This window comes from Leptodactylus fuscus, chromosome 6 (assembly GCF_031893055.1).
Source record: "Leptodactylus fuscus isolate aLepFus1 chromosome 6, aLepFus1.hap2, whole genome shotgun sequence".
Taxonomy (NCBI): Eukaryota; Metazoa; Chordata; class Amphibia; order Anura; family Leptodactylidae; genus Leptodactylus; species Leptodactylus fuscus.
The window spans coordinates 11,543,693-11,687,871 of record NC_134270.1 but is presented as its reverse complement, the minus strand read 5'-3'; the positions used below and the strand labels follow the sequence as shown (position 1 = coordinate 11,687,871).

Genomic DNA, 144,179 nt, shown 5'->3' with positions numbered 1-144,179 from the left:
ATAAAAATAAAAAATAAAGGAATGAATGAAAAAATAAAAAATAAAAAGATAATAAAAATAAAAAATATAAAATAAAAAATAATGAATACAAAATAAAAATTAGTAAAAAGGATATATTTTTTCATGCGGGCCCAGGCGGTAGTCGGGGGGCAATCTTAACGAGCCTGTGAAGAAAGAAGAAGAATGAATTATCAAGATAATGGGAACATCATGCAAATAAAGAGATTTTCAATAAAATGTGTTACGAGAACAAGTAGGAACACCTTAAATGAATGCCTGTACTTCGTATTCTCGATTAAGACCCCTAGGCTCCATAGTCTGGAGCCTATAAATCCAGTACGCCTCTTTTTTCTTTAACATCAATATTCTATTGCCACCCCTTCGAGGGATGCTCACTTGCTCGAGTACCTGGAATCTTAACTGCGAGATGTTATGCCCCATTCTATCAAAGTGTGCTGGTAAGGGCAGCAGTAGGTTGCGGCAACGAATGTTAGACTTGTGCTGCTTAATGCGGTCTCGCACACGTTGGGTTGTCTCCCCAACGTATGCGAGACCGCACGGACATTTTATCAGGTACACGACAAAACTTGAATTGCATGTAAAGTAGTCCCTGGATAATATTGTTTCCCCTGTTTGTGGGTGATAAATCTTTTCCCCTTTTAACACATTAGAGCATTGATGACAGGATAAACACGGAAAAGTACCTTTCCGTGGTGTGCTAAGAAATGATTGACGTGACATCTTAATCTCAGAGCCTAGATCGGCTCGAACCAATCTATCTCTGAGGTTCTGTGGGCGTCTGTAACAGGGGCGAAAGTTTTTATGGAATGATGGTATCTCGGGGTGAGCTTTGGCTAAAAGTGGCCAGTGTTTTCTAATGATGCCATGAATTTTGTAGATAAAGGGATGGTAAGTGTGTACTAGTGTGATTCTACTGTCATCCTTGTCACGATTAGAGATTTGTTCTTGTGGGCGATCCTGCCTAGTTTGTTGCAGTGAATCCGAAAGCAATTTATGAGGATAACCCCTGGCTCTGAATTTGTTTTCCATCTCTTTGAATCTTTTTTCCCTGATCTCGGGATCCTGAACTATCCGTTTCACTCTACAAAACTGTGATTTAGGAAGGGATTTTTTTGTTGATGTCGGGTGGCAGCTCTCGTAATGCAAAAGACTGTTTCTATCTGTCTTTTTTGTGAAAAGGTCTGGACAAAGTGTGCCGTCCTGTTTTTTAGAGATCATGGTGTCCAGGAAACTAATCTTTTCTGTGCTGAAATGGAGCGTAAATTTGAGTTCAGGCCAAACGTTATTGATGTATTGGGTAAAATCATTGAGACTTGAGGCTGATCCCTTCCAGATACAGAAGATGTCATCAATGTATCTCTTCCAGGTCACTGCGTGATCCTGGAAGAGACAGTTGGTATAGATGTAGCTCTCCTCAAAGAATGCCATGTAGGCATTCGCATATGGAGGCGCGACGTTGGACCCCATCGCGGTTCCACGTTTCTGCAGGAAAAAATCATCCTGGAACAAGAAATAATTTTCTTCCAAAATTATTTGGAGGAGATCCAATGCTAAACTGATAACTGATTGGTTTACCCCATTGTGCTCCAGTAAAGTCTTTGTGGCCAGCAGCCCCTTAGAGTGCTCGATACAGGTATATAAGCTTACCACGTCTAGAGTTACGAGGAGAGTATCTGGGGGTAGTCTCGTGGTCTCATGTATTAGTTTAAGGAAGGCTGAAGTATCCAAAAGAAAGGATTGTGTGTTTTTGATATGAGGAGTCAAGAGTTTTTCTACAAAAATGGATAATGGTGACAAAATAGAATCACAGGAAGCCACTATGGGACGACCAGGTGGATCTATTAGATTTTTATGGATCTTGGGTAACACGTAAATTACGGGCGTAATGGGGTCCTGTTTAGTTAAAAAATTCACTGTGTAAGTGTCAATGGTTTTGGATTCTAGGTGTTTACGGAGAACCGTTTGGATCCTGTCTGTGATTCTATAGACAGGATTCCTGGGAAGTAAAGTGTATACTTCAGGGTCTGCAAGTTGCCTTTTAATTTCTTTGGTGTACTTAGACTTGTCCATGACAACTATGGCCCCACCCTTGTCAGCTGGTTTAATAACCAGAGTGCTATCTTTGACAAGTTGTTCCAGGGCCATTCTATCGCTAGTAGAGAGGTTGGATCTGCATGTAAAAGAATCTTTTTCCACCGTCTTTCTGAAGTCATTGACTTCATTCTGTATGAGTGAAATAACTGTTTCAATACCTGGTGAATTCTTGGGCGCACAAAAAGTGCTTTTAATTTTAAGACCTAGGTCTTTACATGATACCAGACTTGGTCTGTCAATGACCTCAGTAGGTGGAAATGTCTTAGAGAAATGAGCTTTGAGTCTAAGCAACCGATAGAATCGTTGCATGTCTAGGTCAAGTTGAAATAAATTATAACCATATGTAGGGCAGAAGGATAGGCCTCGCTGTAGGAGCTCGATTTGGGCAGGGCTTAATATTTTGGAGGAGATATTTACAACAAGGGATTCGTTCCCTACCTGCGATCTAGTTGATACAGATGATGTTGGAACCGGGTTTTGTCTCCCGCGTCTCCTGTTGGTTCCTCTCTGAAATTGAAAAGAGGTTGGGGCCCTAAAGGATCTGTCGCTGGCAGCGCTTGAATCAGATGATTCTGGTGATGTTTGTCGTAGACGAAAGGTAGGTCTATTACTCGGGTACCCATCCTTCCATCTATATACCCTATCATTTTTGTAATCTTCCTGATCGCGCAGGAACTTTTTCCTCTTTTGGGCCTGTAAGTCTTTCTTGAATTGTGCCAAGTTAGTATCCATTTTCCCTTTAAGGGTAGAAAACTCATCGCTAGAGCATGAGTTACGGAGTTGTTGTTCCGCCGCTTCTACCTGTTTCCGTAAAGACACTATGTTTTTCTGTAAAAAAGTAACGGTAAGAGTCATTAAATCAAATGAACATTTGTTCAGAATAAACTCAAATTGTTGACAATATTCCTTATTATCTTTAAATAAGGTTGGTACAACCCCCATCCTGAGACCCCTTGGGATTCTCAGATTTTTTATATATTCGGCAAGGGTAACACAATGTAATTCCATACTGATAAGTTTTCTCCAATCACGTTCCAAGTCCCGTGTTTTAATTTCAACTGGAGCAGATTCCAGGAACTCACTGCTGAAGGTAACCCCAGCTAATATGTCTGCTGTCTCGACCTGATTATAGGAAAAGACAAGTTGATCCATGGCTGTAGGGATTTCCACTGTAAAGGGTTCTTCTAGTTTGAAACAGGGATACAGTTGCTGTCCCGTTGGTGGAGATAGGGTCCCACCCCGTCAAAACTGGTAAGTAATAGAGCTCCACACGAAAACTGTGTTCAAGATAATTTATTGTAGCGAATGAGTGAGTACTTTCGGTCTATTTTTCGACCTTCCTCAGACTCTACATAGAACATAAAGAGACATTCCGTCATAACAATGCAACATGTTGTAACAGCACATGCTGTAAAATGAAACAAAGGAACAAAATATAGACATTTATAACATAAACAAATCACGAACATAAAGCCATGTGTCAGCCAGAAGTGAGTATACATCAGCAGTAGAGTTAGGGCCTGGGTAGTAGTAGTATATAGTGGTCAAGGAAAATTGTCAAGTCAGAACAAAAGCCAAAACAGAAGTTAAAAATCTAACATTCCAGCAGAATGATCCATAGATAGAGGAAATGTTGAAGTATATTATATTAGAATGAAGCTGCATGTGTTATCCCATAAACAAGAACATATAGACATAGCAGCAACGAGCATTGCTATCACATGTATACTTCCTTCTTATGGGGGGCAACTGTACTTATGTTATGCATTTTTTAATTTAAATAGGCAGAACTAAGTTAATTCCCTATGTATACTGGACTACTGAAACAACAGGTGACTACCTCTGTTCTGCTATGTCTATATGTTCTTGTTTATGGGATAACACATGCAGCTTCATTCTAATATAATATACTTCAACATTTCCTCTATCTATGGATCATTCTGCTGGAATGTTAGATTTTTAACTTCTGTTTTGGCTTTTGTTCTGACTTGACAATTTTCCTTGACCACTATATACTACTACTACCCAGGCCCTAACTCTACTGCTGATGTATACTCACTTCTGGCTGACACATGGCTTTATGTTCGTGATTTGTTTATGTTATAAATGTCTATATTTTGTTCCTTTGTTTCATTTTACAGCATGTGCTGTTACAACATGTTGCATTGTTATGACGGAATGTCTCTTTATGTTCTATGTAGAGTCTGAGGAAGGTCGAAAAATAGACCGAAAGTACTCACTCATTCGCTACAATAAATTATCTTGAACACAGTTTTCGTGTGGAGCTCTATTACTTACCAGTTTTGACGGGGTGGGACCCTATCTCCACCAACGGGACAGCAACTGTATCCCTGTTTCAAACTAGAAGAACCCTTTACAGTGGAAATCCCTACAGCCATGGATCAACTTGTCTTTTCCTATAATCAGGTCGAGACAGCAGACATATTAGCTGGGGTTACCTTCAGCAGTGAGTTCCTGGAATCTGCTCCAGTTGAAATTAAAACACGGGACTTGGAACGTGATTGGAGAAAACTTATCAGTATGGAATTACATTGTGTTACCCTTGCCGAATATATAAAAAATCTGAGAATCCCAAGGGGTCTCAGGATGGGGGTTGTACCAACCTTATTTAAAGATAATAAGGAATATTGTCAACAATTTGAGTTTATTCTGAACAAATGTTCATTTGATTTAATGACTCTTACCGTTACTTTTTTACAGAAAAACATAGTGTCTTTACGGAAACAGGTAGAAGCGGCGGAACAACAACTCCGTAACTCATGCTCTAGCGATGAGTTTTCTACCCTTAAAGGGAAAATGGATACTAACTTGGCACAATTCAAGAAAGACTTACAGGCCCAAAAGAGGAAAAAGTTCCTGCGCGATCAGGAAGATTACAAAAATGATAGGGTATATAGATGGAAGGATGGGTACCCGAGTAATAGACCTACCTTTCGTCTACGACAAACATCACCAGAATCATCTGATTCAAGCGCTGCCAGCGACAGATCCTTTAGGGCCCCAACCTCTTTTCAATTTCAGAGAGGAACCAACAGGAGACGCGGGAGACAAAACCCGGTTCCAACATCATCTGTATCAACTAGATCGCAGGTAGGGAACGAATCCCTTGTTGTAAATATCTCCTCCAAAATATTAAGCCCTGCCCAAATCGAGCTCCTACAGCGAGGCCTATCCTTCTGCCCTACATATGGTTATAATTTATTTCAACTTGACCTAGACATGCAACGATTCTATCGGTTGCTTAGACTCAAAGCTCATTTCTCTAAGACATTTCCACCTACTGAGGTCATTGACAGACCAAGTCTGGTATCATGTAAAGACCTAGGTCTTAAAATTAAAAGCACTTTTTGTGCGCCCAAGAATTCACCAGGTATTGAAACAGTTATTTCACTCATACAGAATGAAGTCAATGACTTCAGAAAGACGGTGGAAAAAGATTCTTTTACATGCAGATCCAACCTCTCTACTAGCGATAGAATGGCCCTGGAACAACTTGTCAAAGATAGCACTCTGGTTATTAAACCAGCTGACAAGGGTGGGGCCATAGTTGTCATGGACAAGTCTAAGTACACCAAAGAAATTAAAAGGCAACTTGCAGACCCTGAAGTATACACTTTACTTCCCAGGAATCCTGTCTATAGAATCACAGACAGGATCCAAACGGTTCTCCGTAAACACCTAGAATCCAAAACCATTGACACTTACACAGTGAATTTTTTAACTAAACAGGACCCCATTACGCCCGTAATTTACGTGTTACCCAAGATCCATAAAAATCTAATAGATCCACCTGGTCGTCCCATAGTGGCTTCCTGTGATTCTATTTTGTCACCATTATCCATTTTTGTAGAAAAACTCTTGACTCCTCATATCAAAAACACACAATCCTTTCTTTTGGATACTTCAGCCTTCCTTAAACTAATACATGAGACCACGAGACTACCCCCAGATACTCTCCTCGTAACTCTAGACGTGGTAAGCTTATATACCTGTATCGAGCACTCTAAGGGGCTGCTGGCCACAAAGACTTTACTGGAGCACAATGGGGTAAACCAATCAGTTATCAGTTTAGCATTGGATCTCCTCCAAATAATTTTGGAAGAAAATTATTTCTTGTTCCAGGATGATTTTTTCCTGCAGAAACGTGGAACCGCGATGGGGTCCAACGTCGCGCCTCCATATGCGAATGCCTACATGGCATTCTTTGAGGAGAGCTACATCTATACCAACTGTCTCTTCCAGGATCACGCAGTGACCTGGAAGAGATACATTGATGACATCTTCTGTATCTGGAAGGGATCAGCCTCAAGTCTCAATGATTTTACCCAATACATCAATAACGTTTGGCCTGAACTCAAATTTACGCTCCATTTCAGCACAGAAAAGATTAGTTTCCTGGACACCATGATCTCTAAAAAACAGGACGGCACACTTTGTCCAGACCTTTTCACAAAAAAGACAGATAGAAACAGTCTTTTGCATTACGAGAGCTGCCACCCGACATCAACAAAAAAATCCCTTCCTAAATCACAGTTTTGTAGAGTGAAACGGATAGTTCAGGATCCCGAGATCAGGGAAAAAAGATTCAAAGAGATGGAAAACAAATTCAGAGCCAGGGGTTATCCTCATAAATTGCTTTCGGATTCACTGCAACAAACTAGGCAGGATCGCCCACAAGAACAAATCTCTAATCGTGACAAGGATGACAGTAGAATCACACTAGTACACACTTACCATCCCTTTATCTACAAAATTCATGGCATCATTAGAAAACACTGGCCACTTTTAGCCAAAGCTCACCCCGAGATACCATCATTCCATAAAAACTTTCGCCCCTGTTACAGACGCCCACAGAACCTCAGAGATAGATTGGTTCGAGCCGATCTAGGCTCTGAGATTAAGATGTCACGTCAATCATTTCTTAGCACACCACGGAAAGGTACTTTTCCGTGTTTATCCTGTCATCAATGCTCTAATGTGTTAAAAGGGGAAAAGATTTATCACCCACAAACAGGGGAAACAATATTATCCAGGGACTACTTTACATGCAATTCAAGTTTTGTCGTGTACCTGATAAAATGTCCGTGCGGTCTCGCATACGTTGGGGAGACAACCCAACGTGTGCGAGACCGCATTAAGCAGCACAAGTCTAACATTCGTTGCCGCAACCTACTGCTGCCCTTACCAGCACACTTTGATAGAATGGGGCATAACATCTCGCAGTTAAGATTCCAGGTACTCGAGCAAGTGAGCATCCCTCGAAGGGGTGGCAATAGAATATTGATGTTAAAGAAAAAAGAGGCGTACTGGATTTATAGGCTCCAGACTATGGAGCCTAGGGGTCTTAATCGAGAATACGAAGTACAGGCATTCATTTAAGGTGTTCCTACTTGTTCTCGTAACACATTTTATTGAAAATCTCTTTATTTGCATGATGTTCCCATTATCTTGATAATTCATTCTTCTTCTTTCTTCACAGGCTCGTTAAGATTGCCCCCCGACTACCGCCTGGGCCCGCATGAAAAAATATATCCTTTTTACTAATTTTTATTTTGTATTCATTATTTTTTATTTTATATTTTTTATTTTTATTATCTTTTTATTTTTTATTTTTTCATTCATTCCTTTATTTTTTATTTTTATTTTTTCAATCTTTATTTTTCATTTTTTATTGCTTAAATCTCTTTAGTTTTTTACTACTTTTCTATTTATTTTGGGCCTTTTTTACTTCTTATTCATCCTCATTATTGCTTTTCATTGTATTCACTTGGTCCCTTCTAATTACACGGTGTTTTTTTTTTTCTTTTGTCTCTTATTTTCCAATACTTGATAATATTCCTTCCTTCAGCCATTTCCCATCCCTGTCCTATAATCCTTCATGACAGCCCTGCTCTTTTCTCCTCATTTCTCTACGCACATTGTTGCGATCTTCTATTATATCGCACTTCCCCAGTGCGCATGCGCTTCTGGGCAGATACTTTCTGCCGCGGCCGGCAGTCTCTTTGCCTGTCGGGCACGCGCGCATGCGCAGTTACTATCAGGCCTGAACGTCCATAGACATGCGCGCGTCGGCCCAATAGGAAGAGGCCGGAACTTCCCTTTTAAAGGCGGGCGGGGACGCTGATATGGCGCGCATTTTCATTTCGCCAGAGGCACTTCCCTGCTGCGCATCTCTGCAGAATTTTGGCATTTTCATTAACCCTGTGCGGGCCCGGACGGGCGGGAGGTAAGAACCCCTGGCAACGAGCATTGCTATCACATGTATACTTCCTTCTTATGGGGGGCAACTGTACTTATGTTATGCATTTTTTAATTTAAATAGGCAGAACTAAGTTAATTCCCTATGTATACTGGACTACTGAAACAACAGGTGACTACCTCTGTTCTGCTATGTCTATATGTTCTTGTTTATGGGATAACACATGCAGCTTCATTCTAATATAATATACTTCAACATTTCCTCTATCTATGGATCATTCTGCTGGAATGTTAGATTTTTAACTTCTGTTTTGGCTTTTGTTCTGACTTGACAATTTTCCTTGACCACTATATACTACTACTACCCAGGCCCTAACTCTACTGCTGATGTATACTCACTTCTGGCTGACACATGGCTTTATGTTCGTGATTTGTTTATGTTATAAATGTCTATATTTTGTTCCTTTGTTTCATTTTACAGCATGTGCTGTTACAACATGTTGCATTGTTATGACGGAATGTCTCTTTATGTTCTATGTAGAGTCTGAGGAAGGTCGAAAAATAGACCGAAAGTACTCACTCATTCGCTACAATAAATTATCTTGAACACAGTTTTCGTGTGGAGCTCTATTACTTACCAGTTTTGACGGGGTGGGACCCTATCTCCACCAACGGGACAGCAACTGTATCCCTGTTTCAAACTGTATCAGAGCAGGTACATAGCGCACATACAGCTGTGATCTGTTACAACTTATCACTGCAGGTAGGTAATGTACACACAGCTGTAGTCTGTTGCAGTGTATCGGTGCAAGTATATGATGCACACACAGCTGTAATCTGGAACAATGTATCAGTGCAGGTACATGGTGCACATACAGCTATAGTCTGTTCCAATGTATCAGTGCAGGTACGTGGTGCACACACAGCTGTAGTTTGGTACAATGTATCAGTGCAGGTACATGGTGCACACAGAGCTGTAGTTTGGTACAATGTATCAGTGCAGGTACATGGTGCACACACAGCTGTAGTTTGGTACAATGTATCAGTGCAGGAAGATGGTGCACACAGAGCTGTAGTTTGGTACAATGTATCAGTGCAGGAAGATGGTGCACACAGAGCTGTAGTTTGGTACAATGTATCAGTGCAGGTACATGATGCACACACAGCTGTAGTCTGGTACACTGTATCAGTGCAGGTGCATGGTGCACACACAGCTGTAGTCTGGTACACTGTATCAGTGCAGGTGCATGGTGCACACACAGCTGTAGTCTGTGACAATGTATCAGTGCAGGTGCACACAGAGCTGTAGTGCGGTACAATGTATCAGTGCAGGTACATGGTGCACACAGAGCTGTAGTCCGGTACAATGTATCAGTGCAGATACATGGTGCACACACAGCTGTAGTCTGGTACAATGTATCAGTACACGTAGATGGTGCACACAGAGCTGTAGTCTGGTACAATGTATCAGTGCAGGTGCATGGTGCACACACAGCTGTAGTCCGGTACAATGTATCAGTGCAGGTAGATGATGCACACACAGCTGTAGTGCGGTACAATGTATCAGTGCAGGTCAGTCATGGGGTCACGTGCCATGGCTTGGTATAACACTCATTAAGTGAAGACCTAATGCTTGCCGCAGGGGACTGATCAGTCTCAGATTTGTATCGCCTGCTGGGGCTTATAGTGACAGCACAGCTGACCCGGCTCACACAATCCCGGGTGACTGAGCGCACACCCGGGGCTGCAGCCCCTCCCCCTAATAACAGCCTATGCACACTCTACCGATCAGCTCTACGTCCATCTTCCGGTTTATATCCGCTACTTCCGGCCTCTTACCACTACTGTTGTTGTTTTGTTTCTCCGGTTCCCAGCTGGCAGGCCCGGAGCGGAAATGACGTCACGACACGCGCGCCCCCCTAACGGAAGTGCCAGGAGGTCTGGTGCGCGGCCCCGAGGTGAGGAGGCGTGACGTCAGTCGATATGCGCGCCTGCGCAGTAGGCTACAGCGAGTGGGACCGTCATTCTAGGGCTGGTGCAGCCTATGTCTATGTAATACCTGCCGCAATGTAAAGGGGGGCGCTGTAGAGACTGCCCCTCCTATAGTCACAGCACCTTAGCTAGAAAGGAGGCTGTGTGGCCCCTCGGGATTGTCAGGGCCCCATTATTGACACACAATGGAAGCAGATGTTGGCTATGAAGGGGCACAAGTGGCATTTAAAGGGGTTGACTACAATTTTTTAAAAAATTTAATAAAGGCAGGAAACTATGAAATAAAGAAAAAAAAAATCCTTTGAATGTCCTTCTGTCCCAGCGCCGCCATTTCCATTGACGGCCCATTCCGAAATCAGTGAGGGCCCGTTCATCCGCCAATCGGTGGTTTCAGGCCATTCATTCGCACGTGCTTGGCGGATGTCACCACATCACAGTGATACGTATGTGTACTACATCTCACGAAGTAGCGCCCGTCTTCTTTTTGGGGTCATCGTAATACTGAGGCACAGCACCTTATAGCGCCCACATATTCCGCAGCGCTTTACGTATGTTGTCATCGCTCAGAATCCAGTATGCCTTTGGCACGATAGAAGAACATACAAGCTTGTTGCAGATGTTGTCCTTGGTTGGATTCGAACCCAGGTCCCCAGTTGCTGTAAGGGAACACTATTCACCACCATAATGCTTTTTAGCATAGGGCTACGTGGAAATTTTGGCCGGGACTCTCATCACGTGACCTAGTGTTATTGAGCGGAGTGGCCTTGCAACCCTGAGGGTATTACAACTGAATCTTCAAGTTTGCTTGATTATTTTGTGACTAGAAGTTGAGGTCATGATGTGACTGCAGTAACGTATAGGGTGACCTTTGGTTATGGGGTGGGAGTCACGGTCAAAATCACTGTAGCTCTAGACTAACAGCAAACTGTCGGAGCTGATACTTGGATAGGGACCAGGACCTATACACAGGATAGGTCATAAGTAGGTGGTTTGTGCCAGACCCCACACAGATCAGCTGTGGCAGCAGCCTCTATGTGCCATGCCTAAGCATGTAATGGGAGCGCTCCCCCCGCAGCAGTGGATGGGGCTGCAATAGGCGCAGTGATGCAAGTGCTCCTCGTCCACTAGTGTCTTTCAGCATCTTGAGACTGCTACAACAGCTGATCCGTGCAGGGTCCGGGTTTCAGACCCCACCAGATCACAGACTGATGATCTATCTTGTGGAAAGGTCATCAGTATAAACAGTAGATTTGGGTCCAGAAAACCCCATTATTAGGATTTCATATGATGACGTTAAGGGGTTGTTCAGGATATACAATTTTTCGCAAGGTGGCCGTGGAAGGTGAAACAATATATATATATATATATATATATATATATATATATATACAGTACATGTCGCCGGTGCTCCGATGTCTCCCATGGTGGCACTGCTGCTCCCAAGGTCTTAGCCGGTGGAAGTCCTCGCCGCAAGTGACCATTGAGGTTAATCAGCAGCCTAAGGAGAGGACACGGGACGTCACAGGTGATGTGCAGCCTTGGTGGTCCCATGAGGAAAGCATCGAACAGAATGGGGAACACCACACAGGCGAGTTGGGTCTTCTTTTTTTTGTTATACCTTTCCCGGCCTCCCCCAGGTCACAATGTGACTCCGCTCACTTGCATTCAGGGCTGTGGAGTCGGTACGCTAAACTTCTCTATATTTCTACAGCCTGACTCGAACTCTGACTCCTTTACAAATGACTGACAACCAAAACTGGCCCAACGACATAACCGCAACTCCATAGCCCTGCGTACCTTGATGACAATCTTTGATCACACAACTAGAGTCGAGCCCAAAGTCGCCATGTAGCCCTAGCCTTACTCCTCCATTGCCCCAACATTTTTTCTTGTCATGGAACTGGAACCTGAGAACCCCAGAAATAAGGAGACAGTAAATTACGGTAAGGGGTTATTTACATGGCGGAATTGTTGTAGACCTTTCTGCGACTATCCCATTGGTCTTGCAGAAATTCATGTACTTATCGTGGAAGTGAGAGTATTCAGATAAATGATAAGACTCATAGGTAGCCATTTGTGCAATGAATCTGCTGCTTGTGAACATAACCTAAGTGTTCAAGTCGCCCATCTGATATCTGAAGATGCCGGGAGATTCGAGAGAGGCCCCGACTATTCTGTGATACGAAGCAATCTGAATGAAACAAAGTGCCGTGTACTCCTTAGTGTATGGACCTTCAAACAAGACGGAATGGTATCAGGTCGGAGTGATGAGGTAGGTGTCGAACAGCCATAGCGCCTCCCTCCCCTCCTGATAGTACTCGTCTATGTATGAGTATTGGGGGGGGGCGTTCCTCCCCGTTCTCACATTACTGCTGTGAAGAAGGACGTTCCTGACAGACTGTCAGGAACGCCCTTCTGACTGTGAAGAGTTACGGTACCGGCACCAATAGCTCTTTACCTGGGGCACAGATCGTGAAAACCGACAGTGCGCTGAATTCAGGCTTTTTGGCGGTATATAAAACCGCATGTACCCCAACTCATGAAAGCTCCTCTTTAAAGAGTGTTAGGCCTGGTTCACATCTGCGTTTGGTAATCCGTTCGGGGACCCTCCGAACGGACTACCGAATGCATTGACAAGCAGTGTCCAGTGAAAGCACACGGACCCCATAGACTATAATGGGGTCTGTGTGCTTTCCGCACGGAACATGCAGACGGAAATGTAGTTCACAATCTACTTTCCTGTCCACATGATTCGTGAGATTGGTTGACTGAGGAAGAACATTCCAGACGACGGGTGCAGCACGGGGAGGCATGAGTGGAAGATCGCGATATGGGAAGATAATAGTTATAGTGTTCTAGTAGTGGCCATCGGCGTGATAGTACACAGAGATGGAGATGTAACATTGTAGATATACAACAATACAGAACCTCCTTATATACCTATCTTATAAGTTGTATTATCTTTAGGTGTGTCAAGTAGTGACATGGCATCTGTGACACGTCACCATTACAGACCACAGTTTATATATCCATGTTCCCCGGTTCCCGTCTATGTTCTGCTTCAGTAGTGCTATAGATAATCCTTCCTTATCTCGATGTGGATGAGCTTGTCAGACCTGTTCAGTCAGGATCCTGCTCCCTTCCCGGTGGTAAGCTATTTCCAGGCAGGTATTGCTCCATGTCTGAGTCAGTGTGTATTTCAGACCCAGTTCCTGACCTTGTCTTTGACCCTTCTTCAGTTTGTTCCCTGGCTCTGGTCAGACTCCTCTAGCCATTGACCTTGACTTTGTACCGAACTCTGACCTCGACCTCTCTCTCTCTCTGCATCTAGTGTTATCTACCTGACTAACCATAAGTTTATTCTAGCGTTCGGGTTTCTGTTCTTCGAGTCTGCTTACCCTATCTGTTTAAAAAGTAGTTACCCCCGGAACCCCATAGACTATAATGGGGTCCTACTTGCAGTCTATGATTGACAACTCTTGGCTAGTCCTTGTCCACACCTTGCATTATGTTGCGCTACCACCACCAGTTCAGGAATAGTTTGGGGATCGTGTCATTGAGAATCCCTGCAGGGTGTATTAACCCTTTAACCTTTGTACAGGGATCTGGGCTTCACTGCAGGGTAACAAAATTCTCAATTTTTGGTGCATGGTTAGTTTTGATGCTTTGCATCCCACACACTTTTCGGTTAAAAGAGTGCAATCTCCTGAGCCAGAAAATTTGTCAAAATTTACACCACAAAATGGCCTACATTGTGGCCCAAATCAATGCCGGCGCCTTCTGGTGCACGTAAGGAAGTAGATGTGTCTTATTTATTAAAGGGGACATGTAGGGAACGATAAGGGTACGTTTACACGTGGTGTTTTGGACCGGAACCTGAGGCGGCCTCTGTCTCAGGTTCCGGTCCAAAATATGGGTAGCTACGACTGGATGCCAGTGCAGTGCACCGGCATCTAGTCGCGCACTCCGCTCCGGATTAGGCCCAAATGAATGGGCCTGGTCAGGAGGAAGGTGTCTTCAGGTGGATGTGGTGAGGCGAATCCGCCTGAAAGAATGAGCATGTCCGTTCTTTTTTCCGGGAGCCGGAATAAACGGCTCCCGGAAGAAAGAACTGACCGGCTCCCATTGATTTCAATGGGAGCCGTCTTTTTTGGTCAGGATTTTGAGGCAGATACAGACTCCCCGTGTGAACCCAGCCTTAAAGGGGACATGTAGGGAACTATAAAGGTTACCAGTGTATTCCCTGCCCTGCCCTAAGCTTTATTACAAACATACTGTATATACCCCAATGATTACTGCCGCTCCAGCTCTATGTGATGTCACTGACTCAGCTCTACTCCTGCTGCAGGTTCCTAGAGTAGAGCAGAGTCAGTCAGGTGACCAGACGGGATCAATTTGGGACAGAATAATCCCTTTAAGATGCATGCCCCCTGATAAATTAGTCATCTCTCCACCCAGAGGACACACAGGGGATAAAGACTAGCGTTCCACCCATAACCTATGCAGATTTCAGTAACATTACTGAATATTATATATATTCTCACTCTGTTGTGAATTCAGCAGGGTGCACACATAGGCAGATTTATTAAAATAAAAAGGATATACTTGTACCAAACAGATGTTTTTTTTTTCAGGTTTTTGGGTCATTACTTGTAAATTCTGATTATAAAATAACATGTTAGAACTATGCACTTTACAAAATAAGCACAAAGACATAAACTACTACAGTGGCGAGATACGACCCTTGCCCGCCATTTGACGAATAAAGCTGGCCATGCACATTTGGGGGGTTTGGCGGCCATCGTGCGTTCACACGAACGATCCCATTATCAAATTTTTCAATTAAACTGGCCAATCGGAGGACAAAATACAAGAATGGGGGATCGGAATCAGAGATGTGGCGTCGGAGTCAGAAAAACGTTTCCGAACTTTGATCATAGGTGTCAGCCATTTATGAAAGAGTCAGAGAGGGGCTGTGGAACAACAGAAAAGTTGGGGTTGGAGTTGGTGATTTGGCCTACCAAGCGCAAATTGGTTGATATTAGATGTTTTTGTATGATCATGCCAAACAATGATATTTGTGAATTGTGAATATCCAACACTGTCAATCTTCTTTTGGCAGATGTGATGTTGTTCACAGTTCACTGGCCACACACATCAGATTTTGTCATACAATCCCATCACCATTCGCAACGTTCGGTGAATCTGTGCAAGTTGTCTGATGATCGGTCCATTGATCATTTCAGCCATCAGCCTAAAAAAATCTGGCAGTCTTTTCGCGTCATCTAGATGTCTGGACGTCGGCCAGAATGGCCAAAATCACCCATTTCTGGTGTGGTGGATCAGCTGTATTTTCATGACCGATCATAGGATGCCGAAAGTCTGATGTGTTGGCCACATTGGTGAATGTTACCAGTTTGGACCCCAGCAGGGTCTAGATGGACCTATAAGTAGTGCGTTTCCACCCAACTTTTCAGGAGAGTGAACCACCCAGCCTATCCACAAGACACATGTTAAATTTATAATACGGGAGGAGGGATCTAAAGCCCCATTCTGGAGGAATCTAAATAGAGCACAAGAGTCTATGGGATTGACGGAAGTAGCCCAAAGATAATCCCTTTAAGAAATTACATTCTTTCCACCTGCAGCCTATCTTAAGGGGATCTCCGTATATACCCATACATACTAGTCCTGAGTTTGAGGAGCTTATGGTGGCCGCTGAAGACATAAACATTTTATCGGTGAACTATGGCCTTGCGATGTCTTACAGCAAATCTGAAGATGTTTTATAAAATTATTACAGAATTCTAAATCTATTTCTATCAAAATTAAATTATATGTACAGTTTAGCCATTTGCCGCCAGCCTAGATCATAAAATTAACCCCTTCAGCACCCTAGAGCACCAGGAATATTAGGCGTTAACCTATAACCATCCTAAGCAACACCAATATTACATTAAAGGGGTTATCGGGACTAAAAATATCAATAACGTATTCTAAGGAACGTTCAGATTGGCGATGATCCAACATCCGGTGCCAGCCATTCTTACCTGCTGATATATAGTGACTGTAACAGGAAGCAGATAGCTCCGTTCTCAGTTTAGTGGCTGATCGGAGTCACTGCAGTTTAGTTCTCATTCAAGTGAATGGGAGCTGATCTGCAGTACCTAATCTGGCCACTACACAGAGAACGGAGCTGTCCGCTTCCTTCTCCTTTCTCTGTATATCAGCTATAAAAACAGCTGATCGGTGGGGGTCACAGGTGTTGGACCTCCATGTATCAGAACTATCCGTAGGATATTTTTAACCCAGAAAATCCCTTTAACCCTGGTATTACCTTAGACCAGATATTAAAGTGTATCTGTCCTTTTGTAAAACTTTAGACATGTTATAAATTGTGATGAGTGGGAGTCTGGGGTGCTAAAACTAAGGGGCAGAAGAGTTCAGCAAAGCGCTGTGCCCCTCGGAGACCCAATACAGATGCATATGAGCCTTTACACCGCTTGGTCTTCTCTCAGTAAATTCAGGTACATCAGAAATGGAGGGGCTCTGTATTTAGCTGAGCGCTTCTGCCCCTTCTTACCGATTAGTGAGGGTCTTAGCACCTGAATGACATCTCAAAAGTTTTAGAAAATGACAGGTAAGTAGAGATGAGCGAACACTGTTCGGATCAGACGATCCGAACAGCACGCTCCCATAGAAATGAATGGAAGCACCTGTGACGCCGGCCGGCCACCGGCAAAGGTTCACAGGTTCTTCCATTCATTTCTATGGGAGCGTGCTTTTCGGATCGGCTGATCCGAACAGTGTTCGCTCATCTCTACAGGTAAGTATTAACCTCTTAACAGTAGGTTGGCTATAGTTCCCTTCATGTCTATGGCCAGCGTACATTTCCAGATACTCTATACAATGCTGAAGCTGCTCTTTTAATAGGACATCACAGACTATTTAAACACATGGCTATATATATATCTATATCTATAGATATATATATAAGTATACATAGTATGTACATTCCAAGACACTTTCGAACACAAACATACACAGCCCTGTACACAAGGAAGAGTAATGTCATCTGTCCTGTTTTCTAGCACCTCCAAGATCAGCCTCTTCTGTACCAGTAAAAAGTCCACAGATGGTCACCCGGAATCCAAACAGGCTTCCCATTTGGCGATAAAGATCAGTGTTGCCCCGTCACCATCTTGTCCAGTATTTGAGTGACCGTAGCCGGACATGAAACTCCTCAGGCATGAGATAGATTGAGAAGGTGAGAGCTCAGGAAGAAAAATCTCTGCAGTCTGCATTCTCTCACCTCAAAGGATCAGCAAAGATTAAAATTGGCCACCCTGCCGGGGCCAGCGTACAGGTCAAAGGTTGGTCAGTCGCCATCCTTGGTCGAGAAAAGCTGCACCAGCTCCTCGCAGTCAGAGTCTATCAGTTCGCATGGCTTCTCTCCCTCGCTGTTCACGACATCTTTTTCCGCTCCGAGAGAAAGTAGGTACCTGGGTGGAGACAGAAAGAAAACGTTAGATAATATCCGACGGTTCCATGGGCGCTCCAGTGACAATGATTCTTGGGACTCACCCACCAACAACCTATAGGAAATAAAAAGAAGTACCCTTCAAATTTGGAAGTCTTTTGCTAGACCAGGGGTCAGCAACCTTTGGCTCTCCAGCTGCTGTGAAACTACAACTCCCAGCATGCTCCATTCACTTCCATGGGTGTTCCAATAACAGCAGAGCAAGTATGCATGCTGGGAGTTGTAGTTTTACAACAGCTGCAGTGCCAAAGGTTGCCTACCCCTGTGCCAGACAATAATTGTGTTAGATGAGTGATGTGTATACAGCTATGGGAGCCGCCATGATGTGGCTCCCCTTCCAGTCCGCATGTTATGTGATTTTCTAGCAGCCATAACATAAAAATAAAAGCCTATACCATGCCCACATCCCAGGTTCTAGCCCGCTCCTGGTGACACAACCATATTGGTTAAAAAAAAATAAAAAAATTCACCTCGCCGATTCCCCACCACTGCTATTTTGATGTTTTTTGGGGGCACCCGCTGCTCTTTTGGTCCCACTTGAACATACTGGACGTGATGGCTCTGACAATCACTGGTCATCATGGAGAGCCACCTCCATCAGTGATTGGGAAGAACCAGCAAGTACGGCAGTAGTCGGGGAACCGGTAAGCAATGCTTATTTTATTATATGAACCCACTCTCCCCCATTTCTAATATTATCCCCCCCTGAATAACCTGTTCATTTTTTTTTAAGAGGTTCTTCACCTGCTCCCAGCAACAATAATCCAAATCTTACTTGGACCTAAAATAGAGTGCCCTAATACTGCAGTCGGAGTGAAATGACTTGGCATGGCTGCTGCCAAGTTGCTTTTCCTCTTCTCTGCTGCCAATCCAACTGAGCTGATCAGCTGGCTCATTCCCAGTCTTTAGGGACATGCTTTACAACCATAGTCTGTTAATGGGGCGTTCAGGCACATCCTTAGCGTCTCAAATTACTCGGCTCAAGGCAGATTTGCCACTTAACCCGAGGGCAGATCAAGGGCAACATGGCTTGGCAGGACTTAAACCATGAATTTCTCTGGCTATCACTCCCACATTAACCATAATTTTGTGTAACTATATTTAGGCGGAGAACTTTAAATGGATCATCACAATCCCTTCTTAAAATGATGCCATGATACCGGGTTAGTGCATACATTTATGAAAACGAACATGGCTGTTTGTTTAAAAATATGTTCAAGTAAGATAAGTCACTAATACATTCTCTGAAGATACTTCCATACGTCCATGGTCATTCTCTTGCTTCTGTCTTTCTTCTGTGACATCCTGTACCTGTACATGTGGCCATCTTCCCTCTCCCTGATGCACCTGACACATGTACATCACATGCCTCTTATCGCCACTGCTCCCTGGCCCTATGTCTTTCTTCTTTGGTGGGATTGTGTTTCACAAGCTGGGCATCCATAATGCCTCCTACATCAAGCCCTAGCTAATTCAAAACTCATGTGTTTCTCTTCCCTCTCCCTGAGGTACCTGACACATATATACAGTATCACATGTCTCTTATCTCCATTGCTCTCTAGCTTTCCCACTCCTTCTCTGTCTCTGGAAAGATTGTGTTTCCCAAGCTGGGTAGCAGATAACTAAGAGTCAGTGAACAACAGAATAACAGAGACAAAAGGTAGTAATTGCAATACTACCTTATAAAGAGTAATAAAGCAGCGTGATGCAGCTGTAAATAGAGCCATTGTTTGTAAGGGAAGAAGAATTATGGGAATTGTATTCCTAAACACCTGTAAAAACTCCTACAGCAATTCCTGGCTGCATCAGAACTCTTAACAGGTGGTTAGCTTCCCTTTCAATGATGTACCGGAAAAATGTATATCAAATGGCTCTTATCTTCAATGCCCTCTAATTCTCCCACTTCCTTTTCTGTCTCTAGAAAGATTGTGTTTCCCAAGCTGGACTATTATAGAGTTGCATGCAAATGTTTGTGAGAGGAGTAATAGAAACTGTAGTCTTTTCCATAATGCTTCCAAGAGCAAATGCTGGCAAATGCCTGTATTGAACTACAAGAGCAAGAGCGACCTCCCATAAATGGCCGCCAGCCAGCATGCGCAGTCGGCTCTACTAGTGTCTCACTGGCAGAGCCAACTGCGCAGGCGTCGGAGGTGACGCAGAAGGAAGACGACGAAAGAAGGGGAGGATCCAGCCGAAGATAGAGGCGTCGCTGGAGTGTGTTCTCGAGCAGCAGTGGGGACGCCCCCATCACATTTTTAGCGCTGGGTCCCGCCCCCATCACTGCAAGAGAAATTATTTGCATACTGGTAAAAACCGGTATTTCTAAGAAACGGCGCAGCGGAGATCACATCTAAAGGTAAGAGACAAATAGACTTTCTAAAGGCTATTCTGACGTGTGATCGCCAAAAAAAATAATTTCATAGGTAGAATCCCTTTAAGCTATACTTTTAACATGTGTTTTCCCTAATGCACATCGAACATGCCTCTTTATCTCTGCTGCACCTTGGAACTTCCTCTTCCTTCTCTGGCAGGATTGTGTTTCACATGCTGGGCTAATGAAAATGCAGAGTAAGCAACAGAACAGCCAAGCAGAAACAGAGTAATTACAGCACAACCCTACCTGTACAAGGACGGCATGTAGAGAGCTATGATTAGAGGCCATCCTTATAAACTGTAAAAGGGAAGCATGCTGGCAGGTGTGAATAGAGGAACTTCCTGTGAGAGGGGAGAGGTATTATGGGAATAGTAATCCTTAACCTTAATAATACCTCCCACAACAAGCCTTGGCAGCATCAAAACAACAGTGCTGCACAGAGATGTACAAAATAATAAAATCCAAAATAATCTGTCCCTAATAGATCTGTCCCTGATATATCCATTGCAGTCTCAGGCCTTACTATAACTCCTAGGCAGTATGCCCGCTGCCTCGGGGTCATGTTTGACGCAGACCTTTCCTTCACCCCTCATATTGAATCACTCGCACGTTCATGTCACCTCCACCTCAAAAACATCTCCAGAATACGCCCTTTCCTTACCAGAGATACACTAAAGACACTTATTGTCTCTCTGATTCATTCTCTCCTTGACTACTGTAACTCCTTACTAATCGGTCTTCCCCTCACTAAACTCTCCCCTCTACAATCTATTCTGAATGCAGCGGCCAGGCTCATCTATCAGGCGAGACGCTACAGCGACGCCTCTGGTCTGTGCCAGTCACTACACTGGCTGCCTATTCATTATAGAATAAAATATAAAGTTATCACCCTTCTCCACAAGGCTCTCCATAATGCCGCCCCTCCATACATTTCCTCCCTCATCTCTATCTACCGCCCAAACCGTGCTCTCAGTTCACTCAATGACCTAACACTTACATCCTCTATTATCAGAACCTCCCCCGCTCGTATACAAGACTTCTCCCGAGCTGCACCACTTCTCTGGAATGCTCTACCCCGGACAATCAGATTAACTCCCAATTTCTACAGTTTCAAACGCAAACTAAAGACGCATCTTATCAGAGAGGCCGATCACAATTCCTAATGTAAACCCTTCCATACTATAATTAGAATCCCCAAAATTTAACCCTCCTCTGTCCCCGCTCCCACACTACCCCACATGATATGTCTTTTCAGGCTAACTTTATCTGTCCAAGCTCCATCCACAAGTTACAGGACACCACTAGTGATGGCTCATAAAGTTTTGTTTGTGTAATGACAGTCACCTCTATTACAAAATTGTCTGACTACTGTATAAGCAATGCCGCGCCTGCTACCTCTTGTGTCACCCCCTCTACCTCATAGATTGTAAGCTCTTGTGAGCAGGGCCCTCAGTCCCATTGTGTGAAATGACTTTCTTTGTAATGTATCTTTCTGTCTGTATCTGAACCCTACAAATTGTACAGCGTTGCGGAATATGTTGGCGCTATATAAACAAAATTTATTATTATTATATTATTGGTTATAAACTACGCTGCCATCATCTGATGAGCATTCACACATACATATACCGTAGGTATTTTTGTATATTTTCTATAATCTTGTATGTTCTGGATGGTAAAGCGCTGCCAGCTCTGGCAAAAAAGAAACCCCCAAAAGATTGGGCATAGCGAAATCGAGCAGCCCGCTTCTTCTTTACCTGACATTAGTCATTGGATGAGATAGATAGTTAGATAGTCCTGCCAATATATATCTTATACTGTATATACTTTAAATATATCTTAGGGTTTGACAAGTGAAAACGTATACGGCGTTCACTAGAGGGCACTGTCTAACCGGAGCTATGTCTACTCTGTATTAACATGTGATTGACTTGGAGAAGGAATAGGAGAAGGGGGAAGGAATCGCACCCGGCATTTTAAGAAGCAGAAAGGTATGCACAGCCTATTCTTGAAACTACGACTGGTCTTAAGCAGAAGACTATCATGTGATGCAGCAGAAGGAGCCTAACATATGATCTCACCTCCCGCAGCCTATGAAGGTGTCACCCACATTACACGGGTTGTAATGAATCCCTCCGTATACACTTGTCGCATTAGATTATAATTGATACCATTGCTATATTTGATAACTCTACGTGCAAAGTCTCCGAATTACAATGTAAAATGTCACATCCGTAGATCTAGTCAAATCCTATAGTTAGGAATTGACGTGTATGACACACTTGGCGACAATTTGGTTTTTAATCAATTTATTTTATTTTTAAAGAAAAATCTTATTAATACAGCAAGAGATTTATCAAACTGAAAGAGAAACTGCTTTTGCAATCACAGTGCAGCTTTCAATTCATAAGCTACTCTTGAAAAATGAAAGCCGTGCTGTGATTGGCTGCTAGGGGCAAATATTGCTTTGTACAGTATTACATCTACCTCACTGTATCTTGACTGTTACCAAGTTACGTTCTCATTTGCTCTCAACATAGTGTGAATTGAGCTCAATTCTGAAGAGTTAGGTCAAGTCTGACAAACTTATTGCTAGGGTCATACTAACAACACACCATTGTTAAGCAATGAGTCCCTAGTAATCAGCTTGTCCATACTTGACAACTTTCTTGGAAGTTCCTGAAATGAGGTTTGACCTCCCAGAATATCCCGGGCCACACCTCTCACTGCGCCCCCTTTCAGGTTGTTGAGGCAATGTTAAAAAAAAAAATTGTGCAAATTTTTGGTGCCTTCAAAATTCTTCTTCTTACGTGTCTCATTTCCCATTGTTATGACTAGGGTGCAAACCCAGGTACCAACAGAAAATAGGTTCCAGGGGCAACACGGTGGCTCAATGATTAGCACTGATTCCAGCCTTGCACCGCCGGAGTCCTGGGTTTGAATCCCGCCAGGAACAATATCTGCAAGGAGTTAGTTTGTTCTCCCCGTGTTTGTGTGGATTTTCCTCCCATTCTACAAAGACGTACTGATAGGAAAAAAAATGTACATTAAAGAATAGAAAACAGGTTCTGCACTATTATAGGCCCAGATATTGCAAAGGGTTTAGAGCAGTGGTTCTTAACCGGGGTTCGATCGAACTCTAGGTCATATGCACGGTTCAATTTGTGTACCAGTAAAAAAAAACATATACCTATGTCTTGAATTTGGAAAAAAATCATATCACTAAAGAAGAGTTCGGTGAATATTCATATGAAACTGGTGGGTTCGGTACCTCAAACAAGGTTAAGAACCACTGGTTTAGAGTCACCTGCGTCTGGATCCTTACTCTGCTCAGAAAACAGGGATTGGGTGTCAGATCCCCATTGACATTATATTAATGACTTGTCTTAAGAGTAAAAAATTTACTTGGACAACCCCCCCATCGCCTCACAGTCAAGTGAAACTGAATCTAATAAAATCATGGATACCAAGGTCTTACACGACCGTATTGGTTTTACGTTCCGCAAGTTGCTGATCAGCAACACTACTATTTTACTGCAAATAGACATTCCGCAGATGTCCGTGCACTGCCGCACGCACCCATAGAGTTCTACGGGCGAGTCCGTGCAGTGCTGTGAATTCACGGCCTTTGCGGACCTCGGTCACGGCCCGGCACACCACGGATAAAATATCCGGTAGTGTAAGAGGCCGCACTGAATGTAATGTGACCATTTGCGGGCTTAAATTACGGTCGTATGAGACCAGCCTTACTGTATATGTCCCCTTCTGACTCTATTAGGGGTGCGTCTGTCAAAAATATTCATACATAGCACTATGTTACAATATAGACTATAACTCAGAACCCGTCTAAGATACGTAATAAAATGTATCGCAGATTTTCTCCGTTTTTTCTGTAGCTATAACCATATATAAGTTGCACAAACAAACTTCACGTAGTTGTTTAGCAGATGTAGTCGTAGTCATGATGTTACTTTACCTGGCAATGTGCGGATGTGCATCACTACATGCCATATGCAGGGGAGTCCAGCCATTTTCATCCCTCTGTTCTATGTCTGCTCCGTATTTCACAAGCAGCTTCACACATTCTAGATTCCCAGAGAGGACAGCTTCGTGCAGAGCACCCATACCTGAGGATTGGAAACTAGCGTCAGCCGCAAACATTCAACCCCTTCTTTTCATATATTACATAGAATTTTCTCATATTCAACACCAAAATGTAATATGTAACACTTAAAGGGATTTTCCAGTACTAAAATATTCATAACCCATCCTCAATATGTCCTCAGATTGTTGGGGTCCGACAATTAGGCATATGAAGAAACTGCAGCTCTTAGATAAGTCACTCTGCCTCCTCTTCCTCACCCACTTTTACAGGTAGTTACTTGCACCATAGAGGCTGGCAGACTATGGTAAAGTGAAAATCGTGCTTCATCCAAACATGTGGTCCTGAGTCGGAACCCCTAAGCTTGCTGCCTAAAACCCCTGTAGTAAGTAACTATTCAAAAGCTCCCTGAACAATCCCTTTAAATAAGACTTTGCTCCAAAGAGGTAAAGTCACCAATAAAAAAATATAACATGACCTCTGTAGAACCCCGATTCTGCTTCGGTCAGCTGATCTGTGGGGTCCTTGGTGTCATACCCCCATATGCTAAATATTGGAGACCTATTTTAAAGATAGAATAGGGGAAAATTCCTTTTAAAGGGGTTGTGTGACATGTATTTTTATTGTTTAACAGTGCTGCTAAGGGGGCCATGAACCTATAAAAAAAACGTTACTCACCTCTCCCCGATTCTCCAACAGCAACAGGTCCAATCTTCGGTTTACAGGTTTCCCCGACGACGTTAGCAGTGACATCCTATTTGTACCTGCGGTGGCCAATCACGGGCCTCAGAGGTGACCTCTTCACAAACGGCAAGTGAAGAGGTCACCGCTTTGGCCTATGGCTGACTGTAAACCAAACACCAGACCTCCCACCAAGAGAAACGTAGGATCGAGGAGAGGTGAGTAATGATTTTTTTGTTTTATGTTTATAGCTCCTTCAGCAACCTTATTAAACATTAAAAAAAGTATGTTGGACAATCCCTTTAAGCAACCCTTCAGTTCGCAGAGTGTCTCAGACTTCCAAAGCTTATCGTAGTCTGAAACACTCCGGCCTATTTATGGATGGAGTAGTTTAGAGAAGTTGGTGGCCAATATACAGGAATAGAAATGGGACTGAGAATAGGAGGAATATGCCAAAAAGAATAATAAAGGAGTGCACTGGGTATTTTATACATCAATTATCCATGTATTGTGAAGGAGAGGGCTGTATTGAAGAGTCTTTTTGAATATTTTTACATCCGACAGGGGCAGCTATACCATGTGCAGCCATGTGCCCCCAAACATGGTGTCATCACAAGGCATAGAGTCTATATCCTACGTGTAAACGCTCCTTACACCACCATCCTATAGTCCAGGGGTAGGGAACGTACGGCTCTCCAGCTGTTGCAAAACTACAACTCCCAGCATGCATATTTGCTCTGCTTGTCTTGAAACTCTATGGAAGTGTATGGAGCATGTTGGCAGTTGTAGTTTCACAGCTGAAGGTTCTCTATCCCTGCTATAGTCTAATGCATTGGACATTGCAGTAAAAACCTATGCACATGGCCACAAGAGAACTCAACACATTCAGACTGTAGCTCCATGCATAGTGAATGATTTCCCCCAAAATAGAACATTTACCCCTCAGATTCCATATTCTTGTTAAACCTAAAATGGATTGCCAGTATCCAATAGGTTTAATTTGGTTGCAGGCGATGGGGATAAATATCTGCAGAGTGAGATCCATCTTCCTGCTGCGATTGTGGGGGCTCTGGGGGATTGTATAAAAGGGTCATCGCTGAGCCCCAACGATCACTAGAATAAAATTTGAGAGCCCCCAATTGCTCTTCACCACAAAGGAGCAAGTCAAATGGAGGGATGCCAAAATAGCATATTATATACCGTAATTCTATGGAGGGGGGTTTGCAAACTGCAAGGTATACTGATGAGCACAAAAATTCTGGAGCTACCGGATCAGTAGTAAACACTATATCCAAAAGTGGTGCAAACTCTTAAAATGCACTATATAACCATACCGTACTCAAATTTTCGGAATTGGGCTTGGTGAATTATAAAAAATTGTGAGGTGTTTTTTTTGTAGCAACGCAACCCGACAACAGCAAATAAACAACTGTCCCTCTTGTCATTGGTGGAGAGGTCCTGGCAAATATGCCCAAGACTGGACAAGTCCCAGGAGACGGGGAGCCATGGCGCATAACATCTCCGGCTATTTTTACTTATGGGTACATCCTTTCCTTACTTGCTCAAAAACTGAGATTTGACTGGAAATGAGCTGGCCTTCTTTATACGCGACAAGACGCAACCCCCTCACCTGTTAAGTAGATCGAATCCAACGTCACCTTTCGAGCTCGTATAAACCTCCCAACTTGCTCCAGGTCGCCCTGTCGTATATGATCCAGAAAAAGCACATCGTTTGGAAACCGCACAGTCCGCGCCGACCTCAGGCTACGTGAAGTCCTGTGGGAAGGGTAGTACCTCATCTTTTTGAGGATGCCGTGATCGGGGGTCGCGGTGGGTGAACTTAGCGCCAGCGCTGTCAATTAAGTTATTTCCACTTGAGCAGAATCAGGTTTGATCTCCTTTCCCACAATTTGGGGTGAATTCCCGAGCCACTGTTAGGGGTCGTAACTCCTGTAACACAGATCCGAATACTGATGACCAATTCCACACATAGAGCGGCGGCGGCGGCGGCACACAAAACCCCCCTTTTTATAGCTCTGCCTTTCCATCTATTTAAGGGACTCTCATCTCATCGCACTGTAAGGCAAACGACCAGTGCAGACGCCCACTGCAGTTCAAGAGAGGCTCATCTTACCAGGTCAACTGATCGTGAGAGCAGCTGCTGCTCCGAGCTTCGCAGGGTCACAAGCAAGATACAAAAAATTGGCTGCAAGTTTAGGGTGGGGAGAGTCCGAGCACAGTACGGTGGTAGACGTGATCAGACAAGATATCTGTCCACCCACCAAGTAGGAAGTTAGAAGGTGTCTCTCTAAATAGGGGTCAATAAACCTAGGGCAGTCCGTCTAGCCAGCTCTGAAATCATACGCATCGCAACGAAGTGCAATGCAAAAGGCAAAAAAAAAAAAATGGCTCCCCTAGTGCCAAGAAAGAAATCTCCCTGCTGACAAATGGTACGTGGTTTAGATTGCAAGACAGATTAGGAAAAGAATTAGAAGACTTTAATGCGGATGACATAAAATAAAAGGACTGCGTTACAAAACTAGTCACATGCAACGTCCAGAGCTGTTGGCGGTAACTGGAACTCCACAACAGAAGTTAAATGGCCGACGACTAGCGGAGAAACTTACAATTATTTTTTGTGAGAATCTGACGGCCATAAGGCTAAATCCTGAAACTTTCAGAAGTGACTAGGCTCTATCTCCGATGGAGAGATGATGGTTGCAAAGAACGTAATGTCTTGTGTTTACTTTGCAACCCCTCTTATGGTTATGGATACGTTCACACAGAGGAATTCGAAGATGATTTTGAGGCGGATTCTGACTCAAATTCAGCTCCGCACTCCTAGCGGAGACAGATGTTGAGTTGTCACGCTGAGAACTCCCAATGTAATGACTGGGAGATGGAAAAATACCAACTGGCCGGTGTGGAATTTAACAGAGAATTTGCACATTCTAAGGGTAAGTTCACGCGTGAGTTTTTTGGACCGGAATTTGACGCAGAGGCCGCCTCAGATTCCGGTACAAAAACGGCTAGCCGCGACTGAATGCCGATTCCGCTCTGGGTTAGGCCCAAATGAATGGGCCTAGTCGGGAGGGAGGTGTTACAAGGCGGATGTCCGTGGCTAAATCAGCCGCGGAATCTGCCTGATGAAAGGGCAGAGCAGGAAAAGACCGGCGCCCATTGATTTTAATGGGAGGCGGTTTTTTTGAGCCGGATTCTGACGCGGATTCCGCTTCAAAATCCGTCCCAAAAAACCTCATCTGAACCCAGTCTAAGGCCCCACATTGCGGAAATGCAGCTTTTTTTTTGTTGCAGATTTTGTTGTGGTTTTTTGAGCCAAAACCAGGAGTGGATTGATCAGTAGGGAGAAGTATAAGAACTTCCTATATATTTCTCATTCCTTTTGCAGCCATTCTTGGTTTTGGCTCAAAAAACCGCAACAAAAAAAAGCTGTGTTTCCAAAACACGGGGCCTTAGCCTAAGATCCCACTTTACGGAAACACAGCTTTTTTTTTTTTTTTTGCAGATTTTATTGCGGTTTTTAGAGTCAAAGTCAAGAATGGATTGAGCAGAAGGTAGAAGTATAAGGGCTAGTTCACATGGGGGCAATGAGGCAGATTTTGACAGCAGATTTCGCCTCAAAATCTTCCACCATACAATGGTGGTCTATGGAGACTGCTAGCTTTTTTTTTTTTCTGCTAGCAGAAAAAAGAAGCGAAATGACCTTTCTTCAGGCGGATTCAGCCTGAGGAAATCAATAGAAGTGAATGGGAGGCAAAAAACGCCTAGCTTTTTTTTGGCAAAAAAAAGCGACTGAAATCGCCTAGCGTTTTTTTTTTTTTTTTTTTTTATACAGTCCATTCACTTTAGGGGAGGGGAAAACCGCCTGGCGTTTTCTGAAGCAGTTTTTAACTAAATCTGCTCCAGAAAAACGCCTCAAGGTCAAAAACCGTCTCCTAATTAGGAAGCTTTTTTTTTCAGGACGAAAATAAGCCAGGAGGTTTTTACGTGTGAACTAGCCCTAAGTACTTCCTATATATTTCCCATTCCTTTTGTGGTCACTCCTAGGTTTGGCTCAAAAAAAAACAACAAACAGCAAAATCTGCAACAAAAGAAGCTGCGTTTCTGCAACATGGGGCCTTAGCCTAAAATGGATTCAATTAAGGAGGACCTTTCACCGATTTGGGCACATGCAGTGTTATATACTGCTGGAAAGCTGACAGTGCACTGAATTCAGCGCACTGTCGGCTTTCCCGATCTGTGCCCCGGGTGAAAAGCTATCGGTCCCGGTACCGTAGCTCTTTACAGTCAGAAGGGCGTTCCTGACACACTGTCAGGTACATCCTTCTTCAAAGCAGCGCCTATCGCACTGTACAGTGTGAGCGGGGAGGAACGCCCCCTCCCCCTGCTCACAGTGCACATCCATAGACGAGTATTATCAGGAGGGGAGGGGGAATTCCTCCCCGCTCACACTGTACAGCGTGATAGGCGCTGCTGTGGAGAAGGACGTACTTGACAGAGTGTCAGGAACGCCCTTCTGACTGTGGAGGGCTACAGTACCAGGACCGATAGCTCTTCACCCGGGGCACAGATCGGGAAAGCCGACAGTGCGCTGAATTCAGCGCACTGTCAGTTTCCAGCAGTATATAACACTGCATGTGCCCAAATCGGTGAAAGGTCCTCTTTAAGCTGAAAAATCCAGTTTCTGAATTTCTAAAGAATTTTTCATTTTCAATCTACAAATTCCTGTATGAACACACCCTTAGACTGAAAGTCAGGTCACCATACATGTTTGATGAATGCCAGTCCAACCTGTCTCCTACTACCTGTACGATGGTATGCTGACTCGGAAGAGAAGGCTCAGGCATGTTGGATTTCAACATGCCTGAGAACCTTTTGTTCTCATGGTAGATAAGCAACCCCCACTGTTGTCTGACTTGGCTAAGTATGCATGTATATGGGGGTGGGTAAATTATAGCTGTTGGTAAACATGTCAGGGCTGGGGAATCTGAGTCAGGGACAGTTTTGAGTGGTCAGAAAACCATTACAAACTGGCCGTAATATTATAATGATATAGTCAGCCAGCTTCCATGATACAGGTAACCCGCCGTGAGTAGGGAGGAGGTGAAAAATGCTGCAAAATAAGAATATTTTTAAAAAGGGTTAATAGTTTAACCCTTAAGTGAAATGTAAATCCCATCAATATTTAGTGTGACGTTTGCCCTTTGCCTTCCACCACTTCTTCTCTGTGCTTGCAGTTTTTGGCAGGGAGGTTGTTCCCGCCGCCATCTTGGAGAACTAAGCAAAGATCTTCTGTGGATGTTTCTTGCTCCAATCCGTTTGTCTCTTCATATCATCCCAGACAGACTAAATGGTGATGAGATCAGGGCTGTATCTGTGGGGGCTGTATCATCACCTCCAGGATTCCTTCTCCAAAGGGCAAAGTTCACATCAAATATGTTTTATAAACTCGTGTCAGTGCTTCAGAACAGAATTCCATTGACTTCAATGGGTTCCGTTTGACGAGCGTAACACATTGAAATCAATGTGTTAAAAAGCCTCCCATCGATTTCAATGTGTAAGACGGAACACATTGAAGTCTATGGGATTCTGTTTTGAAGTGCTGACTCTGACACGTGTTTATGTGTCAGAATGAGCGCTGCATTAAATCGTGTGCACAGGCCCTAAGACTAAGGTGAAAACTGGTTGGGCTCTGACATGTGAATCCTACTAGTGTAAAACAGCAAAGGTGGACTAAACATAATGAGCACACTGACTACAGGTCATCTCGTCCATGCCTGTTCACACATAGGTTCTGTAGGCTTCACATGCAACATGTTTAGTCTTCACTCTGAGACATGTGACCCCAGCCTCCAGGTCATTCTGAATTTGGCAAGGTCACTCACCTCCTTCCACAGCAAATGGCTGCACATGGACAAAGTATGTCTACGATTGTTTATTAGTGTGTGTATATACACGGTGCTGAGTGCGGCTATAGACGTGTCTGCGGGGTTTTTTGCACAGCAAAAAAAAAAAAAAAAAAACTATATAAAGATGTATGTAGATGCAATCACATGACCTGCCTTTCGAAAAACACATTAAATATAAAAATATAGTACGTCACGTGTAGCTAGTATGGCGGACTTCAGGTCTTTAGATATGGTGGTCACTTTGAGATAGAATGGCCACCGGGTCTCTACTGTATAACATTACTCTAATCACACGCATTATTTTAACAGTCCCCGCCATCTCCATACCCTACTACCTTGCCAATAGGTGTCTGAATTTTTATATATTTTTTTCCAACAAATTTCAACTATATAAATTTGATATTTGCCAACAGGACTACAGGAGACCTGTCCTTTTTGCTGCCCACTGAAAAAACCAAGCCCATAAGAGAGACACAGCTTTCCAGTATGTTGTTAAATGTGCCATTACAAATTACATTTTATCCTACAAAATTAAGTTCTCATATGGCTCTGAATGTGAAAACAAAAAAAAAACAAAAAAAAAACCTGCCTAGCCACAATGTGGGGCCTTAGCCTTACAGCTAGATTATTAGATAAGCTCTCAACACAGTCATGACAGCGCAGCCTCTTTGGCGGTATATCTATGGTCTTAGTTTTTTTTTTAATATAAAGCAAAGGATAATCACTGTCCCCATCAGCAGGTAAAGATGGTACTGTCTATAGCGGACAATGTTGGGCAGGTGCTGATGTGGGGAGACCGTACTGTATGTGCAGCTTACATTATGTTGCCCCATTTACTCTCTTAAGATGGAATGGGAGGGACAAGGACAGCCCTTAGGTTCAGGTCACCAGCCAATACATAAATATAGAAAGCAACAAGTACCAAACTTACAGAGAATGCGACTGAAAGTGAAATATATTATATATTTGTATATCTGCATCACAGTGAGAAATAACACTGACCATAAAACAAGGCCAGATCTTTACACACACACCCCCCTCAGAAAAAGGCCCTAATGTACAAATCTGGACGACAAGTGTCACTGTTTTTTCTTCAGAGTTCTAACAAGGATGTAAGCTTTTCTAGAAGTTCTCCCTCTTAAAACTTGGACAGCCAGAAGATGAGCATCTTTGTGGACCTCAAAAGATGCTCAATTGTTTCATCTGGATCGTCAAGGTCCTGCAAACTGAACAAGAGGAATTGGGTAATGACACCACACAGAATATTTGTTGAACACTCAAGAATGTCCAGGCACCCTCACCTCACGGGCAGTTTAGTCCTGGCCACCACTTGTCAAGAAGTTTGAGAGTCTTTCTAACGTTCTCTCCCCGTTGTAGTTGATGATCTAGTAGAGCATGTATTATTAATACCATATAGACTAGCGTACGTGCCCAGAAAACTACATTAATACCTACGGTTAGTCACCTACCTTCCTCTCTGTTCCAGCTGGGAAATATTTCAGAGTGGGGAAGGTTATGATCTTAAAAGCTTCAAGTTCATTGGCCGTGGCATCGATTTTTGCAAGTATAATGTCTAGATGGTCCTTGAACTTCTCGCCCAGTTGGTCCCAGATTGGTGAGAGCAATTTGCAGTGACCACTAAAGGGAGCATCTGAACAGAACATCAGTGTCATTTTAGGCACTCAAATCAGAATCTTGCAGGATTGGACTAGTCGTCTATACTCACAGAAGTTAACAAATACATTCTTCTTCTCATCAAAGGCCACTTCCTCAAAGTTCTTCCCGACCAACACCTTCACTGGGTTTTTATCCCAATCCTCTGGTACATTCTCACTCATAAGATGGGGCTATGTAGAGGGGAGGGGTGCAGTTTTAAACTAGCACATAGTCTAAAGGAAACTCAGACCAGAAGCGGCCCATGTAGACTTCGCCATTCTTACTCAACACAAAAGATTTTACCTTAACTTTGCCAGCCAAGAAACGGTCGCAAAAATCCTTGATGGAGTCAGCGGAGAAGTTGTCAGTTTCTGGTTTGTATTTGGAGATCTCCATATCCAAAACGATCAGTCTAACAGCTGGGCAATCCTCCTTTTTCAATACAAAGAACTCCAGGATATTTTGGTTATCAGGGAGATCGCTATCAATTAAGACAAAGAGGATCTAGGAGAGAAAAGGCAACCATTAAACCCGGTTGGTCAGAATAAGATGAGGTTCTGTGCACAATGTGTTCTATTCTCAAGTCAGAATGATCTGTTTATACCTGACATACCCCTATACAGCAGCACATGTCTGCCAAGGACTACACCAGTGCTTACTTTTCCTTTGAAGCTTGTGGCTGCTTTCTTAAAATTGTCCAGTTTGTCTTGGTAGTCAGATGCACTCTTTGGCAGAAGAAACAGAATTTGTGTCTTAATCTGTCCATCAAAAATCTTTGGTGCAGTCTAGAAGAGATATAAATGGCCATTAAGTCTGATAACTCTGAAAGTCTTGTAGCCAACTTATGAGCGACAGACATAAGTAGTATGAAGTAATCAGGTTTAACACTATAGTGGCTGGACATTGCAGCTACAGATCCAAACAATGTTTAGGAGACAATTCTCTTACCTGATCAGTAAACTCAATGAACACAGGTACCCGGTTGGATTTTATGAAGTTCACGACTTGCTCCTTTGTTGCTTCCCCATCATAGTTGTTCCTGCCTTCATCAAACTGTGAGTGACAGCAGTTACATAATGGACGTGTTAATGAATTTCTAACCAAATGTGAAGACAGACAAGCAAATCCTTACAGTACAACTTAAGACACACACATTGCCAATAGGATTAGTGCTAATCTATACAGATATGCTCTCAAGATAATGTATTCCACTATAGGGAATGTCAATGGGCCAGTTTTGACTGCCATTTGCATAAACAACCCAGGTCGCCAAGTTATAAAGTGACAGCTCGATCAGAAGCCAAACAATACAAGTAAATTGCCCAACTTCCTTTTAGAATAAACTGATACTTCCTACACGTCTCATTTTCCTGATAATGCTTCAGACGTCTGGCTTTTAGGAAATTAAGACAGAGCCATGCTGGAGACAATTTCACGCAGTCACTACATGTACCAAGTCTCAGCTGTTGAAAGATCACATGGTCCTACAACCCCAATGAAGTTGGGACTAGAGATGAGAGAGTAGTATTCGATATAATGCTACGGTATTTGAAATACTCATACTACTCCTATTCGCAGTAAAAATTTGATTCAGAACCAGCATTGATTGTCCGAATGCTACAGTCTACAGCATTCGGCCAATCAACACTGGTTCTGCCAGAGGCTCGTCTGTGAGGAGGCGGAGTCTAAGATCAGACCACAGCAATCTTCACTGTGGTCAGATCTTAGACTCCGCCTCCTCACAGAGGAGCCTCCAGCAGAACCAGCGTTGATTGGCCAAATGCTGTACACTGTATAGCATTTGGCCAATCAATGCTGGTTCTGCAGGACGAGCAAGTTCACATTAGCGTTTGCCTCTTGTCCGGAAGGAGTCCGCAGGAGGACCCCGTCCCCCCGAACAGAATATCAGCGCAACTGCAAGCGCTGTGCAGTTAAAGCGCACAGACCCTATATTCAGCCAAATGGGGAAGGGGAAGAAAAAAAAAAAAAAAATTCGCTCATTTTGATGCCTGGAACACATTCCAAAAAAGCTGGGAAAATTGAGGAATGCTAAAAAAAAAACAAAAAAAAAACACCTATTTGTAGCTTCTACAGGTGAACAGGTTAATTGGAAACAGGTTAGGTATTAAACTGAATGTAGGTTGAAAAGTATTTGCAAATCATCACTCTGTTTTTATTTGTTTTACACAACATCCCAACTTCCTTGGAATTGGTTTGTGGTGCAGTTTCCAATAGATACTGACACCCCAAGTACACAGATTATGAAAGTCCTTTGATATTGGTAGTCTCATAGCCAAATAAAATCCTCACCTTCTTGAAAAGTACAATACTGTCCTTCGCAACTCCATACCTGGAGAAAGCAGCATCGCTAGAAGTGATGCCAAATGGAAGATCTTGCATGGTCTTTGCGGTCTGCAGGAAAGCCTGGGCGAGGTCAGACTCTGGGTCCTGTGGGGGGAGAGAAAACTTAAAGTAAATCACACTTTCCATATCATATGAATGAACAAGGACAGTTCCCATCTATCAAATCGAAAGGTTGCCCTCCATGATGTCCATATGCCCTATAAAAATAGTGCTGAACAGTAGTGGGTTCACACTTACAATGTGGAAACCAAAATGGGGCGAGAGTGTAAGAGAAATCCAATACTTTTATGTCCTCACAAGGTTCAGGGGCATCCACCAGCAATTCAGACTGTCATATACATGTCCGCTGCAATGAACTCTATGGGACTACTGAAGAGAGTATAGCACTTGGTCATATCTGTCAATCTTAAAAACTTTCAATAAAGCAGAAGTCATGTATCTGTGCCACTTCTTTCAACACTTGGTCATGGCACCTCCTCTATCCACAAGATAGAGGGGCTGGTTGACTATAGTAAAGCCAGCCCCCCAAAACACAGGCACCTGTGAGATCAGAGAAGGGAGGCTATGGGGCGTAGCAACCTGTGGGTCAGAATACTGGTTCTGATCACACCCTGGTTCATCATCAAGGGTTAACCGGATCAGACAAGTTAGATTAACTCCCCAGACATTCCCTTTTAAAGAGGACCTTTCACCATTTTTCACACAGGCAGTTCTATATACTGCCGGAAAGCTGACAGTGCGCTGAGTTCAGCACACTGTCGGCTTTCCCGATCTGTGCCCGGTGTGAAGAGCTTACGGCCCGGTACCGTAGCTCTTCTATGGTCAGAAGGGTGTTTCTGACAGTTAGCCAGAGACGTCCTTCTGCCTCGTGGCGCCTATCGCGCTGTAGAGTGTGAGCGGGGAGGAGTTCCTCCCCGCTCCACAGTACAGCGCGATTGGCGCCGTGAGGCAGAAGGACGTCTCTGGCTAACTGTCAGAAACGCCCTTCTGACCATAGAAGAGCTACGGTACCAGGCCTAAGCTCTTCACACCGGGCACAGATCGGGAAAGCCGACAGTGTACTGAACTCAGCGCACTCTCAGCTTTCCGGCAGTATATAGAACTGCCTGTGTGAAAAATTGTGAAAGGTCCTCTTTAAAGGGGATTGTCCAGGATTAGAAAACATGGCTGCTAAATTAAAAAAAAAATAATAATTTTTATGATAATCTTACCTTAAAGAAACCAATAACCACAATTACATTGTCTTCCACCAAAGCACCAACAGCCACCTCATCAGCCAGAGTGGTAGCAAAGGGACCGGTCCGTTCCATCAGCCAATTGACAATATCTGCTGCCTCGCTGCCAGCTGTTATGAGGACACGTATTAGACACTAAGAAGCCCTTGTACATTACCATAACTTTAGTCCATGTACTACAGATCCATGATAAGACATAGCATACGGGCTCATTCACTTCTATGGCTCCATGCACACAGCCATAAACTCATTTTATTTTATTTTTTTGCACCAGATGATTAGTGTGGGAGGACCGAAGCAATAAATATGATGCAAGTCCTATTCCAACTTTTGTCTAGTCAATAGGCAAGTTCTGTTGAGGACAGACTGTGCACAGATACTAACCATGTGCCATCTGTTCCATTTACCACTGCCTGGTAGGCACACACTGTAGAGATGTTTATATTATGGCCCTGAATACTTACACCCCTTATCACAACACGTTTTAGACTTTACCTGAATATTCTTCACGTGAAGGATTGTCCACATTTTTGAAAAATATGATCGTTGGATACTTTTGGACGCCAAACCGTTGTGCCAACTCTGGCTCTTCGGTAGCATCGACCTTAGCCAATCGGATCTTTGAACCTTCCTCTTTTAGTAGATTGGCAGCTGTCTCATATTCGGGGGCGAGGGCCTTGCATTGTTCACATAAGGGAGAACCTGTAGAAAGATGAACATGATCAATAACCTAGACAATATACAGCAGTCACCACCAGCCTCTACTAGCATCAGGGTCACAGACTGCAGAGTCATCTACACGCTGAAGATCATCTATGAATGGTTTGGTTAAAGCTACTATGGCAGAGAACCAGTGCCCGGGCAGACGTGTCCACATTAAACACTCATTAAGAGCATTACACAGAGCGGACATCGCTGGCTTTAGTTTAATGCCTGCTCCTAAAAAAAGGCAGGACAGCAGTTTGTGTATTCCTTAGGGAAGAGACATACCGTAGATCACTACACCACAAATAGCGCCTTTGCAGCATGGACTTAACTAAAGCATTAGCATCAAGTGTCCGGGGCCCACAGAGATTCCTAGTGGCCATACATCTGGGTAAGAGACAGGATTCCAGAAACAGTCCTCTTTACTGCACTTACTACATATGTGCTAGAAGTGTTCACATGGTGTTCTCTGGGACTTGCATATTGAGGACCTATCATAAATCAGTATGTGATTGGCGAGACCCCAACAGCAGGACCCCACAGATCAGATGTTATAAGAGGTAGCAGTGCTGACAATTGCGTCGGCCTCTGTCCTGATGTCAAGCTCATAGTCACAAGAAGAAAAGCTGCAATAACATTCAAGCAATTTGTGTCTGCCCAAAAAAAAAATATATGATTTGATTTCAGGCCCCATGTGATACACCACAAAAAAAAAAAAAAAAAAAAAAAAAAAAAAAAAAAAAAAAAAGCACTGCAGGAAAAACAACAAGGGCAGCAACGCATCCTGGTTCTATTATACCTATATGGAAACCGCTGACATTTCTCTAGGTATAATTGACACGCTGCGATTTCCAAAACCAAAACTGTTTTGGAAGTCGCAGTGTGTCTGCTACGCGTATTTTAGCACAAAATGGGGATGGGATTCTCTAGAGCCTACCGAAATTGCCAGATAAAAATACTACAATCCAACAACATCTTAAGCTAGACATCTGTCGGACCCCATTACAGTCAGCAGTAATTAAAAAAAAATAACCAAAAGTGAACATCAACCTGTGTCATTTTAGTCACATTGGTTATTTTGGTTCGGTTATTACAATACTTGTGAGGTTTGCATGGCGATTTTGTTTGAGACTGAACACGTCCAAACCAAAACGGAGATTATACTCTGAGGTCTCTAATAATAGTTAGAGAATAGTTCTAATAGTTCACATGGGGTTTTTTGGTCCGGCAGCCAGTTGCGCACTCCGCTCTGGATTAGGCCCAAATGAATGGGACTAGTTGGGAGGGAGTGTCTTCAGGCAGATGTCGCAAGGTGAATCCACCTGAAGAATGAGCATCTCACTTATATTTTCAGCAGCCGGAACAAACGGCTCCTGGAAAAAAAGAACTGCCCGGCTCCCATTGATTTCAACGGGAAACGTCTTTTTGGTCAAGATTTTGAGGCAGATAAAAACAGATCATCTGTTTAGGGCTAGTTCACATGGGGTTCCACATGTGCACATTCCATCATGGCTTAACTCCAGATTAGGCCCAAGTGAATGGGCCTAGTCAGGAGGGTGGTGTCACAAGGCGGACGTCTGCAGCTGAAGAATCTGCCCGAAGAAAGAGCAGCTCGCTTCTTTTTGTTCCTGCTCACGGAAAAAGGAAATGACTGGATCCCATTGATTTGAATGGGAGGCTTTTTTAGCAGGATTTTGACGCAGTTTCCGAATCAAAATCCTGACCATTTTGCCCCATGTGAACTAGCCCTTACACAGACATCAATGTTAAAATCCGTTGCAGTCCATTTTTTAAGGACGGACACAAAAGTGTGGTATACTACGTTTTTGGCCCTTCAAAAAAGGATGGACAACAATAGATCTGTTTTTTTTTGTTTTTAACATTGGTGTCTATCTATGGCCATCTGTTTGCATCCGATAAATGAATGTAAAAACCATGATCTGAACAGAGCCTTACTCAACTCTCTCCTGGGCTCCGGCCAGACTCCCTTTTCTCTTCTGTGTGCGACATGGCATTGTAACGCTTGCAACTACGCATCCTAACCCTATATGACCACTGAGGCCCAATCTTAGGCCTCTGAGGTCCTGACATCAGAACCCAGAGTTTAATAGTTTCAGTTTGAATGTATTTGGTCCAAACAAAACTTGCAAGGTTCATGCAGCACATCCTTTAAAATGGAGGTGGGGGGGGGGGGGGGACCAAAATATTTGCCATTAATGGAAGGAAAATGCTCAATCAACATTTTGACTTAGGTCAAAATCAGCCAGCTTTAGTCCCAGGGTCTCTCGGGATTCGTTGCCATTTTTCCGTTCTTTTATTCCTGCAACGGACCAAAGGGTTAATAAAATAAGTAAATACATCTACCTAGTAGCAGAGCTCCACTTTAATAGGGCAGAGCTGCATTACACTGCCCTGGCATCATATCCTGGCCATTATAGGGGATGTCCAAAGTAAACTGTTTTTGACAAGGAGTCTAGGGAAGGTTTTTATAACTACTTCTGCAAGGACGTACAGGCATGTTCAATCAGATTTCAACAGCTGCGCGAAATTATAACGAGGAGTCAGCTGTAACCTCAGCGAGAGCTCCCAGAAAGAGGGAAGGGAAATTACATTCTGTGCCTTCCCAATCGCTCAAAGGACTGCTGTATACATAGCTATTGGCGCCACCATGATGCAGCTGACCTCTGTCCTGGCGTTCACATGGTCCACCAAGTTCAGAGTCTGAAAGAGCTGACCCAGATCAGTTCTATAGAACGGTCAGGAGGCTGTATTCCTCCTGTAACTGGGGTTAAGTGTACCAGCCCCAGTAAATCATGCACAATCAGTTTTAGGTTTACTATCACAGGCGATATCCTGCTGAAGCATGGGAATGTCCTGTCTCTATTCCTCAATGACAGATGGCATTTGTAAGTGGGTTAAAGTACCCGATCTCCAATTGGGGATACTGGCAGTTAATGGGTTAAATAAATGGGGAGAGAAAAAAAAAAAAAAAAAAAAAAATTAGTTGACCACCACAAGTGATCAAAACATTACGGCAAAAACAAATTTCTCCGGCACCTCTCCGATGATAAAATATAACTTTTAATCAGAAAACGTCATAAAATGATAATTTGATGTCGATCACAAAATAAAAAAAAATTATATAATTTTATTATATATATTAATTATATAATTATATAATTTTTTTTCTTTATTTTGTGATCGACATCAAATTTTGTGTCATTTTATGATGTTTTCTGATTAAAAAAGTTATATTTTATCATCGGAGAGTTGCCGGAGAAATTTGTTTTTGCTGTGGCGATATTACACTCAAGGAATAGAGTGTTGCCGTGCACCCCGAAGAATTTAACCATTGAAAAGCCGATGTCTGAAATCAACCTGTGGGTGAGCTGAACCTTTTTGTACCTTTTGATCAAAACATTAGGCTGAGTTCAGATGGTTTTTTTTTTTTTAGTCAGGATTTTGACACAGAATCCACGTCAAAATCCTGACCAAAAAAAAAAACAAAACACACACCTCCCATTGAAATCAATGGGTACCGGTCATTTCCACATGCCCTTACTTCAGGCGGATTCCACAGCCACGGACGTCCGCCTCGCGACACTCCCCGCCAGGCCCATTCATTCGGGCCTAATCCAGAGCAGCGTGCACCTTAATCCAGTCATGGCTAGATGGTTTTTGGACTGAAATCTGAGGTGACCTCCACCTCAAAACCCAGTCCAAAAAAAACCCTTTCAGTCCTCAAAGTCACACATACAAAGAGCCTGACTAGGTGTCTGGTCCTGGACAAGAAGTTGGCCCAGTACTGAAGTGGTTAAGATGGCATCAAGTAAGTCTAAACTTGAAGGGAACGTGACAGGAGCCCAGGGGGTCGCTTACACCCCCAGTACCTCAGCAGATTTGACTCCCCCCCCCTCACAGGCCACACCCCAGTCCCGGCTCACTTACAGAACGCCACCATCAAGTGTTCACTGCAGCAAAGCACCCGGTCAAAATTATTCTTGTTCAGCACCAACACATCGTTTTCTTCAGGGATCAAACCCCCCATAATAAGGGAGTCCCCTACAGCCACCGCGTAAGACACCATGATAGATGTGAGGTACGGATAGAAGCACTGTGAGAGCCGCTCTCTGCGCATGCGCTTTATATCACCGGCTCGGCTGCTCGCGGTCCGTAGACTTAGCAGCTGGACAGGACGTCGTAGGCGGGAAGTGTTCTGATTGGCTGAGCGCGGTGTGTCAGTCAGCGCGGGAACGTAGGACGAGCTTGTGAGGTAACTTAGTACGGGAACTGGTCAGTGTCTGTATCACATGTGCCTGGGTGAGGAGAATTTAGGTGGAGACACCCCCTTAATGTTCTTCTTTGGAACCTTACATGTTATGTTAAAGAGGGTGGCCCGGATAAAGGCTTATGAAAAGAAAAAAATAAGATGTTGTGGCCTGTTTCTTGATTGCCTGGTGTTAGGAAACGGCAGGGGCGCAACTTCAAGAGGACCTTTTAGGGTAAGTTCATATGGAGATTTTTGGACCAGAACCTGAGGCACTCTGGTCCAAAAGCCGGGTAGCCGCGACTGAAAGCCAGTGCACTGCATCGGCATCCAGCGGCGGATTAGGCCCAATGAATGGTCCTAGTCCGGAGGAGGGAGCGTCTTCAGGCCGAATCGCGCGGCCACTCGGTCTAAAGAATGAGCGGATCCCTTTGATTTCAATGGGAGCCGTGTTTTTGGTCAGGATTTTGAGGCGGATACGGCCTCAAAATCCTGACCAAAAAACTATGTGTGAACTTGCCCTTGGTCACCTGCTGTTTTATATACCACTAGAAAGCTGACAGTACCCTGAATTTAGCTTTCCCGTTATGTGCCCCCCGGTGAAGAGCTATCGGTGCCGTTACCGTAGCGCTTCAGGGTGTTTCTGACAGATAGTCAGCGCTATGGACTCTACTGGCAGGAGCGGCGTTTCTCATACTGTCAGAAATGCCCTTCTGACGCTGAAGGGCAACGGCACCGAAAGCTCTCATCGGGGGCACAGAACCGTAAAGCCGATGAATTCAGCGCAGTCGGCTTTCTTGCAGTGCATAATACTGCATGTTCCCAAGGACATGAAAGGTCCTCTTTAACCCCTTAAAAACCCAGCCATTTTTCGGTTTCACGTTTTCATTTTTCCCTCACATTTCAAGAGCCATAACTTTTCAGTTCACAGTCACATGCGGGACAAATTGTACTTTGTAATTGCACCATTCAATGTACTGGGAAGCTGGAAAAACATTCAGAATGAGGAGAAAAAATGGAGAAAATTGGAGAAAAAATGCATTTGTGCCAAATTCATATGGGTTCAATTTTTACAGCGTTCACTGTTTGGTAAAAATGACGTTACCTGTATTCTGCGAGTCGGTACTAGAGATGAGCGAGATAGCATGCTCCTATAGGAATGAATGGACACAGCCAGGGCCGGCGTCCTGCTGCTTAACCCCCTGCACGCTGGCTTCTCCCATTCATTCCTATGGGAGCGTGCTATTCGAAACTACCTTTTCGAATAGTACTCGCTCATCTCTAGTCAGTACAAACATGGCGATACCAAATTTCTATAGTATTTGTAACGTCTTGATACTTTTTAACCACTGCCGGACCACCCATAGACTATAAACGTTCGGGAAGTGGTTGCCTAGTTCTGACAGGACGTACTGGTACGTCCAATCAAAACACAGCAGCTGCACAGAGATCGTGCAGCTGCCGATACTGGGAGCCGGCTGTAACTTCAGCCGGAGCTCCCAGAGAGATGGCAGGGAGGGTTTATTCCCTTCCCTGCCTTCTTGAACACTCTGTATACAGCGTCATGATGCGGCTGCCCTCTGACCCGGTCACGTGATCTGCCCGGCTCAGTGTCTTAGAAGAGCTGCTGGGTCCTAAAGGACCCAGATCAGCTCTGTAAGTGTAAAAAACAGAGTGCAGGAGGCTGGATTCCTCCTGCAACTGAGGCTAAATGTAGCAGCCTCAGTTATAAGGGAAATCAGCCTTCCTAACAAAAAAAAAAGTGATCAGATGTCCTCAAAGGTCTCTTATGGCTTGGGGACACAAAATAATTAAAAAAAATATATATAATATGCTAATAAAATGCCGTTATTGAAGGGATTCTACCACTAAAACACATTTTTTTCTAGTTAACACGTCGGAATAGCCTTTAAAAAGGCTATTCGTCTCCTACCTGTGGAAGTGCTCTCCGCCACGCCGTTCGTTCAAAATACCGGTTTATACCGGTATGCTAATTAGTTCTCTGGCAGCGATGGAGGCGTCCCCATTGCACCTCGAAAACCGACCGCAGCGCCGCCTCTCTGGTCTTCGGTGTCCTCCCCTTGCTTCTTCAGCGTCTGTCGGACGCCTGCGCAAGTACGCTCTGTTCGGCGAAGATTGCTGGTACAAACCGGTATTTTGAACGAACCGCGCGGCGGAGAGCACTTCCACAGGTAGGAGACGAATAGCCTTTCTAAAGGCTATTCCGACGTGTTAACTAGAAAAAAAAATGTGTTTTAGTGGTAGAATCCCTTTAAAGGTTATAGCCCCACCCCAGACAACACCATACAAAATAAAAATTACCGTAACGGAGGGGAAAAACTATTTTATAAAGTTTTTCATTGGCACTTTGTGTTATTAAATAAAAAAAATAATAAAGTGAAAACCAGACACAATTTCCCTCCTATTATGTTTATATTTTCCTGGATATAAAAAAAATTAACACATTTGAAAATAAAAACAAAAATAAAGCCCTATGTGTCCCCGAAAAAAGGCGCAGAAATTAGTTGAATGAGACATACGAGAAAAATGTTACAGCCCTCAAAACCGCACATACAAAAAAAAAAAACTGAAAATGTGTCTGGTCCTGGACCACAAATTGGCCTGGTACTGAAGTGGTTAAAAAAAAAATTAAAAACTTTGCAAAAGAGAAAAAAAAAAAAGTTTGTGTCGCCATGTTGTGACACTTGTAACTTTCTTATTTAGATGTATGAAGCTGGGTGAGGTGTCTTTTTATGCGGGACAATATGATGTTTTTATTGATACCATTTGGGGAAAGATCTGATTGTTTGATCACTCTTACATTTTTTTTATAGGAAGTAAAGGGTTGTAAAAAAAAAAAAAATGCTATTTGGATTTTTTTTTTTTTTTTTGCCGCTACACCATTCACCGTATGGGGTAAATGCTTTAATAGTTTGTGCATTTTGGAGCATGGTGATACCTAATGTGTTTACTTTTATATCTGATCTAGGGAAATGGGGGTGATGTGAACTTTTGTATTTTTTTTTTCTTATACTTTTACATTTATGATCAGACCCCCTAGGTACCTTGAAACCTAAGGGGTCTGATCGCTCATACTAGTCACTGCAATACTGTAGTATTGCAATGAATAGAAAATGCCATCACTTCTATTAGACGCTGGAAGCCTTCAATAGGCTTCCGTCTGTCATAGCATCCGATCGCCACCATCCGGTGCCGCTTCTGCAATTTAGACGCTGTGGTCCCATTTGTCCAGAGAAAGCAGAGAGCTGTCCCACGACTTTAGGCTCTGGTGTTGTAAGGTACGAGAATGAAACGGATTACAGGCAACAGCTAGAACGCAATCCATCATGAGCTGCAGAATTGACACTGCTTCTCTTCCTGAGCAATAGGTTTTCTGTAAAGCTAGAATTTTTATTTTCCCCCTGATTAGGTCTTTCTACTCTAGCAAAAGGAAGGTCATCTAAAAGTCTGATTTGAGGGCTAATCCTATGAATTTTTATCAGACTGGACCCTAATGGCAGACTTTGTACAGGAAGGCTACCAGGTAAGTCGCGAGCTCCTACTGCCTTACCAGACAACACCTTCATTGGTGAAGGAACTCTGCACCTAGCCTAACAGGAAAAAATAGTCTGCTTTTAATGTTACTATCAGGGTCAATCTCTCTGGTGTTGGCGCTGTGATGGTGGCAAGGTTATAAGAGAAAAGTTGTACCATAGTCTAAGCAAGGGTTTTACAGTTGAGCAGAGACTATTAAACTTACTGTCATAGGATGTGGTGATAAAACTCATACAAGATCAAGAGGGAACTGGATGGCTTCCTTGGAACTGAAGTATCAAGATTGGGGGAACTAGAAAACTTTTTTTTTGTGATAACGTTGTTACTAGGACTTAGTCCAATTGCCATATTTGGAGTTGAGAAGACACTCCCCCCTCCCGATGCTGGGTTCACACCAGCGTTCGGTCAGGTTATTGTCTTCTGCATGCAGAAGATGGAAACCTGTCATGCAGAGACTGGCCGTGAGCACCTTGGAGAGTTTTATGCGCTCTGTGGCAAACTTTAAAAAAAAAAAAAACACTTCATGTCCGTGTCCGGTTTAAGGAAAAAAAAAAAAAACCCGTTAAATCGCGCCCCAGCACACACAGCTGGAGACTTTAAGCCCATTGATTTGAATGGGCTTGAAACATTCCAGCAGGTTTCAGTCTCCTGCCCCTGTTTTGTGCAGGAAACTGAAACCTGCAGAACGGAGTACAGGTGCAGATGTGAACAAGCCTTCTGGGGCAAGTTTGTATCACCTTTATGATTTTAACTGCCTCATGACAAACTTTGTAGCTTGGACTTGTGTGCCTTTTCCAAAGGCTCTATTCAGATCACTTTACAGCCATTTAACTGATCCAAAATTTTTTTAAAAAAAAAAAAAAAAATATTCAACCACATGTGAATAGTTCCCCCCCCCCCCCATTTTTTTTTTTTTTTGTCTATGTAAATCTGTTTGCATGCTGTTTTTGTGTCTACTAAGTGGATGTGCTAGATGTAAAAACCATGATCCTTACCAAGTTCTGTTACCAAACTAGAAATGGCCAGGAAATCTGCCTGATGTATGAACTGAATTTTCTGACCGTTTTCCCTTGATGGTGCGCCATGCATTTTTCTTCCCCTTTGCATGCTGTGTCTTTTTTTTTCAGAAAAAGCAAATTACATACCACCAGTGGGTAGAGAGAACACTAGCTTTCTGTTGAGGGACAGAGCAGAAGATGGACCCAAGCAGTTTTATTAAAATTTATTTTTATTTGGCCAACACGCCCCAACTTAAATATGATGGAATGCTCTCAGAATCAGACGTTTCAAACCTCTAGTGACAAAACAAAGGAATAAAATAAAACGTGTCATATGTTGCAATCTCAGAGGCTGGGGTCCCGTAAGACAGGACAAACACAAATGGCATTAAATGTATTAAAGTACCGGTGGAAGGGCCACAACACTGGGAGCCTTTTACCAGGGAGGACTTCACACTGCATCAAATACTGAAAGCTGCCACAGACACCCACACACCATTGAAGGGCAGCATGAAAAGGTGCTGGAAGTGGGGATACAGTACTGCATGTACAGCTTGTATTATGGAACCCCACTTATTCTAACCTAAGAGTGGCTGAGAAGGGGGAAGGGCAGCCCTTTGTTCAGGTCACCAGCCATGCAGCTTTGCATTCATTCCATTTACAGAATGACATTCACAATGAAAGACAAAAAAAATTATAAGACAGGACAACAGTACAGAAAGCAACAAGTGCCAAACTTACATCAGGGCAAATTACTGAAAGTGTTAATTATGCACAGTGAAAAATAAACTCGACCATAAAACACAAGGCCAAAGCTCCCTTTACCACCAAAAATAAAGACCCTAACGTACAGATCTGGATGAAGTTTCCCTGGAGTTTTTTTTTTTTTTAGAGCTCCGACGGCATAAAAACATTCCTAAAAGTTGTTAATCCCCCCTCCACTCTTAGTGTCTTCTGGCTGTTGAAGTTTTAACTCTGTGGTCCTTATAATTCATCTTTCTTGTGTTGGTCATCTTCATCCTCCTCCAAATCTGGCTCCTCAGTCTCAAGATCCTCGAGGTCCTGCAAGTTGCAGAACAGAAGTTAGGTAATGGCTGCGGGACAACATGCACACTTATTTGATAACTTTGTCAAGAATGTCCAGGCAATCTCACCTCATCTGCAGCTCCATCCTGGCCACCACTTAACAAGAAGGTTGAAAATCCCTCTAATGTTCTCTCGCCATTGTAGTCGATAATCTGGCAGAACAAGTTTTATTAGTCAAACCATAAAAGATCAGTATTTGTGCCTTCAAGATAGCCTTTATTCTTGAAAAGGGAGTGTATAAGGTTAGTGACCTACCTTCCTCTCTGTTCCAGCTGGGAAGTATTTCAGGGTAGGGAAGCTGTGGATTTTAACTGCTTCAATTTCATTGGCTGTAGAATCCATTTTTGCAATGATAATGTCTGGATTGTCCTTAAACTTCTCTCCGAGTTGGTCCCAGATTGGAGTCAGCTGCTTGCAGTGACCACACCAGGGAGCATCTGAACAGAAAGTCAGTGTCATTTTAGGCATTCAAACCAGAATCTTGCAGGATTGGACTAGTCATTATACTCACAGAACTCAATGAATACATTCTTCTCCTCATCAAAGGCCACTTCCTCGAAGTTCTTTCCGACTAACACCTTCACTGGGTTTTTGTCCCAGTCCTCAGGTATGTCCTGGCTCATAAGATGGGGCTATGTAAAGAAAATAAGTGGTCTTAAATTGACATACTATAGAGAATTTAGAGAAGTTGCCCACTTGCAGGTCATCACTAACAGCAATAGCCCCTACCTTAACTTTGCCATCCAAGAAACGTTCACAGAAATCTTTGATTGTGTCAGCGGAGAGGTCATCGGTCTCTGGCTTAAATTTGGTCATCTCCTCTTCCAAGGTGATCAGTCTTACAGCTGGGCATTCCTCCTTTTTCAATCCAAAGAACTCCAGGATACGTTGGTTGTCGGTGTGATCGCTATCGATGAAGATGAAAAGGATCTGGGAAAGTAACAGCAACCATGTAAACAGTCAGAACAAAGCAAGACTCTGCATTCTATTGTCCAGTTGGAGATGCACAATAGACAGATGTGTATACCTTCAACAGAAGGCCCCAACATACACCTATACAGCAGCACATATCTGCCAAGGACTACCCCAGTGCTTACTTTTCCTTTGAAGCTTGTAGCTGCTTTCTTAAAGTTGTCTAGCTTGTCTTGGTAGTCAGATGCACTCTTTGGTAGGAACAAGAGAATGTGTGTCTTAATCTCTCCACCGAAGATCTTTGGTGCAGTCTAGAAAATATAAATGGCCATTAAATATGATAACTGGCACAATTCTTGAAGCCTTGTAAACAGACTAACATTGCAGCTCCACCATGTAGCTTAGAAGACAATCCTCTTACCTGTTCAGTAAACTCAATGACCAAAGGCAACTGGTTGGATTTTATGAAGTTCAGGACTTGCTCCTTTGTTGCTTCCCCATCATAGTTGTTCCTGCCTTCGTCAAACTGTGAAGATAAGTGACAGGTTACATGGTGGATGTGATAATAAATATCTAACCAAGTGTGAAGGAAAACAAGCAAATCCTTACAGTACAAGGGCACACAATGCCAATATGACCAGTGCTCGTCTTTACAAAAATGCTGACCTCAAGCATGCTACCAGAGATCATCAATGTGCCAGTTCTGACTTCCATTTGAATATACAACCCTAGGTCACCTAGTTATAAGTGACAGCTAGACCAGAAGCCAAACAATGCAAATGGATTGCCCAACTTCCTGACAGAATTAGCTGATGCCATCTGCACCTATGCCAGGAAAAAAGTCGAAGACAGGGTCTCACATTTCCTGGTAAGTTCCTAGAAGCCAACAATCTGAAGCATGAAGTCGGCCAAGTCTGTGACCATGTCAGTCACTGCATGTACCTAATCTCAGCTGTTGAAAAAAATCACATGTTCCAAGTACAGACGTAGTTACCAGTAGACAGCGAAACCTTTAGTATACAGCTTATGGAGGCCAGCTGGGACTGTACTAGTCTAGCGGCTAGCCATTTGCAGTCAGTCCTCACCTTCTTGAAAAGAACAACTTTGTCCTTGGTAACTTCATATTTTGAGAAAGCAGCATCGCTAGAAGTGATCCCAAATGGAAGGTCATCCACAGACTCTGCAGCGTGCAGGAAAGCCTTAGCAAGTTCACACTCTGGGTCCTGTGGGGGAGAGAAGAGAAGAAATGACAAAATTAATGAGCAGGTCACACTTTCCACATTTACCCATGAGCAACACATCAAAGCAAGCTGCATCCAAATCAATGGACACTTCATATTCAACAAAGAAGATCACCTTCCATAATGTCATATGCCCTATACATAGGTGGAGCCTTGGTTATAATGCAACCCATGTGGTTGCATGGGGCTCTGGACATCAGTTTGCCCCTGGGATTCTTCCAACAGGGAGCAGCTGCCATTTCTCACCCATCCCAGCTCCACACACTATTTTCAGCATCCCAATGTCATGTCCTGACATTGTTTAGCATCTGCATGTAGAGAGCAGCACCCCCTGGAGGTGGAAGCGGAGGCAGCCCTGCACACGACCAAAGATTGGCAAGCAATTATTTCCCTTATATGTGGGATTTTCTCACCTGCAAATGGCTGGCCAGTTCTGGTAAATAGGATGTGGCCTAAGTTTTGGTTAAAGGAGCCCCCATACATAATTATGTAATGACAAGCCTATAAAAAGTGGCAAGTGCATCCCCAGTTTAAGCCTTACATACAGTTACTAAATTTGAAGGAGAGGGAGCTTAAAAATAAAATTGACACTTATTTTTCCACAAGATTCAGGCGCACACTCCTGCAATTCAGACTATACAATATGTCTACTGTATCATATTCTCCTGCAGTTCTCCCCTGTTGGACTCCAAATCACATGTCCACTGGATACATGGCCATGCTACCGCCCAGTTCTTTAGTCCATTGTATGGTGGCTGTACTTAGGGGCTAAGCTAATGGTAATTCATTCAAATAGCAACACTAGAGCTCAATTCTAGGAGACTAACAGATGTTTCACCATTGGAGCCCAATTAGTTCTGGATAGTCCCTTAAGGCCAGGACCCCACAGGACATAAACGTCGCAAAATAGCAGCATTTTACAGTGCAAGCAAAGGGGATGAGATTCATGTGAATCCCATGCACACATTGCAGAAAAACGCAGCGTGGGCACACTGCGATTTTCAAAACTGTTGCGGTTTTGAAAATCACAGCATGTCAGTTATATCTATGGAAACGCCAGCAGCTTTCCCATAGATATAAATGGGACAGATAGTCCTGAGAAAAACTCTGCAAACTTTCTGTTGAAAGTGCTGCAGAAAGAACCACAATGCATTCATGCTGCGGTTCTTTCTGGAGCACTGTGATTACAGCTCGTGGGGTCTTAGCCTTAAGGCTGGTGCCCAACACTGCAGCTACTGTAAAACACTATTGCAGAGTGGATGGGATTCTGGCTAGTCCCATCCACACACTGAAGGGGGGGGGGGAATGCAGCATGCTAAATATACCTATGGAAACACAGATTTCTGTATAGCTATAACGGGCGGGAAAGCAAACAAAAGACATTGTTCTTCCACCAGTCTTTTCCTCAGTGGTTTTTTTTGGCTGCAGCTTGCTACATGTGGTCCAATTCTGGAAACAGGTTATCATTTTAGTTCCATTTAGTCTAGAATAAAATGGATCAGGATGTGGCACATTGAGTTTGAGAAACTTTTCTAACTTGTTGGGCAAGTGGGCATGGCTTAAACACAATAAAAATTAGACAGAATTCTGGGTCAAGTTAAGCTGAATAGTAAATTGTATAAAATTAAAGGTGTTGTCCCATCTCAAGGATCCTCTCTACTGGTAGCTTGTGTAAATTGAAGCCTTTTCCTAAATCTATTGCTTTAGAAGTGCTGTTTTGTTTGCCTGCTATGTGAACTTATTCCTCCTGTTTACAAAGTGGCTATAACCACAGACCTGTAAGCTAGGACAAGTGACATCACTTAGGGCAATTAGCTGAGCCAATTGCAGTTTGCTGATTAAGCCTGGTCTGTTATCTCTATGTAAACACAGATAATACCAGTCCATGCTGTATAAGCATCTGCATAATTATTTTGATACCTCAGTGCTGTTCAGGGAGAGGGAGAAATACAGGAAGTGAGAAGACGACACTACAGGCAAAGCTGAAACGGTGAGATGGGAAAACCCCTTTAAGACTAGACTGTAAAAATACAAGGATTTACCATCTAGCTTTGGTCATGGTCTAAAACTTAAGACAATTAGCAAATATGCTCCAGTATGAAAAAAAAAAAATTTACCTTAAAGAAGCCAATAACTGCAACTTCGCTGTTCTCAACCAAAGCAGCAACAGCAGCTTCATCTGCCAGAGTGGCAGCTGCGGGTCCGGTCCGTTTCTTCAGCCAGTTGACAATGTCTTCTGCCTCCCTGCCAGCTATGAACAGCACATATTAGACCCATACATGACTACTTTTGATCCATGTGGTGTTATTAAAAGTCTGTAATAACTCGTAGCATAATGTCTCTGGTTTTCACGTACACAGCTGTAATTTTATGGATGTGTGGGGCCAAAGGACCAAGCCACACAATATTGAGCAGGTCCTAGGTCTGTGCTTTTTGTAGCTTATTTATGGAGCATGTTGAAACCCAAAACCTGTATGCCATTGTTCTGTCTTACAATGTAACGCAAGCATGGTAGCCTACACAAACTGGTCACCAACACCCTCTGTACAAAGGACAAAAACTGCAACTCCACATCCTCCAAGTCACAGCACTCATTTACAAGAAAAAGCCAAGACTCACCTGCATAGTCTTTGGGTGAAGATTTGTCTCCATTTTTAAAAAACTTGATAGTTGGATACCCTCGGACACCATACTGTTGCGCCAACTCTGACTCTTCGGTAGCATCGACCTTAGCCAAGCGGATGTTTGAACCTTCTTCCTTTAGTTTCCTGGCAGCCTTCTCATATTCAGGGGCGAGGGCCTTGCAGTGTCCACACCAGGGAGCGTCTGTGGAAAGATGAACAATGATCAATAATCTAGAAACTAATTATCCACCACTTCCAACATCAGTGTTACAGGTTTCAGAGCCATCTACATGGGGCGAACATCTAAGATACCATGGCAGAGAACCAGCGCCCGGGCAGACGTGTCCGCATTAAACACTCATTATGAGCATTACACAGAGCGGACATTGCTGGAGATGGCTTTGTTTTAATGCCTGCTCCTAAAATAAGGCAGGACAGCTGTGCACAACAAGTTTGTGTATTCCTAAGGGGAGACATACCACAGATCACTACACCACAAATAGCGAATCCGCAGCATGGACTAAAGCATTAACAAAAAGTGGTCAAGTCTTCAAGGCCCAGCGAGAAACCTAGCGGCTATACATCTGGGTAAAGGACAGAGGATGCCAGAAATACAGACGTCAACATGTTAGTAATGGCTGCCCTGTAATCTACTTAGCTATGCATGTACTGGAGGTGGAGCAGATGTGAGTTAACAGTGTGCTCTGAGAACTGCCCGTTACAGCTTGTAATGCTGCAAAGAGCTCTGGAAACCATGTGTGAATGTAGATCTTCAAATTCCATTCACAGCAGGGGTGAGGAATCTACTGCAACAAAATTTAGGGTTCTTTTGTCAGAACAGATCTAGTCGATTGGCCTTCACCCTGGCATCACACACCGGACATCTTTCTCCCATTCATTTTAATGGTCGACTTAAACTAACAGAAGCCTGCCCCATTTACAGGCACGAAACCGCCCCCCACACACCAGTATTTGGAGTTTCCATCCCCAAATCCACAAGACTTCTCTGCATTTTCCAAGCAGGAACCTGGCAGACACCATTATAGTCTATGGGGCCCGCTTAAGAATATTAGAATTTTGTTTTTCGAGTCTCAAAGTGGACCTGAAGAATGGAGAGCGAATGCTAGTGTTAACCTAGTGTAAGAAATAAAGTGATTGGTGGGGTCCCAGGTGTCAGACCTCCACCAATCTTCTGTTCTAGAAGTTGGCTGTACTCACTTGCCTCAGGTTCCATACCATGTGACCAATGAACATGGCAGCAACAGTACAGCCCCATTCAAGTGTAGGCTGGGTGATAGGACATGAATATGCAAGACCCAGAAGACACCCTATGAAGTACTGTGATGTTCTGCTATTGCACACAAGACATCTGAACTTTGCCAACAACTACAAACAAACTGAGCCAAGAGTCAGATTATCAGATTAAGTCACTAAATGAGCTTCCAGTTTACTTACTGGTCTCCTCTCCAATAAAAAAAAAAAAAAAAAAAAAAAAATAGATGTGTAATTATTATGCAATTACATTTAGAATTCAGGACCCAAAAAACTTCCTAGTCTATTACATCAGCACTTCATTTTCTTACACGCCCTTACTATGAGACACAGTAAGAACAGGAAGCCATCAGCAAGCAGGATAGTGTCCATGTGTCTGCTCTGCAGACTGTAGGTGCAACTAAGGCAGAGTTCACATCCAAGGCAGAATCAGTTCTGGGCTGTTAAAGGACCAGAACACTAAAATAATGGACACATGAAGATCAACTGATCCCACTGGCTAATGGGGTTCCATTGGGTGACCATCCCTACAGCAAAAACGGGTGGTGTAAAGCAAGCCAGCCTTGAGTTGACATAAGGACACACCCAGTTTCTAATAAATTGCACCACTTACCAATTTGGTGCAGTTCCTTCCTAGCGTATGTCATTTTACATACCTACATGGCACTTCCAGGGACTACAGGACAAGGAATTCCTGTCTAGTCCTCGCTAATACATGATACGTACTCCGTGAAATGCTGAAGTCCTGGCGACAGTCACAGTGGCCAAGTAATGAAGTTTTAGCAATAAAACTGAAGACACCTCTAATAGACATTGTAAGTCATTATACAGCTTCATGTGTTGCACTCGAGGCTGCAGAACTTGGATCTAGGCCTATACATAGTTATGGGATTCTGATATACATCAGAAGACGTCAGCATTTATTTTTTCAGATTCCTTACGCTACCAACACAATTGTCACCGTTGCATGAAGAGTGAAGGCTTGAAAAAGTTACTATGAAGACTAAGCACTACCAAATATTTCCAACCAGGGTTGACGTGCCAGGTATTCTACTGATCAATCCTTCGGATCAGTGTGCCCTGTATACATAACTTGGTAGATCACACAAAGCTTCGTGTAGACGGCAGAATGCTTAGAACTGAGAAAGAGTAGCAACATACTTGTGACCTACTGCCCTATTCATTGGGACCCTCCCCTTTGTGAGATCCGAGATTGTCCCAGGGGTCAGGCACTCCCACCCCCAACATCACAGTCCTAGGAGAGCACTTAACACCCCCACCCCATCTCTGTATAACAGCCAACCAGGAGGCCACTAAAAGCCATGACATGGAGGTGCCAAGGACCATCAAGTACAGAAAGCTTGGGCAAAGGAAGTAAGCAACAGCCAAATACCTCTGCTGATGCCTGAGGGCATTGGAATCAAGCATGTATCCTCCCCATACTTTGTTACTTCGTGTACAGGGTGCACCTACTATCATGAGACACTTATCTGACCCTGTTGGGACCCAAATTTGGAAGATTCCATGCTAGTATGTATGAAGTCCTAAGATCTACTGCACGAGGGTTAACGTGAGCTGGAAAATAAAGATTTAAAAAGTGGGGAGGATTTCCTTACATCGGTGATGCTCGATTCTAGGAGTCCCAGCTTCACTATGTATAGTACATGTGACAGGTGCAGGACTCCTAGTGTCACATTACCAAAATTCAGTCAATATACTCTAAATTTTGGAGACCAAATGCCAGGGGGTGTTCTGGGTATACACACACAGGATTAAGTTTTTACTGTCCACAGAAATGGATCCGTAGTCTGCAAGTCCTTATATAGTCACCTTATCACCTACACAAGCTCTTACAGGGGAATCCATGTCACAAATAGACACGAATACGTCCTGCTCCATGTTTTGCAGACAGATTCCACCACCCAGACACCAATTTGTAAAGACAATGGATGTGTAAGGGGGTGTAACAAGTCGATGTGCATGGGGCGTCACCCCAGCACAGTAATATATCATTGAGGGTATAGCAATAAGATGTGCGGTGCTCATGTACACAATGCAGGGTCTGTTGTATACTTCAGTACCCCATAACATCACCTTGGGACAGAGCTGCTTTACTACTTTGTGTACAGGGTGCAGCACATGTACAAACACTGCCCCTCTGCACAACAGGTCAGCAGTGGTAGTGACATCCTGACTGCACCAACCCTGGAGTAGGCCTATAAGATCCAGGCACTACAGGAACTCACACCAGGCACAGGCCTGCCAAGTCAATGGCTATAGCATGACAAGAAGACACTGGGCCTGAAGGTAATATAATAGAAGTCAGTGACAGGAGCAGCAATGGAGGGTCAGCACAGTCACTGGCTAAAGTCCAGACGTCACACCAAGTCTCCACTACCAAGTACACGTCAACCAAACTTCAGGCTCCGCCCACCACCACAGACCGCGTTCCCCGATTGGCTTAAAAAACTTCGCTGATTGGTCGAGACGACCGTCAATCAGTGCCAGGACATAGACCTGCCCAGGTGTGCCCGCATTGTAGGGGCGCTAACCCCTGAGGGTCTCTTACACCCAAACCCCCCCCCCAGTACCCCTGCAGCACCTGACACCCCCACACACAGTGCGCCCGTCCCCTAACACCCGTCCAGTCCCGGCTCACTCACAGAACTCCACCATCACGTAGTCATTATCCTTCAGCACTTGGTCGAATGTGTCCTTCTTCAGCACCAACACATCGTTCTCTTCGGCGACGTCGGCCCGGACGACAAAGGCGCCGAGTAGGGCGGAGAGGGCTACAAGGACTGCAGAAGGCAACATGACGGATCCGGTGTACGGGACGTGGCGCTGTGAGGGCCGCTCTCCGCGCATGCGCTTTATATCACCGGCTCAGCTGCTCGTGGTGCCTTCTGACTGGGCCGCTAAACAGGACGTCGGACGTGGGAGGCGGGAAACGTTCTGATTGGCTGGGCGGCGTGTCAGTCAGGACGAGCTTGTGAGGTAACTTACGACGCGTCCTGGGGACGGCTGCAGCCTGCGACTTGTTGCTGTCGAATCTCCCCTCCCTCCAATTCTTCACCTCCCCCTTCTCCTATACGGACGTGACTAGGGGAACATATACCCCCCAGCCCCCACCTCCCCCACTGGTCAGAGCGCCCCTTACTTCTCTTATTCCAGATCTGACACGTCATGGTTAATGTCTGCCTCACATGAGTCTGGCTGAGGAGAATTTAGGTGTAGAGACCTCCACTAGTCTCCAATATTAAAGGGATTGCCTAGGTTTCGTGCAAAAAAAAAATTAAAAAATTCTTTTGGAGCCAGTCACTTGTTTCTCGGACTGGTGTTACGACACGGTCGTCGTTGCGCTTCGTTCCCACCTGTTGGGGAGTCCTATAAATATGAGTGCCCATATGAATGTCCCTCGTTCTAGTGATAATATTTCCAACTTCCCTTCGGAGCAGAAGTTACGACGTCCCGTTCGATAGCGATGTCCCGGTCGATAGCGATGTCCCGGTCTATAACGATGTCCCGGTCGATAGCGATGTCCCGTTCGATAGCGATGTCCCGGTCGATAGCGATGTCCCGGTCGATAGCGATGTCCCGGTCGATAGCGATGTCCCGGTCGATAGCGATGTCCCGGTCGATAGCGGTGTCCCGGTCTATAACGATGTCCCGGTCGATAGCGATGTCCCGTTCGATAACGATGTCCCGGTCGATAGCGATGTCCCGTTTGATAGCAATGTCCCGTTCGATATAATGGACAGGGGTGACCAGTCGCTGGCCGCCACCATCACTTGGCATTCAAGAAAATGTGTCTTTGGCCAGGGCAACGCGTGCCGTAGTTTCAGAAGATGGAACAGTTCAGCACACTTAGGGACTATTCACATGGAGGAATTTGAGGTGGTTTTATTACTCAAATTCCTCTCCAAATACCGGCACAGAGGAACGACTGTCCAGAGCTTGCGAAAGGAAGACCTATATTTCCCCTATCCTTGGGTTCCTTACCAGGATCAGTTCTCCTGGGCCCCACGAGAAATATATTTGTGCTAGATATGCGACATGCATCACGCCTTATTATTCAGATTCTAAACGTCTGAGGAAGGGCTCTCGAAGGCTGAAACGTTGCTCTTTGCTCTTACAGTATCTACCCCTGTATACGATATATTGGTCTAAGGGCTCGTTCACATCTGCACCTGATCTCCATCTGTCGGGTTTCCAACAGACAGTGTTCGGCCGTGAGTGGTGGAGAGCGTTCTGTGCTCTCAGCGGAGAAACCGTTTTTGTTTTTTTTAACCGGACACAAAGTACTGCATGGTTAAAAAAAAAAACGGTTTCGCCGTGGAGATGAATGGGATTGAAAAGCGAATGCAGGTTTCCGTCTCCTGTCCAGTTTCGGGCAGGAAACGGAAACCTGCATAACAGAGGTCGGGGCGCAGGTGTGAACCCGGCCACACATGGAATAAAATAAAACTTAAAAAGCAAGCTCAACTACTTGGAGTGCTGTCCATGCTTTAAAACAAGCTTCTATTTAAATTGGTGGAATAAGTGCACCCATCTGCAAGCTAAGGAGAGTGCTGCTCACTAGAGTTGAGCGAGTACTGTTCGGATCAGCCGATCCAAACAGCACGCACGCATTGAAATCAATGCACGCGGCGGGTTAAGCGGCCGGCCGCCGTCAAACCGGAAGCACCAGGTGCTTCCATTCATTTCAATGCATGCGTGCTGTTCGGATCGGCTGATCCGAACAGTACTCGCTCAACTCTACTGCTCACATGAATATTGTATGATTCGGTACAAAAGAACCGCCACAGAAAACCAAAACTGAACTTTGACTTTACATCGCAGGGGTGAGATTACTCCATAGGAAACACGGTAGTTTGGATGTTATTGCTTTGACTTTTTATATATTTTCCTTCTCTGCCTTCCACAATTCATAACTTTCATTTTTATTGTAGTTTTTTTTGTTTGTGGTTTTTGCAGCTCTGCAGGAAGAAGCGTGATGCGTTGCTGCTACAGTTTTTCCTGGAGGGCTTTTTTTCTTTTTTTTTTTTACTGTGGGACGTCCCGTGGGGCCTAAGGGTGAGTTCACACAGAGTAAAGTGCCGCGTGATGTGGCAAAATCACGGCCGCAAAATAGCGCTGCGTATACGATCCCGGCTCCCATTGAAATCAATGGGAGCGTATACGGCCCGCAAAAGCTCACGTGGCGTATACGTGCCACATCACGTGGCACTTTACTCCGTGTGAACTCACCCTAAGGCTGAGGCCCCACGTTGCAGAAACACAGCTTTTTTGTTGTAGATTTGGCTATGTTATCCTGAGCCAAAGCCAGGAGTAGATTGGGAAGAAGGGAGTGGTATAAGAAGCTTCCTACCTGTTTCCCATTCCTTTTGTAGCCATTCTTTGCTTTGGCTCAAAAAAACGCAGCATTTCTGCAACGTGGGGCCTCAGCCGTAGGCCTCCTGCACACAAATGGCATGGATGGGGTTTTCACTGACCTGTACATAAAAAACGAGTTGCAGGGCTGCAAATGTGGACAGGTATAGGACCTGCTCCATAATTTACAGCTCTTCAATTTGGCCTGGACACACAGCTGCAAAAACAACGTATATGTATGGGCCCATTGATATATAATATAATAGTCCATAATTTTATCCACATTTGTGGATAAAAAGTATGGTCATGTGCGTCATATTAATAGTAGTTAACCCCATCATGTCCCTCACATTAGCCCCTGTGTGCTGTACATAATGGTTACTGATAAGTGAAAGACATGGAGGTAATAATTAAGTATCTTCATTATTAAGGTCCTTAATTAGTACCTCCATTTGTCTCACATAGGAATAACCCTTATGAGAGGCACACGGGTTAATGGGAGGGACATGATTGGTGTAATTGCTATTAATATGAGGCACATGGAGTTACTAAAACTAAATAACCCCCAATACCTGACATTAATATGAATAATAACCTACCATGTACCTGTTTTTTTTGTTACTTTCACTTTGCTTGGAGCTCTCCTCCTTCTCCTCTTCTTTGCAGGATGCAGACGGCCGCAACTCCTCGCTGTAGTAGGCAGGGTCCTTGTGCTGTACAGTGATGAGCTCTGACAATCTGTTTGAAAACTCAGTCCGGTCTCTGTCAAAATCACTGATTGAAAAAGTCCTGCATAAGGGACTTTTTTGTCCAGCGGTTTTCGTTAAAAACAATGGACACGAACTATAAGATCCACACGCAATGGTACAGATTCCATGGGTTACGATGGCTCAAATCTGGTGGGGATATACACCACTATGCTCCTTTTGGTCAGATATCTGTTGCATTATTAGGATGGTCAGTGGCAACCCTTTGGATGATGACATCGCCCTTCTTCTTCTTCTTTCTATCTTCCAGCGTAAGTTTAAGAAGCATACTCATAAACGACTAAGCTTCCTATTGGTAGCTGCGAGGTCCGTTATCCCTAGATTGTGGAAATCCATGAAAACCCAATCTCTGCTGTTGTAGCTTCAGGAGGTCTTACGCATAGATCGATAGCATGGAGAATCTGCTCGCGGAATTGAAACAAGACGATAGAGCCCACCAACAGACGTGGCTTCTGTGGAATCATTTTTACTACTCTGCAGAGTTCCCGTCTGCCTTCCCCTCTGTGTCCTCTTGACCTTTATTTTCCCTCAAATTCCTCTGAATTTCTTTGTTATTTACATGATGTAGTTTTGCCTTTGTTTTTGCTCTTGCTTTTCATATATTACTCTGTTGCGACAGAGCATTTGTTTCCTTATCCTCCCCATGACTTCTCCTGCTGCCCACTTAATGTTCCTTGTTCTCCCCAACCCTCTCTTACATTCCCCTGTCCTCCCTTATGTACCACCTATGTTGACACCTTGTTTGATTTGTGTTCTGTTCCTAAACAAAACCTTAATCAAACTACCGTAGTCAGTGGGGTCCATCAGGCTGCATGTGTGTCTGCTCTTGTAGTTTTACTTTATTTGCAAATGTGAACATGGAATAACTTTGTTGGATTTGCAGGTTTTTGTTTCACACTTTATATCGGAAAAGATTACGTCTCCCATAATGACTATCTAATTAGCTGATTCTTCTATTATATTGGGAGACTTATTACACAGTCCAGTCATATTAATGTGACCAGAGCCTACTTTTGACATTCACATTAAATAACCAATCGCAGAAGGCACGTGTCATCAGCCATCTGGGTGCATTCATCATTGTGGAAGGCACGATGGATCAACACAAGTATGCATCTATCCTTGTGGACCATGTTCACCCCTACATGCGAATTGTTTTTCCTCAGGATGATGGCATCTACCAGCAGGACAATGCGACGTGTCGTAAAGCTCGCAGTGTATGTGCGTGGTTCGAGGAGCACCAGGATGAGTTTACCGTACTCCCTTGGCCAGCAAATTACCAGGACTTTAACCCAATCAAGAATCTGTGGGACCGCCTCAATCAGGTTGTTCATGCCATGGATGCTCTACCGCGTAACCTAGCGCAGCTGGCCACAGCACTGGAGTCGGCATGGCTCAACATCTAGTGATCATCATCACAACATCCCCTCTCTTCCTGCATGTCTCGCAGCGGTCCGCTCTGCCAAAGGTGGTTATTCTGGTTTTTGACAGGTGGTCACAATAATGTGACTGGACTGTGTTTAAATCCCTATTAGTATTTTATTTTGTTTCATTCCCTTATTTCCATCCGTATAGAAATTTTCTTCCCGGATATTGTTTCTCAGTTCAGTCTTTAGGAAGGATTCTACATATCCTCCGTATATACTCGAGTATAAGCCGAGTTTTTCAGCACAGTTTTTGTGCTGAAAAAGCCCCCCTCGGCTTATGCTTGAGTCAGGCAAAAAAAAAAAAAAATCTTTTTTTCAATTTTTTTTTTTTTTTTTTTGGGGGGGGGTCTATGACCAGCCGCAATAGTAATGTATATTATCTCCCACCATAAACTAGTGAAGAGAAAAAATGAAGCTTTAAAAAAATATATAATTTAAAAAAAAAAATAAAAGTTCTAAATCCCTCCTTTCCCTACAATACATATAAAAGTAGAAAATTGCTGTGAAACACAAACACATTAGGTATCCCTGTGTCTGAGAGTACCCGGTCTACTGAATATAGGGCAGTGATGGCGAACCTATGGCACGCGTGCCAGAGAGGGCACGCAGAGCCCTCCATGCTGGCACGCGTGCGGTCGCCCGGATCGCTCACCAACAGGGAATCCGGTACACGATTCCCCGTTGATGAGCGATCACTGCCTTCAGTTGTATGTGCAAATGCACATACAGCTGAAAGCTGTCAGGGTAGGCCGCGGATCGCGCGACCGCGGCCTACACTGGCTGCAGAGTTTGACCTCTGCCCCGACGCGGGCGCGATGACGTCATCAGCGCCGCCAGTGACAAGAAGGTGGATGCCGGCGGCTCTTCAGGGTTGAGTATGAGAGTGGCTCACTGTGTATATGATGTTGGGGGGAGCGCTTATAATACTTGGTGGGGTGTATGATACTGGGGGGGAGTGTATAATACTGGGGGGGCTTATAATACTGGGTGGGGTGTATAATACTGGGGGGAGTGTATAATACTGGGGGGAGTTTATAATACTGAGGGGGCTTATAATACTGGGGGGAGTGTATAATACTGGGGGGGCTTATAATACTGGGTGGGGTGTATAATACTGGGGGGAGTGTATAATACTGAGGGGGCTTATAATACTGGGGGGAGTGTATAATACTGGGGGGGCTTATAATACTGGGGTGGCTTATAATACTGGGGGGTGTACTAAAGAGCATATAATACTGGGGGGGGGCCTATTTATAAGCACACAATACTGTGTGTGGATGCCACTGTGGAGCATATAATCCTGTGGGGGGGGGACACCTACTGCGGAGCATATAACACTGGGGGGCTACTGTGGTACTGTGGAGAATATAATATTGTGTGGTGGGCCCACTGCAGAGTATATAATACTGTCTGGGGTCCCCTCACTATTTATATCACACAGTATCTGTTTTATAGCAGACGTGATATTAGTACAGGATGTAAGATTACACGGTAACTATAAAACAGATCCTATGCGATGTAAATAGTGAAAATTAATTGTTCAAAGTACCAAATGCCGAGACCTTTACATTTCAGTACAACGTTGTTTGTATTATTGAAAGCTCTGTAAAGCCCCACATGACTGTAATTTTTGGTCAGTAACTGTCCGCAATTGTGGATCCGCATAGTATTAAGTCTATATTGTCGTGTTGGCACTCCGCGAAAATTTTGTGGGTTTTGGGTTGCAGTTTGGGCACTCGGTCTCTAAAAGGTTCGCCATCACTGATATAGGGGATCTGCAGTGCTCCTGTTCCGTCGGGAGGGGTTAATAGGAGCACTGCAGATACCCTATATTCAGCCAGGCTGAATTCCAAGTGGGGGGGGGGGGGAAACAATCCTCAAGCCCAGGGAAGGGGCAGACAGACAACCAAAACAGCCCCTCCCCTTCCCCAGCACCCAGCAACTACTGCACCCAAAAACTCCGACCATTTTAATTTTTGAAATTTTCCAGTAGCTGATGCATTTCCCCCCCTCGGCTTATACTCGAGTCAATAAGTTTTCCCAGTTTTTTGGGGTAAAATTAGGGGCCTCGGCTTATATTCAGGTCGGCTTATACTCGAGTATATACGGTAAGCAGTTTTTTTTATTCTTTTCGTTAGATCACCTATAGAGTTTAGTATTATCCAAAAATGTTACCACTATTCAAGTATATGGCAGGGTTCACACCACCGTTGGATTCGGTTATGAAGGTTTGACTGAACCATGTAATTTTTTTATACTGTCCGGGTTTGGGGGTTTTTTTTGCTTCTGCTTTCTGAGCATTCGCAGAAAAAAAAAGGACACAACATAACGGACAATATCTAAATGCTAGCAGGTACTGTCCATTATAACTCCGTTATCCATAGAATTCAATGTTAAAAAAATAACGGATGCTTGCCATCAGTAAGAAACCGTTTTTGTTAATGAACACAAATGTCCTGCATGTGGGATTTTTTTGTCCACGAAAAAAACGGGGTTGTGATGGATTGTGTGTAAACAGACATTAACAAGATAAAGTCCCATTGAAATGAGTAGAAATTTTAAAAGATTTCTGTGCGCTCCACAGTGGCCCCTGACAGTATTATATTCTCCACAGTGGCCCTCACATAGTATTATATTCTCCACAGTGGCCCTCACACAGTATTATATGCTCCACAGTAGACGCTCTACACAGTATTCTATGCTCAAAAATGGGTCCCCACACAGTATTATATGCTCCACAGTAGGTGCTCCGCACAGTATTCTATGCTCCAAAATAGATCCCCACACAGTATTATATGCTACTTACCTGCAGTCCCAAGAAGGTAAGCAGCGTCCTCCATCTTCTGACTACAGGCACTGATGACTTATGTCACCGCGCCTGCATCGGGGCAGAGGTCACACTCTCTGGGCCAGTGTAAGCCACAGGACCCATGGCCTACACTGACAGTTTTCAGCTGTATGCAAACAAAGTGATCACTCACTAATGGGAAAGCGAAAACAATCAGGGTGACGGCACATGTGCCAACAGGGAGGGATCTGAGTGCCCCCTCTGACACACGTCCAATAGGTTCACCAACACTGCTATAGGGTACATACAGTTACAATCCAGAATACAAACATCAGAAAAACTGTATTTATAATCAAAAATCTGTAAAGGTAGACTTTCTAAGAATCAACAAATCAAAATATAAATCTGAAATATCTATAGTCTAAGACCAAAGTACCATGAGGGGGAAAAGACTGGTAGAAAATGTCATTAAACATGCCAACATATATTGTAGGAATGGAAGAATCAGTAAGGCAGAAATCGGCACAATGTCAAGGAAAAAGCGAACAAACATGGCCATAAATTCAGAAGAATACAATCTCTGTAAAGCACTGCAGTGTATGATGCAGGGCATGGTGCTAACACATCATGGGTTGTTCTTGGATTGGGTTACATATACTGTATATAAACCTCTTCCCCCTGTCTTATATATCCAATCTTCTCTGTAGAGACTGTATCCCTGTACATTAACACTTATCATCCAGCTATGGCTTTCTTATCTCCACTATGTCACTTTCATATTCCAATGTTGTCACTTCTCGTTCCATCTTGTCGAGGCTTCCCCTATTACTGTACATCCACTTTAAGTGTTTCCCTTCGTCTCTGTTTCGCACTGTCACGCTTCCCTCTCTCCGGGAAAATTTTGTTTTCTAAGCTTATTTATTCTTGCGTTACCAAAGAAAATCAATGTCTTGTGCGTCCAGTAATCTGTCATGTCATTGTGTTCACTGTGTATAGTGATAGTAGAGTCAGTAGGTTTACTTTCTTTTTTATATGGAGTACAATTCTACAAGCAGAAAAATAACAGTATGTGCAAATATTTCAGGTTGGTGTGAAACATAAGGAATGATGTGTCCTATATGATAAACCAGTCAGAGGAATCACTTCTACTGTAGAGAAAAGTTGAGTAAGGTAGCAGCTAAGAAACAGTGGGTTGTTTCATAGGGTTAAATGTACACTGTGAAGCTGGGTTCACACCAGCGTTGGCTCTCCGTACAGGGATTCTGTTTCCCTCTCCATACTAAAAATGCGGAGAGAAAAGCACTGCTGCCGTTTTTGGGCGGAAACCGTGCAGACCCCATTATAGTATATGGGGGTCTCTGGGCTTCTGCGGATAACCAATTTTTTAAGCAGATTAGGTTTCCGTTCGGGGGGTCCCCAAGTGGAACAGAACAGAAACCCGAATGCTGATGTGAACGTAGCCTAAGTTTTTCCAAAACTGGTTCCACCCTACCTGCGTTCTTTAAATCCATAGGCAAGAGTGCCTATTTCCCACACAATATTATGTGCTCCACAGTGGGCCCCCAGACAGTAGTATAGGCTCCACAATGGAACAGGACGGAAACCCGAACGCTGATGTGAACCTAGCCTAAGTTTTTCCAAAATTGGGTCTACCCTACCTGCAGTCTTTAAATCCATAGGCTAGACCTCTTGTCACAAGATTCCCTGAATCTACTGGCCATACCTCTTAAACTACCAGACATAATAGCATGTAGCAGCCACAAAAGGACCAGGGGGCATTCTTTTGTTGGGGCAAAACCTGCCCCCTCTGGTATGTCAGCATAGTTCCTAAGTAGTAAATACGAGCAACTCGCAGACACGGAATAAGCTAAAGACAGAGACTTGGTGCCCTAAAAACAGATTTAATGAAGAAAATGGGAGTATATGAGATACTACACCAATAAGGCAAATTAATCACATGTGAAACTTATGAAAAGAAATCTTTACCTTGAAAAATAATGAAAACATGAATGACCATGAACAAAAAGAGGAGTATCTCTTACCAACCAGATCTGGCCCAATGCCCAGAATATATTATCTGAAGGCTACTAATTGCTAATTCACCAAAAGTTTTTAATCAGTTCAAACATGACTATAGGCAGACAAAATGGAGCAATACCAGATGGCGTCCTAACTTACTTTATAGGCAGAGGAAATGCATTTTAGGCTTCTATATGGGAAGGGATTCTTTGCAGTAAAAGTAGTAAAACTATGGAATGCTCTGCTCTTATCGTGCGCTAGTTCAGGGTGTTATCCGGGGTTTTCACGGATAGCACACTGACCCATTCATTTCTATCGGCCAATGCACACAACCATCATTTCTACAGATCCGTGTGCGGGTCAACAGTCCATGCGTTAAAACTCAGGACAGGTCCTCGTGCTTGCTGACCGGAATGAATGGGATCTGGGTGGCTGCTCGCGCACACGTCATGACACAGATAAAATAGCAGGCTACAAAAATGGTGGAGTCTGAATCTTAAAACATATCAGGAGAAGCTTAAAGGACAATATGAAATTACCGTAGTTGGGGGAAAGCCAGAAGCAATATTGCAAAAAATGTATTTAGCCGAAAGAGTAGTAGAGCCTTGGAACAAACTTCCAACAGGAGTGGTGGGAAATCTACAGTAAATGAATGTAAGCATGACGGATATACACACACGTCTAAACGGAGATAAAAATGGACCATGTGGTCTTTTTTTTTTCAACCATTCTATGTTTCTATAAGACTTGCAAGACGCGTAGGAAACAGTGGCCAATTGCATCTGGGCTTCAGAACAGCTCATGTATTGTGCAGTAAAATGCAAATGTGTCTAGGGGGTGTTCTCTCATGGAACAAACATGCTTCATTCCCCTTAGAGGTAAGGGAGAAGGCGATTGAATTAGGAAATAAAAGGTCCTTCTCCATTATTTATTCGAGACCTTCTACTAGGTATCGCGGTAACGTCAGACACATCATTATTTAGGCTGCACTCTGGTAAGAAGTACATGGACTAATGTAGAAAGTATAGGAGTTGGTGCTCGGCACTTGTCACACAGTAGTCAGGGAGATGGGCAGCCAGGTACATTGACAATACAGGACAGTGATAGCCTATGTAAACAAGATAGGAGGAACAATGGCTTGAAAGCACTGAGGCCTTGGCCATTGGAACACAGAACAGATCTGAGGGAACTGTAGAAGGGAAATAGCAGGTCTGACAAGAAAAATGGACTCGGTAGCCCTCGCAATGTAGAATTTCTAAAAAATCACTGTGAAAATAGACATGTTCTTCAATCCCATAAAATTGTCCACCAAATCATTGTGTACTGATATTCTATGTAAATTTTTTTGTTAAAGGAATATGAATTCCCAGTACGTTCCCTACCCTGAATTCTAAAGAGGACAACAGAGGAGCAGATGACCCAGCTAAGTCTAGGACTGCACAGAAGCTGTAACTAAACAGTAGGACGTTTTGAAGGGGTTCTATCATTGGAAAAAGTCATTTTTAACTAAGCACATGCTTGCATAGGCTTTGGAAAGGCTGTTCCACACCTACCTTTAGTATATAAGATTGCCTCAGATTTTCAATGAGACTGTTTTTAATCATATGCTAATTAGCTTCTCCGTGCACCCCGGAAGTGTCTTCGTGCACTTCGTGCTTCGTCTTCTGTATATACAGCACAGGCTGCTGCTGATTCCTCCTCCCCGCTCTCGTACATAGTACACAGCAGGGAGAGGAGAGCTGGCTGACAACTTCCGGTGCACGCTGGAGCCTAATTAACATATTAATAAAAACGGACTTATTCAAACACTACTGAGGCGATTTACATACAAAAGGTATGCGTGAAATAGCATTTCTAAAGGCTAGTTAAAGATGACTTTTGCCAATGACAGAATCCCTTTAAATTAAAGAGCGTTTATGACCCTTGTTGGGTGTTTGATATTAACCACCTTTCCCTAGGGTAGACGATCAAAATCAGATTGGTGGGGATGTGACACCTGGCAGTTCTACCTTCTCCAGCTTCCCCTGGCTTTGGAAACAGATGGCTCTGTACACTGCGTAGTGGCCTTGCCATGCTATGGATGCACAGCTCCCATTTGTCTGAAGCCCGCTTCACATTTGTATTTGGGCCATTCCTTTCCCCTCTCCGCATGAGAAATGAAGAGTTGAAACCATATGGACCCAAGTTTCTTAAGGGGATTTTTATGCGCGTAGGTTTCTGAACTAGCACCTAGACATCTGCTGCATCACCAGTGTGAATAACATTGAACATTTATATTGTCTAGAGAAAACTTGGATAGATTGTGCGTCTTTTCATGTTATATTCTTTCACTTAAGAACTTCGCCCCAGAAATATCGCACACCAAATTATCACATTTTTTAGCCAGTTAAGTGTATAAAAGAAAAGGAACTGCTACTGACAGCCGTTCAGCAATACCCATAGGAATGATGTGTACGACTTGCTTTCAACACTCCAGTGGTTTCTTCTATCTCTTCCGTACATCTTGGGACGGTTTTTTTTCATTCAATAACTGCCACCAATTCATTACAGGCTCAGAGCAGGAGACAGCGCAACGTGGCCCTAACACATTACATTGTATATCTCAGGCCATAAATAGATTAACCCCTGAGCTTTACTAAGTACAGCCCGGGCTATCTGGTGCCTTTACCTACTTACTGTATTATAAGGAGGAATTGCTGTCTATGGGTTTTTGGCATCACAGTGAAGCTCTCCCAGCTGCAAGGAGAATATATAAATCCGACCGCATCAGGTGTAGCCTAAATTCAGTGAAATATTTAGGTGTATTTGGATTATTGTGGAGAATATAACTTTCTCACCTCCTCTATACATGGCGTGGGTGCTGTGTATTCTTGGTATTTTCTTGTTACATATTGATAGTATTAATCTTAGGATGTTTTTGGTATAATTCCATGAAATGTAATGTTTTAAAGTAAACCTCAACTTTACATAAATGAATAGTCTGGATGAATATAAGAAATGTTGTAATATATCTTATTAAAGAAATCTGTTTGCTTCTCCACTTATCAGGCTAAGTTAGTTTTTACATAGAAGTCTATGGAAAATGGAAAGAGGAGGAGGCTGCGGGAAAAGAAACACTCTCCGAGTAGGACCCTTCATTGGACTCTTAAAGGGATTCTACCATTAAAATCAAATTTTTTTGTCGATCACACGTAGGAATAGCTTTTAGAAGGCTATTCTTCTCCTACCTTTAGATGTCTTTTCCACGCCATCCTTCGGTATAAAGCCCAGTTTTCTTCGGTATGCAAATGAGTCCTCTCGCAGCACTGGGGGCTGGCCTTAGCGCTCAAACAGCACTGGGGGCACCCCCAATGCTGTGAGAGAGCTCTCCAGCGCCGCCTCCATCTTCTTTAGAAACGGCCTCTCTGCGTGTCTTCTTCCGACGCTGGTGGTCAAACTTCTAGGCCTCGGGCACAGCTGACTGCACATGCCCACAGGCCACAATAAAATGTCCGTTTACTTAATGTGTAAGCGGCCATTTTCTTGTGTCATTTCAATCTGCTCTGCCCGAGGCCCGCGGCCTAGAAGTTTGAATCCAGCTCCAGAAGAAGACACCGTTCCTGAAGAAGATGGATGTGGCGCTGGAGAGTTCTCTCACAGCATTGGACACGCCGCTAGTGCCGTTTGAGCGCTGGGGCCCGCCTCCAGTGCTGTGAGAGAACTCATTTGCATACCAACGAAAACCGGGACTTCTACCGAATGGCGGCGCGGAGAAGACATCTAAAGGTAGGAGAAAAATAGTCTTTCTTAAGGCTATTCCTACGTGTGATCTACAAAAAATTTGATTTTAATGGTAGAATCCCTTTAAAGAAATCTATTTCCTTCTCCACTTTTCCGGCTAAGTTAGTTTTTACATAGAAGTCTATGGAAAATGGAAGGAGGAGGAGGCTGCAGGAAAAGAGACACTCACTGAGTAGGACCCCCCTTTGTTGGACTCCGAAACTTAGAATGAGCTAAGACAGGTCTCAATTAGAGATGAGCGAATAGTATTCAAAATGTCCGTTTCGAATACCTCGCTCCATAGGAATGAATGGATGCAGCTGGCGTCTGGCGGCTTAACTCCCCCGCGCGCCGGCTGCTCCCATTCATTCCTATGGGAGCGTGGTATTCGAAACTGCCTTTTCGAATAGTATTCGCTCATCTCTAGTCTCAATGTATAAAGTACAAATTATACTGAATATTTTCCCACAAATTTATCCAGCTCTATAACATGCTGCCTGCAGACTGGACAGACTCCCTTTAATCGACCTCTGGACTGTAGGATTTTCCTTTTGTGCAAGCTCTGGTTCTTTGTATACCGCGCCCATACAGCAATAAAGTTCTGTTTGTTTTTCTTGCAGTGTGGTGTGGAGCTGCAGCTGTCAGATGACACGCTTTACAGCACCCCGATAAGAAATGTCTGCTAAGTTAGTGGGACTTTTGGTACAGTTGGTGCAATAACTTACCACGTAACCCAGTTACCGCAGTGATGGTACACAGGTGACAATGGTAAGAGGCCTGGCTTAAAGTCCATTTTCCTTTTTTTAATTTGCATACAGTGTGTTTGCATTTCTCTTTGCATTTTTCGCCCTTTTCGGTAAGGTAACCACTTTTTTAGGTGGATTAATTTTCTGTTCAGGGAATCCCCAAGCGAAACAGAAACCCGAATGCTGGTGTGAACCTAGGATCAGTCAAACTGGGTATGTGGGGCCAGAAGGAAGGGCTGTGGGCTATAAGAACACTGGATAGGACACAGCTTGGCGCTATGTAACGTACATGTACCACTAGGACAATTGCCGCTCGTACGATAACGTCAGATATGTTTTCCTTTTTTACTTTTTCAGTTATCTGGTCAGGTCTAGTCTTAGTCTAGATAACAATTACTAAATGTTTCCCGCTCTTCAGAAGTTACAAAACTTTCCTGTCAGTTTTATCACTTAACTATATTCATTTTTTTTCTAAAGTTTCTTCTTAGATCTTCTTAGGTATTCAGTCATATTACAAGTCTAGAACAGAAAATAAGAACATGGCCTGCTCTCTCACAGCATACGGCAGCCATCAGAGCCTTGGCTGCAGCTCCGCCATTATGGGACTCCATGTAGCACCATAGAGCGTCACGCCCTGTCCACGTAGACCTAAAAGTGTCTTACATATTACATTATAGTTTGATTAATTAGATTTAAAGGGAACCTGTGACGTGAAAAATACCGTCCAAATTGTCGGTGGCATGTTACAGAGCAGGTGGAGCGGAGCAGACTGATATGTAGTTTAATGGGGAGAATATCGGTATAACTTGTCATTTACCCAATGACATCTGTGTAGGGGGCGGTCCTATCACTGATAGCACCGCCCCCTAGACTTCTCAACATAGAAATGGCTAAGATTTCAATAGATTAATGACAAGTTATACTGAATATTTCCCCATAATATTTTATAATATTTTGCTCAGCTCTTCCTTCTCTATAACATGTTGTGTACATATTGAACAGATGACAGGTTCCCTTTAAGTATGTAGAAGAGAAATTATACTTTTGCTCTAGATTTTTACCGTCTCCAGACCCTTGCTGTTTCGTCAGAGGTGAAAGAGCAGTCTCAGTGATATACGGTAGTAAAGACGTATTTTATGGAGGGTCGGAGGCCGTGGCGTAACTACCGCCATAGCAGCAGAGGCAGCTGCCACAGGGCCCAGGACATTAGGGGCCCGGTGACAGCCGCTACCGCTGCTATCATTATACTCGGGGGTCTTCTCGGACCCCTGAGTATAATGATTGGCGAACCGGGAGAGGTAAGAAACATAAAAAACACTGTTACTTACCTCTCCATGATCCTGCCAGGCCTCCTTTCTGACGTCTCTGACGTCACATGAACCCAGGCTGTGTCCCGGTTCATGTGACGTCCGACGTCATAGAAGAAGGACGGCAGCAGAGAAGACAGCGTAGGAGCCAGGGGACAGGTAAGTAACAGTAGTTTTATGTTTGGATTCCAATTTGTTCAGTTTTGCCAACAGGGTCTTCAGGAAGTACCTCGCCTTGTATTTTTTTTTTTTTTTTTTTATGAGCAGCCCCTGCAGGACACATTTAAGGGGTCCCAAGTTGTGGTTGGAGGTTGGAGGGGAATTATCATGAGCATGGTCAGAGCTTGTTTGTTTTGTTTCCAATTGACACTGAGTCAATTAACAGAGATTCATTGAGTTTCTATGTAAGAGCTCTGCCAACATCAGGGGTTAGTCGAAAAGTACACAAGACTAGTGCATAGCCTGAGGTAACTACTACTGAGATACCGCAATTATCACAGGCACAGCCTGAGGAACGAGTTCAGCAGCAGGCCAGCCTGACAGCTGTCGAAACGCCAGAGCAGGCGGATCATCAAAATCAACAGCACTCTCATTATGTGGCGTCCCAGCGAGCTGCTGAGATGCCGGAACAATCACAGGCACGGTGAGAGGAACAAGGTCAGCAGCAGAACAGCTTGAGAACTGACAAAATGCCGGCGCAGGCAAACCATCGACGGCAGCAATTTGCTGAATATAGGCAGATCATCAACGCCAACAACCCGCAGACAAAGTCCCGGGCAGAAGCTAGTCAACAATAAAGCAAACTTATATGCTCAAGGTAAAGTTGGTCAAAGAAAAGCAAGAGTCCATTTCAATTCAATGGTTGCCAATTTGTCTCAGGGTTCACTTCAATCTGTGCTTTATGTGCTGGGGCTACGAAGATCCTACGAAGACTCCTGTTGGTGTCCCAAGTTGGTATGTTGCCGACTGGAAGCGAAGGATTAAGGAGAAAGTCTTCCCAGCCTAGGAGCTTCATCGGAGGCAACTGGAGGGTTTGAAGGAACTGCGGGAAGTCCTCTGATCAGAGCAATCGAGCAGCTGCTCATCCATCATCACCTGTAGGGAGAACAGCCCCATCTCTAAGAAGTTGTGTTCTTGTAAAGCAGACAGCAATGGTTTCAGGGATGTGCGTTGGCGCAGGGTGTGCCGAGAACGGGCAGGACAAATTGTGAGAATAGCGCAAAGTCCATCTCTCTCTTAACTCTAGCTTTGAGCATGGTTTCTTCTTCCAAGGTTTGGGCCTAGAGTAGAGTGGCTATCCCCCGATTTTTGCAATAGCTTAAAAAAATTTGAAATTGGAACATCGGATGCCAGTAGGGATGGGGTCTTTTTGGAGCAAAGTTTCCCTATTTTAAGCCTTTGCTACCTCTGATATTCAGGGCCCAGTTTGGAGCTCTCTTCAAGTGCACCCTCACGCTAGCGTGTCAGGCCACGTCCCCACTTCCCATTTTTTAATTGCCATCTGTTTTTGGCTTCAAAACTGCATCACAAAACCTGACCTGGCCTTGCCCTAACCAGTTTTTTTCCCCCCCCAATAGTCACAAGCATGCTGCAATACTGTATACTGGGCCCAGGGCCAGCTGTAGTATTATAGAGGATCTTTTCTTTTGTTACTCCAACTTGTGAATTATTTAGCAATTAGGTGTTACGAATTGGGAGCGAGTTCCGACACATTCAGCACTGAATTGTTACTTCCTGGGGAATACAATTATCTCCTAAAACAAACGTGTTGGGAAAGGTGACTGGTCCCGGCCTTCCAACCTCCATAACGCTTTCTCTTTTTCATTCTCACAGCCAAACGAGGGCTTAATGTTTACGGGACAAATTATACTTTGTAATGGTACCATTTAATCTGTACAATGTAGCGGGAAGCTGGAAATAAACTTAGAATGTGGTGGAATGGAGAAAAACCTTCTTACGAGCTTTGTTTTTATAGCGTTCGCTGTTCAGCCAGAATGACGTCACCTGTATTCTATGGGTCAGTACGATTCCGGGGATACCAAATTTATTTCATTTTTTATTTTAACATGGAGAACAGAAAAAGGAGAAGAGAACTGCGGACTTGAGAAGCAAAATTGTGGAAAAATAGCAATAATCTCAAGGTTACGAGTCCCTCATCAGAGATCAGATAAAAATCTGAACAGTGGGATGTGCAAAAGTCTTGAGATTTTTGTCGGTTCTTCTTTGCAAAATAGCTGAAGCTCAGCCAGATTGGATGGAGACGTCTGCGATCAGCAATTTTCATGTCTTGCCACAGATGCTCAATGGGGTTTAGGACTGTGCCATTCTAACACATGAACATTAATTGACCTAAACCACCCACTGTAGCTCGGGCTGTATATTTAGGGTCATTGTCCTTCCAATCTCCTTCCCAGTTTCAAGTCTTTTTCAGCCTTCAACAGGTTTTCTTAGAGGATTGTCCTGTATTTAGCTCCATCCATCTTCCCATCACCTCTGACCAGCTTCCCTGTCCCTGCTGAAGAAAAGCCTCCCCCCAGCATGATGCTGCCCCCTATGTGTCACAGTGGGGATGACGGTGTGTTCAGGGGGAAGAGCAGGGTTACTTTTCCACCACACATAGCACTTTGCATTTAGGCCAAAAAGTTCACCTTTGGTCTCATCTGACCAGAGCACCTTCTTCTATATGTTGCTCTGTCTCCTATATGGCTTGTGGCAAACAGCAAACAGCACTTCTTATGTCTTACTTCTGTTTTTTTTTCTTCCATACAGGCCAGATTTGTGAAGTGCATGACTTATAGTTATCCTGTGGACAGATTCTCCCTGTACCTGAGAATTTCTGCAACTCCTCCAGAGAGAACACAGGCCTCCTGGCTGCTTCCTTGACCAGCACTCTCCTTCCTCGATCTGTTAGTTTAGGTCGATGGCCGTGTCTTGGTAGGTTTGCAGTTGTAGAATACTTTTTTAATTTTTGCATGATGGATTGAACAGGCTCCTTGGGATACTCAAAGCTTGGGATATGTTTTTATAACCTAACCCTGCTTTAAACTTCTCCACAACATCTCTGAGCTGTCTGGTGAGTTCCTTGGTCTTCATGATACTGTTTGTTCACTAGTACTCTCTAACAAACCACTGAGGCCTTCACAGAACAGGTCTATTTATACTGAGACTACATTACACATAGCTGAACTCTATTAACTCATTAAGTGACTTCTGAAGGCAATTGTGTGCACTGAATTTTATTTAGGGGTATCAGAGTACAGGGGGCTGAATACATACGCACGTCACACTTTTGAGCTTTTTTTTTTTTAATTAAAATTGTGAAAACCATGAATCATTTTCCTTCTTTATCACAATTGTTCTAATACTTTGTGTTGTTATCACTTAAAATCTCAATACAATACATTTAAGTTCGTAGTTGTAAGGTCTCAAAATGTGAAGTTCAAGGGGTATGAAAACTTTTGTAAGCCACTGTATACATGATAGTTGCAATCATCAGTGTGGTGTAAGTGAGGTGGCTGCTGCAAAGAAATCTCCTACATAAAAAAAAAAAAAACACAGAAAGTCTCAGTGTATTATTTGGCTTAGTAGACAGAGTCAGATAACATAAAAAAAAATGTTTAAAAACCTTACAGAAATTATCTAGTAATATATTTAACGTAAAACGTAATTAAAAAAAAAAGTTGATAATTTTCTGGCAACAGCTTCCCTTTAAGTACATACCAGCATCGGGGTTACTGCCAAGTCTATCAATGTGCAAAGGTTAAAGATTGTATCCTAGTAATGAGGAACTATGACTTCATTGATGTTAGGGGTCGGGATCCGGTCTAAAGTAAACTTTTGTTATCAGCCACTGCCATGATTTGCTCAGGCCTTAGTACATATCAAACAGAGAGTAGGGTGACTTACTGGTACAGAATCGGAGGCAGCTCTGTCTGCATGGGGATCCAATCTATAAGGGTATGTATATATATATATATATATATATATATATATACAGTATATATATATATATATATATATATATATATATATATATCCTACTAATATTATAAATGTGAAAGTTTGTGGGTTTGGATGTTTGTTCTTCAATCACGCAAAAACGGCTGAACGATTTGCATGAAATTTGCCACATACATAGATAGGAACCCCGATTAAATCATAGGCTTTTTATCTCGGTAAATGACGTCACTACACAACCGCAGTGAAGGAATTTAGGTTCACTCAACACTAAAGGACCTGAGATGACGTCATCACAGGTCCTTGAGCCATTCTAGGATAGGATCATGCTAGGCAGTGGGCGGAGATACACAATATTTTGTGGGCGGAGCTATATAGGATGAAGCTGGACAGTGTGAAAGCTGATGAAAATGGAGTCTCATGGAAGATCAGGAGACTACAGAACATGCAGGATGTGTGTGGGCAAGAGGAGTATAACGGGTGTAGAGTTTCAGTGAGTACCACAGGTAATGTGTTGTTCTGCCTCTGATGGGGGAGAACTTTGGCACAATTCAGCAACATCCGTTCAGCCTTTTGTAACACAGAAGCTGCTCAGACAGTCACATAACAAGACCCCTGTAATCACAATTGCCTGATGTAGCAGAGTTTAGGCAGCGTTGTAGTACACCTCTGTAGGCTTTCCATATGCAAACATGTACATACAGCTGGGTATCCGCATATGCAGCGATGTAGCAGAGTCAAGACGCGGGAGCAGGCTGATCAAACTTTGGCACATTTCAGCAACATCCATTCAGCCCTTTGTAACACAGAAGCTGCTCAGACACTGACATAAGAACACCCCTATAATCCAAATGACCAAATATAGCAGAGCTTAAGCCGTACTGTAGCACAGCTGAGTATGCTCTCCATATGCAGAGATGTACATACAACTGAGTATGCTGCACATTTGCTGCGATGTAGCAGAGCCGAGACGCGGGAGTAGGCGGATCATCCACAACAGCAATTGGCTAAATATAAGCGGCTCAGCGTTAACACCAACCCAAAGACGAAGTCGTGGGCAGATGCTACGGCTGAACGGATTTGCCTACAATTTGGCACATACATAGATTGTAAGCTCGATTAAAACATAGGCTACTTATTATCCTGTTAAATGACCTCACTTCCCCACTGCTATGAATGAATTTATGTTCAGAATACAGATAGGACCACGCTATTGTGTGGGCAGAGCTATACACTATTTTGTGGGCGAAGCTATATAAGATGAAACCGCAGAGTATGCAAGCTGCAGAAAAAGGAGTCTCAAGGTCAGGAGAGTAGCGAACATGCAGCCTGTGTGTGGGCAAGAGGAGTATATCAGGTGTAGAGTCTGTGTGAGTACGACGGGGGAATGTGCTGTTCAGTCTCTGATGGGAGGGGGGGAGGACTGTGGCAAATTTCAGCAACATCCGTTCAGCCGTTTCAAACACAGAAGCTGCTCAGACACTGCCATAAGAAAACCCCTATAAGCCAAATTGCCAGATGTAGCAGAGCTTAGGCACAGCTCTTGCACAGCTAAGTAGGCTCTCTATATGCAGAGATGTGCATACAGCTGGGCATGCTGCGCATATGCAGAGATGTAGCAGAGCCAAGACGCGGGAGCAGGCGGATCATCGACAACAGCAATTGGCTACATATAAGCGGATCATCGCCAACAACAACACGCAGACGAAGTCACAGGCAGATGCTAGTATAAAATATAGCAGAGTGTGGGCTGGTGTGTTATGCAAACTTTGCATAAATGAATAGTACATATGGTTATAAGAAACATTGTAATATATCTTATGGTAAAATGCCTCTTTCTCCTCTCATCAGGCTATTTTCCTGTTCCTTCTCCTTCTGCTAAAATGACTTTCACTCTGAAAATCGCTGCAATCTCCATAAGATGGACTACGACTCATATTACACATGTCTATAGAACATACATAATACTATAGCCCCCTCTCTCACATACTGTCTATAGTTCCTTCCTCTCTTATGGTTAGGTCACCATGTTCCTATTACCTTTCCCAGTGATATCGGCAGCATTTGGTGCAGCGTTCAGGCCGTGTGGTGCATCGCAGTGTGAGGTCCTGACCAGTATAAAGTATTATGCTCTCGGCAGTGTTTTGCGGAAAGAAGAAATAGACTACAGGAAAATGGTTACTGGTACTAGATATAGATACTGGTACTAGACATGGCTACAAGTACTAGACATAGATCCTGGTTCTAGCCATAGGTACAAATACTAGACCTAGGTCCTCGTACTAGATATGGAAACAAGTATTAGACATAGGCCCCATTACTAGACATGGGTACAAGTGCAAGACATAGATCCTGGTACTGGACATGGCTGCAGGTATTAGATATAGATCCTGGTACTGGACATGGCTGCAGGTATTATACATAGGTCCCAGTACTAGACATGGCTGCAGGTATTAGACATAGGTCCTGGTACTAGACATGGCTGCAGGTATTAGACATAGGTCCCGGTACTAGACATGATTGTAGGTATTAGACATAGGTCCCAGTACTAGACATGGCTGCAGGTATTAGACATAGGTCCTGGTACTAGACATGGCTGCAGGTATTAGACATAGGTCCTGGTACTAGACATGGCTGCAGGTATTAGACATAGGTCCCGGTACTAGACATGATTGTAGGTATTAGACATAGGTCCCAGTACTAGACATGGCTGCAGGTATTAGACATAGGTCCCGGTACTAGACATGGCTGCAGGTATCAGACATAGGTCCCGGTACTAGACATGGCTGCAGGTATTAGACATAGGTCCCAGTACTAGACATGGCTGCAGGTATCAGACATAGGTCCCGGTACTAGACATGGCTGCAGGTATTAGATATAGGTCCTGGTACTAGACATGGCTGCAGGTATTAGACATAGGTCCTGGTACTAGACATGGCTGCAGGTATTAGACATAGGTCCCGGTACTAGACATGATTGTAGGTATTAGACATAGGTCCCAGTACTAGACATGGCTGCAGGTATTAGACATAGGTCCTGGTACTAGACATGGCTGCAGGTATTAGACATAGGTCCCGGTACTAGACATGGCTGCAGGTATTAGACATAGGTCCCGGTACTAGACATGGCTGCAGGTATTAGACATAGGTCCTGGTACTAGACATGGCTGCAGGTATTAGACATAGGTCCCGGTACTAGACATGATTGTAGGTATTAGACATAGGTCCCAGTACTAGACATGGCTGCAGGTATTAGACATAGGTCCTGGTACTAGACATGGCTGCAGGTATTAGACATAGGTCCCGGTACTATAGCTGTGTACTGCAACCGTTCCATCTATTACCGTCAGATATAACACAGCTAACATGATGGCTCCGGAGCGGGGGATTTACATACCCGATCCCTTTACTTTTAATACGACTGTATTGTAAACTTTGTAATCATATTTGCCTGTAGTTCTTCACGAGGATTTAATAGCTGACAATCTAATTCACTAACACTACAGAGGCCGCCAGTCAGAATTCAATCAGCCGACCGCTATGTGGTCGCAACACCGGTGTACACACAGGAAGCGGCTTCCCGAAATAATCTCACACCTGTCTAAAGCAGTTCTATTAATCGTATATTATAGAGGTTTGTGGTCCCGGGCGGGAGATATTAAAATAAGCAAATCGACTCCAAATCCATTTAACAGAATGCAAAATCCGAAATTAAAAGAATATTGAAATTGAAACGTACCAAGTAATTCAATTCCTGTCTTCACATGTCGGCATTATAAGTAGTCTCCCAGAGTGACTCTTAAAGTCCTTGTTTATATCGGGTCTGATTTGCTTGATGGACTCACTTACTGGCATTGAATTAGCACAAAGATCAATTTTGGGGAAAAAAAAAAATTCAATAAAATATTTAAAAAATTAGGTATATATTAATAAAAATAATATCCAAAAAGTCGTATATAGATTTCAAAAGGGTTCTTAAAAAATGCAACATGGAGAACAACTGATCCCTGTGCACATCGGAGTTATACTAATAAAGTTTATTGTTGTCGCTCTAGGGCACGACTTCAAAAATTAACTTAAAAAATGACTTCATATTTGCACCACCACATTGGCCCCTGCACTGCTTCAACTTTGGATAGGTTGCAAGGGAGCCCAACACATGGTGCTACACTCTCGGCCCCCAAGATCCACAGACATTACACCCGTTTTTTTGGGGAGAAACGTCCAAGACTGTGTTTTTAGGGCCATCATTAGCGACTCAAAAAACAGAATCACAGCATCAAATACACAGTCCGGCCATATTAATGTGACCACCGCCTACTTTTGACGCCAATGTTAAATAACCAATGGCAGAAGGCCCGTGTCATCAGCCATCTGGGTACACTCATCATTGTGGAAGGCACGATGGATCAGCACAAGTATGCATCTATCCTTGTGCACCATGTTCACCCCTACATGCGAAATGTTTTTCCTCAGGATGATGGCATCTACCAGCAGGACAATGCGGCGTGTCATAAAGCTCGCAGTATACGTGCGTGGTTTGAGGAGCACCAAGATAAGTTTACCGTACTCCCTTGGCCAGCAAATTACCCAGACTTGAACCCAATCGAGATTCTATGGGACCACCTCGATCGGGTTGTCCATGCCATGGATGCTCAACCACGTAACCTAGCACAGCTGGCCACGACACTGGAGTCGGCATGGCTCAACATCCCAGTGACATCATCACAACATCCCCTCTCTTCCTGCACGTCTCGCTGCGGTCCGCTCTGCCAAAGGTGGTTATTCTGGATTTTGACAGGTGATCACATTAATGTGACTGGACTGTGTACTATGAGAGGCGTTGCAGACAAACTCAACGATGGTCTTAGGACACAAAGAGGTGTTATTGTCAACATGAAATATACTGCTTCTGAAATTAGGTCAGTCTTTTTGAAACACCCTGCACAGACAGACCAATACAGCCAAAAAAGTAGGACAAGTCTTCGAGGTTACAAGCCTTGTCCCTCGCTGTCTTTGATAGGTGTCTGAGGACGGGGGTGGTGCCTCATTGATCGCAGGTGAATGACAGGATGAGCAAGAATTCAGCGTGGTTGGACGTGCCGGAACACGTGTGTGTGACACTCTCATACAGAGGCTGTGTAAAGCAACGTGGAGAGAGATGACTACTGCAGAATGGGGATGTGCTGTTTGCACAATCAGATGTGTGCAGTACAAGAGACACGTCATGCCACAATACATGGGTGTCTGCCAGGACACTCAATAGCTGCACATGATTGTAAAAGCAAGAAAAAGATCCTGTTACATTGTTCTTCCACTTTAATGTCATTCAAGCGCACAATGGGGAATGGCAGTCACCCAAAAACCCTGGATATCAGTCTAGATACCTCATAGATTGGGATGTAAAGAGTTGACATAAACATGGGGAGAACACACAAACTCCTTGGTTGGATTCGAGCCCAGGACCCCAGCTTTGCAAGGCAATAGTGTTAACCGTTCAGCAACCGTCTTCATTTCAATCTATTGTCAAGCTGGGAACGTTTCATCCACAGAAGATCTTGGACTCTCTCCAGTGCTCACAATCCTTCCTCCTGTGTAATAAATATTAGACTTTTGTTTCCAGAGAATACATACCAAGTGCAAACAAAAGAACGCCATTGTTTGCCTTTCAAGGACAACCCTTCTACATGTATTCTCCAGGCCATGTTTCTCGAGTTAGAAGGAGCTTAGACATTACTGCTACCTGTCACATATACCCAACGGCAAAGTTTACCTGGCGTAAGAGTCATCGGGTGGCGGAAGATCACATAACCTCTGCAATATCAACCTACAACAAATTAGTTGTTTCTTTATCAATAGATATTGGCCATGTATAGTCACTTCTACCTGGTATACCTGTCCTGAGCATCACTACAGGTCCCAGCAGTCAGAAGGATAGGGCGTATCTAGATTATTAGTCTTTGGAGCCCTTTAAAGGGATCCTATCATTAAAATGCTATTTTTTCTGACTAACATGTAGGAATAGCCTTAAGAAAGGCTATTCTTCTCCTACCTTTAGATGTCTTCTCCGCGCCCCCGTTCCATAGAAATCCTGGTTTTCTTCGGTATGCAAATGAGTTCTCTCGCAGCACTGGGGGCGGTCCTCAGCACTCAAACAGCACTGGGGGCGTCCCCAATGCTGCGAGAGAACTCTCCAGCGCCGCCTCCATCTTCGTCGGGAACTGCCTCTCCCTGCGTCTTCTTCCGGCGCAGGCTTCAAACCTCTAGGCCTAGGGCAAAGCCGACTGTGCATGCCCGCCGGCCACAAGAAAATGGCCGCTTACAATACCTTTCTTAGGGTGCATGCACACTACGTAACGCCGGGCGTGTATGAGAGCCGTACACGCCGGCGTTACAGCAGGGCTGCCGAACACTTCCCATTCACTTCAATGGGAGCGCTCGTAAACGCCGCTGTTACGAGCGCTCCCATTGAAGTGAATGGGAAGTGTTCGGCAGTCTGCCGTAATGCCGGCGTGTACGGCTCTCATACACGCCCGGCGTTACGTAGTGTGCATGCACCCTTAAAGCTATTCTGATGTGTTAGTGAGAAAAAATTGAGTTTTAATGATAGGATCCCTTTAATGTCCATTTATGTTTGCACACTGGTGTACATAGGGGTGGTGGGCAATTCTCAAAACCAAGCTATGGTCATCCCGCTACAACAATCTTTTGCTCAGTTGAAAGAATTTGAGCAGGGACACATCACAGGGCTGAGAGAAGCAGGTTGGTCGTTTTCACAAATTGCCGCCATCTAGGCCGTTCTGACCTAGCTGCAAGGAGGTGTTCGGGCAGTGGTTACATGAGAGCAAACACATGGCGAACAGGATGGCCCAGACTAACAATAGAGGATGGTTTGATCCATTGTCAAGTACGAGCAGCTCGCGCAATCTGCTGATCCACCATCCAGACAAAGAGGGCACCATCATTACACTCCTCTGTCTCTGCCCGCACCATTTTCAGGTGATTAGCATATGGAAATTTTCTATCATGGCGCCCATTACATGTCCTGTCATTGACAACCAGACACAGTCACCTTCATCTGCAGTGGTGTCATGAACAATATACAGTATATCTGGACTGTAGAGAGTGGACCTGTATCATCTATAGTAAAGGATACAGGATCTGTTTGGGATCGAATAATGGTGGGGTTGGAGTACAGAGGCCTCGTGGTGAGTAGAGATGAGCGAACACTATTCGGAACTGCTGTTCCGAATAGCATGCTCGCATAGAAATCAATGGAAGCGGCAGGCACGCAGACTTTGCTGGTGGCTGGTCGCTTAACCCTCCCGCGTGCCAGCTATGTCCATTCAGTTCTATGGGAGCGTGCTAATTCGAAAAGGCTGTTTCGAATAGTGTTCGCTCATCTCTAGTGGTGAGCGCTTCTGTATCCAGACTAAAGGACCATCCTGTATATACCTCTATGTCCTGTCGTATCTCATCTTGTATCCAGACTACAGGTGTAACATCTGTGGTAAATGTACTGCTATATATCATACAGATCCTGTATATACCGCCATGTCCTGCCGTATCTCATCTTGTATCCAGACTACAGGTGTAACATCTGTGGTAAATGTACTGCTATATACCATACAGAGCCTGTATATACCTCCATGTCCTTCCATATCTCATCTTGTATCCAGACTACAGGTGTAACATCTGTGGTAAATGTACTGCTATATACCATACAGAGCCTGTATATACCTCCATGTCCTGCTGTATCTCATCTTGTATCCAGACTACAGGTGTAACATCTGTGGTAAATGTACTGCTATATACCATACAGATCCTGTATATACCTCCATGTCCTGCCGTATCTCATCTTGTATCCAGACTACAGGTGTAACATGTGTGGTAAATGTACTGCTATATACCATACAGAGCCTGTATATACCTCCATGTCCTGCCGTATCTCATTTTGGATCCAGACTACAGGTGTAACATCTGTGGTAAATGTACTGCTATATACCATACAGAACCTGTATATACCTCCATGTCCTGCCGTATCTCATTTTGGATCCAGACTACAGGTGTAACATCTGTGGTAAATGTACTGCTATATACCATACAGATCCTGTATATACCTCCATGTCCTGCCGTATCTCATCTTGTATCCAGACTACAGGTGTAACATCTGTGGTAAATGTACTGCTATATACCATACAGAACCTGTATATACCTCCATGTCCTGCCGTATCTCATTTTGGATCCAGACTACAGGTGTAACATCTGTGGTAAATGTACTGCTATATACCATACAGAGCCTGTATATACCTCCATGTCCTGCCGTATCTCATTTTGGATCCAGACTACAGGTGTAACATCTGTGGTAAATGTACTGCTATATACCATACAGATCCTGTATATACCTCCATGTCCTGCTGTATCTCATCTTGTATCCAGACTACAGGTGTAACATCTGTGGTAAATGTACTGCTATATACCATACAGATCCTGTATATATCTCCATGTCCTGCCGTATCTCATCTTGTATCCAGACTACAGGTGTAACATCTGTGGTAAATGTACTGCTATATACCATACAGATCCTGTATATACCTCCATGTCCTGCCGTATCTCATCTTGTATCCAGACTACAGGTGTAACATCTGTGGTAAATGTACTGCTATATACCATACAGATCCTGTATATATCTCCATGTCCTGCCGTATCTCATCTTGTATCCAGACTACAGGTGTAACATCTGTGGTAAATGTACTGCTATATACCATACAGATCCTGTATATACCTCCATGTCCTGCCGTATCAATTTTTATTTTTGTGCCACATCGTTTTTACAGGTGAAATACAATAGAGAACTGCGTATTACCTGTATACAGTGTGCCTATTAGTACTAAGAGTGTCCAGGTTTGCGGTACGGTTTTTGACATTACAGCACGCTACTGGCCCGTATGAATACACCCTTAAGATATAATGCCACGCTCCCTACCTGGCTGCCTTCTTCACACAGATTATACAACTCTTCCATGAATGCCAGGCCGGACAACTTGCCTATTATTACTATAGCATAGAATGTTCTGGAGTCAGTGCACGTGATCGATATAACTTTCAGGATGTCTTACGAGGAGTGCAGTGGAATAGCAGTCATGCCTTCTGTGAATACCATCTTCGTACAAGAATAGCATCTTGGGTCATACGTTGTAGGACACTATCAGGGGTATCCTAGCACCGATCTCTGTCATAAACCTACAAGAAACATGTCCCTTCTACTTCCTAGAAGAACAATACAGATCATCATTACTAGATCGGTGAGGGCCCAACACCAGGCACCCCCACCCATCAGCTGTTTAAAGTGGTAGTGACGTGACATTCATCAGTCATGTGATAAAGAAGGATCAAAAGATTATGAATGATAATCTGTTTTCCCTTAGCCCAAACAGCAGCACAACTAGCCTTGTGCTGCTGTTGGGTGTAGGGGGAACAGTGTGTTCAACTCCTCCTCCATGTTCTATCATAGGAACCACACACACCATACAATCCATTTACTCAGTTTTTCTGCTTCTCAACCAAAGATCTCAAATTTTGACTCATCAGACCAAAGTACAGATTTCAGCCGGTCTTCGCTCCATTCCTTGTTGTGTTTCTTGACCCGAGCAATTCTCTGATCTTGTTGTCTCAGTAGTAGCTTCTTTGAAGCAATTGAACCATAATGGTCTGATCCTTATCTCATCTGAACATTTACCGGTTAATTGGAAACCATTCCAGGTGACTTCCTCATAAAGCTATCTGAGAGAATGCCAAGAATATGGAAAGCTGTCATCCAGGGGTGTAACTAGGAAAGTCTGGGCTTCATAGCAAATTGACTGGGCCCCCTCCAGTCCCTACATGGGATAATGCCTCCTTTACTAGCCCCCACACCATGTAACACCCACCTTACTGGCCCCACATGATATAATGCCAGTTTATTGGCCCCACATGATATAATGCCACTTTATTGGCCCCACATGTTATTATATCCCCTTCACTGGCCGCCATGTGGTATCATGACCCTTTTACTGACCTCCCACCTCATATGGCATAATGCCAGCATTACTGGCCCTCCACATAGTATACTGGCCTCCATACAGTAAGTGCCCCTTTATAGGGACTGGTGTAGATTTCAGGTATGATAGAGAGTAAATCTTTTGGGCCATGGCATCCCGGTCCCTACTTGCCTTGATCTTTGCCCTGCACAAAGGTGACAAGCAGGACGGAAAATGGGCAAAGTGGTGCATTTTTTTTTAACACAAACTGCTGTGTGCAAAAAACGTGCAACTTATGCACCAGAAAACTGGTGGGCCTAGTTTAGTAAATTCCTCCCAATTCCATCCTGCAAAGTATAGTGCGGTACGGCGGGCGACTGACAGATACCATTACCTATAAGCACTTACAGTATATTTATCGCCTTCATCGATCTTCTCCAGTATCTTCCACCACAAACCACACAGCTATTCCAGGATGATGAGACTGCGGCCGAGACACTTGACCCAACACTGACATATTGCTTAATTACCATTCAATATGTGATAGACATTAGAGGGTTAATCTCACCCAGTACTTGGAATAAGCCCTTGTTCAAACTAATATCAGTTTCTACTTGGTTTTGCCATCGCCTGACTCATTCCATTTTCTAGAAATTGTTATAGGACATGTCACGTTCATCAGTCACACGGCCTGTTTGCAGCTCAATCCCAAGTGAATGGAACTGAGATGCAATACCATGCACAGCCACTATACAGTGTACGGCGCTGTGCTCACCCAAACACTGCAGTCTCTTCAAAGAGCTGATCAGCAGGGGTACTGGGTGTCACCCCCTACCAATCTGATATTGATAACCTATCCTATTAAAATCCAGAGTAACCCCTTTAAGGATCTTTATGACCGCAATAAAAAAAAAAAGAGATGTCCCAAAATTTTCTTCACATGATTATGGTCCCTCACCAGGACTGTAGTCGTAGTCGGGGTCAGTTTTGGATGGAATCGGAGACAGAAAAAGTTACAATGAGAGGAGGCCGGGGAAGGTGAAAAATCATACTTACCTGTCCCCGGAACTTCAGTGTCCGCACGCCGTGAAGTCGCTGGTGGGAGTCGTGTGCCGAATGTGACCAAGGAGTGACCTCAGCATCCATAGGAGAACTGGTGACGTCACTCACATGAGCGGACAGCAGTAGCAGACACTGGACACTGGGGACAGGCGCGATTGTTTGTTTCTTGCACCTTCCCCGGCCTCCAATTCCTGGACAGCCCCATTAACACCGTGTTTGCAGTGAACGTCTCATCCCTATGTTACACCGTGTTTGCACAGGCTCCGATTCCCTGGACACGATGACTATTTTCTTCTTCCTACTTACTGACGTTCTCCTCTCTGGAGCTGAATTATTTTTGTTTTCACAGGCAGAACGATGACTGACAGTAATATCATCCCCAATGTTTGGCCGTCTCCATAGTACATAAGAAGCCCTCGCACAGGACAGAACGCTTTTGTTTCTAAACACGTTTCCCTTTGTGGTGGCCAAACAATAGTCTCCTTGTAGACGTCGGCCCTAAGTCCCATCATATAGTCCACTTGTTTCATAAGCGATAATCGGAACTGCTCTCTAGCGGAAGAAACTGATAAGATCTCATTATATGAGGAAAACAGGCACAAATATCAAAGGGACTCGAATATCTTACAATATTGGCCAAGCGATGGGGTAGAAGCTGTGGCAAATTTAGGTATCATAGGCTACGCGCACGTCCACTTAACTTACCACGTATTGTATCCCCCCCCCTCCCCCTGTGTGGTCTCTCAGTATAATGTCCCTCTTAATATGGCCCCCATGGTATAATGTGCTATCAAATATGGCCTCTACAATAATGTCTCCCTTGATATTGCGCCCACTGTATGTCATCCCCCTTAATATGGCCCCCTCATCATAATGTTCCCCTACTATATAAAGCCCCCTTTAATATGACCCCTCACTATAATGATCCCCTTGATATGGCCCCCTCTGTTTGAAGTTCCCCACATTATAATGCTCCCCCCCCTGGTGCCTCCACTGTTTGAAGTTCCCCTTAATATGTTCCCCACATTATAATGTTCCCCTCCTGTTGCCTCCACTGTTAGAAGTCCCCCTTGATATGACTACCACACTAGAATGTTCCCCTCTTGGTGCCCCCACTGTATAAAGTCCCCCTTAATGTGCCCCCACATTATAATGTACCCCTCCGTCTCCAAAAAGTAAAGCTTATACTCACCTCTCCCTGTTCCCATGCAGTCCTCTCCTGCAGGTACCTTGAGATGTAGCGACACCACTACGGTGTCGAGAGCAAAGGCAGGGACTGAATGGAGAACAAGGGAGCGGTCCTCTCTTTTGGACACTGATGTGCTGAAGCCGGGACAAACCTCCCATGGTCCAGGACAATGGAACAACAACCGAAACCCGGGATGATTGGGAAGTGCAATAATTATTCGTCAGAAACCGGAATTTATCTATAGGTTAAGAAATCTCCTAGGACAAGGGACCCGGTGTATCCGCCTTTCTAGTATTGATGTCCTACCCTTAGGATAGGATCAGGATTGCATCAGACAGGACCCCTGCAGATCAGCTGTATCGGGACAGCATGGCTACCAGCAATGTTTGGGTTTAGGTACTGTAGTACGGTCCCATAGGTATTAATGCTGCTTAGATGTTTACTGATGGGGTTGTAGCCCAGTCAATAACCCAAAAATAGGGGAGTCTCTCACCGAGAGTACCGGAGGCTGCAGGGGTGTAACATGAATGCGTATGGGACCGTACTACAGTACCTAAACCCAAACATTGCTGGTAGCCATGCTGTCCTGATACAGCTGATCTGCAGGGGTCCTGTCTGATGCAATCCTGATATCCTATCTAGAAAGGCGGACATCATTAATATGGGGACACTCTGGGTGACAGGAGGCACCTGTTTACACTTATTAAGAAACCTGCCATTTGTTCCTATGATGGGTCAAGTGCGGCCATATTGGTTGTTACAAACACATTGCTTACAACTATTTTACGTTTGCAGGAGTCTGAAACCGCTCTTGCACCTCTAACTCGATAATGGGGCACAAATGAAAGATGGGGGGAGGCCGAGCGGCCTGTGCGTACAGATCTGTGACCTATAAACAGATGTTTGTGTAGCCTATCCCTAAGGAACAGGGTTCGCAGTTGGGTGTGAAATTCCAGTGCGAAAATATCTCCCGAAGATTAAGTTCATGTCAGACTGTTAAAGAGCTGAGCACTCGTGTTTCTCCTCTACAGTTGCTCAAGAATACTCCAAGGCTCTTGAACCATGTACTTGTCTGATGGAAACGTCTCCAGGCAGCGCCTGCCATTAGTTAGAAGGGCCGGTCACAGACAGCAATTCTCTATAGTTCGAGACAATTCCTCATAAAGACATGGATTTAGGTGACGCGTAGACAATAATCTCCCAATCCAGCCTTTAAGGAAGCCCAACTGGTCACATATTGAGGATATTGGTGCCATTAAAAGGGACCTTTCATCACTTCCACATCTTTACACCATTCAATAGACCCTTCTTCACTGATTCTGGCACAGTTGAGATTTTTTCTCTAGCCCCCACCGTTCCTGCACAATCAGTGCGGTTAGTTTGAGCACAGTTTTGCTCTCTGTTGTCAGGTGGGCGGTCCCTGACTTTTTGCAATAGTCTAGGACCGCCCACCCGAGAGTAGAGAGCTGAAACTAGCAGAAATGATTGCTTGGGAACGGTGAGGGCTACAGAAAAAATTCCAACTGCATTGGAATCAGTGAAGAGAATCCTAATGAAGGAAACAGAGTTAGAGGAGGTTGTGAATGATCCCATTTAAGTTTGGTTATAGACAGGAACAATGGCACTAGGTATAACAGTGGAGGACTCATTAAAGAAGTCTCATTACGGACACTTATCCCTTATCCATAGGATAGGGGATAAGAGTCCGATTGCTGGGTGTCCAAGGCTCCGGACGAGCAAAAGTCCCTCTAAGGCCTACAGGTGAATAGAGGACCAGCGTGCTTACATGACCGGCGCGCCATTCATTTCCATGACGCTGTGGGTGCTGCTAGAGATTACAGTCCCACTTTTGGAGGATGCAGGGACTGAAAGATCCCAGCCAAGTGGGAAACCCAGGGCTGTGGCAAATAACATGGCACTTGTGACTATCACCATGAACAAAGATGCAGCACCAGGAATGTCCAGGGATGGGGCAGCTGTTATAACCTCCATTGCCCGATCACCGATAGACCTCAGACTAGACTGCTGATATATCCTGGTGCCCAGCAGTGTGTACTGTCCTTGCACGTGGACGGCCCCATGGGGCACCCTGACCCAAGAACACTATTAGTACAAATATCAGGGGACTGATGCAATCTGGGCTGTGATGTGATCCAGCAGGCAGGACCTGGTCTGTGTATTAAAGGGGAGACCCACAAGTATAATCCATCTACACACAGGGCTAGTGGTAAGTGTCTGCTGGGGTCTAACCGAGGACTACGAGATCAGCCTTGGAATCCTAGCCCGTACCATAAACATGATTATAAAACATACATGTAGTCAGGAGGGAGGGGGGCTAGAAAACAAACATGACCTGACACTCGCCTACATCTTCCCCTCTGTTCCTGCACCGGACGCTGGTTATATACAGGGTGGCTGCAGCAGAGATACAGTCCTATGAAAAAGTTTGGGCACCCCTATTAATCTTAATCATTTTTAGTTCTAAATATTTTGGTGTTTATAACAGCCATTTCAGTTTGATATATCTAATAACTGATGGACACAGTAATATTTCAGGATTGAAATGAGGTTTATTGTACTAACAGAAAATGTGCAATATGCATTAAACCAAAATTTGACCGGTGCAAAAGTATGGGCACCCTTATCATTTTATTGATTTGAATTCCCCTAACTACTTTTTACTGACTTACTGAAGCACAAAATTGGTTTTGTAACCTCACTGAGCTTTGAACTTCATAGCCAGATGTATCCAATCATAAGAAAAGGTATTTAAGGTGGCCAATTGCAAGTTGTTCTCTTATTTGAATCTCCTCTGAAGAGTGGCATCATGGGCTACTCAAAACAACTCTCAAATGATCTGAAAACAAAGATTGTTCAACATAGTTGTTCAGGGGAAGGATACAAAAAGTTGTCTCAGAGATTTAACCTGTCAGTTTCCACTGTGAGGAACATAGTAAGGAAATGGAAGACCACAGGGACAGTTCTTGTTAAGCCCAGAAGTGGCAGGCCAAGAAAAATATCAGAAAGGCAGAGAAGAAGAATGGTGTATGTAATGTCTGGCTGCAGCGGCCCCGCCAATTTGACATCACTGCCGCAACCACTCTGTATACAGAGAAGGGGAGCTGTCCGTAATGGAGGGGAGGATGCAAGTACATAGAAGTGCATATTTATTTCATAGCCCTCCCCTCTTTATAATCCTGCACAACCCCTTTAAGGAGCAGCAGCTCTCCACAAGCAGGTGAAAGTGTTGCCTAATAAAATGCAGCAGTTACAAGTGTAGTGGAAGCGTTTTAAATGACATAATAGCTTATAGTGCCCCCTGCTGGTAACTGCTTGCATTTGTAGTTTGCTTACGGGATCATTTGGGGGAGGGGTTCATCTATACATACTTTCACTCAGCAAGGCCCTTCGGTTAAGGTGGACATAAGCTTTAGAATAATGTCGACCATACCTGCCAATTTCAGCCGGGCCCACCAGCCCTCTTATGGGTTTGGGGTTGTCCTGATATCTCTACGGAGAAAATGCTTCTTTCTCCCATTTCCTCTTCTCTCCTAAACTGGCGTTATTTGATAAGTGGAAAAATGCTTCATTCTCCACTTATCAAATTATAAAAGTGAATACATAAAACCTTGTAATAGATTTTCAACAAAAATACTTCTAATTGTCAAAAATGTATTACAAAGTTTCCTATCGTCGCTTGTATTATTTGATAAGAGTAAGAAGCATTTTGCTCAAAGATATTAGAAATAGTATAAGCAACTATAGGAATGTCAGAGGAAAAATGCTTCTTTCCCCACTTATCAAATAGTTCAAGCGAATAAAGGAAACAGAAATAAGTATTTTTCAAGCATTTTTTTTAAAAAATATATTACAAATTTTCCAATATTGACTTGTACTATTAAGTTGAGAAAGTAGCATTTTTTTCAACAGTGCACGTGAATATAGTGAATTTGTAATATATCAGAGAAAAATGCTTCTTTCTCCACTTATCCAGTAACACAAGCAAATATAGGAAGCTTTGTAGTATATCTTATAGTAGAGAAAGAAGCATTTTTCTTTTGATAAGTTTTTCTACATTCACTCACACAATAATGCTTCTTTCTCTATTTATCAAATAGTATAAGCTATATTACAAACTTTCCTACATTTGATTTTATGGTGGCTCAGTGGTTAGCACTGCAGCCTTGCAGCGCTGGAGTCCTGGTGTTCAAATCCCACCAAGGGCAGAAAACCATCTGCAAAGAGTTTGTATGTTCTCCCTGTATTTGCATGGATTTCCATCCCATATTCCAAAGACATACTGATAGGAAAAAATGTACATTGTGAGACCCTAGTGGGGCTCACAATCTACATTTAAAAAAAAATAAAATAAAATAAAAATAGTACAAGTGAATATAGTGAATTTATACAGAAAAATGCTTATTTCTCCACTTATCAAGTACTACAAGCAAATATAGGAAGCTTTGTAATATATCTTTTGATAAATTTTCCTACATTCACTCAGACAATAATGCTCCTTTCCCGATTTATGAAATCAAATCGTATGATATATTACAAACTTTTCTACATTTGATTTTACTATGTGATAAGTGGAGAAAGTAGTATTTTTCTTTTAAGTTTTCCTACATTCACTGAGACAATAATGCTTCTTTCTCTATTTATCAAATAGTATAAGCTATATTACAGACTTTCCTTCATTTGATTTTACTATCTGATAAGTGGAGAAAGAAGCATTTTTCTCCAATACAATCTGATACAAAGTTTACTCTATTTGCATGCACTTTGCTTGCCCATATAACTTACAGAAAGTTGAGTACACAAGAGTCTTCGCGTCGCCAGCTGGAATAATTTTATTTATCATAAAAAGGAAGCAGATGATCGTCACCGTATCATGCTATTCTGGCTTTTCGGGAAATGTTACAGACAAAACAAATACAAAACAAAAGAAACCACAAGTTTTCTCTGTCCGCAAGAAACTACCCCCACCTACCCCCAAGACTCTCCAGGCTGCAATGATACAGATACCCCAGGAGGACCCAGCGTGGAATGGTGAATCTGGGAGTATGACCAGAGGAAGGACTCTAAATCAAGGCAATAAATAGTGATAAATCCAACAGGAAGAGCACTTGCACCCCTTCCCCCTGGATGTAAAGCAGCCCGTCGGAGCTAAGACCCCACATTCATATGTCAGTGCTAGCGTTAGTATGGCGGATCTCCCTCAATACTGGATGGACATGGTGTATATAGAAGCAGGCTGACCACAGACAAGCAGTCCTGGGTTGGTGTGACTCTATACACTGGCACATCACACGCTCGAGCCCGTATACTAGAAGGTGGGCGTTGCGGCCCCTGCGACCCACGGGTGGAGGACTGACCCCCGGACAACGTTTCATCGTACAATTTGGTCCTATAGAAATCTGCACTAGAGTGAAAGAAAAACAAAAAACCTTAAGGGGTTTACAGGTAAGTGCCTTGGAAAGCGATCTCATCACGGCAACACGTGGAATTAAAGCAGCGTAGGATGTGCGAGGGACTTCATCCGATTTTGGAATGAGGCCCCTGCAAGAGGCAGACTTTAAAGCGAGGCACACATTAAACCGGCGGGGGGCCATCGGGCGACGCCCCCTACTGCAACAAATGCAAAATCATTAAGGCAACACGGCTACGAGAAAATTAAAAAAAAAAAAAAAAAACACACATCGAGATGATGAACCAGGCGATAAGGCGGAAGGAAATGGGGGGGAAAGGCGAGAAGTCCTTGGAATGAACGCCCGGCACAATATGGCTGCCAATTATAGGGCCAGGCACCTCGACTAAGCTGGCACGAGAATGTGAGCGGACTGGGAACGCTCCCTCCTTCCCGGGAGAATAGGGCAAGGCAAACGGCGCGCCCACACAAGGCAGAAACGTCAATCCCACTTGGCATTTTTTTTTTTTTTTAAAGGGGCATGAGGGAGGAGCTTGTGAGGGGGAGGGGGGGTAAACCACATGGTACAGAGTTGGAACACAATCCGGCAGCTTCTCTCAGAGAGTTGGAGGACAGAGGGGTGTTCTAGACCCCACAGGGGGGGCATCTCTGGGCAGACCTAGTTCTTCCAATCTTTGCTGATGGTCAGGTTCCACTCCCAGGAGAGGTGATTGGTTTTGTCGTCATCGGAGAAGCAACACTTCATATTGTAACAGCCTCGGGCCAACAAACCCTTCGGGGCCTCCTCTACTGGGGTGAGAAACTCGTATTCCTCCGCACGGGGGCCGTAACTTCCAACCATGTAAGTAGTCTTGTCCACTAGAAGAAAAAAAGGCTTGTGTTACTCTGAGACCTGTGTCTAACGCGTACAGCCAAATAGACCGCAACATCACATAAATGAATAGTCCGGGGAAACAGAAGAAACTTTGTAATGTATCTTATAAAAGAAATCTGTGTCCTTCTCCAGTTATCAGGACGAGTTACTCTTTACATAGAAGTCTATGGAGAGGGGAAAAAAAGGTGGGAAAAGACACAACCGTGAGATAGATCTTCAGACACTGCTGCATCTTTAACATAAGACGAATACATAAGATAGAATGAGATTAGAAATCAATGACAGCCTCCTCTTCCCTTCTCCATAGGCTTCTATGTAAAAGATAAGTGGAGAAGGAAACAGATTTCTAGAATAAGATATTACACAAAGTTTCTTATATTCATCTTGACTATCCATTTACGACCACTGTATATGACCACTATATGAGACGGACACTTACACCTGACACCTTTCCTGTACGTCTGCTGCTGATACTTCAGTCCGGACACAATCTCCTTGTTGACCTGTTGAGACAGAGAACATGAGGTGACGCTGACTGTATTTGGTGGCCAAGACCCTCATACACACAACGCAGTATCCTCACCACAAAGCTGATCTTGATCCTGTACTCGAGACCTTCTTTCAGGGTGAAGGATTCTTTCTTAAACTTCTCGAGGTCCCCTGAAGTGCACAGAGAGGTCAGTCACACACCAGAGTTTGATAAAGCCGGGGTTAATATTGTCGTCATTTACCCGGAGACTTACCTGTTAGATCCAGCTCGAGGGGGCCGGGGGCGTCTTCACACACCATGGTCAGTTTGGTCACGACAACATTGGGAGCGTTAGGATCTGATAGAAAACAGGTCACGAAGTTGAGAAATTTCTTCTCCACGCTGAAAGTTTGCAAACTACCGGTGATGTCATAGTCATGTGACTAATCACGTGCAGGGACGTAGCTTGTACAATGGGCGGGAGAAGCTGTGCAGGGTGCGTGGAGGTAGCAGGGCTGAATATGTGGGGGTAAAGTGGATGTACAAAAGCAGAGTGTGTGGGGGGGGAAGTTTAATATCACAAAGTTCAGTGTGGGGAGGGGAAATTAGATGTATAAAGGCTGTGTGTGTAGGGGGGGGGGGAAGGATGTAGCAGGGCTGAGTGTGTAGGGGAAAAGGAAGGATGTAGCAGGGCTGAGTGTGTAGGGGAAAAGGAAGGATGTAGCAGGGCTGAGTGTGTAGGGGAAAAGGAAGGATGTAGCAGGGCTGAGTGTGTAGGGGAATAGGAAGGATGTAGCAGGGCTGAGTGTGTAGGGGAAAAGGAAGGATATAGCAGGGCTGAGTGTGTGGGGGGGGAGAAGGATGTAGCAGAGCTGAGTGTGTAGGGGAAAAGGAAGGATGTAGCAGGGCTGAGTGTGTAGGGGAAAGGAAGGATGTAGCAGGGCTGAGTGTGTAGGGGAAAAGGAAGGATGTAGCAGGGCTGAGTGTGTAGGGGAATAGGAAGGATGTAGCAGGGCTGAGTGTGTAGGGGAATAGGAAGGATGTAGCAGGGCTGAGTGTGTAGGGGAAAGGAAGGATGTAGCAGGGCTGAGTGTGTAGGGGAAAAGGAAGGATGTAGCAGGGCTGAGTGTGTAGGGGAAAAGGAAGGATGTAGCAGGGCTGAGTGTGTAGGGGAAAGGAAGGATGTAGCAGGGCTGAGTGTGTAGGGGAAAAGGAAGGATGTAGCAGGGCTGAGTGTGTAGGGGAAAAGGAAGGATGTAGCAGGGCTGAGTGTGTAGGGGAAAAGGAAGGATGTAGCAGGGCTGAGTGTGTAGGGGAAAAGGAAGGATGTAGCAGGGCTGAGTGTGTAGGGGAATAGGAAGGATGTAGCAGGGCTGAGTGTGTAGGGGAATAGGAAGGATGTAGCAGGGCTGAGTGTGTAGGGGAAAAGGAAGGATGTAGCAGGGCTGAGTGTGTAGGGGAAAAGGAAGGATGTAGCAGGGCTGAGTGTGTAGGGGAATAGGAAGGATGTAGCAGGGCTGAGTGTGTAGGGGAATAGGAAGGATGTAGCAGGGCTGAGTGTGTAGGGGAAAAGGAAGGATGTAGCAGGGCTGAGTGTGTAGGGGAAAAGGAAGGATGTAGCAGGGCTGAGTGTATAGGGGAAAAGGAAGGATGTAGCAGGGCTGAGTGTGTAGGGGAATAGGAAGGATGTAGCAGGGCTGAGTGTGTAGGGGAAAAGGAAGGATGTAGCAGGGCTGAGTGTGTAGGGGAAAAGGAAGGATGTAGCAGAGCTGTGTGTGGAGGAAGCAGGCTGTATGTAGGGAAGAATCATGAACGTAGCTGAGTTGTAAGTGTGGCAGGAGCAGAGCGAAGTCTGCAGGATGGAAATATGGAGGCATCAGTGTTTGTGTGGAGAGAAGTATCACAGATGTCAGCATGGAGAACGTGATGTAGCAGAGCTGTGTGTGGGGAAGAAAATGGATGTAGTAGAGCTGAGCGTGTGAAAAGGAAGAATGAGCCCGAAAGGGGGTCTCCTTTTAAGCTGGTTTGGCAACCCCTGGCTAATTCCAACCCCAGCTCCATGACTTACCCACAGTGCTGGGGACGGGGCCCAGCAGAGCCTCCTTGTACTTGCGCAGACTCTCATCGTCCTTGTCCAGAGCTTGGATCTCCTCGATGGTCTTCTGTGCCGGGGGCTTGTAGTTCACCGAGTGTTCGTCCTCCTCGTTCTCTGCCGCAATCTGTGCCAGCTGCTCTGAAGTGGGTTCGTGCTCAGCCATGTTTTAGAGAGGGCACCCTATGGTTAAAGTGGGAGGACGGAACAAAAACATGAGCGCCAGAGACAAAACACAGCGCTAGTGACAAGGTAATATATACTAAGGCTACAATGGCTGTATACAGGGAACGTTCTAGCGCCTTCTATGTATTTTAGGATTCAAGAGGTCACCATTTTAACCCTGTCAGTGCTGAAGTGGATAGAACGGTATCCGATGTAGGCAATGCTCTGAGGGTTAAAGGGGTTTATTAGCGGAGGGTCCGGCAGAACATGGTATGGAATGGGGTGGTCTTCCGCCTGCGGAGCTCCGGCAGCTTTGCCTCAGACACAATGGGGTTAATCGGCAGGGACTGTCGCAACAAGGTTTCCATTTGGTTTATGCAAAGTGGACTCCCTGTACCTGTGAACCGGGCCTCAAACTCCGCGCCAAATTCCTCTGTGTTTACAACATTCGGGGGCCCTGACAGTAGTTGGTGAGCAGTCGGGACCGCTACATGGCAGCAGACAATGGCTCCGGGAGGGAATGTGACGGCTGCCATGTACAGGATATCCTCCGAAAAAGAACAACGTCCACTGGCAGCACCGCCCGCCTACCGACAGCCAGTGACTGTATACATCTAGAATAGCTCAACCCTGTAACGAGTATATATTATACATGGACTTGGAATACATCGGTGATAAATGGCTGCTGATAGACAGAATTCTCACCCTGCCCTTATCCGACTACCTCCAGGTCACAAGATCTGAACTAGCCCCGACCCCTGGATCGCACCGCCTCCTCTGTGGGGTTGGTTTTGCTATAGTCTGCCAGCCCTGATTCTCTGGGAAAACGGGAGAAGAGGCCGGACATGGGGTCAGAACAAGCCCGAAACCTCGAGATACAGCAGTATAGCAGTTTCTGACGACTTGGGGGCCCCCGATGACAATTCTGACGGGTGGAATCCATCCAGTCTGATTCCTGCCACCTACACGCTCACAATTGTACGCCATCACATCTGCCCCTCCAGCGACGTATATTAAGGGGTTAATACGGAAGCCACTTGTGACACTTCTTGCCAGGAGACGCGGCTACAAGCCAAGAATTAGGCACACGGCGGCCATTCAGATAACAGGCCCGGGCCCGCACAGTAACCCTTTCCCGCCCACAAATCTAGGATGCCCATAGACCTCTAATAGAGAACACAGAAGGGGGTATCACGAGGCGGCCAAACTGCAAACGCCTGCGCCCACCGCGGAGCGCCACTTCAGGATACTCGCAGGATCAGCAAAAAAACCCATTGACTTCCACTTCTGTATTTACAGATCTGCAGACTTCAGAGCTGAAATCTCCCAGTAATTGTCACCCAGTCATTTCCATTCTGTGCAGTTTGTGGGTAATGTCACACAGCAGAAGGTCTGCAGGGAACGGCCACAAGAATCCCACACGGGGCAGATGAGAAATATAAGGCCTGGTTCACACAACCCAAAACCTGCTGCAGAAATCCTCCTCAATGGAGTCTGTGCAAGGATCGGGCCGGACACTGGGTGAAACTAGCCTGAGCGCCCGGCCTGATCTTTGGGCAGATAGGTTATAGTCACCAGAACCAGCATATCACCCCAGTCCTGCAGATAGATAGGTTAGTGTCACCAGACCCAGCATATCACCCCAGCCCTGCAGATAGATAGGTTACTGTCACCAGACCCAGCATATCACCCCAGCCCTGCAGATAGATAGGTTACTGTCACCAGATCCAGCATATCCCCCCAGTCCTGCAGATAGATAGGTTACTGTCACCAGAACCAGCATATCACCCCAGCACTGCAGATAGATAGGTTAGTGTCACCAGACCCAGCATATCACCCCAGCCCTGCAGATAGATAGGTTACTGTCACCAGAACCAGCATATCACCCCAGTCCTGCAGATAGATAGGTTAGGACCCCACTATCCTCAGTTCTCTGTTGTTCGATCATTCAGACTCCTGTCCTGCCAACGCCATACTTGACCGTTGAGACCTATCTATGTCCTCAGTGGTCACTACAGAGGGGTTGATGACATCCCTCCTGTCACCTGTTCCTTACCAGCAGAACTTTAGTACAGAAGTGTCAGTATGATCCTGTACAGACACCGGCAGTGGACAATGGAGCACCAGGGATAGGTGACTTTGCTTTACTTTTTATTATACACCAACCCCGGCCGCCCCATGGGATGCTTTAGGCTCTGGATAACCCCTTTAAGCTGTCCATAGACTTTATATAGCCCCATACACTTGCCAGGGGCCCAGCAGGGAAAGTTGCAGACAGACATCTCCGGCATCATCTTATCTCCCCTACAGACAAAGGACAGGGCGCTGAAGTCAATCATGGCGGCTCCTTCTCAGACATGGGCCATCTGTGGAGAGTCGGGGGCTTTGTACATGGTGGGTGGTCTGGACACAATCAGCAGGTGCAGCTGAGCACAGGCTACTGTTAGGGGCGTGTCTGTGCACCTGCTTGATGACGGTTTCCACTGCCATCCTGCAGAATTATGACTACAGCTCTGGAGTATAAGCCAGGGTGTATCTCAGGAGCACAGCAGCAGTGTAGACACCTCCATGACAGGCGGCTGCACCAGGACTCCCCATCCGTTACTGGGTCACATAGACTCCCCCCTCTGCAGTCCGGTACCACTTCGTAGCCGGGCCGGTGTGCAGACGCCACTTACCGCTGCCGGTTCGGTTCCCCGCTCTTACAGCTCCCACCCTCAGGAATGGCGAATGATGGCCGGACACGCCCCGCCGTGCTCTCTCCTCTTCCTTTCCGGGATGTGCGCAATTTCCGCCGGCGGCCGCCATGTTGGTACACCCGCGCGGTGAATGTCACTAAACGTGCCGTGACCGTAAAGTGAGACGAATCCTGTAAAACGGCGGAAAAAACTGACGGGCGCTGGCGTATAGTTTACCAATAGGGCGCCTTCTTGTATAAAATCTAGTGCGGCCCAGCGGTTGTCCATCGCAACCAATCATAAGCGGCCTTTCATATTAGTAGTGACGGTTAGAATATGTAAGCAGGGATTTGATTGGTTGCTGCGGGCAGGGACCTCACTGGCAACCTATCACTGCGCAGCTTTCATGTTTTAGGAGCAGGATTTAAAATGAAAGCTGTGCTGTGATTGGTTGGTAATGGGAAACGTGCGCAAGTAAAGGGTGGGTTCTCATTATCGTTATTAAATGTCTGTTGCTCTTATCCATGACAGCAACGGACACTCAAGAGGTTGTCCGGGTAAGGTAAAATATACTCACCTGTCCCTGGCGCTCCGTGTCCCCCGCCACTGTCCGATCCAGGTGCTTGTTCTGGTGGAAATCAGTGGGACACGGATACAGCGAAGACTTCCACCAGGTCAAGCCCATGGAGCGGACGAGGCGAGGGACACTGTTGTTTTATGTTTCACCTCCCCGGGCCTCCTGCATTAGTTCTATAATTTTTGGACAAACCCTTTAAATGCCAGAGAAGAAGCGTTTATTGGGCGTCCGTCTGCTTTCATGCAATGTAAAAAACCTGACGGACGCTTTCCTCTGTCATCTTTTGTCCGTCATGGTATCTTTTTTTTAACTTTTCTGAAGTCCTTCGTGTAAGGCTGGTCTTACACGACCGTAGTGGTTTTTGCGGTCCGCAATTTGCGGATCCGCAACACAAATTTCACTTTAAAAATTAATTCCGCAGACATCCGCAAAGTGCATCCGCAACGTTCTGTGTGTATCAGTATTATGCGGATCCGCAAAAAACAAAACACACCACAAAACACACATGTTGATATCCGCAATTGCAGATATACACTGATGTATGTTCAGTGTATATCCGCAAAAATGCACGCGCCCATAGACTTCTATTCGACCTTCCGTGCCGTGCCGTAAAAGCACAGCCATTACTGACATGCGGTATACTGTTCGGACCACGGTTGCGGCACGCCACACCACTGACAAAATCTACGATCGTGTAAGAGGCCTCATAGAAAATTATGGGACCGTTAATGGTCCGCAATTTTGAACCCGCAATTGCGGACCATTTGCGGTGCAAAACTACGGTCGTGTAAGACCAGCCTAAGACATTTTCTTTGTTGTTTTTTTTTTTTTTTTTAAGCTAAACAAATATGACAGCAACGGTAGTGTGAATGCGGCCTAACCTGCAGTGCAGCTTTTCCTGCCTGAATTCTGTCAAATGACATTGCAGACTTTCCCTCTTTACAGTGCAAGGCTGAACGCAGCGACGGATCGGATCTATCTGCTGCAAAAATTACCTAGTACAAGTGTTTTTTTTTTTTTTTTTAACATAGTGGAATTTAGGAAATACTCCAATCCAATGGAAAGTCCGCTGTGGACGTGTCCCATGTGGCAGTATCTTAAGGATATGTACACACGGCTCAGGTTGGGTGGGTACATCCGTGCTGGAGTCAGCGGAGGAGAATCTAATTACGCTTAGTAGAGATGAGCGAGTACTGTGCAGATCAGTCGATCCGAACAGCACGCTCCATAGAAATGAATGGATGCACCTGGTACTTCCACTTTGACGGCGGCCGGCCGCTTAACCCCCCACGTGCCGGCTACGTCCATTCATTTCTATGCGAGCGTGCTGTTCGGATCGGCTGATCTGAACAGTACTCGCTCATCTCTAATGCTTAGAATCAGCAGAGAGTAAAATTCTGTGAGGCCGGAAATGTTGCGATTCGCGGCGTTTTACAGTAACTGCAAAGTGGATGGTATTCATGCAAATCCCGTGCCCACTTTGCATTACCTGCTTCTGTGTCTGATGCCTTGACCCTATGACAGTCAACGCTCTACTCAATGGGGCTGCAGTCGGTGATTGCAGGGGAATCAGAGGAACAAGGGTACCGGCCTCCGCACAGGTAAAAACAGGGTTCTGGGGTGTAGTTTAACCTGCCATAGGAAGTCACTAGTAAGCTTCATTACCCCTGGATAACCCCTTTAAATTCAAGTATCATATTGGGAGATGCTACTGACCACTGCTATACCACCATTGGCTAGTGTGACTTGTACACTTACCTCTGCTCTTGTCTTACAGATCATGTATGTGTCAGCAGTATGAAGACTCACGTGATGATACAGAATGTCCTGGACATTACCGGCCTCTGCCCTGCAGCCATTTACATTACGCTCTGGCAGCTTCGCACATCACTCAATAACCAGGGTCCTGGTAGGTGATTTTAGCACATCACAGTATAATGAAAGTGAATGGGGTCACAATGGGACTCACAGGTTGCTGCAAACACAACATTACAGTCGCAAGGGTTGGATTTTCCTCCATTTGTAATGTCACAGCAAGCTGGTAGCCTACATATGTGTTGTAGCAGTGACTGATATCATGGCCATAATGACTACGTAGGCCTGAGCAGTGTCTTCTGAGTACGGCCTCATACACACATCCATTTTTATCTCCAATGTAGTTTTTGTCGCAGGGAGAACCCTGACCCATCTAAGTCTATGGGCCAATACATACACGTCCTAAGTGTTCTCTCTTCCTTGCAAACCCCTCCAAAATACCATAACACTTGAGATAACATCAAATGTGTGCACAAGGGCTTAGAGCAGAGCATAGGTGATCACATAGGTGCATTGGAATTCAGAGGCAATGTTACAGTGCCACCTACTGGTAACCAGTCAGTAAAACACTGGGGAAGAAGTATAAGGGAATGTTCATACAGGAGATTTTTGGGGTTCTTTTTGCTATGGATCCAACTTCTCATTGATTTCTATGGGAGGCAGATACATTTTTCTATTAGTAGAAAGAAAACAAAAAGCCACATTTTCTCTGATTTTCAGGCAAATTCATGTCATTTACTTCAATGTAAATGACAGGAAGTTTCCTGCGACATAATCTGCATAATAGTGGGTCCTGTCACATGAAACTCCCCGTAAAGCTTTAGTAAGTCATAGTAAGACAGATGTAATGGAGGATTGCTGCAGGTCAGTGGCTGCCATCTATAGTAGCAGCACCATGGAGGTTTATACGACCCTAATCTACATGCTATGACTAGATCCTGCGGCATGTCACTTACTGTCATGGATTTCACCCTGTACAATGCCTGCAGGTAAGTCAGAGCTAAAAGCACCTGATTCTACAAAACATAAAGGGAACCATCTATTGCTGCAGTATGCTATACATGTGGGGGGATTCCAGGATTAGATATGTCACCTATTGTAAGAACAGGTTGCTGTGTATCTGACACCAGCCCCAGTAGTACACAGTGTACAGAACCAGAACAGCTCCGACCCCCCCCCCCACACACACAACCCATCTTTACAAGAAAATCGCATAGATTATTTTAGAGCCTTGTCATGTAGAGGCTGATTTTAAAAGGTGGTGTTCAGGAATGACAGGTTTTCAGTAAGGAGGCTGAGAGAGGTGACAAACAAAAAACCTTGGCACCCAGGGGTTTGTTCTGGTGAAAGTCCTTGTCACGTGACCAGTAATCTAAGGAAACAAAATGTCACCGGTGACACAAGTTAGTAACATCCCTGGTCCTTCCCTTAGGCCGCCGATTGGTCACGTGCAGCAGGGTCTTCCACCGGAACAAGCGCCCAGGTGCTGCAGCACACGAAGACCTGACCTCCTATTGAAATTTGTAAGTCCTGAACAATCCCTTTACTGCATATTCCACCTCAAACATCAACTCCATAGTCCAACCAGATTCTGCCTCCTTTTTTCAATGGACAACTTTTTTTTTTTTTCAGGGTGCTGAGAAAAGTTGCAACCTGCAGGACTGATCTAGTCAGTCCATCACTCCACCACATATGGGCAAACCAATTTAGAGCTGAAGCCTCATGTAGCAAAAATTATGGTGTTCTACAACCTGTGCATCACCCATTTGCAGGACACGCCATGAGTTTTAGGTGTAGGTGTTTGTCTCCCTCTGATCAATGGTGTCTGAAGTTACGGTTGTGGGCCCTTAGGTGAAGATTTGCAGCCATATCTACTTTAAAGTGGACACAATATGGATCTGTGTCTGACTTGGTAGTATCAGAGCAGTAGCTTCTGGAGGCTGTAGTTAGAGCCCAAATGATCACACACTTAGTCTATATATAACGCTGCAATATGTACAGCCAACATTACTAGCAGCAAACCGTATCTCATACACAGATTTTACAATCCCCCACCTTAATACACGCACCCCCTGCTCTCAACTCATGTATATATGACCGTATTTTCCCAGTTTGTGGCCTCAGACCTGATAACCAGCAGTTTCAGCAAAGCAGGTAATCCCTGTTTTGGCAGAAATATAGCTGAAGGGAAAATACAGGAGAGCAGTGTACAGCTCCTATATCTGACACCAGGTGCTATGAAAGCCACCAGTCACAAGCAGCACAGCTAGACATTACCTGCAGGAGAGGGGTCACATGGCAGCCATTAGTGAGGGGGTTAAAGGGGGCTGCCAGAGGCATCTTCTGTTCACAGGTGGTCTGGCTGCTGATGCTCTTTTGTATGAGTCCCGTCATATAGTCCCATAGAGTAGTGGAGATTTGTATAGAGCCGCCCCCATTATAATAGAGAGCTGGACGTTACAACTTTATACAAGAATTCCCCTTCCTCCCCAAAAGACACAAACCCAAATCAGGAATGAAAGACAAACCCGGAGATGCAGACCCAACAGGATTTAATAGTTACAATACTCTCGTGTGCCCCTCAGCAGAGATACTTTAATAAAAAGAGCATATTACATTGGCATAGAGAAACAGGATCGCATCCCTGAAGGTCCCAGCCTGGCGTGCGGCGTCCGACCAAGAACCAGGAACAGATTATACCAAACACTTGTGTTTTATCAGAAGTTAGAGCTCGCCCTGCTCACGACACAACCAATAAAATTTGTCCCAGAAAATAATCTTGTACAAAAAAAAAAAAAAAAAAAAAAAAGGTCTGCGCAATAAAAAAAAAAAATATGCAACTTTACATGAGTCTAAAACCTATCCGAAATAAAAGCAAAAAACAAACAAAAAAAACAAGAAGTGTAGAAACGACGTCCAAAGCCAGAAGTATGGCGCAGGAAGACAGGGGAGGGATTAGCTGGTGTCCATCTGTGGAGGAAGAGACAGGATTAGGGACGAGAATGAACAGCTGGCCAAAGTCATAGGGAACAGCTGCAGCAACACTACACATGCGGCCCGGGATGGGGGAGGGTATGCAGCAGCGATGGGTTACCAACACACTGCAGTCACACCAATATGGAGGGAAATGGGGACCGTGACACTAGAATGGGGAGGCCAGACATGCAAAGATTCAGAACAAGCAGTTGGATGTCTGGTCTTACCCGGAAGGAGTGACCTAAGAAAATGGCCATGACTAGACGTATACACACACTGCAGTTTAGGTCCTGTTAAAGCACATGCAGTTTTGTAGAGGCCACCATAATATACAGGCACTGGCCGGGTGAGAAGCGGAACAGTGCATGTGATGTCATCCATACACAACATGTGACCACTACGGCAAGGTAGATTCTCACATAGCAATCAAGGCTCTGTTCATCCCATTAGGAGCTTCAGTCTCCAAAAATGGCAGACAATAGCGTCTGGTAAGACACTAGGCCCCGTAGTGATAGCCGGACTGCCCCAGTGACTACTGCCGCATCAGTGACCCAATACCCATGAAGGGGCAGATGTGAACAAACTCTAATAGGACTGAAGCGGTCAGGGATTTATACAGAATCCAATCGCAGGGCTCGTTCACATCTGCGGCCCGGTCTCCGTACTTAGGTTTCCGTTTCCTGCCTAAAACAGAGGCCTGCCTAAAGACGGAAGCCTGCAGGAGACTCTCACCCATTCATTTGAATGGGTGAGAAAGCTGTCCGGCCGTGCGCGGCAGTGAGCGTTTTGCGCTCTCCGCCGCGAAACCGGGTTTTATAATCCGGACACAGAGTCGGACATGCAGTACTCTGTGTCCGGATAAAAAAAAATCCGGTTTCGCGGCGGAGAGCGCAAAACGCTCACCGCCGCGCATGGCCGGACCCGGTCTATGGTTTCCGTCTTCTGCCATGCAGAAGACGGAAACCATAGAACGGAGACCCCAGACGCAGGTGTGAACCCAGCGGCAGTCTGTTCTTTCATCTACAGCAGGGGTAGGGAACGTACGGCTCTCCAGCTGTTGCAAAACTACAACTCCCAGCATGCATACCTGCTCTGCAGTTCTTGGAACTCCCATGGAAATGTATGGAGCATGCTGGGAGTTGTAGTTTCACAGCAGCTGGAGAGCTGAAGGTTCCCTACCCCTGATCTACAGGGAAGGTTACTTCATTAGGGTATAGAAAGGAGTTTTTCCAGTAAGAGCAGACACTGGAGCGCTCCAGCACTGGAGTAATAAATTGGGAAGGGCTTTGGTCATCCAGAGGTTTGAGATACGGGGTTTGTTACAGGGATTGAGAAGAGCACAGCAGACTCCATTACTAGTACGCTAGCGCTGCCATCTGCGCCACTACTTACCCGGGCATTGTAGGCGTCCAGCTGTGCGTCCAGCTCTTCTGCCGATAACTGTTGCTTTGTGTTTCTGCCAGCTCCTCCCCGACCACGGCCCCGATTTCCTCCCCTGCCGCCTCTTCTGTTCCCGCCACCAGCACCAAAGCCTGTCGGGCCCCCTCGTGGTCGCGTCATGCCACCCCTAGTCACACTACAAAAACAAAACACTTTAGTACCAGAAACCATTGCCAACAATTACTACCCCCCCATTAAGAGCCCCACTCACCTCTGTACAGGTCTTCTCTGTGCTTCAATCTGTGATGTGACCAACTGAATGTTCATGGGGCGACCTACAGAATAGAGAGAACAGGTCAGACAATGCTCGTGAACCCCCAGGAGAAGGAGGGTGAAGGGCGAGGTGTGGGGTCTCACCATCTAGAGGTACGCCGTTGTACTGTTTCATTGCCTTCAATGCGTCTGCTTTCCTTTCAAAGTGCACATCCGCTGTACCTAAACTTCTGCCGGATCTGTCATAGTGAACCGCTGCCTTCTTCAGGGTGCCAAACTCTGCAAACAACTCCTGCAATGACCAACATGGCAATTTGTCAGATATAGGACAAGCAGGAGGCGATAGATAATAGCCAAAGCCAATCTAGGGGACAGGTGAACAGTAAGATGTATATACAGGTGTTCGGCTCCAACACAGATGACCGCCGGTTAATGCCCCTCCCCCGGTAGAGAACAAATACGCACAGCCAATGCCATCATGTATGCCGAGCAGATGGAGGAATTGGTGCCGACTAGATAAATGCTCAGTTCAAAGTTATTGCAAGTATATGGCCATACCACGGGATCTAACAACCCTTATTTTAATTTTGTATCAAAACAAGGAGAAGTCCCCGCCATACTGTGCACGATCGTTCCAATTCTCTTGCACACCAGACACTTGAGAAGGGAGACACAGCCCCAGGGTTAAGAAAGCATCAGTGTACAATCAGCGGGGTCTGACCAATGGGAACCTTCCCCAATCCTACAGCCAATAGACTGCCCTCCTTTGTACCGCAATGTTATGGAAGAAAACAGATAGCGCTACAGTGACATGAACAGGACAGTTCATGGGAGACAGGAATAGGATTAGGGGTTGCCCAAGACCCCATGAGTATAGAAACAGGTTTCCCACCCACAATAGGTCATCAGTATCCTGTACACATGGGGTCTCGGACAACCTTTAAAGGGATTCTACCATTAAAACCTTTTTTTTGTGGATAAGACGTCGGAATAGTCTTTAGAAAGTCTATTTGTCTCTTACCTTTAGACGTGGTCTCCGCTGCGCCGTTCCTCAGAAATACCGGTTTTTACCGGTATGCAAATGAGTTCTCTCGCAGCAATGAGGGCATCCACACCGTTGCCAGAGAAGTGTCTCCAAGCACCGCCTCCTTCTTCGTCCGCCGCGTCATGTTCAATGTCTTGTTCCGGTGCAGGCTCATAACCTAGCAGAGCAGACTGCGCAGGGGAAAAGGGCCACTAACAGTACTGTGCAAGCGGCCATTTTCCCGTGGCCTGTGCGCCTGCGCAGTTTGCTCTGCTAGAAGTTATGAGCCAGCACCACAAAACACAGATGATGACGCAGTGGATGAAGGCGGCAGCACTTGGAGACACTTTTCTGGCAGCGGTGGAGACGCCCTCATTGCTGCGGGAGAACTCATTTGCATACAGGTAAAAACCGATATTTCTAAGGAACGGCGCGGCGGAGATCACGTCTAAAGGTAAGACGAATAGCCTTTCTAAAGACTATTCCGACGTCTTAGCCACAAAAATTTTTATTTTTTTTTTAAATGGTAGAATCCCTTTAAGGCAACCCCTCACTTCTAAGGATATTTTGCGTAAGAGCAGTATATAGATATACATTGGGCCCTGTCCTCATCAGAGTAGCCCCAACCACATGACACACACAGCAAAATCCCTATACACAGGACACCCCGGTAACCTGACAGTAGAGCTCCCCTTTAACAGTACATTCCCACAACTATAAATTCTCCTAGCCACATGATAGGGGGTAAGAATGAATGGTGGGGGTCTAACCGCAGAAGAATGGGATCCTCATACTGAACCCGGAGTCCTGACAATTCCCACCCCTAAGCAGATAATTGTACAGCACTGGGTAACCCACACAATGAAAATACATCATGGGGGGCCCCGGGGCGCTCTGATTTTTAAGCAGACTGTTCCCATTTTTCAGGTACCCAAGCAGACCTGAAGAACAGAAATCCCCCCCAAACGCCTTCGTCCACCTAGAATAAGACACTTTTTTCTACTAAATTTGGAGGTGGACTCAGTCTGGGCACCAAACCCTACAGGGTGACCAGAGCCCAGCACACAAGCACTTACCTGAATGTCGGCATCCGACACCCCGAAGTCCAGGTTGGACACCAGCAGTTTGCCCCCGGTCTCTACTCCGGCTCCAGCCCCAAATCCGCTGTCGAACAGGTCGTGCTGCCATTTATCCGGGAGCTGCTTGGGCTGTAAGAGACAATAGAGCGGTGAGAAAGGCCCAGGGGGGACACCAGAGAGAAAGCCCCAGCACAGGAGCAAGCAGCCCCCACCCCCGGAGCCGGCGAGTATACGGGGCGCCCTAGGCCCCTGATCCCCCGCTGCTCAAACCTTATCAGGCTGGGCACCCCCTCCTCGGTCCGGCCTCTCCGGGTCTCGCACGTCTCCGGGGCTCTCCAGGCGGCTCCCTCCTCCTCCTCCATTGCTAGGCCGCAGGCCCTCCCTGCCGGCCCCCCGTGCCCGCCACTCCTACCCTGCTGTAAGGTGCGGGCCGGTTCCTGCCACCCCGGTTTAACATCGGTCTCGTCCGGACTGGCCCTCCGCCTCCGCGACCGATACCACCGCCTCCTCCAACGCGGCCTACTGCTCCACCACGGGAGGCGCCACCTCGAGCGCCGCGACCTCCTCGGCCTCTGCCGGTAGTCCTCTGGCTGCGGTTCATCTTGATAATATCGTCCAGGGACATGTCCATCTTGTCCCCCATGGTGGCGGTCTCGGTGGCGGGTGTCCGGTGTGGTGGAATCACGTGCCCGGGCGCGGCTTCCGCTCTAACAATACAACGGCACAGAAGTGAGCCGCGCTTATGTAAGCTCCGCCTCGTGCAAGCCCGCCACTGCGGACGTCACTTCCGAGCCTTGACGTCATCGCGAGTTCTGTATTCCACGCCTCGTGTTCGATACGATACCACAAGCCAATCAGATGCCGAGGTGGGGTTTTTTTTATCCTGTAGACCACGTGACCAGCTGAGCGCCCCCTGCTATGGTTTGCTATAGGTTACACATAGAGTCTATGTATTACTATACAGCTAGCTATCTACAGATGTAATCTTACTGCACCCCATAGGATGAGGTCGTGTCTGTGGCAGCCACTGGGCTCAATCTGAATTAATTAGAGACACACCTGTGGATGGATTGTAAGGCGAACCTGAAACACAAGGCGTCTCAGTGTCATAAGAACGTCTTAAGAAATCAGCCAAGTATTAGGAAGAGAACTATAATGGCGTCCGTGTGTTTTCCGCATGAGCCATGCGAAAAGTAATTCATATGAACTACTTTCCCATCCGCATGACTCGCGCCGAGACCACGTGGAAAACACACGGACCCCATTATAGTCCATGTGCTTTCACTGCTCACCGCTTGTCTATACGTTCGCTATTTCTTCTCGGGGATCCCCAACCCGACTCACCGAACGTAGACGTGAACCGGGCCTCAGGAGGAACGGGCCCAAATCCCTATCAACTATTTTGAGAAGCTACTAGAAAGAAGATCTAAAACATTTGATCCACGTCTTATAGTTTAAGGGCCACGGCACCAAATACTAACGAAATGTAAACTATTGCCTTTGCAGAAAGTAATAAAAATGGCTTAAAAATTCTAGTAGCTTACTGGATCTAGGTATACCAAGAATTCTTTTATGTTACCAGCAAGGGTACCCTCCGAATGAAATAAAAACTTAACTTTTATTTCAGTATGCAATGAAGTAAAAATAGGGGCACAGTCCCTATCAGTCTCCATTAAAAATAATAAAACAACAGGGCTGTGTCGGTCTGTTGGCACCTGAATCTGTGTATTGGAAAGGTATATACTACCTTTAGATTAGGTTAAGCCTTCCCACATTCAAGGACATAGAGCAATCACATTACAGTGTCTATTTTTCAGGGAGGTTAAACCACTTTCCCTAAATCACAATCAAATCAGCTCATTGTAAACATACACTAATCAATCGGTGCCTGTCTGAAGCTCAAAGTGCCTACTCCTCTGATACAGCAAAAGCCCATTGGATGCTCATTGTGTGCTTGCTATATCAATAAAAACCATAGTGGCTGCAGCTAGCTACAGTATTTAGCCTCTTTGATACAAGGCGTATAATCAGATAAGATGTAATCTCATTCTGTCACTATCTCAACGCGTTTCTTCCTGCAAGGATCATCAGGAGATATAATGCAATGTCTAGCGTAGTAGTGCGGTTAGAACCTGATGGTGGGTCCTGATACTTAATGAGGTCTGGCTTAAAAATTCTCTCTCGTTATCCTATCACTTTCAACGTGGTCTATGGTGGTAGAAAATAGAAATAGTTCTGATAATCCGAATTGACCTGAAACGGGAAACGTTTATTTTGACTTCATGTCATATAGCGAGAAAAACATCCGTATGTGATTGTGACTTACATGTACACAAACATAGACATGTATGGATCCATGAGAAAACATCACTTGCATGCGCTCTCCATACACTCCACAGAGCCATACACTTCATTAATAAGCCCAGGGCGCAAAGTGGACAGAAATAGAACCTTTTTTTTAAATGTAGATTGTGAGCCCCGTATAGGAATCACAATGTATATTTTTTTCCCCTATCAGTATATCTTTGTAGAACGGGAGGAAATCCACGCAAACACGGGGAGAACATACAAACTCCTTGCAGATGTCGTTGCTGGCAGGGTGCGAACCCAGGACTCCAGCGCTACAAGGCGGCATTGCTAACCACTGGGCCACCGTGTTGCTCCTAGAAATAGAACCTGTCCCGAGTTTTGCCCCCAGGTTCATTGGCCCTGCAGTAATACGTGGGTGTGTGTATGGGGATGTAGAAAATAACGGATCAGCATGCCGGCCATTAAAAGCACGTCTGGTTGCCTGCATGTAGGCTAGTACAGTATATATGTCTGTCCGGGGCCTAGTTATAGGAGGTGCAGAGGTAAAAATGACTACCGATCCTGGACACTCAAGAAACCCAAAGGATTCTTCACAATGTAAGAAGATAACACGTTATCTTCATGTTACACCTCTGCCAATGTATGATATCTACTATGTATGTGAAGTGTCAGGCTGTATATATTTGTATAGCATTTCCTTACAGAGCCGTCTACAAGATTCATGTCTCTGCCCTGGGGCCGGGACATCCATAGTCAATGGCGTCTTGCCCATAGTGTTGTTGACTTAACACCTGAACAATTGACCTAACACAAAAACTTTCCCCCAGGCCTGTAGCTCTCAGTAGGGGGTGTTTTATATGCATTCACTGCCCTCCCCAAACACACACTCACTGGCCCACCAGTCTAGGATTGTATTTACAATTTGTGATGATCCCTTTTACTAGATACAAAGATGCAAATTGTGCAACTCGCCCTTGACTTGCCCCTGCACCACTCTTCCAGAGATACAATGTAAGGAAAAACAATTCCACGACACAGGAAAGTCGCCGATCACTTTCAACGTGGTCTATGGCGGTAGAAAAGTTGTACGTGTGATAAAACTTACAGTTTTGGACTTATATTTTTAGCAAAGTCCTGAAGATGAGATTATTGCAGAGTGTAGAGACCAAAAGAAAATGGCCAACCATACAATACTGGTGCCACCAAGTTTTCTTTGGGGATCCCATTGACATGAATGCAGTCTGACCACTGCTCCATTCAGGCTGGGGTGCAAAGCAATGCCGTTGTTGTGATATATGGGGGTCCCAAAGCTTGGATCAAGACGCATAACACGGCGCACCTGGGCCGCGAGGCAAAATTTGCACTAGGCCCCTCCAACTATAATGGGCCTTCAGGCTCCTGGGTTTAACTTCTCCCCTTCACGTTACACCCCTGGTCGGATCCCCATCATTGTGCAAATTATCCCCTACTAAATAGGGGAATAAGTTTACTTCAAGGGCAAACCCATTAGGCCGGTTGGAGACGACGGTGAAATAAAAGCACGGTCTGCACATGGGGGACACGAGGATGTTCCCTTGTGCCACACGTGCATGGGCCGTGCTTCTATGGCTCCTTTAAGAGAAGGAGCCACGTAAGCACGGGCCACAAAGTGAACCTGTCCCACACCACGGTCGTCTGCAAGGGGGCTTAGCCCTGTTTTTGGCCAGTGTGAACTGTCCACTTTGCTTGTGGTTCATAAAGAAGATGTTGCTGATCCTGGTTGATCTGTATCTGGGATCACTGTGCCAGATGAGACTATACAAAGGGACAACAACCCCCATCATTGGGAGATCAAACCGCTCATCAGATTGGGGGAAGGGCTTTGTATCTCATAACAGGGATCAATAGAAATCCTAGACACAACCATATGCGTAGACTGGTGGGTGGGAGGGTTGGGGGTCTGTGAATGCCTGCAAAAGCGCCCCCTAGTGAGAGTTGTACTACAGATAGAGTGAGAGTTATTGTGTCATGTCCATTGTTCAGCTGTTACGACAATATCACTATGGGGGGGGGGGGGCTGTTTACTACACTGGACCCCCTACCCATAGGGAAAGGCTATACAATAATAGAACATGACGTGTCATACATATGTACATACATATACATCACATACACTGAATTACCTGTTATTCCAGTTACAGCAAGTTGGCCCCCCACCGATCTCGAGAACCAGAGAGAAGAATAAAACTTAGTACAGCTCCGAGGCATTCAGCTTTCCCAAACTGCTGCAATACGGACTGATGAAGAATAACGTCATATAATATAATATACATATATCTGATCCGGGGCTTGCCAGATTTGCCATTTAGACTTCTGGGAAAGCTGGGTAACAGAGCATAGGAAGCTGTAATAAGGAATACTGAATCTTATATTTACCAGCAGAAACTTACTATACCATACCATAGCTTGCCAGGATTTCCCTTTCAGGATTCTGAGAAAGCTGGGTAACATACCTTAATAGGGACTGCTGAATACTAAATATATAAAATAAATCCCCCGTTTGCTCCCAAATCATGCTGAAGTTCACTTAATTTGCAGTTCAGGGTCCAGGAAAAGCTGGGTAGAATATTATGTAGGCTGTGGTAGGAAATACTGAATATTAACTGCCTGTATCTAAATAATTGTGCCATATCATGCTGGATTAGGGACCCTAAGGTGACAAATGTATTTTTCAGGGTCTCAGGAAAGCTGGGTAATATACCAGTTAGTGATGCCATGCATAGTGCTGCTGGAGCAAAATCTACCTATATATAAACCTCTTTCTAAGTTATAACATCTAGTTTTGCTAGTTTTCAGGACTCTGGGAAAGCTGGATGATTTGCACAAAGTATCTGTTGGATAGGGGGTAACTTGTTGTAACTGAAATATCCCTTTAATAGCAGATCATCTGGATGGCCATAGAGGATTCTGCAATACACACTGAGAAGACATGAGCACTCAGCTGAGCTGTGTATCCAGGTGTATGGCGGCTGTACAGATCCGCACGACTTCTGCTGTTCTGATGGAGCTGCAGCAGGTGAGAGGGGGCTCTGTTATCTCCAAAGGTGTCAATAGCCTAATGGTTTATTTACCTTCCCACTCTCAGACTGGAGGGGCAGATGGCTGCCACTGACAGCTCACTGCCTGCATCCCCTCCACACAGGGGATCCGAAAAGACCCCCTGAGTATAATGATATCAGCGGTAGCGGCTGTCACCGGGCCCCCTAATGTCCCGGGCCCTGTGGCAGCTGCCTCAGCTGCTACGGCGGTAGTTACGCCACTGCCTCCACAACATTATATAGTTACAGCCACATGGGCAGGAGATCCATGAACCAAACAAGGCAAAAGTGACCAGTAAAGTGCACAGTGAGGACCATTAGTCATATCCTAATAATCCAAGGATTGCAAATGTGTCTGATTTTATCTAGAAACAGCGCCATTCTTGTTCATGGGTTGTTTCTGGCACTGCAGCTTAGGCTGGATCAAGAGATGAATCACAAAGTCTGTGGTCAGGAGAGGCGCTGTTTAGAAATTTCATGCAACCCCTTTTTTTTTTGCAGCGTTTTAAAGATCCTAAGGCCACGGTCACACGGGGAGCGAACTGGCAGATTTTGGTCCTGAGAGTGACACGGGAAGCCAAAATATGTTGCGACTCCGGAGTTATCTCAAATGAATGGGACTAGTCCGGAGAGTGCTGCCGCGAGGCGGACGCCGGGGCTGACCCAGTCGCGAAATCTGCCTGAAGAAAGGGCAGCTCGTTTCTTTTTTTTCTACATAGACCTCTATTGTGAGGGGGCAGATTATGACGTGGATTCAGCACCATAATCCGTCCCCTCTTTCCCCATGTGATCGTGGCCTAAAGATTCTCTCTAGCCATCTTTGATTTTGCCTTTTGGTTTTGCCTTGGATACGACTATGAATGCAGGAACTTTCTATGGTCCAGGACTTGTCATACATATCCTCTCTGTGCCAGTCCCTCTCTTCTTCTCGGTGACTACCACCGTGCAAGGTGATCAGCACAAGGCATGTGTACATGAACTCATCTTCATAGACCTGACCTGCAAATCAATAGGCTGGGTGACCATGGATGATATGAGGTATGGAAATAATAACCTACTCTCCTCTGTGGACGCTGCGGGGAAACTGAACACGTGCACAGATTACAGCAGACAGTTGTCGTCACCTAAAGCAGAAAACCCCTTTAAGGGTCCACGTTACCATCCATAGGACGCAAGCACATGAATGAGAGGGATGCAAAAATTTCTGCAACAAATCTGTTGTATGTGAATTGGCCCTTATGAAATCATCTGCAGTTGACACCTTTATAGAGGTATTTTGGCTGGCACCTAGGTTGTCAGGTCTGGCAGAGTGCAGGTCACTTTTTTTGCTCACCAGCATTACCTTCCAGCTATGTCATGCCCTGAAACACCACATGGCCAGTAGGGGGCGCTGTAACATCACACTAAACCTCCATTGTCACCAGTGCAGCTTCCCACCTCATGCTCCGTGTATCAGGTCTTCAAGAAAGTCCTTCACGCCTGAGCAGTCTCCATACACACAAGGCTTTGCCCACATCCATCATGGCCGCTGCTGCATCATAACCTCTGCCCCTGCAGGCGTGACCGATCGAGCCGGAGAGCGGCAGACACGAATAGCCGATAAACCGGATCGCTGTATTATGGTAGAGAGGAGCCGCGGGTGTATGTGATAGTATACACAGGGTATATAGCCGGTATACAGAGAGGAGGCAGCATGAAGGTGCACATTAAAGCCTGGAATGGCGTCGCCTCATGGATGTGGGTGGCAAATGACGAGAACTGCGGGATCTGCCGTATGGCGTTCAATGGCTGCTGCCCTGACTGTAAGTATGTGCCCCCCCCGGCCATTACTGAGGGGCATTATATATATATATATATATATATATATATATATATATATATATATATATATATATATATATATACATGAGGCCTGTAAAGATGTGTGCTGGGGCAACTGCCCACTGGGATCACTCAGTCCTCTCCCATCTGACTGCTATTGAACCCTCCCACCTTCCTACTGGACCCACCTGACTACCACTGACCTCTCCTCTAATCTGACTGCCACCAAACCCTCCCACCCCCCACTGACTACTGCCAAACCGTTCCGCCTTCCTGACTACTGCTGAACTGCCCCTCCCTCCTGACTACTGGTGAACTGCCCCTCCCGAATACTATCAAACAAAAATATAGGGCAAATCTAGGTAGTGTTTATCTAAACCAACCACATTGACCCACAGGCCAACTACCACATAAAAGACAACATTAGTATAAAAAGTATAAATTTATTGAAAAGTACATAAATAAATAATAAATATGAATTCAAAGATAATTGGTGCAACCAACAATGGATGCAATGAGATACATACTAATAGGCTTCCATAAAGTAATGTGCTTTATAGTTAGTCCATGCAATATTTAATGACAAAGAGTACTCCATAAATTGGTGTCATTCGACTGTGTATAAATAGGTATGTAAAAGGATCTTAAATCGCTAGCAATTATTACTGAGAAACCAACATATTAACACACAATATTGCAGACATAAAGAGAGGCATATGAACTACATTTAGCATTACCTGTATGTATCTCATGCACCAGTACGCGCCCCACCCTCCCGAATACTGCCCAACCCTCCCTCCCTCTTGAATACTGCCAAACCGTTCCGCCCTCCCTCCCTCCCACTGCCCAACCCTCCCTCCCGACTACTGCCCAACCCTCCCTCCCGACTACTGCCCAACCCTCCCTCCCGAATACTGCCAAACCGTTCCGCCCTCCCTCCCGACTACTGCCCAACCCTCCCTCCCGACTACTGCCCAACCCTCCCTCCCTCCCGAATACTGCCAAACCGTTCCGCCCTCCCTCCCGACTACTGCCCAACCCTCCCTCCCTCCCGACTACTGCCCAACCCTCCCTCCCTCCCGAATACTGCCAAACTGTTCCGCCCTCCCTCCCGACTACTGCCCAACCCTCCCTCCCTCCCGACTACTGCCCAACCCTCCCTCCCTCCCGACTACTGCCCAACCCTCCCTCCCGACTACTGCCCAACCCTCCCTCCCTCCCGACTACTGCCCAACCCTCCCTCCCTCCCGACTACTGCCCAACCCTCCCTCCCTCCCACTGCCCAACCCTCCCTCCCTCCCTCCCACTGCCCAACCCTCCCTCCCTCCCTCCCACTGCCCAACCCTCCCTCCCTCCCACTGCCCAACCCTCCCTCCCGACTACTGCCCAACCCTCCCTCCCTCCCACTGCCCAACCCTCCCTCCCGACTACTGCCCAACCCTCCCTCCCTCCCACTGCCCAACCCTCCCTCCCTCCCGACTACTGCCCAACCCTCCCTCCCTCCCACTGCCCAACCCTCCCTCCCTCCCACTGCCCAACCCTCCCTCCCTCCCACTGCCCAACCCTCCCTCCCTCCCTCCCGACTACTGCCCAACCCTCCCTCCCGACTACTGCCCAACCCTCCCTCCCTCCCGAATACTGCCAAACCGTTCCGCCCTCCCTCCCGACTACTGCCCAACCCTCCCTCCCTCCCGACTACTGCCGAACCGTCCCTCCCTCCCGACTACTGCCCAACCCTCCCTCCCTCCCGACTACTGCCCAACCCTCCCTCCCTCCCGACTACTGCCGAACCGCCTCTCCCTCCCTCCTGACTACTGCCAAACCGTTCTGCCCTTCCTCTCTCCCGACTACTGCCCAACCCTCCCTCTCTCCCGACTACTGCCCAACCCTCCCTCTCTCCCGACTACTGCCCAACCCTCCCTCCCGACTACTGCCCAACCCTCCCTCCCTCCCGACTACTGCCCAACCCTCCCTCCCGACTACTGCCCAACCCTTCCTCCCCCCCGACTACTGTTGAACCGTTCTGCCCTTCCTCTCTCCTGACTACTGGCGAACCCTCCCTCCCTCCCGACTACTGGCGAACCCTCCCTCCCTCCCGACTACTGCCCAACCCTCCCTCCCTCCCGACTACTGCCCAACCCTCCCTCCCTCCCGACTACTGCCCAACCCTCCCTCCCTCCCGACTACTGCCCAACCCTCCCTCCCTCCCGACTACTGCCCAACCCTCCCTCCCTCCCGACTACTGCCCAACCCTCCCTCCCTCCCGACTACTGCCCAACCCTCCCTCCCTCCCTCCCGACTACTGCCCAACCCTCCCTCCCGACTACTGCCCAACCCTCCCTCCCTCCCGACTACTGCCGAACCCTCCCTCCCTCCCGACTACTGCCGAACCCTCCCTCCCTCCCGACTACTGCCCAACCCTCCCTCCCTCCCGACTACTGCCCAACCCTCCCTCCCTCCCGACTACTGCCCAACCCTCCCTCCCTCCCGACTACTGCCCAACCCTCCCTCCCTCCCGACTACTGCCCAACCCTCCCTCCCTCCCGACTACTGCCCAACCCTCCCTCCCTCCCTCCCACTGCCCAACCCTCCCTCCCTCCCGACTACTGCCCAACCCTCCCTCCCTCCTGACTACTGCCGAACCCTCCCTCCCTCCTGACTACTGCCTACCAGTCCTAAAATTCACGTCTTTTAGATCTTATGGTTTTATATTGACAGACCACGAGATAACAATTCTGGCTCATCGCTCCTTGTAACTGTACCTTGTGCCATTCCTCTGTTATTCCTCCTGGAAATGTGTGACTACATTGACAACTGTGAGTTTCTATTCCCCTTATGTAAGGACTATGGCCCGTACTGTCAGCAGGGATTGGATAGTGTCAGGGACGCCCTCGTCCTGCTGCCCTAAATTTCCAGGAGGAATAACAGAGCAACACACAGCTGACCTATAAGAGAAGATGCTCCAGAATTATTATTTCATGCAGAATACAAGACGAATGTATACAGGTTCTCCATGATCCCCCCCTCGCTCTGTGTCTCCCCCTACAGGTAAGGTTCCCGGAGACGACTGCCCCTTGGTTTGGGGTCACTGTTCACACTGCTTCCATATGCATTGCATCCTGAAGTGGCTGAACTCCCAGCAGGTGCAGCAGCATTGCCCCATGTGCCGGCAGGAGTGGAAATTCAAGGAGTAAATCACGTTGCGATGCCGGAGTCGTCCTTGGCAGCTGCGGAGTCACGAGTCTCCGGGGCAGCGACTGCCGGAAACTGATCTAATGGACAACAAAGTCTTCTCAACCTGCGTAATGTACAATGGGAAATAAAGACGTGTCCTGGAGGACTGTGACAGCGCCCCCTCCCTCCTCTGCATATAAATGACATTATTTTACCTTTCTCTTTGTGACGAGCCAGATTTGTCATTTCCAGTTGTCAATTGAATAAAGTGAATCGACGCAAAACTCCCGGGACGCGAAGAAGGAAATGTAATTTCTCGGAGACGGATCCTGGCGGAGTATACGGGGGGATAATATAGCCGATATACATTATCTTCATTAGAAAAGGTCACGTGACTTCTCGTTTCCGAGTGGATCCTCGCGTCTCTTCAATTTGCATCAAGCGTAATTTACTTTTTGGCGGTGCAGAGTGAACCCTTTCACTGCTGGTGTTTTCTGCAAGTCTTAAATAAAAGGGATTGTCCAAGGGTCTTGAAAAAAAATGATTTAAAGGGGTTCTCCCTGTACCCGCCCCCTTTGGTCGCTCCGCCTCCTCTCCCATTTTCACAGGTAACTCACCTGTCCTGTGGGAATTGGCAGACTATAGTAAAGTACAGGTATCTACTGGTGAAAACGGAGAAGGTGGTGCAACCCGGGGACCAGGTACTGGTTCTGATCACGTGACCCTGGGGGTAACCCTAACAAATACAGAATTGGCCTCTGATATCCCCCTGATGTCCTTACGATACATAACCACTAGGTGATCTAACACCGGGGACCCCAACTCATATTGACCTGTTCACAGCGTCTTACATTGTATAGTGGCTGTGCTTGGCATTGCAGCTCAGCCCCATCCACTTGAGTGGGACTGAGGTGCAGCCGTACCATGTGACTGATGACCGTAATGTTATCGAAGCTGATCTGTAGGGATCCTGGATAGGTCATCAATGCGTGAAGTCCAAATCCCTTTAAATGTCCTGCAGCGATGACATCACCGGCCATGTTGAATCATATACACTACATGACCCCTGAGGCCAGTGATTGGTTATAGCAGTCACATGACTCATGTACGTGATGTCATCGCTGCATCATTGGCGTTTTGTGAGCCAAAGTCAGTTGTGGATTGAGCAGAAAGTAGAAGTGTAAAAACTTCCGATATGTTTCCCATTACTTTTGTAGCGATTTTTGGCTTTGGCTCCAAAAAACGCAGCAAAATCTGCAACACAAGAAGCTGCGCTTCCGCAACGTCCAGCCTTAAAGGAGAATTTTAGAACTTTTTCTCCCTTTTCTACTCGGACAACCCCTTTAAGTGTTAGGGCGCATTCACACGGAGTTTACGCTCCGCAAAAAGACGCGCGTTATATGAACAAGCCATTGAACTACAGAATACACGGAGCGTAAACTCCATGTGAAGGCGCCCTTACATTCCTGTGTTGACAACGCATTTGGTGCCTGTGTACTAGAGGAAATGGGACTGATCTACTGAGCATGTGCGACCACCAGCACTGGACACATGAGGGGATCAGAAATACACCAGGGGGCGCCATAACAAATAACAGCAATACGTAAATACTCCGGCTGCAACTTACACTTATTATTGTAATTACTATTACAATCTGTATATCGTATAGACAGTGTTGGCCAAAAGTATTGCCCCCCCCCTGCAGTTCTGTCAGATAATCCTCGGTGTCCCCCAGATAATGATTGCAAGCACAAACTCTTTGGTAATATCTTCATTTATTTTGCTTGCAATGAAAAAACACAAAAGAGAATGAAAAAAAGTCACATCATTGATCATTTTACACAAAACTCCAAAACTGGTGCGGACAGAAGTATTGGCGCCCTCAGCCTAATACTTGGTAGCACAACCTGTAGACACAATAACTGCGCACAACCGCTTCCGCTAACCAGCAATGAGTTTCTTACAAGGCTCTGCTGGAATCTTAGACCCTTCTTCTTTGGCAAACTGCTCGCGGTCCCCCCTGAGATGTGAAGGGGGCCTTCTCCAAACTGCCACCAAGAGATCTCTCCCCCTCCCCCACAGGTGTTCTATGGGATTCAGGGCTGGACTCATTGCTGCCACTTTACAAGTCTCCAGGGCTTTCTCTCACCACCATTCTCTAGTGCTGACCTGAAGTGTGTTTTGGGTCATTGTCCTGCTGGAAGAGCCCTGACCTCTGAGGGAGACCCCGCTTTCTCACACTGGGCCCTACATGATGCTGCACAATGTGCTGGTCGTCTTCAGACTTCATAATGCCATGCACACGGTCAAGCAGTCCAGTGCCAGAGGCAGCAAAGCAACCCCAAACCATCAGGGACCTCCGCCATGTCTGACTGTAGGGGGCGTCTTCTTCTCTTTGAAGGCCTCTTTTTTCCTGTAAACTCTATGTTGAGGCCTTTTCCTACTTTTGTCTCATCTGACCAGAGAACATTCTTCCAGAACGTTTTTGGCTTTCTCAGGTAAGTTTTGGCAAACTCCAGCCTGGCTTATGTCTCTGGGTAAGAAGTGGTGTCTTCCTGGGTCTCCTACCATACAGTCCCTTCTCATTCAGACGCTGACGCTGGATAGTACGGGGTGACACTGTTGTACCCTCGGACTGCAGGGCAGATTGGACTTGTTTGGATGTTAGTCGAGGTTCTTTATCCGCCATCCGCACAATCTTGCGGTGAAATCTCTCGTCAATGTTTCTTTTGCGTCCACATCTAGGGAGGTTAGCCACAGTGCCATGGGCTTTACACTTCTTGATGACACTGCGCACGGTAGACACAGGAACATTCAGGTCTTTGGAGATGGACTTGTAGCCTTGAGATTGCTCATGCTTCCTCACAATTTTGCTTCTCAAGTCCTCAGACAGTTCTTTGGTCTTCTTTCTTTTCTCCATGCTCAATGTGGTCACACAAGGACACAGGACAGAGGTGGAGTCAACTTTAATCCATTTCAACTGGCTGCAAGTGTGATTTAGTTATTGCCACCACCTGTTAGGTGCCTCCGGTAAGTAACAGGTGCTGTTAATTACACAAATTAGAGAAACATCACATGATATTTCAAACAGTGCCAATACTTTTGTCCACCCCCTTTTTTATGTTTGCTGTTGAATTATATCCAATTTGGCTTTTTGACAATTCTTTTTGTGGTTTTCCATTGAAGACAAATTAAATGAAGATAATAATACCAAAGAATTTGTGATTGCAATCATTTTATGGAAGAAACAGTATTATCTGACAGAATTGCAGGGGTGCCAATACTTTTGGCCAACACTGTATATATGGGCTGCCCCTAGTGGAGGCAAGAGGACAATGAGATTTCTAAGTGTACTGTACTAGAAGGGTAAGTTCACACTGAGTTTTTTGCTCTGGATTTTGACACTCGTGGATTACTGTAGACTCTCTCACAGATGATTAAACAGAGAACCCTGGAGGATGTAATCTAAAGAAGGTCTCCGGAGTCTTTAGGTAAGTACACACAGTCAGGTTTTATGGATGTAGTTTTTCATGTCAAAACCAGCACTAAAATGTTCTCTCTGTCCTTTATGGATTCTCTCCCTTTATGATCCGCACCTACCTCTACAAAACCTGAATGTGCATCCTTTCCCTTAAATGGATTGTCCAGGAATTGGACAAACTGTGGAGGGGCCTGGGGTAAGTATTACAAAAAGCGTACCGGGGGCAACACAGTGGCTCAGTGGTTAGCACTGCAGCCTTGCAGCGCTGGAGTCCTGGGTTCGAATCCCACCAGGAAAAACATCTGCAAGGAGTTTGTATGTTATCACCGTGTTTGTGTGGATTTCCTCCCTTCTACAAAGACATAGTGATAGAAAAAAAATGTATATTGTGATCCCCCCCCAGCAAAAAGCGTACCTGTTTCTCACGCTCTGGAGTCCATTCAGTCACCCATTGCGGCTTAGTTTTTAGGAGACCTGCACCTCGTGACCGCTGAGACTACTCAGAGGGATCGATGATGTCGCTCACATACATGACCGCTTTGTCGCTGCTGTCCGCTGAGGTTGCTGATTGGTTTGTGAATGGTCACATGGTGTGAAGGGTTTCCAGGACCTGCGGCACCATGTGTGAGAGTCCCCCAACTCCAGCGTGAACAATGCCTGGAAGATGTAAAGTATATTAAAGTCCCTGGACCATCCCTTTAAGCAGATGCTTTCTCAATGACACCCCAGTAGGATATTAATGATGGTAAGTGTGTTCTCCATTGCTAAACCCAACTTACCACATTACACTCAGTGATTTTCATGCTGAATCCACCTCATAATCCACGTGGAAAAAAAGCCTCCCATTGACTTCAATTGGGTTCCATTTTCCTGCGTGCGAATGGACCTTAATTTGAACCAGAATTTTCTACTTGTCCAAAATACATGTCAAAAGCCTCACCTGCCAGGGGGTATTTTGTGCCTCCCATTTACTTCAGTGGGAGTTATCAGGTGGAATCTGCTTAAAGATCGAACGGGACCCTTAGGCTCCATTCCCACGGAGTAACGCGCCGCTCATTTAGACGCGTAAACACGTGTCAGAGCGCGGCGCTTCAAAACAGATCCCATTGATTTCGATGGTTGCCGGCTTACGCACGCTACGCAATGAAATCAATGGGAGGCTTTATAACCCATTGATTTCAATGGGCAGCGCGTGTAAGCCGGCACTCATTGAAGTCAATGGGATCTGTTTTGAAGCGCCGCGCTCTGACACGTGTTTACGCTTCTAAATGAGTGGTGCATTACTCCGTGGGAACGGAGGCTTAGGCTGCGTTCACACAGAGTTTTTTGGTCAGGAATCCGCCTCAAAATCCTCCTCCAAAAAACGCCTCACTGTACAGTCCTATGTAACCTTCCTTTCTTTTGTTTTTCTGCTAACAGATTTTCCACTAGCGGAAAAAAAGAAGCAACATGTCTATTCTTCAGGCGTTTTCCGAGTCAATGGGAGGAGGAAAAACCACCTGGCGTTTTTTTTCTGAGGCGTTTTTGACAAAAACCGCCTCAAAAAATGCCAGGCGGATTTTCTGCCTCCCATTGACTTGCATTGAATTTTTCAGGCGGAAAAACGCCACAGGAATTTTCCTGAGCGGATTTTTCTTGACCATTTTCTTGTTCCGGCTCCAGGAAAAAGAAGTGAGGTGTTCATTCTTCAGCCACGACTGAATGCCGGTGCACGACAACGGCCTAATCCGGAGCGGAATAGGGTAAGTTTTGGACCGGAACCTGAGGCGGAGGCCTCCTCAGGTTCTGGTCCAAAAGACGGGTAGTCGCGACTGAAAGCTGTTGCACTGCACCGACATCCAGCTCCGCTCCGGATTAGGCCCAATGAATGGGCCTAGTCCGGAGGAGCAAGTGTCTTCAGGTTGAATCGTGAGACAAAACAACATGAAGAATGAGCATGTCGCTTCTTTTTCCAGGAGTTGTCACAAGCCGGCTCCCGGAAAAAGCTCCTGAGTGGCTCCCATTGATTTCAATGGAAGCTGTCTTTTTGGTCAGGATTTTGAGGCCGTATTCGCCTCAAAATCCTGACCAAATATTATGTGTGAACTTACCCTAAGGGTGCATTCACACTACTGATACGCTGCCTGATTCTGAACGTTAAAACACGTTCAGAATCAGCGCGTATAAAGCAGTTCCATTCATTTCTATGGGAGCCGGCATACGTTATGGCTGCGTTTACACTGAGTATTTTGGTCAGGAAAAATTTGCTCAGGAAAATTCCTGAGGCATTTTTTGAAGCGTTTTTTTCCGTCTGAAAAAATCAATGCAAGTCAATGGGAGGCAGAAAATCCACCTGGCATTTTTTTTTTTTTTTTTTTTTTTTGAGGCGTTTCCTGACAAAAACCGCCTCAAAAAACGCCAGATGGATTTTCTGCCTCCATTGACTTCAGAAGCCGCCTGAAGAATGGACACGTCGCTTCTTTTTTCCACTAGCAGAAGAAAAAATATTACATAGGATTGTATGGGTTTTTTAAACAGGATTTTGAGGCAGATTCCTGACCAAAAAACTCTGTGTGAACTAAGGGTGAGTTCACATTGAGTATACGCCAGCTTATTCTGAACATAAAACCCGTTCAGAATCAGCGGCGTATAAGGCAGCTCCATTCATTTCTATGGGAGCCGGCATGCGAGTGCTCCTCCTTGAAATGAATGGGCTGCTTTTTTCACTACGAGCGCTCCCATTGAAGTGAATGAGAAGTGCCCGCGTGTATGGCTCGGAATTAGCCAAGCGCTTACGCCGTGTGAAGGGGCCCATAGAGGAAAAAGCAGCCCATTCATTTCAATGGGGAGCGCTCGTACGCCGGCTCCCATTGAAATGAATGGGATCTCCTTTATACGCGCTGATTCTGAACGTGTTTTAACGTTCAGAATCAGTCAGCGTATACTCAGTGTGAATGCACCCTTAGCCTTATTTTTCTAGTAGCTGCTGCAGCCAGATCTGTTGGTTGCAAATCAGCCTCTGCCTCCCATTGAAATGATGTCGAATCCCCCCCATGCACATTAGCCCCGTTCACATTGGTGGTTTCGGCCAAAATGAATCTAATTTATATGGCCGTCTATAATGCAAAACTATTCACGCCCCTCCCGGCTTCTGGTCAGCTCATGGGTGTTGTATGAGGCCTGCGCGCCCGGTTAGTAGGACACGTGTCCCGCTCCTCGTGCCATGATGACTGTTCCTGGTATTATAGAGCGCACGCTGTTCCGATTCCTCCTGACGGAACTATAAAGAGCTGTAAAGCAATATGGATTCCGAGCAGCGTAAATAACGGAGGCAAATTAGTGCGTAACTGCTTGTAAGTAACAGCTGTGTCGCTGGAGGAGGGGGAATAGCGGTGCCAGCTGTGCGGTCCTGCGCGGCAGAGCGGCACATGAATATTTTATATGTGGAGCAGGAGCAGCAAACATGTCAGGTGGGAGAGATTCTGGAATATTTGTGGATGTAGGACATGAATGTGCGGCTTGTGGTGTCATGGAAGGTGTGAACGCTTTGAAAACTGAACCGTGGCAAAGCTGTACAGTGCCCTCAATCCCCCGGCGGGTGTATAGCTGCACTGGCATGTCATAGGGACAGGGAAAACCAAAATGGCGGCGCTGATGGATCTGTCACAAAGACACTAAGGGTATGTTCACACGTGGTGCTGATTTTGAGGCAGATTATACCTGATAATGAAGAAAAATCTGAGGCAACAAACTCTTCATTGAATGGCCGCTAAAGCCCCAAAAGGAGCCCATTCATTATAATGGGGTTGGTTCGTTTACCAGAAAAAAATAGCGCCGCAGATTTTTCCCATCATCTACCAGGATATGCAATGGAGGCTTCGAACGGACCCTCTGACATAAATGTGAACCTAAATCACTGAGGTCCAGCATGGAAGTGGGATTAAAATTGGGTCCATCAGCCTTTTGCAGCCCTGGAGACCTGGGTTCAAATCCAGCCAAGGAGTTCGTGTGTTCGTTTGGGTTTCCTCTAACACTCCAAAGACATACTGATAGGAAATGTAGATTGTGAGCCCTATATGGGACAGTGACGGAAAGGGTCTGCGGCATATGATGGCGCTATATAAGTTAATAAATAAAGGAGACCTCCATATTAATCTAATGCTAATCTGATCTTGCACTGCTATCTCTTGGGTTAATAAGGGTTAAAGGGATCCTACCATTGGTTACCCTTTTTTTCTGACTAACACGTAGGAATAGCCTTAAGAAAGTCTATTCTTCTCCTACCTTTAGATGTCTTCTCCGCGCCGCCGTTCGGTAGAAATCCGGGTTTCCCGTGTTCCTGCCATGAGCAAAGTCTCAGTGATCCACGCAAGGCGAGGCCGCATCAGAAATCTTATATGGCATACCTCAACAAAAAGATGATCTCCTGCGTCTCCCCGTCAGGACCATAAAGAAGGCCAACAATCTGTTCACACCGCCATCGTGGCTTCCTTTTTTACCATATCCATGACCGGTCATATTTACATACCTCCCAACTTTCATAGGACTGACATCTACAGTGAATGTAGGAATTGGACGCTCTGCCTTCAGTCTCGCCTAATGCCACTTTGGTTCCACCCATTATATCCCATGTCCCTTTGTACCCCCACACAGTACAGCGCCCCTTTAATGCCCCTGACAAGGCCAATCACAGATGGGCCACTGCTGCTATTGGATGCAATAGTGGCAGCGGCTCCTCTAGGATAGCAGGACCACCACTGGTAAAAGCGGCGGTGGTCCAGCTATCATCTACTCGTGGTGGACATTTTAGGGAGCCTTCACACGGAGTAAACGCACGTGTATTTTTGCAAAATACACGTGTAAAAATAAACCTGTAAAATGTCATTGATGTCAATGGGAGTCTTATTTTTACACGTGTATTTTGCAAAAATACACGCACGCATACCTCCCAACCATCCCGATTTCCGCGGGACATTCACGATTTCAGTGACGTGTCCCGTGGTCCCGGTTGGAGGGAGGTAGGTCCCGATTTCAACTCAGATCTGCGTCCAGAGGACACAAATCTGAGTTGAACACATACGCGGCTAAAGCAAGGAGCTGTCACAGCTCAGCTCCTTGCTTCGCCGCTGCCGCCGGCTACTGGCTGTGTAGACGCGATGTGATGACGTCACATCGCGCCTACAACTGTGTGCCAGTGAGAGAGAGAGAGCGGCGGGGGAGCGAGGAGAAGGTAAGTGTAATGTGTACACTGAGGTGGAATGTGAAACTGGGGGCAGATGAAGGAGAGGACGGCATGACACTGGGGGCAGAGATGTGGAGGCATTAATCTGGGGGCAGAGATGTGGAGACATGAATCTGGGGGCAGAGATGGAGGGGACATGACACTGGGGGCAGAGATGGGGGGACATGAATCTGGGGGCAGAGATGGGGGGACATGAATCTGGGGGCAGAGATGGGGGGACATGAAACTGGGGGCAGAGATGGAGGGGACATGAATCTGGGGGCAGAGATGGAGGGGACATGAATCTGGGGGCAGAGATGGAGGGGACATGAATCTGGGGGCAGAGATGGAGGGGACATGAATCTGGGGGCAGAGATGGGGGGACAAGAATCTGGGGACAGAGATGGAGGGGACATGAAACTGGGGGCAGAGATGGAGGGACATGAATCTGGGGGCAGAGATGGGGGGACATGAATCTGGGGGCAGAGATGGGGGGACATGTAACTGGGGGCAGAGATGGAGGGGACATGAATCTGGGGGCAGAGATGGAGGGGGCATGAATCTGGGGGCAGAGATGGAGGGGACATGAATCTGGGGGCAGAGATGGAGGGGACATGAATCTGGGGGCAGAGATGGGGGGACAAGAATCTGGGGGCAGAGATGGGGGACATGAATCTGGGGACAGAGATGGAGGGGACATGAAACTGGGGGCAGAGATGGAGGGGACATGAAACTGGGGGCAGATGAAGGGTGTATATGAAACTGGGGGAGAGATAGAGGGGGGACATATAATTTACGGGTGACTGTAGGAAGATTATACTGTGTGCGGGCACATGAAAAATGAATGAGAATGGGCGGAGTCAACACAAAAGTGGGTCGGGCTAAATTTGCAGCACATTTTGTCCCTCTTTCTTCAAAAGTTGGGAGGTGTGCGCACGTGTGAAGGCTCCCTTAATTTTTATGTCCTAGACTAAACACTGTCCAGGGTTCGCATCTCACGATATCATCGTCATTTATGATACCCTGGGCCACTGACTCTCCAGGGGACTATATACAGTCCAGCTCTGTAATCCGGCTGTGTAGAATAGAACAATAGTCCCGCAGGGAGGCAGAGACATTGTGGATGACTATGATATTGTGAGTCCGAGTCTCCAAAGTGTTCAGTCTGGGAAATAAAGGCAATCTACGCTTTGTAATTTGCAGACTAACTTATGACCTTACAATGTGCAATTTTGCATTTTTCACAAGCCCCCCAATTGCTGCAAAAAAAAAAATGACATTGTGTCGTGCTGTTCGCACCTCTTTCTGTCCATTTCTATGGTCTTTCGTAACGTATAGCAATGTACGTCACGGCAGGATTTTCTTTTGCGCTTCGAGCCATCCGCCAACCTACATGTCACGGTAAACCCCTGCCGATAGCCGAAGACCCCCTCACCTTGTGAATCAGAGGTCGGTTAAATCCCAGCACCTTGACCGAGATAAGAAGCAAATCGATTCATCAGATGTCGGATTACCCGGACGCGTCAGATCAGGGGCGGCAGATATTGGAGATGATACGAGGACTAATATTCTGAGAGATCGGGGGCCATGACAGCTGATGGGAGCACCTTCCATAGGATTTTTTAATAAAAAACCAAAATCGAGCGCTGGAATGTCTCCCAGGGAAACAATATGTCTCCAATATGTTCTCATTTGACAGAATCACTTATGCGGATTCTTCCCTATCACTTCTGGTTAGCTGGGGAGCCGAGTCCCGTAGACGCAGCATCTGTCACTATGTAGATGGGTTTTTTGGGTCAATTGTCAGACTGTAATCAGTACTAGCGATTCTTTATCACTTACTAGCCAGTCAAATGAGATCTGTCACTTGGCAGAACATCTCCATATCACTCGCCCTGGGCTTTGCGCAGATTTACTGACTGATCAGAGAGCTGTCATGGGCTTAATATGAGGATAACAACATCCCTCCACCCCCCGTTATCTCCCACCTCGCCGTCCTCCCCTCCCGGTCTGAGCTGGCGTGCACAGCCCTCTCCTCTATAAAAGTCTGCCGCTCTTTGCTCCTTCAGAAGCCTTCCTCGCGACAGCTCCGAGCTCCACATCCTCACCATGCTGTCTCTAGGCTCTCGCTCTTCCATACGACTGACCCTGATATGCAGCGCCCTCGCCCTGCTCCTCTCCTGCCAACGCACCAACGCCTGGTACAAGCAGTCCACCGGCCCCAGCTACTACTCTGTGGGACGGGCATCGGGGCTGCTGTCCGGTATCCGCAGATCTCCAGACATTCGACGCTCAGAGCCTGAAAACGCAGGAGAGAGCGCAGAGAACATGGAAGACAACTTCTTGAACAACTTTGGTAGCCAGAGGCAAGGAGCGCTACTAAAAAGTATGGTGAGTGTCCCTATTATTCTTCCTTTAACCATGTGCAATATTTTGAGCCGCAGTTCCAGGAATGAGAAGTAGCAATCCTTCCTCCATATTTTCCATTCTAGGCTTAAAGGGACGGTCCAGTCACAACACGTTACCCTGTATCCAGCCTTACTTTGGCTATCCTCAATGCTTCCCATTGAAGTCAATGGAGCATTTCCAACCTGTGGGGTGCAAAACATCCCAATTCCCACGATCGGTGCCGATTATTCCCTATCGTCTGGATAGGAGGCAACGTTTTGGGAATGGGATACCCCAATAAGGCTACGTTCACCTCTGCATCAGAGTCCGTCTGAAATCATAGATTAAAAAAAATTCTTGCACACCCGACTTTTTCGTCAGCGAGAAAATAATACATACCGGACAGACCCCATTACAGTCAATGGGGGGTCCCTGGGGATCCATTGTTGTCCGTCATTAGATCTGCAATAGACCAGGAGAACGGATTAAAGATGCAGATGTGAACGCACCCTGAGCTGACCATAAACATTAGCTAGCTATAGGCTACTCCTGCCGACCTCTTCCAAGCACATGCACACTTGGTCCGGCAGAAATATTCACGTCCGGGACAAAAGGATCAGGCATGTTGATATCCCACATGCCCAACCCTTTCATTTACCCAACATCTGCTATTGGGGTACATCAGGACACCCCTATATCCATAAAATGGTGGACCGCTCAGATTCGGCTGACATTTGTCTCCACTATATGGCCAGCGTTACACTTTACATTACTTATGGCATTAAAAACTGCATGTGTGATTTCAGTAGAGATTTTTCCTAATATCTGGTTGACTTCACCTCCACGCACACACAAACCACCTCACTACTCAGTGGGGGAGATTTGGCAGAACTAGAGCATTAACCCTTAGCACCCAATCAGATGCCGCCTTTCATTTTTCAGCTGGCCACTGGAAACTGAAAGCAGCGACCCGATTGGTAGACAAACCTCTGCTCTCTTCCTTAAATCTCCCCCTTTGGGTCAAACGTGACTGTTTAACCCTTTACTTCACCGTCGACTAAGATTTTAGGCAATTTGAGGGAATGAGCTTTCCCGTTGTACAAGTGGATTTACTTATTAACCATGTAAAACCTGACTCTGCTATTATAGAAGTGAATGGAGAGCCCTGAAGGTGTCAGACACGGGTTGGGGACCCCCGTATACGAGATAGGTGTGGGTGCAGGACATTTATGGTATAGCAAGCGCCTCCCTTTAATAAACACCCCCCTCCATGGGTCTGTATCCCTCCGCGCTCCCATTCAGTACATATCCCGGAGTAGCAGAGCTCTACAACTCCGACAACCTACATGAAATGGTGCCCAGACGCCGGCTCCTCCGCCGTCACAGGACTACAACTCCCAGCATGCCCTGATAACGTCTCCTTTCTGTCTTCCGCAGGCTCTGTGCGTAAAAGACGTCTCTCCGAACCTCCACAGCTGCGAGCTGCTCCCCGACACCTCCAGCACCTTCCAGTGCAAAGCTCAGATTTACCTGTCACTGGACAGCTCCGACTGCCTCAACCCCTGACCCCTCCACCCAAGAGACTGTCACGCGCCATTCCTGATTCCGCAGGACCCCCGACCTTTAGATGGGGGGGGTCAAACATTTGTGTAGATTTGTACTTGACTCTGTATCTGCTGCATTAGAACATGACGGTTCGATTAATAAACTGAATAAACGGATGACTTGCCTTCTCTTGTCTGCGTGTCAATGTGTCAGTCCATGGCCCGGGGACCTAAATATATACTATGTCATGTCGCATCAACATGGGCCATGATAATACGGTATATATATATATCGGTAGCCCACCAATGGGCGTGGCTTAACATGAATATAAACTATATAAAAGCCTAATAAATATAACCCCCCCCAATTCGCCAATGTATTACCTTATACATACTCCGATATCTCAGCCAGCGACATGGCGGAGCGGACGTGACAGGTCTAGTCTATGTAATAGAAATCCCCCCGGGGGTCTCTGACTTCTGGAATTTACATACCAGTAATAATCTTCTCTCGTGCGGTTTTATTCGCATTTTATATAGTTGGCGTGATCTGATTTATGTCAGCGCCAATCTAATTGTCCTTCTAAGCTCCGCCGCCCAAATACTGCATAAATAATATCTCGCCGCCCGACGTCACCTGATGAATATTTCCTCATAAACACACACCTGCCGGGGACTCGACGCCAACCGCCCTCCAGGGGCGAGTATTCCGGTAAATGAGCGGGTACCCAGCAATGAATGGGCACTCAGCGGCCATGAGCGCTTTGAAGATATAAGAGTTGCCCCCCCCCCCCCTGTCTTTGTGACTAACAAGGGTCACGGCGCGACTAATATGCGGCTATAATCATCGCATCTACTCACAGCCAATTTTCCACTTTTCTGATTGGAATATCTAAAAAAGGGAGGAATTAATCCGTAGCCTCGGCTGTCACCGTGACTGAGGAGGGGACGGGGGTGGATGAAAGTTCTCGCACGTCCGTGGGCATTTCCTTCATTGTGACATTATGTGGGGGATGAGCGAGTTTTAGTTAAAAGGGCTTTTCCACTTTTATAAAACCGTATATGTCAACGTATAATGACAGGTTCGGAAAATGTCTACGTTTATTCAACGCCAGTCTTCATATTCCCTGAACGCCTCTTCCTCGTACATCAGACGCACTGTCCAACGGGCGCCTGCACTGAAATCTACACTAACTTGTAGCCATAACCTGGTGTAAATGATCATAAATGTCCCTGCCCCCCCCAGACCACAACAACCCCCTTACAGGAATGTGATGAGGGTGGTGCAAAAGTCTAAAAAAAAATTTCCCCCCTATTAGGGTCCGTTCACAAAGGGGGTGGATTATGGTGCATAATCCACCCCCTTACATTGGCGGTCTATGGAGACCGTCAGGCTGCCCCTCCTTCAGGCGGATTCGCCTGGTGGCAGCAACCTCCGGATTCGGCCCATTCATTTGAGCTGACTCCGGGGGCTGGGGAAGCTGTGATCGCGACAGTCGTGGCAGGCGAGTTTTGACCCAAGAGTGACGTGGTTCCCCGCGTCAATCTCAGTGCCAAAATCCACCCCACCAACCCCCGTGTGAACTTAGCCTTATAGTAGTATGTCTTTTGGGTGTAGGAGGAAACCCATGCGAACACGGGGAGAACATACAAACCTTGCAGATGTTGTCCTTGGCAGGATTCAAACCCAGGACTCCAGTGCTATAAGGCTAACCACTGAGCCACCATGGTGCCTTAGGGTCACAAATTTTTGAACAAGATTTGGGCAAAAAGTTGTGACTAGAGATGAGCGAGTACTACTCAAAACTGGAGTTTCGAATAGCACACACCCATAGGAATGAATGGAAGCAGCCGGCACGCAGGTGGTTAAGCAGCCGGCCGCCGGTAATGTTGGACGCTTCCATTCATTCCTATGGGTGCGTGCCATTCGAAACTCCAGTTTCCATGGACTTTTTCCATGCCTTGTAATCCAGGAAAGTGATAAATCTCCCTCAGGAGGGGAAACACAGTAGCTCAGTGGTTAAGCACTGCAGCCATGCAGCGCTGGAGTCCTGGGTTTGAATCTTGCCAGGAACAACATCTGCAAGGAGTTTGTATGTTCTCCTTGTGTTTTTATAGATTTCCTCCCATTCTACAAAGACATACTGATAGGGGGAAAAAAAATCTCCCCCAGGGTCTAATTTCTTCAAGACCACCGCTGAAGTTTATATATTCCCTGCACCAGCGGAGGATGCACCTGATTTATGAGACGTTGCACCCTTCATCAGCGTGCGTACTCGCACCGAAATCTACACGAGCTTGTGCGGTAAAATGGTGGAAATCATCATAAATCTGCCCCTCGCCTTCCAGGAAAGTGGTCAAGGCAGCGAGTAGGGATCAACGTTACAAATTTTGGTGCAAAAACCTGATAAATCGACACCGCTGTTTGCTGTCAGTGGCCGAAAACATTCTTAGACCAGGGCCCCACGTTGCGAAAATGCCAGTACCTGCAAAGTGGATGAGATTCTGGATAATCCCATCCACACATTGCAAATATATATTGGCAGCGGAAATGCCGCAATCTCAAAAACCTTCGCAGTTTTTTTTGCATAAGAACAATGTTTTTATCATCCCCTTTAAGGTCTCAAATCTTGGTATCATATACATTGGGGTCCAATTAGAGGGACAACCGGACATCATTGAATGTTCTTTGAATACATGTATCACCTTGACCCAGACTCAGGATGACCCTCTGGTCGTGGACAGGACGCCAAGAGATGCACCGCGATGATTGGTCACACCACTTAGGGCACAGAGATAGCTGTATCTTGCCCATTATAGACCCCGGGCCGGTGATAATTACCAGCTCGGTCAATTAGACTCATTTATGGATCAGTTACTTGGCGCAGGGTCATTTATTCAGGGGTTAATCTGAAAGTGACCGCGGCTCCGTGATAAAGTATCACCCCCACAAGTCTCCATTGACGCCTCCATATCCTGTGTATAACTCAGGTCTGATGTCTTGTCATAAAAGCAAATCGTGTCACATCCCCGGCCGGACTGAGAAGTCACCTCAGTATTAGAGATTAGAGATGAGCGAACAGTGAAATATTCGAGATTCGATATTTGTTTCGCATAGCCCCTCAATATTCGACTATGTAAATATCGAACCCCATTATAGTCTATGTGGAAAAAAAGCTTTGTTTCAGGGGAAGCCACTATTCGACTCAGGAGGGTCACCAAGTCCACTATGACACCTCAGGAAACGATGCCAACACCCTGGAATGCAACTGGGACAGCAGGGGAAGCATGTCTGGGGGCATCTAATATGCCAAGTCACTGTATTACACCACTATCTCGTCGGGATCCCTGTCAGCTTGCAATATGCGGGAGCTGACTTTTTCCCATAGGAATGCATTGACCAGCGTTGATTGGCTGAATGCCATACAGAGAACAGCATTCGGCCAATCATCACTGGTTCTACCGGAGGAGGCGGAGTCTAAGATCGGTCCACAGCAGTCTCCATTCTGGTCCGATCTCAGATGTAGCAGTGTTGAGCGCACAGCTCTACTACAACGGAGATGCGCTGAGCTCTGCTACATCCAGAGATGTAGCTCTGCGGGGTTCCAAGTGTTAAAGGTGAGGCCATCACTCATAAAAACTGGATAACCCCTTTAAGTTCTGAGCTTGGTATCACAAGTATTGCTAAGGAACCACATGGTTATTTGTTATGGAATGGTGGCCATTCAGAAAAATGGAAACCCATGTAATATATGGACATCTGGGTCCACCAGAGTGAGGGCTGCAGCTCCGGCTGAGGGGGATCTGGAGCCGATCACTATGAGGTCTGCATGCACTAATAATTCATATGGACAGACCCGACCACTGACTCTAATCCCTGTTGTCCTCCCTCTACTTCTAAAAGTAACAAAATTTTATTCTCCCCAACATCCGGCCTTCACCCCATAGCTACTCCCAAACCTGCAAACTTTCTGCTGAGGCGCACACACAACCACCCCACACTCTCCTATTTACCTCCGGCGACATATCTCCTAATCCTGGACCACTTCAAGAAAAGCCACTCCCAGGTGGACATCAGGAGCAAAGAGGCAGTTCTGAACGTCAAGGACGCGCTCACGTCTGCAACGCAGGTCTACTTCACCGCGCTCGTTTCTGCCCTACCCCACAACCCTAAACAGCTATTCACTAGCGTCATCTCCCTCCTCCGTCTTCGTGTGTCTCCTCCGAAGTCACTTATCTCAGCTGAAGACTTGGCCTCTTACTTCAAAAACATAATTGACACCTGATTGATAATCTCCCACCCCCCATCCACTCTACCCAACTATTCCCTGCTAGAGATGAGCGAACACTATTCGGCTAAACGCCACTTTCGAACAGCACGCTCCCATAGGAATGAAATGGACGCAGCCAGCTTAACCCCCTGCGCGCTGGCCACTCCCATTCATTCCTATGTGAGCGTGCTATTCGAAAGTGCCGTTCGCTCATCTCTACTCGCTGCTCTTCATCCTTAACCTGCTTCTCCACCATTACGAATGAAAACTTCTCCATCCAAACTTCTAAATCCCCCCTCACCTCCTTCGCGCTTGACTTGCTCCAGTCCCATCTCATCCCCAAGCTCACTGGTCATCACCCGGCCCTAACCAGCTCTTCACTCTACCTCTAACCAGAGGACCCTTCCCTTCCACCTTCACTCTACTGTCACACCTATATGTAAGAAACTATCCCTCAACCCGTCCTCTCTGACCAACGATTGCCCCATCTTGTTACTCCGGGGGCCTCAAAACAACATGTCCGCTCTGAACTATCCTCCTATCTCTTGTCCCATGTACTCCTTGGCAGATTACAGTCAGGCTTCCATGCCTGTCTATAATCTGTCACTGTCGGTCACTGTTTGTATTGTATTTGTTGTGAGGCTTTTGTGTACTGTATGTAAACTGTCAAATGTCCAGCACCATGGGATTAATATAACAATGTACAGCACCATGGAATTATATAATAATTTCCAGCACCATGGGATTAATATAATAATGTACAGCACCATGGGATTAATATAATAATGTACAGCACCATGGGATTAATATAATAATGTACAGCACCATGGGATTAATATAACAATGTACAGCACCATGGAATTATATAATAATTTCCAGCACCATGGGATTAATATAATAATGTACAGCACCATGGGATTAATATAACAATGTACAGCACCATGGGATTAATATAATAATGTACAGCACCATGGGATTAATATAAGAATGTACAGCACCATGGAATTATATAATGATGTACAGCACCATGGAATTAATATAATAATGTACAGCACCATGGAATTAATATAATAATGTACAGCACCATGGAATTAATATAATAATGTACAGCACCATGGAATTAATATAATAATGTACAGCACCATGGAATTAATATAATAATGCACAGCACCATGGAATTAATATAATAATGTACAGCACCATGGAATTAATATAATAATGTACAGCACCATGGAATTAATATAATAATGTACAGCACCATGGAATTAATATAATAATGTACAGCACCATGGGATTAATATAATAATGTACAGCACCATGGAATTAATATAATAATGTATAGCACCATGGGATTACTATAATAATGTACAGCACCATAGAATTAATATAATAATTTCCAGCACCATGGGATTAATATAATAATGTACAGCACCATGGGATTACTATAATAATGTATAGCACCATGGGATTAATATAATAATGTACAGCACCATGGAATTAACATAATAATGTACAGCACCATGGAATTACTATAATATTGTACAGCACCATGGAATTAATATAATAATGTACAGCACCATGGAATTACTATAATAATGTACAGCACCATGGAATTAATATAATAATGTACAGCACCATGGAATTACTATAATAATGTACAGCACCATGGGATTAATATAATAATTTCCAGCACCATGGGATTAATATAATAATGTACAGCACCATGGAATTACTATAATAATGTACAGCACCATGGAATTAATATAATAATGTACAGCACCATGGAATTACTATAATAATGTACAGCACCATGGAATTACTATAATAATGTACAGCACCATGGATTAATATAATAATGTACAGCACCATGGAATTACTATAATAATGTACAGCACCATGGAATTAATATAATAATGTATAGCACCATGGAATTAATATAATAATGTACAGCACCATGGAATTACTATAATAATGTACAGCACCATGGAATTAATATAATAATGTACAGCACCATGGAATTACTATAATAATGTACAGCACCATGGAATTAATATAATAATGTATAGCACCATGGAATTAATATAATAATGTACAGCACCATGGAATTAATATAATAATGTACAGCACCATGGAATTAATATAATAATGTACAGCACCATGGAATTAATATAATAATGTACAGCACCATGGAATTACTATAATAATGTACAGCACCATGGAATTAATATAATAATTTCCAGCACCATGGGATTAATATAATAATGTACAGCACCATGGAATTACTATAATAATGTATAGCACCATGGAATTAATATAATAATGTACAGCACCATGGAATTAATATAATAATGTACAGCACCATGGAATTAATATAATAATGTACAGCACCATGGGATTAATATAATAATGTACAGCACCATGGAATTAATATAATAATGTACAGCACCATGGAATTACTATAATAATGTACAGCACCATGGAATTAATATAATAATGTACAGCACCATGGAATTACTATAATAATGTACAGCACCATGGAATTAATATAATAATGTACAGCACCATGGAATTACTATAATAATGTACAGCACCATGGAATTACTATAATAATGTACAGCACCATGGAATTAATATAATAATGTACAGCACCATGGAATTACTATAATAATGTACAGCACCATGGAATTAATATAATAATTTCCAGCACCATGGGATTAATATAATAATGTACAGCACCATGGAATTACTATAATAATGTATAGCACCATGGAATTAATATAATAATGTACAGCACCATGGAATTAATATAATAATGTACAGCACCATGGGATTAATATAATAATGTACAGCACCATGGAATTACTCTAATAATGTATAGCTCCATGGAATTAATATAATAATGTACAGCACCATGGGATTAATATAATAATGTACAGCACCATGGAATTAATATAATAATGTACAGCACCATGGGATTAATATAATAATGTACAGCACCATGGGATTAATATAATAATGTACAGCACCATGGAATTAATATAATAATGTACAGCACCATGGAATTACTATAGTAATGTCCAGCACCATGGGATTAATATAATAATGTACAGCACCATGGGATTAATATAATAATGTACAGCACCATGGGATTAATATAATAATGTACAGCACCATGGGATTAATATAATAATTTCCAGCACCATGGGAATTAATATAATAATGTCCAGCACCATGGGATTAATATAATAATGTACAGCACCATGGGATTAATATAATAATGTCCAGCACCATGGGATTAATATAATAATGTACAGCACCATGGAATTACTATAGTAATGTCCAGCACCATGGGATTAATATAATAATGTCCAGCACCATGGGATTAATATAATAATGTCCAGCACCATGGGATTAATATAATAATGTACAGCACCATGGAATTACTATAGTAATGTCCAGCATATAATAATGTATAGCACCATGGGATTAATATAATAATGTACAGCACCATGGAATTAATATAATAATGTACAGCACCATGGAATTAATATAATAATGTACAGCACCATGGGATTAATATAATAATGTATAGCACCATGGGATTAATATAATAATGTACAGCACCATGGAATTACTATAGTAATGTCCAGCACCATGGGATTAATATAATAATGTACAGCACCATGGGATTAGTATAATAATGTACAGCACCATGGGATTAATATAATAATGTCCAGCACCATGGGATTACTATAATAATGTCCAGCACCATGGGATTAATATAATAATGTACAGCACCATGGAATTACTATAGTAATGTCCAGCACCATGGGATTAATATAATAATGTCCAGCACCATGGGATTAATATAATAATGTCCATCACCATGGGATTAATATAATAATGTACAGCACCATGGAATTACTATAGTAATGTCCAGCACCATGGGATTAATATAATAATGTACAGCACCATGGGATTAATATAATAATGTACAGCACCATGGGATTAATATAATAATGTCCAGCACCATGGGATTAATATAATAATGTCCAGCACCATGGGATTAATATAATAATGTACAGCACCATGGAATTACTATAGTAATGTCCAGCACCATGGAATTAATATAATAATGTACAGCACCATGGGATTAATATAAGAATGTACAGCACCATGGGATTAATATAATAATGTATAGCACCATGGGATTAATATAATAATGTACAGCACCATGGAATTACTATAGTAATGTCCAGCACCATGGGATTAATGTAATAATGTACAGCACCATGGGATTAATATAATAATGTACAGCACCATGGGATTAATATAATAATGTCCAGCACCATGGGATTACTATAATAATGTCCAGGACCATGGGATTAATATAATAATGTACAGCACCATGGAATTACTATAGTAATGTCCAGCACCATGGGATTAATATAATAATGTCCAGCACCATGGGATTAATATAATAATGTACAGCACCATGGAATTAATATAATAATTTCCAGCACCATGGGATTAATATAATAATGTACAGCACCATGGAATTACTATAATAATGTATAGCACCATGGAATTAATATAATAATGTACAGCACCATGGAATTAATATAATAATGTACAGCACCATGGGATTAATATAATAATGTACAGCACCATGGGATTAATATAATAATGTATAGCACAATGGGATTAATATAATAATGTATAGCACCATGGAATTAATATAATAATGTACAGCACCATGGGATTAATATAATAATGTACAGCACCATGGGATTAATATAATAATGTACAGCACCATGGGATTAATATAATAATGTCCAGCACCATGGGATTAATATAATAATGTCCAGCACCATGGGATTAATATAATAATGTACAGCACCATGGAATTAATATAATAATGTACAGCACCATGGAATTAATATAATAATGTACAGCACCATGGGATTAATATAATAATGTATAGCACCATGGGATTAATATAATAATGTACAGCACCATGGGATTAATATAATAATGTACAGCACCATGGAATTAATATAATAATGTACAGCACCATGGAATTAATATAATAATGTACAGTACCATGGGATTAATATAATAATGTATAGCACCATGGGATTAATATAATAATGTACAGCACCATGGAATTAATATAATAATGTACAGTACCATGGGATTAATATAATAATGTATAGCACCATGAGATTAATATAATAATGTACAGCACCATGGGATTGATATAATAATGTATAGCACCATGAGATTAATATAATAATGTACAGCACCATGGGATTGATGGTGCTCTGTAAATAAAATAATAATAATATTAAAATGATCAGCAGGGGCCCGGTCACAAGAAACTTACTGTCTTGTTTGTGGGACAACCCCTTCTACTATTTTAATGATGTCTGCTTGCTGTCAGTGAATGCGGACACTTGTGTTTCTATTCAGAGAATGTAACCCTGTACATACCAGTCCTGCTGTCAAGGCTCTGGGAGCTAAACAGCCTACACTCCAGACCGATAGGGTAAACATATAGACATGCCCGCTGTGTGTGACTGTACACATACATTGTAGTACGCTAGTTGCTGCAGCGTTCAGCTCACAGAGCATTGTCTAGACTGGATAGTAATCTGGAGTGCAGATATGGTTAGCATAATTTTACTTTTTTTAAAAAATATTTTTTTGTTAGAAGCTGATCTGTTTGTAATCGGTTCCAGATGTGCCTGTACTTACTATTCTTTTGCACATCTCCTTTGTGTAGTTTTAGGGGTTTGAGCACATTTTTGCTTTAATGCATGCATCCTATATGATTGGCTATTCTATTTGGAAGCGACGCCCTTAAGGCCTCATTCTCATTAGATGAAAGCTAATCTAAGGGCCATTTCAGAGCTTTTACCATAAAATAAAAGGATTCCTAGAAGGTCCCATAAAAAACGTCACACATGCTACGGAGTTTCTTTTCTGTCTTCCCAGTTGGATATTACTTCACCACTTCATGACTGGGCCAATTTCCCGGGTTCACAAGCAGGAACATGCATGCATTTTTGAAGGATTTTGCTTTGGCCATTCAGATAATTTTTGCAGTTTTTTGGTAATTCATTTTTTTTAACCCTTAGTTTATTTTTTATATTTGGAAATAGTTTTTCCATAGCGGAGATTTTAATGTAGGGGATGCATAGTTCTTTTTGTCGCTGGAGGTGTGGTTATAACCTGTGATGTAGCCATAGTAGTGACATTCTGTTTACTCCAAAGACATACGGATAGGAAATTTAGATTGTGAGCCCTTTTTAATGTTGACCACAGGCAGCACAGAGGCTCAGTGGTTAGCATGAGGTTTGTATGATTTCCCCTTGTTTGTGGCCATTTTCTTCATTTTCGGGCAGAGCCGACTGTGCATGTCCGCGGCCTAGAAGATTGAAACCAAGGACGGAAGAAGACACAGGGAGAGGGCATTCCAGAAAAGGATGGAGGCGGCGCTGGAGAGTTCTCTCGCATTGGGGATGCCCCTAGTGCTGTTTGAGTGCTGGGGACCACCCCCAGTGCTGCGAGATAACTCATTTACATACCGAAGAAAACCTGGATTTCTACCGAACGGCGGCGAGGAGAAGACATCTAAAGGTAGGAGAAGAATAGACTTTCTTAAGGCTATTCCTACGTGTTATCGAGAAAAAAAAAGGGTATCCAATGATGGGATCCCTTTATAAGAGAAATTCCGTCTCCTCATATACAGTCATGGCCAAAAATTCTGAGAATGATACAAATATTAATTGTTACAAAGTCTACTGCTTCAGTTTTTCTAATGGCAATTTGCATATACTCCAGAATGTTATAAAGAGTGATCAGCTTAACAGCAATTACTTGCAAAGTCAATATTTTCCTAGAAAATGAACTTTATCCCCCAAAACACATTTCAACATCATTGCAGCCTTGCCTTAAAAGGACCAGCTAACATCGTTTCAGTGATTGCTCCATTAACACAGGTGAGGGTGTTGATGAGGACAGGGCTGGAGATCAATCTGTCATGATTAAGTAAGAATGACACCACTGGACACTTTAAAAGGAGGCTGGTGCTTGGCATCATTGTTTCTCTTCTGTTAACCATGGTTATCTCTAAAGAAACACAAGCAGACATCATTGCACTGCACAAAAATGGCCTAACAGGGAAGAGTATCGCAGCTAGAAAGATTGCACCTCAGTCAACAATCTATCGCATCATCATGAACTTCAAGGAGAGAGGTTCCATTGTTGGCAAAAAGGCTCCAGGGTGCCCAAGAAAGACCAGCAAGCGCCAGGACGGTCTCTTAAAAGTGTTTCAGCTGTGGGATGGGGCTACCAGCAGTGCAGAGCTTGCTCAGGAATGGCAGCAGGCAGGTGTGAGGGCATCTGCACGCACTGTGAGGCGGAGACTCTTGGAGCAAGGCCTGGTCTCAAGGAGGGCAGCAAAGAAGCCACTTCTCTCCAGAAAAAACATCAGGGACAGACTGATATTCTGCAAAAGGTACAGGGAGTGGACTGCTGAGGACTGGGGTAAAGTCATTTTCTCTGATGAATCCCCTTTTCGATTGTTTGGGACATCTGGAAAACAGCTTATTCGGAGAAGACGAGGTGAGCGCTACCACCAGTCTTGTCTCATGCCAACTGTAAAGCATCCTGAAACCATTCATGTGTGGGGTTGCTTCTCAGCCAAGGGAATCGGCTCTCTCACAGTCTTACCTAAAAACACAGCCATGAATAAAGAATGGTACCAGAATGTCCTCCAAGATCAACTTCTCCCAACCGTCCAAGAGCAGTTTGGCGATCAACAATGCCTTGTCCAGCATGATGGAGCACCTTGTCATAAAGCAAAGGTGATAACTAAATGGCTCAGGGAACAAAACAGAGAGATTTTGGGTCCATGGCCTGGAAACTCCCCAGATCTTAATCCCATTGAGAACTTGTGGTCAATCATCAAGAGACGGGTGGACAAACAAAAACCTACAAATTCTGACAAAATGCAAGCATTGATTGTGCAAGAATGGACGGCTATCAGTCAGGATTTGGTCCAGAAGGTGATTGAGAGCATGCCAGGGAGAATTGCAGAGGTCCTGAAGAAGAAGGGTCAACACTGCAAATATTGCAACGCTGCATTAACTCATTCTAACTGTCAGTATAAGCTTTTATTACTCAGAATATGATTGCAATTTTATTTCTGTATGTGATAAAAACATCTGACAAACACACAGAAAAACCAGAGGGCAGCAGATCATGTGACAATAGAAGATTTGTGTCATTCTCAAAACTTTTGGCCATGACTGTATACTGTAGAACCGATCTGGGCACTCTAGGACCCAGCAGCTCATGTGAATCACTACGGCTATTCTAATTGGCTGATCCACAGGGGTAGTTGATATCAGACTCCAAGTGATTCTCGATTAATGACCTATACCAAGGAAAGTCATCAGTCAATAAGTCTGGGAAAACCCCTTTAAAGAGAATCTTCATCACCCCCATTCCTTGTAGAATTTAAAAGTCTCCGTTCCACTGATTCCGGCACAGTAGGAATCTTTTCTCCAGCCCCACCGTTCCTGAGTACTCAGTGCAGTTAGTTTTGGTGCCTGATAAGTTAACTAGACTCCCTAATGACAAGTGGGTGGTGTAAGGCAGGAACAGGCAAGGGGGTGTCACTCAGAGTTTCAATTAGATGCAGACAGTGAAAGAGCACTGAGTAACACCCCCTTGCCAGATCCCACTTGACATTAAGGAGTCTAGTTCGCATATTAAGCACCAAAGCTAACATCAC

The 144,179-nt window shown here is 45.0% G+C and overlaps 8 protein-coding genes across 9 annotated transcripts in view; 2 read left to right on the top strand and 6 right to left on the bottom strand.

The window, feature by feature from the left end:
- MCRIP1 (MAPK regulated corepressor interacting protein 1) overlaps positions 1–10,254 on the bottom strand; it is a 16,211-nt gene extending 5,957 nt beyond the window's left edge. Inside the window, exon 1 of one of the 2 annotated variants that reach the window (XM_075278187.1) lies at positions 10,174–10,254. The gene's annotated coding sequence lies outside the window, so the exon portion shown is untranslated. Of the gene's footprint in view, positions 1–10,119 lie in introns of both variants that reach the window. The other variant, XM_075278188.1, reaches the window with a different exon arrangement.
- A 4,620-nt stretch (positions 10,255–14,874) lies between these two features.
- Positions 14,875–27,045, bottom strand: PPP1R27 (protein phosphatase 1 regulatory subunit 27). The gene is made up of 3 exons (XM_075279359.1): positions 26,654–27,045; positions 24,217–24,367; positions 14,875–17,828 (listed from the first exon to the last, which is right to left on the bottom strand). The coding sequence occupies exons 1-3, from the start codon at positions 26,820–26,822 to the stop codon at positions 17,705–17,707; spliced, it is 444 nt and encodes a 147-aa protein (XP_075135460.1). The 5' UTR covers positions 26,823–27,045; the 3' UTR covers positions 14,875–17,704.
- Positions 27,046–32,158: 5,113 nt separating this feature from the next.
- Positions 32,159–41,000, bottom strand: LOC142209071 (protein disulfide-isomerase-like). Its single transcript, XM_075278015.1, has 11 exons — positions 40,862–41,000; positions 36,704–36,910; positions 36,185–36,318; positions 34,920–35,057; positions 33,558–33,662; positions 33,269–33,394; positions 32,913–33,113; positions 32,680–32,800; positions 32,423–32,604; positions 32,255–32,338; positions 32,159–32,179 (listed from the first exon to the last, which is right to left on the bottom strand). Exons 1-10 carry the CDS (start codon positions 40,998–41,000, stop codon positions 32,267–32,269), a joined length of 1,425 nt encoding a protein of 474 aa, XP_075134116.1. The 3' UTR covers positions 32,159–32,179; positions 32,255–32,266.
- A 4,945-nt stretch (positions 41,001–45,945) lies between these two features.
- LOC142210297 (protein disulfide-isomerase-like) lies at positions 45,946–55,763 on the bottom strand. The gene is made up of 11 exons (XM_075279365.1): positions 55,532–55,763; positions 51,592–51,798; positions 51,090–51,223; positions 48,817–48,954; positions 48,153–48,257; positions 47,917–48,042; positions 47,549–47,749; positions 47,331–47,451; positions 47,075–47,256; positions 46,888–46,971; positions 45,946–46,795 (listed from the first exon to the last, which is right to left on the bottom strand). Exons 1-11 carry the CDS (start codon positions 55,734–55,736, stop codon positions 46,718–46,720), a joined length of 1,581 nt encoding a protein of 526 aa, XP_075135466.1. The 5' UTR covers positions 55,737–55,763; the 3' UTR covers positions 45,946–46,717.
- Positions 55,764–92,112: 36,349 nt separating this feature from the next.
- On the bottom strand, positions 92,113–99,078 carry ARHGDIA (Rho GDP dissociation inhibitor alpha). Its single transcript, XM_075279358.1, has 6 exons — positions 98,987–99,078; positions 96,120–96,326; positions 94,326–94,409; positions 94,166–94,242; positions 94,022–94,085; positions 92,113–93,566 (listed from the first exon to the last, which is right to left on the bottom strand). The coding sequence occupies exons 2-6, from the start codon at positions 96,307–96,309 to the stop codon at positions 93,367–93,369; spliced, it is 615 nt and encodes a 204-aa protein (XP_075135459.1). The 5' UTR covers positions 96,310–96,326; positions 98,987–99,078; the 3' UTR covers positions 92,113–93,366.
- Positions 99,079–103,919: 4,841 nt separating this feature from the next.
- ALYREF (Aly/REF export factor) lies at positions 103,920–108,874 on the bottom strand. Its single transcript, XM_075279357.1, has 6 exons — positions 108,523–108,874; positions 108,108–108,239; positions 106,152–106,299; positions 106,006–106,069; positions 105,747–105,930; positions 103,920–104,348 (listed from the first exon to the last, which is right to left on the bottom strand). The coding sequence occupies exons 1-6, from the start codon at positions 108,751–108,753 to the stop codon at positions 104,334–104,336; spliced, it is 774 nt and encodes a 257-aa protein (XP_075135458.1). The 5' UTR covers positions 108,754–108,874; the 3' UTR covers positions 103,920–104,333.
- A 6,186-nt stretch (positions 108,875–115,060) lies between these two features.
- ANAPC11 (anaphase promoting complex subunit 11) lies at positions 115,061–119,012 on the top strand. The gene is made up of 2 exons (XM_075278186.1): positions 115,061–115,299; positions 118,367–119,012. Exons 1-2 carry the CDS (start codon positions 115,191–115,193, stop codon positions 118,510–118,512), a joined length of 255 nt encoding a protein of 84 aa, XP_075134287.1. The 5' UTR covers positions 115,061–115,190; the 3' UTR covers positions 118,513–119,012.
- A 10,154-nt stretch (positions 119,013–129,166) lies between these two features.
- On the top strand, positions 129,167–131,291 carry NPB (neuropeptide B). Its single transcript, XM_075278184.1, has 2 exons — positions 129,167–129,564; positions 130,999–131,291. Exons 1-2 carry the CDS (start codon positions 129,283–129,285, stop codon positions 131,125–131,127), a joined length of 411 nt encoding a protein of 136 aa, XP_075134285.1. The 5' UTR covers positions 129,167–129,282; the 3' UTR covers positions 131,128–131,291.
- Positions 131,292–144,179: the final 12,888 nt, after the last annotated feature.

Coding starts and splice junctions, on each gene's coding strand:
- PPP1R27 (XM_075279359.1), bottom strand. CDS start 26,822: ATGAGGTACTACCCTTCCCACAGGACTTCACGTAGCCTGAGGTCGGCG. Junction 24,368..26,653: donor GGATTCGATCTACTTAACAG/GTGAGGGGGTTG, acceptor TCCAATCCTCAG/GTATGGGTGCTCTGCACGAA. Junction 17,829..24,216: donor GCACATCCGCACATTGCCAG/GTAAAGTAACAT, acceptor GTCTCCACCCAG/GTACCTACTTTCTCTCGGAG.
- LOC142209071 (XM_075278015.1), bottom strand. CDS start 41,000: ATGGTGTCTTACGCGGTGGCTGTAGGGGACTCCCTTATTATGGGGGGT. Junction 35,058..36,184: donor TGGTTATTGGTTTCTTTAAG/GTAAGATTATCA, acceptor CTCCCCCCACAG/GACCCAGAGTCTGACCTCGC. Junction 33,395..33,557: donor TCATTGAGTTTACTGATCAG/GTAAGAGAATTG, acceptor TATCTCTTCTAG/ACTGCACCAAAGATTTTTGA.
- LOC142210297 (XM_075279365.1), bottom strand. CDS start 55,736: ATGCGCGGAGAGCGGCCCTCACAGCGCCACGTCCCGTACACCGGATCC. Junction 48,955..51,089: donor CAGTTATTGGCTTCTTTAAG/GTAAATTTTTTT, acceptor TCTCCCCCACAG/GACCCAGAGTGTGAACTTGC. Junction 48,258..48,816: donor AAGTTGTTCTTTTCAAGAAG/GTGAGGACTGAC, acceptor TTATCTTCACAG/TTTGACGAAGGCAGGAACAA.
- ARHGDIA (XM_075279358.1), bottom strand. CDS start 96,309: ATGGCTGAGCACGAACCCACTTCAGAGCAGCTGGCACAGATTGCGGCA. Junction 94,243..94,325: donor CCTCGAGCTGGATCTAACAG/GTAAGTCTCCGG, acceptor TGTGCACTTCAG/GGGACCTCGAGAAGTTTAAG. Junction 93,567..94,021: donor GTACAGGAAAGGTGTCAGGT/GTAAGTGTCCGT, acceptor TTTTTCTTCTAG/TGGACAAGACTACTTACATG.
- ALYREF (XM_075279357.1), bottom strand. CDS start 108,753: ATGGGGGACAAGATGGACATGTCCCTGGACGATATTATCAAGATGAAC. Junction 106,300..108,107: donor TGTCGGATGCCGACATTCAG/GTAAGTGCTTGT, acceptor TGGTCATTGCAG/GAGTTGTTTGCAGAGTTTGG. Junction 105,931..106,005: donor CAGAGAAGACCTGTACAGAG/GTGAGTGGGGCT, acceptor TTGTTTTTGTAG/TGTGACTAGGGGTGGCATGA.
- ANAPC11 (XM_075278186.1), top strand. CDS start 115,191: ATGAAGGTGCACATTAAAGCCTGGAATGGCGTCGCCTCATGGATGTGG. Junction 115,300..118,366: donor CAATGGCTGCTGCCCTGACT/GTAAGTATGTGC, acceptor CTCCCCCTACAG/GTAAGGTTCCCGGAGACGAC.
- NPB (XM_075278184.1), top strand. CDS start 129,283: ATGCTGTCTCTAGGCTCTCGCTCTTCCATACGACTGACCCTGATATGC. Junction 129,565..130,998: donor GAGCGCTACTAAAAAGTATG/GTGAGTGTCCCT, acceptor TGTCTTCCGCAG/GCTCTGTGCGTAAAAGACGT.